Source organism: Chelonia mydas, chromosome 15, assembly GCF_015237465.2.
Source record: "Chelonia mydas isolate rCheMyd1 chromosome 15, rCheMyd1.pri.v2, whole genome shotgun sequence".
Taxonomy (NCBI): domain Eukaryota; kingdom Metazoa; phylum Chordata; order Testudines; family Cheloniidae; genus Chelonia; species Chelonia mydas.
This window is the reverse complement of record NC_057856.1, coordinates 5,694,811-5,816,843: the sequence shown is the minus strand read 5'-3', so window position 1 is coordinate 5,816,843 and position 122,033 is coordinate 5,694,811. Positions and strand designations below refer to the sequence as shown.

The following is a 122,033-nucleotide window of genomic DNA, read 5'->3' as shown; positions in this document are numbered from 1 at the left end:
TTGGAAACATTATGGAGAAACTAAAGACTGAGTCTTAGCAAGACGGTCTCTTCAATGAACTTTATCACACTGCCAAATCTAATACAAGATAATCTTATTCCATTTCATAGAGCTGCAATGAACTATCTACCCTGGATATTATTATGGGTTGAGTTAAACTTTGCTGTAATGGGTTGGATTAAAACTTCATTGAAACTGCTGAGTATAAACGTGCCCTTCATTTAAAATAGCTATAGAGACAGTTAATGAGCCCACCTAAAACAAGGCATAATGGAGTCTGCCTAGAAACTAACCCCATAAGGATGGAGGGTCCCAGTGGATATTGTTTGACCAGGGGAGTGTGTGTGTGTGTATAGACAACCTGAAGTGCAATGAGAAACTGAGAGCACCCACGGAGAGACACACAGGGACAGCCAGGCGCAGAAGCTGAGAAAGAAAGCCAAATAGCAGCCTGGAAGCCTGGGAAAAGCCTCCAGACTAGTTCTGGGATGGGGGTACTAGCTGAAAGAAGCTTATACCTGGGAGCAAGAATAGCCACTCAGGTCAAAAGTGGTAGCAGTACCATATTAAGAGACTGCATCATTTTCCCAAACTCCAAGATTAAGAGAGTACTGCTCATGAGACTCACCCAGGTATAGTTCAAATTTAACACATTTTGTGCAGTGAGTTATTTGCCCGAACATTGTCTTGGCTGTTGAATAACTGAGCAGAAATGTTACCACTGCCCACCTGTGGAAGGACACATGAGGCAGTCTGCATGTTATGGATACCCCATTGAAGTGGTTTGAGCAATTTCATTGAAAAATTCTTTACAAACTGTGGATTCAAACACATAAGAGCTTCCCCAAAATATCCCAGAATAATTAAAAGATAGAGTCTTTTCATCATTCTTGAAAAAAGCCTCCAAAGAACTGGAAAAGTTGCCAAAAATCCTAATGGCCCTGATCAACTGTGTCTTGAGCTCCAGGTGAAACTCTTGCAACTCTATTTCTGTCTTGTGAAGTCTCTCTGCTTCCTCGCCAAACTGCAGAGAATTTATCTGTGGGCAGTTGTCTATCCATGGACAACGTGCTTTAACAGCATAAAGTGAACATAGAAAAGATTAAACAAGATGCTGATCGTGGACCTAGATGATTAACGAATTGAATATCATGTCCCATATTGCCAGTACTACACGCCTGGGAAGGCTGAACTCGACCTACAAAAATGAGCAGTGAGTCATCAGAAATTTGTCAGATAATGAGTTCATGCTTTGATTCACAAAGCTGAGCCTCTGAGCTGAACACCATCTGAACCTGCATCTGAGTCCTCCCTCACAAGAACATAAGAACAGCCATACTGGGTCAGACCAAAGGTCCATCTAGCCCAGTATCCTGTCTTCTGACAGTGGCCAATGCCAGGTGCTCCAGAGGGAATGAACAGAACAGGTAATCATCAAGTGATCCGTCCCCTATCACCCATTCCCAGCTTCTGGCAACAGAGGCTAGGGAAAGCATCCCTGCCCTTCCTGGCTAATAGCCATTGATGGACCTATCCTCCATGAACTTATCTAGTTCTTTTTTGAACCCTGTTATAGTCTTGGCCTTCACAACATCCTCGGGCAAAGAGTTCAACAATGATTTCTGACTTTAATCCAGACAATGACTCCATGGGAGGGTACAAGAACGCATGGCCAGGATAAAATTCATTTTAGTTCTGATTCAGGAGCTGGGTTTTGAGGTCTGGACATGGGAGATCCTTGTGTTTGGGCCACTGCTACGAGTGGAAGAGTTATGAAAAGGCCTATTTGATTTAATGATGGGTAAGTCAGCTCCCCACCCACCTCAAAATAAGGAATGTGGCATACTGCCATCTTGAGGATGCTGCATGTCTCTAACAGAGAGTGCAGAGGTGGGAGGAAATACGCTAGAGCAACACGAAGTTACACAAGGCCTTATTCTTAGTTGTCCCAGCCCTGTGCATGAGGAGGGACAAAGGAGGTGGGGGTGGTGTTAGTGAGTTCAACTTTATGTTCCCTGTTTTCGTGGGCTGTGTGGGTGTCTGCCCAGCCCCCACTGTAAGTTAGAGCAACCTCAGGGATTTCTCCAACTTACATTCTTCTTTCCATAGTCCTGTGGTCCATGAGAAGTAGAGAATAGCCACTGGCCATACCCCGTATATCCCCAGCTCACCCCCGCTATGCCAGGGGCTGGGACCGGGAGGACTGTTGAGCTCTATCCCGGCTCAGCACTACTGGAGAAATTCTCAGGGGGTTGTTTACACCCATTTTAAGGCCTCTTTACAGTTCCAGAGTGGCAGAAAAGGGCTGCAGTGTAACTGGGAATCAGGCTCAGAGAGTGTAGGGTTTCTCTATGTCTTGTTTCATTCGTTATGCTGTGGATGTAACAGTTAAATGCAAACATTTCCCTGAAACCTGAGACTCCCTGTTTCTTTGAGAATACAACAGTAAGCACAGTGGGCCCAACTCTCTATTGGTGTAAATTGGCAGAGCTCCATTGGCTTACCAATCCTGCCCACCCCCAGAAGAGCAGAGCCTCCAGTGCCTCGGTCCCTTTGCACTTCTGCTCCTTTGCCAGGTACAAAACTCGCTCCTGCAGGTCTCGGAGGTAAATCCAACCAGCAGTGAAGCTGGAGTCGGGGAACCACTGCTGATTTTCACTCGAGGACAAGGAGTCCATTCACCGCTGCCTCACAGGCAGGGTTGTGTGTGAGGCTCTGTTGCCTCTGTGTCCTGTGCAGAATATTTGCACTCTGGAGAGCGAGAGGTCCAGGCGTGAGCAGCAGCTCAAGCCGATCATGTGGCTCCTAATGAAATCCAGACGCTAGGGGAGTGATGACATAGTGCTGTGATTTGCACTTCCATGCAGACTAAACAAGCAAAGGAGCTTTATATGTTGTGCTGTAGCCAGGAGAGCACAGACGCAAATATAAATCAGGAGTGGGGACACAGACAGTCATTCTCTGCCTCCGTGTGTGTCTTTTGCAGCAGCCCAGGTTGGAGTATGAGAGGCAAATGCAGATCAGTGCAAATATTAGGCAAAATATCTTTTCTACACTATATTCTACAGGACTGCAAAGAATCCTGCCTCTGGTATCTGTTTACGTATCCTGATTTGTATTAATCTATTCACTATAAATGTTGGCAGAACAGTGTATGCAAACAACTTTCAGTCCACGAGATGTTTTACTTTGAATGGTCCATTACAGGTGAGGTGTGAATTGTCATCTAAGCCACATGATATTGTTTCCTTCTCCTTATTGGATGATTAGAACTTTTAAAACAGAAGAAAAACGAATAGTGACTTCTGCATTGTCTGTATGGAACGTGCCAATGCCCAAAGCCTTTGTGATTTCTGACCATTTTCGTGAATTAAATGGTGTTGTCTGAATACTTGTGAACAATAGAAAAGGTGACTTCATGAACATCAGCCCCTGGCTCCGGCATCTTCATGTGAAGACTGCTGCTCAAAGCATTGCATTGTCATGTGATTACTGAGAACCACCTGCGTGCCGTGTCTCTGTTCCACAAATGCTTCATCAGTTCATCAAACAAAAGACTCTTACTTCATTTCCTGAGAAACAACTTGTGTTTTTTATGTATTAATTGATTTATTATTTTGAACACCAATCCCAGATTCTAAATACTTTACAAAGCTTAACCCCTACGCCGTTAATAGTCATAAAATATACCAATTAACAAATAAATGAAACAAAAAAGACAAATGAGCTGCCCATATATAAACCCTAGAAACTGCAGTCCTGGTCATCCATAATTACTTAGCAACATATTATCCTCTAAGTCTCAAACCTCCCCCTCTCCAAAGCCTCAGAACAAAGGTGGGCTTTGCAATGTACCTGGAAAGTTAAAAAGTCTGGGCTCTGTCAGACTGAGGAAGGAGCATGTTCCAGATCAAGGGCGCTTTTCAGAGAATGCCCTGCCAGCAGCCTCCATCCATGCCAGCTGAGGGGGTTCCAGCTCAAGCATCTGTGCTGATTGCATCTGGGGTTGAACAGCTCCAGAGAGAGCCAGGTCTCTCAGGTAATCAGCAGGGACCCTAAAAATGCAGAAAAGTACGGAATTTGCATTTTTACAGAGAATCTTCAGTGTTTACGCCAGCTCTGAAGGCAGAGCGGAGAGCCGTGGCTGCTGGCTGGGTGCCCAGCTCTGAAAGCAGCTCCACCTCCAGCAGCAGCACAGAAGTAAGGGTGGCATGGTATGGTATTGCCACCCTTACTTCTCCACTGCTGTTAGTGGCGGTGCTGCCTTCAGAGCTGGGCTGGGTGCTCTCCAGCCGCCCAGCTCTGGAAGGCTAGGCAAACTAAAGTTCAGCGTTTCATTTTAATTGCAGAAAAATGTGGATTTTTATGTTTTTTACTTAGAGAATTTTGGGCTTTTTTATCACAGAAAACTAGGATCCCTGGTAATCAGGGCCAAACCACTTAGGACTTTATAGCTTAAAACCAACTCTGTAAATCCCACGCTGAAGGCACTAGGCAGCCAGTTCAGATTCTGGAGCACAGGGTAATGTGCTGTCTGCATGGATCACAGCTGCGTAATGGGGTAGCCACCTTCTGCACTTAACTTTGGCTTCTGGGTGGTTTCATGGTGTTTGCGTTGAAGGAGTCTAATCATAGGATGACAAAGGCCTGGGTAATTGTAATTGTAGAGATGCCTGTACATCTGAAAGAAGATGAGCTACCCTTCTCACAAGGCAGAAAGGAGACAAGGCATTCCAAGCATTGCAGTTGTCTGTGCTCAGCTATAAGCAGCCCTTGGGTCTAACATGAGCCACAGGATGTGAGCCAATGGAGCAAAAGGTGGATGCACTTCATCAGTGGGTGGCTGCTATAACCCTTACCAAATCTCCAGGTAGTGCCTCATCCTACTAACATCTTGTCTCAACTGGACTAAGCCTCAGCCAGCAAGTTTGCACCCCCACCCTCACCTTCCAATCTCACACAGACAGGGGCTCAGTGATACTCAAGGCCCCTGCACTCCACAGCAAGGTGGCAGGTTCTCCTGGTATTTGCAGCTCCTTTGTGCAGCAGACTGGAAATTCTGTGGCAGCTTCAAGTGAACTAAACAACAGAGTTTTTGTTGAATTAACTATGAAAAGGAATCAAACAATCAGCACAGTGTAGGAGGCAGTTTGTAATTGGAGGGAAAACACATTAGCTGGATGTTTCTGCTAAGAAACTCAGAAGTGAAATAGTTAATGTTGACGCATAGAACCAGATCTTCTGCTGTGCCCAGCTTCCATTGTGTGCAGCCGTGTGTGTGTGTGTGTGTGTGTTGGGGGAGACACTGTCAGGGAGCCAATTACATCTCCCTGATTCCATGTTCCGAGCATGAATTAGAACAGCCTTGGGGTTGCTCTAACTTGTTCCCTCTGCCTATGGAGAATGAGGGAGATCTCTGCATTATTGTTATGAATATCATAGGCACCTCAGTTTACCTATTTGATATTATCTCCCCCCCCCCCCCACTCCTGATGAGACGTAAAGTACCGTAAGGGAACAATGGGGAATCTTTTAACTGGGAAATGCCCGTCTGGCTGGCTGGCTGGCTGGAGCCAGGCTACCAAGGTGTATTCTTCTCAGACCCAAGTATAGGATTAGGGGGAATACTAAACCATTAAAGGATCCCAGGCTTTGAGAAGACGCGCGCATGTGTGTGTGAGTGGGCGGGGTGTGAATGGGCAGCAGCTGCAGGTGAGTTTCTAACAGAGCGACACTGGCAGGACGTGGCAGGGGCTGCATCTCTTGTTCAGGCCAGGAAAAGGGGCTGTCTGGGCTGAGTGGAACTTAGCTAAAACTTGCAAGGAAAGAATATGAGGGTGCTGCTTTTGTGTCACTTTTGAGGATGCTGGTCACAGGCATAGGTGCTGTAACTAGGGATGCTGGGGGTGTGGCAGCACCCCCGGCTTGAAGTGGTTTCCATTATATACAGAGTTTACAGTTTGATTAAAGAATGCAGAACCAGACATACAGTAAGACAGGTGCCTTCCAGAGACTCCCTTTGTAACCTAATCAAGCGTACTTTCTTCACCTATTTCCTTACCTGTAAAACAGGGCTAGTAATACTGACATGCATGAGGCTAAACAAATTAGTGCTTGTAAAAATGCATCACACTCTTGTGTGATACTTGGCTCAGTATGTCAATGACTAAATGAAAATTCACCAGTAGCTCTTGTATTGAAACCATTTATAGAAAGTGAAGTGGGTAATCGGTGTTAGTTTGACTCATAACATTTTTGTGCGGAGATATTTAAAAACACAAGCACCAGTGGCAAAGCCTGTTGAAAAAATTATTTATTATTGGTTTTATCATTCGTTTAGGCTAAAATATGACAGGAGGATGAACTCTGGAGACTCTGATGAGGTCACAAGTTGCTATGGTGATGAAATTAGGAAGGAATAACTGTAAACCATCTTAGACCGGGCGCTTTGGGTGACTGGTTGATGGAGCCCACACCGCTTTTGAACACAGCAATGGAGGAAACACTTTATTTGAAGGCCCAACCTCAAATCAATGGCTTGATGGAAGCCAAGAGCCCCCTTTAGGATTTCAGGAGATTGCTTGTGGACTTTGGGGGCCACTGGCGTGCCCCAAGGCAACAGCCAGAGCCTCCATACCTCTCAGAGAAAAGCGGCAGGGGCAGGGAGCGGGGGCATTCACTATTTGCTGTCCTCAGGCTGCCAGTGACTCTTCTTTAGGTGGCCTTCTACCACCATGAATGGCCAAGTGTCTCTCTGATATCGCGGCCTGTTGAATTGCTCCTGGCATCATGCTCCTGTCTTAGTGCTGTCCTGCCCTGCCTGAGCTGCACAAAAGGGCAGGGCATGGCCACTAACAACCCCAAATGAGTCTTCAAAAATCAAACGTGTATCCTCTCATCATTACAGAACAGCTGTCTAACATGTGCGTGCACTGTCTCCTCCCCCGCATCATATTATCATGGACGAGGCAATCCAGGTTGCAATTCATTGAGTTTGATAGTTGCAAGTGGAGAGGGGAGGGAGCTACTTTTCAGCTGGGTCAGATTCCATATCCAAAGTATTTTTCTGACACCTTTTGTGTTGGTCTAAATCTTGTAGGTAAAAAATCTGTATGTTTTAAATCCTGTTGTTTGATTTTTACCTAGTGTTTATGGGGTCACCAGGCTGTTGGCAATCTGCCCTGAGGTGCTCAATAGTATGCTAGTAACTTTGATACTGCCATTTCCCCTTCCTGAATGGGTCACATGAGAGTTTTCTTATTTACTTATGGGGAGGTATTGTCTCAAACAAATGTAATAATTCTTGTTTGAATTTCCTCTAGAGTTCTTTTTGATAGGACCTGAAAAAGAAAATGACTTTTTGGCAACCCATTCATTTTTACCACTGCTACACAGCCAAGCCAAGCCAAACGTCTTTTTTCGCAGTCCGATAACTCCTTTTTCACTTTTAAATAACAGGATGAACATTAATTTCATAGCGCCAACTGAGGTTAGGAGAAATATTGACCTCTAAGGACACACAGACTCAAATGTGTTTTGAAGCTGTTTGATCATAGATTCCTCCAGCCCTATATTTAATGTTATATTTAATGTAATTCATTTCATAGCCTGGCATATCATTGAATTCATTAACTTCTTTCCGAATGTAAATCATTGTACTGGATTGGTAGCTGCCAGCATCATATCTGCATACAGCACAATGTTGTGTTCTGTTTTATTAACTGTAACTTCTGCTGTGCTGTTACACTGATATATATTTTTTGTGCCAGCTGCCCTTGTCTGGTTCCTCCTTGTAACTGAAATTCTTTGGAGTGTGCCCCTTTAAATTTGTATTCCAGCAGTGGAAGAGTCATATAGCCATTGTCATATTCCGTTCAAAACCCATCTCTGACAGCGGTGTTTTTAGGAAAGGCCAGTCTGCTTTAGGAAAGGCTTTCTCGCTGTCTAAGGACAGCAGTAGACCTCTTTTATTCTGCATATTATGACTTATTCCTATGATTTGTCTAATGTTATTAGTCTGTTGTCTATTACATATGTGCTGCCTCTTATGTATATAATCAATTTGCATTAGCTGAGGAAGGACAGCTTCTAGTCTTCTGTCAGCAGTCTTTGAAAATAATTTCATGTCTACATTAAGACATGAGATTGGACTGTACAAGTCACATAGTAGCTTGTCCTTTTGTGGCTTTGGTATTGCTACTCACTCCATCTCTTTAATTGATTGGGGAATTGCCTCACTCTCTAACAAAATCATTAAATAAAGTGGCTAGTTTGTTTGCAGGAATATCCAATGTCGTCTTATAAAACTCTCTTGGGATCCCATCTGATCCTGAGGATTTTCCTGTTGGCATTGATTCAATCACTTCCAGAACCTTCTCTTCTTCTACTGGTCTATCAGCTGGTCCTGAGTTAACTTTGGTATGTTGGCCTGATTAGTGTATTCCATACTTTTCTCCATAGGCTCTTTATAGATGGAGGCGTAAAGATTTGTGTAAAACCTGCTGCTTTCTTCAACAATCTCCTTGGTTTTACATTTTACTTTTTGTGTGTGTATTTTTAAAGTCCATATTTGACTCTTTTCCTTCTCTTTTCTTTATCTATTAGCCTTATTTCCCTTTCATAATACTTCTATTTCACCTAAAGACCTTTTCAGGTTTCTCTATAAGTATGGCATGTACTGGTCCTCGGTGGAAGGAGAGGGATTTAAATGCACTTCCCATTCTTTTATGTAAAGTTTTCAGTATTTTTCAGTCTCCTTAAAACGTTAATTTTGATTTTTCTGCTCCCCTTCCGCGCCCCTCCTCCGGATGCTAGACTAATCAATTACTTACACATGACTGCTTATATGCATCCCAGTCAATGTTTTTTAAATGTTTGACCTTTATCATTAGTAGCTAATGATCAAGGCATGATCTATATACTTAAGAAAAACCCAAACTTGACAGAACTTCTTGTAACATATGTCATTACAAGACTGTTCTAAAATCTTGAGCTCACTTATTCTTAAATTTCCTACCATAAGTGACCCTTCTGCAAAGACGGTTACAAATATTCTGTTATTAATAGATCTAAAATCAAGCTGCCTGCACTGGAAGAGAGCTGGGTCCCCTGCTAAATTATTATTCACTTTGTTTATTAAAGCCTAGGAGCCACAACATTAAAATAATGATAACTTTATACCCATCAAGTATGCTGTAACTATATGAAGTGTCTGGGTGTGATACAGACTAACTTCCATTTAATTATATTCCTTTGTTGTTATAACCCTACCAAAATAGGGGATCTCTCAGCATCATTCACCACCTTTCTCCTTTTCATGCTTTTCGACGCTGTCTCCACTGGGGGCTACTCATATCTACAGTATTGCCAATCTCAAATGGTCAAAAATCGTGAGTCAGGCTCACCAAAAATCATGAGATTGGCTTAAAAATCACAAGATTTAAAACAATTACATTGTGGGGAAAGAACATTTTGTGGCTGGTCTTTGAACCTTTAGGGCAGTGTATCTCAAACCACCCAAAAGGGGTCGCAAGCCTATTGTAGGGGAGTTGTAGTATTGCCACCCTTATGTCTGTGCTGCCTTCAGAGCTGGGGGGCTGGAGAGCGGTAGCTGCTGGCCAGTCGCCCAGTTCTGAAGGCAGCGCTGCCGTCAGCAGCAGCGTAAAACTAAGGGTTGTATGGAGGGGTCATTACACCCTGAAATATTTTCAAAGGGGGTCCCAGCAAAAAAAAGTTTTAGAACCTCTGCTTTAGGGGTTGTGTTTTCCAACTTGTCTCTGCAACCACGAGTGCTGGCTGGTCAGTTTTGTTTGTAGTGGAAGCTGGGGTTTTACAAGCAGAGGACTCCACTCCAAGAGCAGGGCTTTAAGAGAAACACCAAGTATCCCGATCAAATTGCATGAGTGGCAATACTGTAATGTGGCAGGGAGAAAGTGGCGGTGGGGAAACAGAAAACCCAAGAGGAGGCAACGGAGCCTGATGGGAAGGAAAACCCCAAACCAGAGGGGGCAGATGTAGAGACCCCTAGATAATAGAGCCTAACTCAGGTGAAAGGGGAGGAAAAGAGAGTCAGCCAAGTATTGAGGGGGAGCAGATAATCATTAAGGAAGCAGGGACAGTGGAGAAAGCCACCCCAGGCTCCTTCGGAGCAGTCGAGGGACCCATGGAGGTGCCTCACCCCACTGCAGTCCCAAGGAGAAGCAGCGCAGGCTCTCTTTGGAGAATCACAAGAATCCCAGGTCTGGAGCAATCAGGGAGGTGAGTGGAGGGTCCTCGATCCACTGCCTGATACAAAGGGAGAGGATAGGGAGAGCGACCCCCCATGGTGTGATGATTTATGGGCCAAACCAGAGCTGTGGCGGCAGCCTATCGTATCCCATGAGAGTTCTGTGGGTGGGAAATGAGTGGCCAACTTAGCTGATCACCCTAGGGCTGGAGCGAGACCGCCCCCCACAGGGTGGCACATCTGGTAAGCGAGGGAGAGTATCAGGTGAGGGGGAGGTGTGTGACAGAGCGTTGGGCAGCAGTCGCTGAGCCAGCACACAGATCGGACCCCACAGCACACCCCACAATGGGAACTGCGCCCCATTGATGGCTTGGCATTGGCTGAAGAGAGGTAAAGGGGTAATTAACTCATTAGCCCAGAGGGTACCAAAGGCGCAAGAAAGACGTGAAAGAGGGGAACAGCCACAGCCAGGCGCTCTCTCCCTCACCTTGTCTCTGGCACTCCGTGGCACTGGAGCTATAATGCTGCATAGGCTGTATGGTGGCAGGAAAGAACGCTGTAAATAAACCGCACAGGGTGTCTCCGAGCCGCTTGTGGGCGAGAACGTAGGCAGGAGCAAGCCCGCCGTGCCCCAGTGCCCTAACAACCACTGTGCTATTTCGGTGGCGCGCTTGCGCTTTCTGGGGCTGGGTTTTGTCTGCTACGGGACAGGCTGACCTGGCTTTGGCACAGAGAAGGATTGAAGCTGAGCATCCTCAGCAGAGATTGTTGCTTCCCTCCAGCCTACCAGGTGCCTAAGGGTATGTCTACACTGCAGTTAGACACCCGCAGCTGATCTGTGCCAGCTGACTCAGTCTCAATGGACTTGGGCTACAGGGTCATTTAACTGCGGTGTAGCCCCCTGGGACCTCCCAGGATCCTGGGCTCCAGCCCAAGCCCAGACATCTATGCTGCAATTCAACAGCCCTGCGAGCCCGAGTCAGCTGGCATGGTCCAGCCCCGGGTTTCTAACTGCAGTGTAGACACACCCTAAATATCTCTGTGGATCTGGACCCAAGCCTCTGCCCCTCTCCTTTCCATTTCCTACAGGCTAGTTCAAGTGGCTCCCTGCTCAGGTTGCCTGCTTCTGTGAATCCCTCTCTTGGGCACCTCACTCGCCCCCTACAATGCCTAGGTGCCTTAACTTGGTGTTGTGCAGGGTGCCTAGGAACTGGGCTTTGCAATGTCGCTGTCCTCTTTGTGGAGCAAGCTGTAAGGGTGGGATGTTTCAAGGTATTTAGGCTCCTAAAGCTGTTGCTAGGCAGTGAGACGGCCAGCAGTGCCTAGCATAACGCCTGTTGAAATCAATGTGAATTAGGCACTTAGGCACTTCTGCAAATCCCATTAGGTGTTCAAAAGCATCCTCAGGCACTTTATACCTTTACCAATCTGGTCCTTAGGTCCTGTGGGCCTTCTGGCTATCCTCACTGTCCTCCGGTGCCAGGGGTGAATTAAACCAGTTTGAAAGGGGCCTGCCGAGGGAGCCAGCCTAGGAGTCTCTTGAAGATTGAGAGCACAGTTTGTGTCCACTGCTTCCCCAGTTATCCGAGGGTCTTGGGGGCTAGTTCAAGCTCTGCTGCCTTGGTGAGATTCTGAAGGGCCCACAGAAGCTAATGTAAGCCCACCAACCTAGCCCAGCTCACACCTTTGTGGCTCATCTGCTTTCCTTCACTGCTGCTCTTACAGACGGGCTACAGCCTTCCCATCGCATCTCAGGAGGGCTTCACAGAGTTGCTAACTCTTGCAATGTTGTGATTCTGGCCCCTGCTGCAGGAGCTCTCGTGAAAAGCTCCTACCATCAATAATATGGGGGAAACACAGCATGAGTGAATGCCTGGTTGCCTAGGGGCAGATGTGGTGAGATACAAGTCAGGAGAACATGAGTGCTAGCCCTAGTTCTTCCATGGCCAGCTGATAATATATCTGCTCTGCTTCTTATTAACCAAGGCCTCATACTGCTGTCTGAGGGGAGATAACGATAGCTCATCTGTTTTTCCAGCTAAGAAAACAAGCACTTGCCCAATGTCACTAATGGCAGCGATGAAAATGGAACACAAGCCTCTAATATAACAGACGCACATCTCATCTACTTTGCCACACTGCCTTTCAGAAGGAATGTGCCAAATTATGTGCTTGTGCAACTCATGCTACCAGTGTGGCTGTGTCGCCCTCTAGTGGCTATACTTCATATAGAGGTTTCTGACTTTGCAACTCTGTCCACGCTAACGGCTGGTTCTTCTTCAAGTAGTGTCACTATGGGTGCTCCACTTCAGGTGTGCCTGTGCCTCTCGAGCCCTTGATTGGTGCTAGCTAGCAGTGCCTGTCTGGCTCACGTAGGTGCCCTATGGTTCCTCACGGCAGATACGGAGGCTATTATAGGGGTGCGCAGGCAAAATGCCCTCAGTTCCTTTACTCCCACCTCACCTAGACAACCCTAGCATGTCCATCTAGACTGCTCAGCCATCTGGTTTTTCTTGCAGTTAGACAGTTTATAGTTGTAAGCTAGTGTTCAGTACAGTTGGTTTTCAGGTGAGAGGATAGTTTTATGATTTTACATCCAGAGGTCCAGGATTCCATCCCCGTGGGGGCCCCAAAGAGGGGCTTTGTCAGACATGGCTATACTGTCTGTAACCACCAGAGAGATTTGGGCACCTACCTGCTTAGCTCATTTGAAAATTCTGGCTTGCATGAATTTTTCGGGTCCCGCTCATAACTTTGGAAGCTTTAGGCTGGCAATACAGGGCCAGCTCCATTTCCCTTTTATTTGCTTCCTCTTTTCAATATGGTGCTTGTTTTGTATATAAAGGACTTGGGCTGAGTGGGCAGAGAAGTAGCTTCGGGTTCAATCCAACCAGCTCAGAGGCCCTGAGGCTGAGGTGACCGAGGAAATGAATGATAATGCTAATAGCTTATGATACCATTTCTATAGCTGTGCCTTGCTGAAAAGCAGCCACCTCAGGGGTAGGAGAGGGCAGCCATTTAATACAGAGTGCCCTGCACAGGGGTGCCAGGCGGGGACTTGGTTTGTGTCATTGAGATGTTGGGATTTTAAGGTCTCTTCTGAAGGTGTGTGCCTCCTCCCTGTAATCTGCAAGGAACTCCATGTCCCCTCCAGAGGGAAGAGGGCTGGGTCCCAGGATAGGGTGCTCACACCCTAAACATTAAAATAAAACAAAAGGAGCCCGGTGGGAGCCTTAATGCAGCCAGGCAGCAGGCAGTGATCGGCAGAGGGCATGGGAGGAGAGAGCACCAAGGGTAGAGAAGAAATACACTTTTATTAGGAAAGCTTTCTGCAGATGTGCCAAATTCTGTAGTACCAATCACGCCACACAACTCCAGTGGATTGGACCCCCTTAACCGGGACAGCCTTTCTGAATGGCGTCCAGGTGTCAGGCCATAAATAGTACTTTCTTCACAGCCACCACCAGCAGCAACATCCTCAGACACCGGAGGGGGCATCAGTCGAAACCAGCTCGACCCCACACTGACCAAAGCAGCGTGCCTGCAGAGGAAGGTGACGCCCGGGGGAGTTTACATCTTCAGAAGATAAAAAGCTAAATGGCAAGGAAGAAACACAAACTAAACCCAAGACAGTGAGCACCGCTGGTCCCAGTGCTCCACTGCTCTGGATCACACAGGCTCCACAGATGACTCCTCTCTGCCACAGCCACCTTGAGGATGGACGACACAGGGGCCCTTGGCCTTAGGCACATGGCTAGCAACAAGGGAAGACTGGCCCAGGCCTTGTCTACCCTTCTAATACATGGAGCAAGAGCCTTGGCCTCTGGCTGCTATTCGCCAATGTGAATGCGACAGACCGGACTAGGATACAGGAAGCAAGCTAATCCGTTACTGCAGAATACAACACGGGGATTTCTAGTAAACAAGCACTGCTTATGCAACCAATAATACTGATACAAAAGGACAAGGGCCCTTCTCAGAGTCTCATGCAGCCCCCCCGAACTCAGGGCAGGCCAATGCAACCCTGCCAACCCTTCCACATCAGAGGAGCTCCAAGCAGTCCTTCTCCCTGCAAAAGAAACATGGGATGCCAGCTGCTCCAGCCCCCATGAGGATAAGATACACAGCAAAGGGCACAGCGCAGCTTGGAGGAGGGCGTCTGTGATGGGCAAAGAGTCCGAGGCCCCAGTGCAGGACAGAGATGGCTCGGAGGCTTCTCCAGAGCTCACTTCCCAGTTCAGACCTCCATTTCCACTGACCCTTCCTGCAGACTTGCTGAGAACACAGAGGCTTCCTCTGCCCGCCAACACTTGTCTGGTGCAGTACCAGGCCAGCACCTGGGGCCCACGGGTCTCCTCTACTGCACTGTCTGAGGGGGCATTATGGCTGCTTTGGGCTGCTCCAAGGTGGCTTCTCTGCTCTTCTTCCTAGGGGGCTTTTTAATGGGTGTTTTTTTGCTGGTCTGGTCACCCAGGGATGCGTGCTCCTGGCTGCTGCTGCTGGAATTTTGCTTCTCTGCCCTTTTGGCCTCATTGACCATGGTCTCCGACACGGGGCTGATCAGTTTCTGCAGGTTGGGGGAGGTTGGCAGCACAGGCTTGCTGGATTTCTGGCTGCTGCTGGTGGCCACAGAGCGCTTGGCTTTCTGCGGAGGGGTGGGCTTCTCCCTCTGGGGCTGCAAAGGGCTCACCCCATTTTGCCGGGTGCTGCCATCGCCCTTGTTGAGGCTTTGAGTCTTTTCCTTCAGCTGAGCAGCCAGTAAAGTGGCTGCCTCTGAAGACAAATGGGGGTGGACGGCCTCAGAGCGTGGCTTGCTGTGACTGGGGCTCCGGGGGACTTCCTTGCCTTCTCCTCCTTTCCTGTCTGGGTGGTAGTTTCCCATTTTTTTCAGAGCATTTTGGACTGCCCCATTGATGTTCTCCATCTGCTCCGAACTGGCCTTGGTCTTCTGCTTGGGCTTGGATGGTGACTGGGGCTCCCCAGAGAAGGAGGCTTTGCCCTCTGGGAAGCTAAGCTCTTTCAGATGTTTCTGCGCCTTCTCTTTGCTCCTCGTGCTGCCCTTATCGTCAGCTTTCCCATGGAGGCCAGCCGAGGTCTCACTCGGGCTTCTCTTTCTCTTGGCCTGAGTGTGCTCGGAGCAATCAGGCTGCATGGCCGCTCTCTCGGGGGACCTGCTGGGAGCGGGTAGCGAGTTGGACTGGTTGGAGTTGTACTTCCCATGAATCCAGGACACTTTAGGCTTTGTGGAGGGATCAGGGGGAGGGGGCTTGGTTCTCTCCGGGGAGGGGGATTTACCATTCACTCCAGGGCTTTTGGTGTCCATTGTATTTTCATCTTCGTCCTTGGACTGCTTGGAGAGGCGGGCGATTTTGGCATAGAGGGCTCCGCTTGTGGAGCCGGAGCCACAGGACGACCTTTCGCTGTCAGAGGATTTGAGCAGGGGAGTTTCGCTGCTGTCTGTTTGGAAGGCCTTGACGGAGCCCGTCTCTTTCAAGAAGGTGTACTCTCCAGCCTCCTCCGCGCTGATTGGGGGTGCCAGCTTCTCCACCAGGCTGCAGGCAGGGCCTCTCTCTTTGCTTTCACCCACACCCTCTGCAAAAGAGAAAGCATAGATACATTACACTGTGCCATGGTGCACAGGAGACAGGATGGGACATGAGGGCCCCACAGCAAAGGGACGGGAGAAAAGGATTGGGACACAAGCTATAATTGGGCAATGCTTTATACTACCCCCATGGGCCTTCTGTCCCTGCTATTCACTGCCCTGTGGATCTTTACCCCTTCCTATAGTCCTGTTATATACCCACACACATCCATTGTCCCATAGGCCTTAAACCCACCCCCTCACATGGGCCTGCAATACCATCCCCACCAGACACCCCCTCAGAGCAGAGCAGCCTCGTTTGTATGTTGGGGTTGGCTCTCTTGAAGGGGTTGGTCAGACAGCCTAGGGAAATGGAGCAGCCAGAACACAGCTCAAAACCCCTCAGTACAATAACAAGGCCACATGCTGGAGGCTGACAACCTACAACTAGGGTCCAAGGAAATCATGTTTCTGGGACAAGAGCCTGCTGAGAAATGGATTGCCACGAGGTGAAGTGCTTGGCCCTCCTAAAGGTTGGTGCGGCATCCAGGAGTCCTGGGCCCAGTGTCCCAGAATGAGGATCTGTAGGAACAGTGTCCATTCTGAGCAGAGACATTTGTTCTCTTGGTTGCTAAAATAACCATGGCTTTTATTTTAGAGTTGCTTTGGCGTTGTCGGGGTGTTGGTTTGGTTGCTTTATTTCTGAAGGAGAAAGAATCATCCCATTGGCTTGGGAGAACCACACAAAGTATTGCACGCACTTTGGACAGCTTCACGAGCAGAGGAACCTGCAGGATGAGCCTTGGCAGCGTGCCTCTGAGACGTCAACGAGACGGAGGAGGAAAGACTGCAACTGGGGGCAGGCGGGGCAGCATCTCTGCTGAGCTCCCATCTGTTGGGCAGGGCTGTCTTTCGACGGATGGGTGGGCTGGTGCCAATCCCAGTGTGCACTGACAGACATTCTGTATCACTCCCCCCTTGTGAAGGCATGTAACCCCCCTGCATCACAGGGGCTGTCGTGGCAGGGGAACAACCCAGAGCTGGAGAGCCCAGACTGATTAGCAGTGGCAGTGGGGATCATCCTATCCAGCAGCACCATCAGGCTCCTGGCTCTGCCCACCCTGCCCAATGTCCACTCACCCTCATGGGGTACACAGTACACTGGTCCCTCATCGGTGGTGTCAAAGGAGGAGAAGGAGCCCCGGGAGGACCAGGAGGGAGATGGTTGCTCCACTACAGACGGTGGCTCAATGAAACTGCAGTTCATGGTGTTCTCCAGGTCATGGTGAGCCACTGCAACGGGAGAGAGTGGAGAGTTTAGAGCAGCACTCTCACATCACCTCCCATGTGTACTCCAATCTTCCTTGTACAACCTTGGCGGGGAAAGAGACTCCCACTTCCGGACAGCCAGTTCAATTTCCAGAGAGTGCCCATCCAGAGCCATCCTAGCACTTCCAATAGGGGCTACATACCAGGAAATTGGTTGAAATAATAATTAATAATAAAATAGTAAAACATCTCGATGATCTGAACTAACCAGGATGGTTTCTAAAATGGAAACTCATACCTCCCCAATCTATTACAATGTTTTGAATGTGTCTAAAATAGCTGGTAAAGGGAGAACTGCTGACATAATTATTGGGGCTTTCAAAAAGCCTTTGACAAAGTCTCTCATGTGAAAGTTTTAAGGCAACTAAGTTGTCATGAGTTGCAAGGTGAAATATCGTCATGGATCAGAAACTAGTCTAAAGACAGAGAGCAAAGAGTAGGAATAAACCATCAGTTTTCAACCTAAGTGGTTTAGCGCAGGTGTGGCAAGGCTCCATACTAGGCCCTGTGTTATTTAATAGTTTTATTAATAGTCTGGGAATGGGGAGGGGAAAAAGGGTGACGGCAAAATTTGCGGATTAAACACTATTTATGTTAGTCATGAGAGAACAATTGTGGATATTAATGATGTTAATAAATTTATATATTGAATGCTCGCTGCATTATATATAGTGAAGCCCTGTATATTATGCTATTAAAATGCATACCCTTTCCCCACGCTTGGAATAGTGAGGGAAGAACAAGCTGCCATTTGACACAGGGAAATGAAACTGCTGTAACTATCTGCAGAATGTACTTTTGGTACTGAGCTACACTGGACACCACTGGGTTGGAGCCAGACACAGGCCCGGTGTTAATGATTTTCTGGAGTATGGACAATGGCTAGAGCTGATCAAAAAGAAGAGAAATAATTATGTGAAAATTTTCAAAATGTTGAAGTTGTTTCCTTTTTACATAATTCAAACCAGAACAATATTTTATTCATTTGAATATTTTTACCAAATATGTATTGAAATGCAAGGTAATATACATCCAGAGAAATAATTCAGACCACTCATACACCTCACTGGGTCCTTGATTCACAGATTCCAAGGCCAGAAGGGACAATTATGGTCATCTAATCTGACCTACTGTATGATCCAGGCCAGAGAACTTCCCCAAAGTAATTCCTAGAGCAAATCATTTAGAAAAGCATCCAATCTTGATTTAAAAATTGACCATGATGGAGAATCCACCACAGCCTTGGTAAATTGTTCCAATGGTTAACTGCTCTCACAGTTAAAAATTTACACCTTATTTTCAGTCTGAATTTGTTCAGTTTCACCTTCCAGTAACTGGATAATGTTAGACCTTTCTCAGCTAGACTGAAGAGCCCATTATTAAATATTTGTTCTCCATGGAGGTACTTATAGATTATGATCAAGTCGGCCCTTAACCTTCTCTTCATTAAGCAAAACAGATTGAGCTCTTTGAGGCTATCGTTATACGACGTGGTTTCTAATCCTTTAATCATTCTCATGGCTCTTCTCTGAACCCTCTCCAATTTATCAACCTCCTTCTTTAATTGTGGGCACCAAAACTGGACACACCATCGCCAAATAAAGAAGACCTGGGCATTGTTGTGGAGATCTCTGCTCCACTTGCCAGAGCAACCAAGAAAACAAACCAAATGCATAAGGACTGGCACGGAGGATAAAACTGAAGATCTCGGCATGCCAGTATAGGTATTCAATGGTACGCTCTCCTGTGGAATGCTGTGCTCCACTCCAGACAACACAGCTCTAAAAGGCTATTGTAGCAATAGAGGAGCTTCAGAGACAAGAATGATTAGAGGCCTGGAAAAAAATCCGGATAAGGAAAGATTAAAATGATGGGGATTGTTTGAAAGAAGACAAAGAAGATGAGATATGATAAAAGTAACCTAGCCCTAACTGATGGGATCAGGAGGAACTCTCCCTGGGGACAGTGTACCCGTAATTGCCAATTGCAGGGGTTCTTGCCTCTTCCTCTGAAGCAGCTGAACAGTGCGTGAGAGCAAGGCTCACACCTCCTCTCTGAAGAGAGAATGGCTGTAGAAAGCAGCTCACCAGGGTGCAACGTGCGAGTAGCTGGCTCGTTGATTGAAAGTGCACGGCAGAGAGACACTGGGCCCTGCCTTGGGAGTGAGCCGGCGGGCTATGCAGTGCCAGCTCCAGAACAGGAGGTTCCTGTGCAGAACAAACCCCCAGGGAACAGCGTTTCCTGTAGTTGTTTGGCTCACACATCTGGCTCTGAGTGACTTTCAGATAAATCATAGGCTGACAGTGGCTGGGAGAAAGCTGGCCACTTCCTATGGGCTCCTTCCACGCTGCTGGAGATTCACTCACTAAACACAGACTGAATTCCTGCTTAGAGTACAGCAGCACTGTGGCTTCCCCACTCGCCTGAGGCAAGGGGCCAGCTGTGATATATGGTTTTTCCTGCCATAGTTCCCAGGAGGTGCTAGAGGTTTCACCTGAAGATCATCCATGTGGCAAACACAGGGGGACAATACCGCCCGGCAAAGCTTCCAGATTCAGCCTGAAATGGCAGGGTATTCCCTGCCACATACTCAGCCAGAGCGCTTTGCACCGTCAGCTCTCAAATGCTAAAGGATCAGCCTGGGTAAGTACATGAATGGGAAGAGCTAGGTCTTGGGGATAGGTAGGGGGTGCCCTTGCCTAAATATGGGACCAGTGCCAGGCTAAGGAGTGCTAAGGTGCTCTCTTTAAAGATCCCACGGCACTTTGGGCAGATTTCAGAACTCCTGGTCCCATTAAAGCATTGGCAAAACTCCCACTGACTTTGATGGGGCTAAGCTTTCACCCTGGCCTCCCTTTTTGTACTCTCAGTTTTTGGGCATAAAAATTGCAGGCATAAGTTTGCAAAATATAGAGAATGAATGGCTGTGACCCCATTCAGACTCCAGTAAGAGCCAGGGTGCTATGCCCAGCGTCCTGGCCAAGTTCCTACTCAGGCAATTCCACCCGGCCTCTGTAAATTTCCCCTGTAGTAGCAACTGGGCTGTGGTATTCACCTTCATTTCCTCTCCCAGATGGCTGTGTAGTGTAACATAGCTGCCGAGTCCCGCTCCTGAGGTGGCTGCATTTTAGTGGCAAGTGACGTGATCGCTATATATTTCTTACTTTACAGTCCTCACGTGGACGTGGGAGGGGATGTTGTGAGACTGAATGAATGTTTACAGAGCACTTTAAGATCTTCAGGTGGGACGTGCCAGAGGAGTAAGGACACAAAGCGGAGTTTGGCACATTTACGCATGACAAGGAAGGCACCAGGGTTGAGTCTGGAGGTGGGAGGGCAGTACAGGCCCAGGGAGAGGACATCAGTGTGTACAGAGAGGTGTGTTCAGGGGGGAGGAAAGTGCATTGGATGTTGAATACTTCCTGTATTTTAATGCCAAGTATTGCTGCTGATTTCCTAGGCAGGGTAGGTTTTCTGGGGCACAGGCAGGGCAGTGAGAGGAAAGGTGTGCTGGTATTTCCCTTGCTGCTCATGGAGTCATAGGTGTTCGGGCCAGGAGGGGCCATCCCAACTGAACTCTGACATTGCCTGTGAGGAGGCTGCACAGAGGCCAGGCCAGCCCAGCATCAGGACTGGAAGCGAAGGCAAAGGCAGATCCTTGCCCCAGCTGCTCTTTTGATGCGTGGTCCAACGTGGCGCTGACTTGAGCTTCCTTGCTCTTGCACGCAGGAGACTCCCTTTGAGCAGAGGGCAGCCCAGCGTCTGCCCACTCTTCACATTCCTCGCTGCACACGGAAAAGCCAGCAGTAGTGTGGCCCTGCCCCCCGGGGAATGAAGATGTATCTGTGGCAAAGTCCCAGAGAGCCCCATTGGCTCGGCCTAGCAGACTGCATGGCTGCGGGATGACTCCAGGATGCGAAACAACTTTCCCAGTGGCTGGGTGAGCAGAGACTTGCTCACAACTGAAACATCCTCAAAGCTGAAGGATGCTGTCCATGCAGAAGCCAGTCTCCTCCAAGCAGGGCCGCCTCCAGCTTTTTTGCTGCCCCAAGCGGTGAAGGAAAAAAAACCCAAAACCAAAACCAAGCCTGGCTGAGCTGCTGCCAAAGTGCCGCCGAAGAGGAAGAGACTGCAGGGCCCGCCACCAAAGACCCAGACATGCCGCCCCGATGACGGATGGAGTGCCGCCCCTTTCTATGGCCCGTCCCAGGCACCTGCTTCCTTCGCTGGTGCCTGGAGCCGGCCCTGCCTCCAAGCAGAGCCAGGCCCACAGAGGGGAAGGCTGGGATGGACTCCAGAGGGCTAGTGTTGAGCAATAGCTGGCCCGCAGAGCTGAGTATTCTTAGCTCCCAGCTGTTTTCAGATCATTCCTTTCCCCCTGCTCAGTCCCAGGAAGTGACAGAATGAAATTCTCCCTTCATTGTTGTTTAAAAGTCCAGAGATTTCAAACAGGGAAATGAAGCCCAGCCGGTGAGAGGGAGCATTTGTGAGCAGCTGCCGGGGACAGAGGAGCACCAAACCAAGCCAGGCCCTAACTAGCCCGAGGCATGATGCCTATTTTTGAAATAAACACGTGCTGAGTAGTGTGTCTTGGGGCTGGTGCTATTTGATTATGTAACAAAAGACCCCACCACAGAGCAGATACGCACGGAGGCCCCAGAAACCTTTCTTCTGGCAGCAGCTGCTGGCAGCATGGTCTAGACTGAACTAGGTGAGTTTTCTCAAATCAGCAGTTCCGAGGTTTCTGAGACAGTCCCTGGTGGTACTTATCTTGAAAGGGCAGCACAGGGGGGAAAGGCCGCTGTGGTTCCCAAGGGTCAGGATCTTATGCAGCTGGGCTCACGGCCTGAACATTTTGCATGCTCCTCCAGAGATTCCAACAGTGAAGAGGTGGGATTTGAACTTACGCTCTCCAGCTCAGGCCACCTTTCGCTAAGCCAAAGGTGTTCAGATGGGGCGCGCTCACTGCTTGGTTCAGCTACACTGTGGTACCCTGTCGAGCTGTGAGAAGCCATTTTATACCACAAACCGTGGCTGAGATGAGGAGTTGCAGCTGGGGTTCCCTCGACATTGGAGCTACAGGCCCCTGTGCAGGGGCTGTGAAGCTTTAGGTGAGGCTCCTGTGCTCTGAGGACCTGTGGCTACTTTTGTGGAGCAGCTGCGGCACTTGGCATTCTCCGGGAGTTAAAGAGGGTAGAGACTAACCTGCCAGACTCCCCACCACACTGTCTCACCTTCCCCTGGACCTCAGACATTCCTCCTATTGCCATATCTCTTCACCACAGGGGATGAAACGGGCATCCTTGTCCCCCTTACATGCCTCCCCCCCAAAACCCTCCTACATTCGCCATATCAGAACCCTAGGAAGTCACATAAACAAACACTTTGTGCAGCCAGGATGAAGGTTCAGTAAGCGCAACATACAAGTGAAACCTGTAGAAGCAAGGTAACAGTAAGCTGTGGGACAGACCCTAATGGCCTCATGGTACATTTCCACCAGCAGCGACACACCACCTCTTCCCACAGAACTTCACCAGCTAAGGAAACCCGCTACACACCACACATGAGTCCCCTCCACAGCATGGCATGATTCTTAGTGATGACATCACGCTCCCCCCACAAACATGGAGCCCACTGGAACCTGGACTCTGCACATCTCGCAGCACTATTTGCTGAGGTTGTAGTTAGGGTTGTGTATTATTGAGGAGACCCCAGGATTGAACACAACCACGTAACACATTTTTATACATCACTCTCTCTTTGTCTACACTAAGTGCTGAGTGGTGTTTAGAAGCACATTAGCACATGTCTTGCTAGACAAACCCAGGCTAGAGAAACCCAAAGTGCATTTCACTTTGTAAACGGTTCTGCTCCGTCTCTCACTTTCTAGTTTCTGTTCAACGTTTTCTGGAGCAAATACTTACCCTTTCTGACCAGCAACTGGCCATCACTGTGCCTTGCTTATCTTAAAATATTTGGAGTTTTTATTTTCCTGGGTTTATAAGGCTTGTTTTGAGGATTATCGCAATATCCCTGCAATGTATATTACCCTGTCTCACTGACATGGGCTCTCAGCCTTAACTCCTCTTAACGGATTTTTTTTTCTGGGAAGTTCCTTGGGTTGTTTTATTGTAAAATTTCATCCGTGAAACAAGAAACTCCCAGAGACTGTCCCTAGGGTTTATTTTTAATGATGTGATTATCTGAAATGTCAACCTCAGGTCGTATTTATTGTAACTTCCAGGGCCAGACTCACTAGTGCGCTCTGGCTGCTCACCCCACTCTGGAGCAGCATGAGGCAGCCATAGCATAAGACCATGTCAGTGGGTGCACACAGTGATGAGCTGCCAAAAATCTTAACAACCGGTTCCCTCCTCACCCCACGAGGGGGTCGTTGCCTGTCCCCGCCCCCCGGGACTCCTGCCCCATCCAACCCCCCGCATTCCTTCATGCCCCCCCCGGACCCCTGCCCCATCCACCCCCCTCCCCTGTCCCCTGACTGTCCCCAGAACCAGACAGGAGGGTCTCGTGGGCCACCGTAGTGGGTGCCCACCCCACCCCTAAGAGCCAGAGGGACCTGCTGGGGGGCGAGGTGGGGAGTCCTGGCGGTGCTTACCTGGGGCAGCTCCCAGGAAGCATCCGGCAGGTCCCTCTGGCTCCTAGGGGCGGGGGAGCATAGCTATGGGGGGAGCGGCCGCTCCCCCTACTGATCACATCAAAAGTGGCACCTTAGGCACCGACTCCCTGGGTGCTCCGGGGCTGGAGCACCCGCGGGGAAAATCTGGTGGGTGCAGAGCGGCCACCGGCAGCTCCGCGCCCCGCGCCCGGCCCCAGCTCACCTCCCCTCTGCCTCTGCCTTGCCCCTGAACGCGCTGCCCCGTTCTGCTTCTCCGCCCCCCCGGTTTCCCGCGAATCAGCTGTTCGCACGGGAAGCCGGGGAGGGCTGAGAAGCAGACAGCGGCTTCGCGCTCAGGTCCAGGGAGGTGGAGGTGAGCTGGGGCGGGGAGCGGTTCCCCTGCGCGCCCCCTCCTGTCCCCCTGGGTTACCTGCTGCGGTGTGGGGAATACCCTCCTCGCGCCCCCCCGCCTCAGCTCATCTCCGCCTCCCTGGGCCTGAGCGCAAAGCCACCGCCTGCTTCTCAGCCCGCCCCGGCTTCCCGCATGAACAGCTGATTCACAGGAAGCTGGGGGGGGGCAGAGAAGCAGAGCAGGGCGGCGCGTTCAGGGGAGGAGGTGGAGTGGAGGTGAGCTGGGGCCGGGGGCGGGGCGGGGAGCTGCCGCTGCACCCACCAAATTTTCCCCGTGGGTTCTCCAGCCCCGGAACACCCATGGAGTCAGCGCCTAAGGCGCCACTTTTGGCTGGTTGTTAAATTTAGAAACCCTCGCGGAACAACCGGTTCTAAAAGGGCTTCTAAATTTAACAACTGGCTCCAGCTCACTACTGGGTGCACACTGCTTTGTATCACCGAAAGCAATAAAGAGCAACTGCAGTGTATGCCCCAGTTCCCTCTCCCTCCTGTACATTCCCCTGCACACACCCTAAACTCCTCCTCCTTCCTGTACCCCTGCACATATCTCAGACCCTCCTCCCTTCTGTAACCCGTGCATTCCCCTAGACACACACACAGACCCTGTAGAGAGCAGGGGACTTGCATGGAACATTTAAAGATCAATGGGAAGGAAATTGCTTCTTACATGTCCTCCTCAGCTCTGTAAGACAGGAGCCCTAATCCTCAGGACCTACAGAGATTTGCAGGACTGAGACTCCCTTTTTGCAGACAGGAGATCTGCAGCACAAGGACTGCATGCCACAAGGGACTGTGCCGGGCCAGCAGACCCACAGGCATTGCCTACCTTTGGACCTCCATGGGCCGCTGAGTTCCTAGGGCTGCAGGAGAAGGGCTTCTTTTCAGCAGGACTGACGACCATTTAAAAAAAAAAACAAAACCCTGAGGAAATTCTCACACAACAACTTGGCTGTGGTTGCTGGCACAGAGCAGTAGGGTGAGCACGTTACCTTCCAAGAACAGGAAAAACACACAAATACTAGAAACCCAAGCAAGGCGGGGTTATGACTGCACTTGTAGCACAAGTCACCAGACAATCCCCCTGGGGCCGAGGGCAGAGTTAGGCTGGGTGCCTCACATTCAGATGTGCACCTGTCACTGCATTTCCTGGGGTTTGAATAGTATTTGTAAAAAGAAAAGGAGTACTTGTGGCACCTTAGAGACTAACCAATTTATTTGAGCATAAGCTTTCGTGAGCTACAGCATCCGATGAAGTGAGCTGTAGCTCACGAAAGCTTATGCTCAAATAAATTGGTTAGTCTCTAAGGTGCCACAAGTACTCCTTTTCTTTTTGCGAATACAGACTAACATGGCTGTTACTCTGAATAGTGTTTGTGTTTGTTTTAATTCTAAGGCCCCTGCAAGGTCCTGTGCGCTCCCAGCACTGACCTGCACCTGAAATGGGAACTCCATGTAAACTGATGCATTCACATAGGACCTTCAAATTACCCTGGACAAGACTCTAGAGAAGGCCAGTAGGGACCCTTCTGGCCTGAGTTTAGGAATTCTTTTCCATCTCTAATTTCTATACAGAACACAAAGAGTTCTTTGCTAAATAACACCTATTCAGAGCCCCAGCAGGCAGACTGGATGGTCTTGCATAGCTTTTTCATCTGTGATCCTGCACTGAAGTGGTAATGTCTGTCACGGAGTGTCATAGGAACACAGGCCCTGCCAGCTCAGGTCACAGCAAGGTTCCACCTCGCCCAGTGTCCTATCTTCTAACGTGGCCACACCCAGCTGTCCAGAGGAAGGGGTAAGAACCCTCTACCAACAATTCTGGAATAGCATGTGCAGAGGGGAAATGCCCTATCAGAGGTTGGCAGCTCATGGCCTGAAGCAGGAGGGTTTAGGTTTTAGCCTATCCTCTGGAAACACCCAAAAGGGAGGGCAGATACAATGTTGGGGAGAGCAGATGAGGGGCTTATTTTAGCATACGAAGATAAGCATGGCCCTACTGGGTCAGACCAATGGTCCACAGAACCCAGTATCCCATCTTCTAACAGTGGCCAGTGCCAGACACTTTGGAGGAATGACCAGAACAGGGCATTTATCGAGTGAGGACCCAGCTTCTGGCAATCAGAGGTTTAGGGACACCCAGAGCATGGGGTTGCCTCCCTGACCATCTTGGTTAATGGACCTATTCTCCATGAACCTATCTAATTTTTTTTAACGCTAGTTATACTTTTGGCTTTCACAACATCCCTTTACAAGAAGTTCCACAGGTTGACTGTGTGTTCTGTGAAGAAGTACTTCCCCATGTTTGTTTTAAACCAGCTGCCTATTAATGTCATTGGGTGACCCCTGGTTCTTGTGTTATGTGAAGGGTAACTAAGTGTTCTTCCTTATTCCCTTTCTCCACACCAGTCATGGTTTTAAGGCCTCTACCATATCCCCCCCAGTCGTCTCTTTTCTAAGCTGACCAGTCCCAGTCTTTTTAATCTCTCCTCAGATGGAAGCTGTTCCAGCCCCCTCATCATTTGTGTTTACCTTCTCTGTACTTTTCCGATTCTAATATGTCTTTTTTGAGATGGGGTGACCAGAACTGCACACAGTATTCAAGATGTGGGCGTATCATGGATTTATATAGTGGCATTATGATATCTTCTGTCTTATTATCACTCCCTTTCCTAATGGCTCCTAACATTCTGTTAGCTTTTTTCATTATTGCTGCACATTGAGTGGATGTTTTCCGAGAACTACCCACAGTGACTCCAAAATCTCTTTCTTGAGTGGTAATAGCTAATTTAGACCCCATCACTTTGTATGTATAGTTGTGTATAAGTTCCTGCGAGTATTTGCATTTATCGACACTGAATTTCATCTGCCATTTTTTTGCCCAGTCACCCAATTTTGTGAGATCCCTTTGTAACTCTTTATAATCTGCTTTGTATTTAATTATCTTGAGTAATTTTGCATCATCTGCAAACTTTGTCCCTTTTCCAGATCATTTACAAATATGTTGAACAGCATTGGTCCCAGTATAGCTCCTTGAGGGATCCCTCTATTTTCCTCTCTCCTCTGTGAAAACTGACTGTTTATTCCTATCCTTTTTCCCCTATTGCTTATACACGGATCTATGAGAGAGCCTTACCTCTTATCCCATGACAGCTAACTTTGCTTAAGAGCCTTTGGTGAAGGACCTTGTCAAAGGCTTTCAGAAAGTCTAAGTACACTGGATTGCTGTTGTCTACATGTTTGTTGACATCCTCAAAGAATTCTAATAGATTGGTGAGGCATGATTTCCTGTACAAAAGCTGTGCTGACTCTTCCCCAACATATTGTGTTCATCTATGTGTCTGATAATTCTGTTCTTTACTATAGTTTCAGGCAATTTGTCTGGTACTTTAGTTAGTACTCATTGGCTTGTGTCATAAATATAAAGGGAAGGGTAACCACCTTTCTGCATACAGTGTTATAAAATCCCTTCTGGCCAGAGGCAACATCCTGTTACCTGTAAAGGGTTAAGAAGCTCAGCTAACCTGGCTGGCACCTGACCCAAAGGACCAATAAGGGGACAAGATACTTTCAAATCCTGGGGGCGGGGGAAGGCTTTTGTTTGTGCTCTTTGTTTACGTGGTTGTTCTCTCTTGGGACTGAGAGAGGCCAGAGAGAAATCCATCTTCTCCAACCCATCCTAATCCAAGTCTCCAATATTGCAACCAGTATAGGTAAGCCAGGCAAGGCGGATTAGTTTATCTTTTGTTTTATGTGAATTTTCCCTGTGTTAAGAGGGAGGTTTATTCCTTTTTTCTGTAACTTTAAGGTTTTGCTCAGAGGGGGATCCTCTGTGTTTTGAATCTGAATACCCTGTAAAGTATTTTCCATCCTGATTTTACAGAGATGATTTTTACCCCCCCTTTTTTTTTTTAATATCCTTCTTTTAAGAACCGGACTGATTTTTCCATTGTTCCAAGATCCAGGGGTTTGGGTCTTCGGTGATTTTGTAACCAATTGGTTAGGATGCTATTCTCAAGCCTCCCCAGGAAAGGGGGTGTGTGGGGCTTGGGGGAATATTCTGGGGGGAAGACATCTCCAAGTGGTCTCTTTCCCTGTTCTTTGTTTAAAACGCTTGGTGGTGGCAGCATACTGTTCAAGGTCAAGGCAAAGTTTTTAACCTAAGCTGGTAAGAATAAGCTTAGGGGGTCTTTCATGCGGGTCCCCGCATCTGTACCCTAGAGTTCAGAGTGGGGAAGGAACCCTTACAGCTTGTAATTGCTAGGATCACTTCTGAAGCCTATTTTAAAAATTGGTATTACATTAACTATCCTCCAGTCATCTGGTACACAGGCTGATTTAAGTGATAGGTTACATGCCACAGTTAGTGGTTCTGCAATTTCATATTTTAGTTTCTTTAGAATTCTTGAGTGAATACCACCTGGTCCTGGTGACTTATTACTGTTTAATTTATCAATTTGTTCCAAAACCTCCTCTAATGACACCTCAATCTAGGACAGTTCCTCAGACTGATCATCTAAAGGAGTGGCTCAGGTGTTGGAATCTCCCTCACCTCTTCTGCAGTGAGGGTGGATGCAAAGAATTCATTTAGCTTCTCCACAATGGCCTTGTCTTCAGTGCCCCATTAGCACCTCAATCATCCGGTGGCCCCATTGGTTGCTTGGCAAACCTCCTGCTTCTGATGCTGTTAGTTTTTGTGTCTTTTGCTAGGTGCTCTTCACATTCTTTTTTGGCCTGTCTAATTATACATTTACACTTTACTTGCCAGAGTTTATGCTCCTTTCTATTTTCCTCAGTGGGATTTGACTTCCAATTTTTAAGATGTCTTTTTGTCTCTAACTGCCTATTTTACTCTGTTTAGCCATGGTGGCATTTTTTTGGTCCTCTTACTGTTTTTTTTTTTTTTATTTGGGGTATATATTTAGTTTGAGCCTCTACTGTGGTATTTTTAAAAAGTTTCCGTGCAACTTGCAGGCATTTCACTCGCGTGACTGTTCCTTTTAATTTCTGTTTAACTAGCCTCCTCATTTTGGTGTAGTTCCCCTTTTTGAAGTTCAGTCCTACTCTCATGGGTTTATTTGGTATTTCCCCCCCGCACAAGGATGTTAAATGTAATTACATTATGGTTGCTATTACTGAGTGGTTCAGATATATTCACCTCTTGGACCAGATCCTGTGTTTCATTTAGGACTAAATCAAGAGTTGCCTCTCCCCTTGTGGGTTCCAGAACTAGCTGCTTCAATAAACAGTCATGACTGGTGTCTAGAAATTTTATCTGTGCATCTTGTCCTGAGGTGACATGTACCCAGTCAATAAGGGGATAGTTGAAATCCCCAATTATTACTGGGTTTTCTGGTTTTGTAGCCTCTCTAATGTCCCTGGGCATTTCACAATCACCATCACCATCCTGGTCAGGTGGTCAGTAGTATATTCCTACTGCTATACTTTTATTATTCAAGCATGGAATTTCTGTCCACAGCAATTCTATGGTACTGTTTGATTCATTTAAGATTTTTACTATATTTGACTCTGTGCTTTCTTTCACATACAGTGCCACTCACCCATCAGCATAACCTACTCTGTCATTCCTTTATATTTTGTACCCTGGTATTACCATGTCTCATTGATTATAACTGTTCCACCAAGTTTCTGTGATGCCTATTATATCAATATCCTCATTTAATACCAGGCACTCAAGTTCACCCGTCTTAGTATTTAGACTTCTTGCATTTGCATACAAGCACTTACAAAATTGGTCAATATTTAGTTGTTTGCCTTCTTGTGATATAATTCAATGGGACTCTTTTTTGTTTGACTTGTCTCTCTTCAGTTCCTACCAGTACTTTATCAACTTCCATCCTCTCCTCCTTACTAGGATATAGAGAATCTGTTAATAGATCCTCCCCTAAGGGATGTCTCTCTCTGAACAGTGTGCTCCTTCACACTCTCGGCTTTCACCCAGCCCTTAGTTTAAAACCTCTATGACCTTTTTAATTTGACATGCCAGCAATCTGATTCCACTTGGTTTCAGAGGGGCCCATCCTCCTTTCCCCAAAGGTCCCCAGTTCCTAACGCCCTCCTCCCTACACCATCATCTCATCCACGCATTGAGACCCTGCAGTTCTGCCAGACTAACTTGCCCTGCACATGGAACCAAAAGAATTTCAGAGAATGCTACCATGGGGGTCCTGGACTTTAATCTCTTACCTAGCAATCTACATTTGTCCTCCAGGACCTCTCTCCTACCTTTCCTTATGTCATTGGTACCTATATGTACAACGACCATCGGCTCCTCCCCAGTACCTCACATATGTCTGTCTAGATGTCTTGAGAGATCTTCAACCTTCGCACCCGGTAGGCAATTCAGCAGGCGGTTCTCCTGGTCATCACAATCCCATCTATCTATATTTCTAATGATCAAATCCCCCATCACTATTACCTGTCTCTTCCTAATAATTGGGGTCTCCCCCCAGAGAGGTAGTCTCAGTGCAGAGGATACCATGACATCATCTGGAAGGAGGATCCCAACTATTCTCTTTCCCTGAGACTTCCATCCGGCTCTGCAGCAAAGAGGCTGTCAGACTTGGGGTGCTGTGTCCTGGAAAGTCTCCTCTATGTACCTCTCTGCCTCCCTTAGCATCTCCAGTTTAGTCACTCTGGTCTCCAGAGCCCGTACTGTGTCTCTGAGGGCTAGGTGCTGCTTACACTGAACACACACCTATACCACCGGCCCACAAGGCAGGCAATCCTACATGCTGCATTCAGTGCAATAACCTGCATAGCCCCCACTCTGCTGCTGGACTTCTGTCTGCATTCTCTTTACTCCTGCAGGGTTTTTGGTTGTTTGTTTGTTAGTTCTCTGTGTGTGTTTCTTTGGAGGGCCGGGGCTATTGGCCTAAGTTTAGAGAATGTTTGTTAGGCAAATCTGGCTCCTATGTTCCCTCTCTAAACACCCTTGCAAAACTCCACTGTTTGCTGCTCCTATTTGCTAGGTCCTCTGCTCGCTTAGGAGCTGGCTTTTTAAATCCTTGTTCTCCCTCAATGAGCCCCACCCCTTTGTCGGGATTTTAAAGGGGATCAAAGGAAGCAGGCTAGAGCCTGGTCAGGAAGCTCTCGGCCGAGCCTAGCAGGGCACTAGGCTCAGCACACAGCCCCCCAGACAGACCACACTATAAACCTCAATCAAGCAGGCCCGTGGCAAGCAAACGCGCAGACAACAAACTTACTCCAAGGGTCCCGTCGTCTTGCCTCCTTCACTTGGAGAACTAACTCAGAAACCTCCTGTTCGCTGCTCCTGTTCACTAGCTCCTGCCCTACTAGAATCACTATATTTTCTCTGGCTGGGCCCTGTGGACTCATTCACTCCCATGCAGAGTAGATGTAAAATGCTACTGCACCACAATGGGAGTGCCTTGCACTCCTGTGCATAGGCGCAAATGGCTACAGACAGCTCGGATCGGACCCTCGGCCTTTCCCTGACTGACACAGGCTCTGCCCTTCTCCGCGCATGTGGATGAAGAACAGCACCAAGCTGGATCTGGCAAGAGGCACAACTGGATCCTGCAGGCCCACGAAATGGCATTGCTTGGGCTGTGTTCAAAATTCCAGTGGGGTTCGGGAGCCAGGGCTGGTTTAGCGCCCAGCCTCTCCTGGAGCTCCCAAGCCTCAGACTAAATTTGTGCTTCTGCCCAGTTCCTCGAGGGGCTGAAGCCAGATTCCCAAATGGGAGGGCGGGTTTGCCCGTCCTCCCGACAGGCTGCACTTCTACTCCTGGCACTTCCCCTTCATCCTGCTGAGGAGCTGTGGGGGGGATCGGCCTCCAGCCCACTCCGAAGCCAGGATAAGAAGAAGACCACATGGCAAGGTCTGCGAGCCAAGGCAAACAGAGCAGCCTGTGACCAAAGCATTTCATTCCAATGAACTAACAGCCCCCTGGCAACACAAACAATCTCTGCGGCTGCCTGCCTTCCCCTCGCCTTAGCGGGAGGGCGTGTGAGAGAGCCGATCATGGCTCGTTGGCCTTTTGCTCTGCAGGCCCTGAGGAGCCAGCCATACTCTAGGGCACAGGAAGCTTCCTGTAACAGTGCATTGCAGCTCAGATAATTAAAGACCACTAGCCTCTGAGGTCCATCCAAAGAGATAGTGGGGACTCTGCCCTTGACAGGTCGGGAGGAGCCGTTCTAGTCAGCCTGGGGCAATACCTGCAGAATAGGCGAGTGACGCTCAGCCATAAGAAGCAGCCTTTCATACAGCCAGGGCCCAAGGGGAGTTCTCCCTCTGTCTCCCTGTTTACACAAACATCTGATTTGCAGCCTGATCCAGGAAGGGCACACAGCTCCATTCATCCTTCCCCAGCGGAGCCGCCTCTCTTCCAGAAAGGCCTGCTCCACTCGCTCCCATAAACACAGCATTTGTTATCGTTTTAGGGGTAACGGTCCTGCTTTGGTTCCCTTGGGTCCCAGCCACAGCCCCAGAGCTCGAGCTACACCGCGAGAACACAGCATCTCAGGGGAACAGCAATCGGCACAGCCGCCCGCATTGGAGGGGAGCAGCGAGGTTCACATGCTGCCGGCTCTTATTAAGAGCTGGCACCTGAGTGCCCTGGGCTTTGGGGGAACTGAGGATGGGATGGGAATGGGACGGCTCAGCTCTTCTGCAGTGCGGGGCCAGGGGAGGAAGTTATATCCCAACCACAGCACATGGGCAATCACTCAGTTATTACAAACCAACCCAAATGCATTGCAGGTAAGACTGCCATGGCATCACCTCCCAGCCAGCCTATCCCCGCTGCACTCTAGCTCCTTTGTACAGCAGGGGGATGACAAGAAATATGCCCCTTTAAAGGAGGTTCCAGGGTGGAACAGGGATACAAGAAACAGTGCAAAGGTCCAGAATGGCGTTCCCACCACAGGGATGTGTGCGAACAGCCGTTTGTTGCGCCCAGATGCTATCCTAGCAGCCAAGCTGCAGGCAGCTCCGTGGGACACTTAGTGCAAATTATTCAGTGAGCTCTTTGGCAGACTTCCAAATAATTTGCATGTGACCATACACTTCCAGACAGTGACAGGGACATGGCCTTGAGTTGCACAGATTGTGGCAGCTGTGGTTGGAGCAGGTGAGTGGGTTCTGGAGAGGATCGCAGGGGGATAGATGGGTTGGTGCTGGGGCCTCTGGGAGAGGCTGAGGTAGGTGAGTTCATGGGTTTGCAGGTGGGGGAATCTGGGAGGTATCTGGTGGGCAGTTGGGTGGGTGCTGGGGTTCCTGCAATGTGTGATGGCAGTTCCTGGGGGCACTGGAGTAACTGGAGGTTCTGGGTGCTTTTAGCAATGCTACCAGCTATCACAATTTTATTGCAAATCTCTTAATAGTCGGCGTTTTTCTAAAAGCCCTAGCTCCTGGAGTCAGGTGATTACAGGAGAATCTCACCTTGCATTAACAAAGATTAATGCCACATGTTCTCCTCAGCCATGGCAGCTTTCACATTACACCTTGCTACTGGAACATGGGTACAAGGAGCAGTGCAAAGCTCACTGAATAATTTGCACTAAGTGTCACATGAAGCTGCCCAAAACTTGGCAGCTAGGATAGTGTCTGGGCACATACACTTAGCATCGCTCATTATACGCATGTTCCATCAGCAAGGTGTAATGTGAAAGCTGTCAGGGCTGTGGAGAAAAACGTGACCCTTCAAGGCTCAAACACCAGAAGGCAAATAAACATTTATTTTAAAAAATCCTGTAGTTTTTAAGTCCATCTCATGATTCTTGCACACTGGATGATGGGTGTGCAGATACTGCCATCTCTCCTGCTCCAGATTTTGGTTGGGTAAGCCCTGCATGGACACCCAGAGCAGAGCTGCTTCCACCCCCACCCTCTGTGTGGCTGAGCGGGATCTTCATCTTTAACATGAACAAGGTGTTTCTCTAACAGCCCAGTCTGTATTTGGAGAATTTGACTTCTAAACAAGACCTCACTATTGTCAAAGAACAGCACATTCCAATGTACAATTTGCACTTCTTTGCGTCTCCCACCACATCACACATGACACACAATGGAAACAGCAGGAGATTCATAAATGAACCACCACACTGTGGCAGCAGGAAGGTTTTAACCTACCAGCACAAACATGAGCCAGGACAGAGAACAGCTAAGGCATCAGCAAGCAACCTCCAAGAAGAAACTAAAGACTTGTTGAAAACTCCCCACATTGCTATACACAGCCCTGCAACCAAATGCAAAGCTCACTGCGCCACATGGCCCTGCAATCCCACTGCTCACTGCTACACTCGACCCTGCAATCCCACTGCTACACTCGACCCTGCAATCCCTGCAAAAACTCACTGTTCTAAACGGTCCTGCAACCCTACTGCAATATTCACTGCTCTACACAGCCCTGCAACCCCATTGCAAAACTCACTGCTCTCATGGCTACACACAGCCCTGCAATCCCACTCCTCACAGCCCTGTACAAACAGCTCTCCAGCCCCACTGCAAAATTCACTGCTCTCATTGCTACACATAGCCCTGCACTCTTTTCTACAGACTGAAACAGAGGTGCAGGGATTTTGCACGGAGTACAGAAGGGGAATACTCTGAAACACACACAACCATACACAGCACAACACAACCATACAACATCGCACATGCATACCTTACATCCAGCACCACATACAACCCAATCAGTTTATCCATTGCAACACAACAAACACACATTACACCTCCTTCAACATATACATACCATGCATTCAGACATCACAACAGCAACTACAGCATAATCTAGGTTTAGAAGGGCACACATTCCACATTTGGGCTCTATGGCAGTTGGCATCAGGGGGTCAATAGGTCCTTGCAGCAGGACAGTGAAGTTTCCTGTGCAGCACAGGGTGGGTGTACGATGAGCAGCAGGCAATAGAGTTGAGATGGATACTTGGTTGTTGATTGCCGAGGGCCCCTTGGCTGTTGATTTTCTTGTTGCTAGCCTTGTGGGATAGTGTGTTGTCTAGGTTAGAGCCTTCTGCTCCTTCCACAGCTGGGTTAGGGGCTGGAAAATACACACCAATGCAGTTAATGAGCCCTACCACCTTACCGACAACTTTAGGCAGTTTCTGGCGATGCAGGGGAATTCGGGGGAGTTTCATGCTAATTCGACTGAACCGGCCACACAAGCGCCCTGGCGATTTCTTGCTTGCTGCTGGGTCCTGGTTCGCACTGCAAGAAAATACCGTGCATCAGTCAGAGAGCTGGCAGAGCATAAGTGGGTGCCGCTGCGCCAGGCCTGCAGGGCTACGTACAGGGAGCACAACAGATACATGCTGGGGCCACGTTACAAGCGCGTCGCTGGAGACGTTTTAGACGGGCCAAGCCTGGGCATAGAGCGAATGCTGGGAGCCCCAAAGCTAACTGCATGGTGAAGGTGGGTTAATGTGTCCAGAGAAGACCCTAGGTCTCCAGAGAGCTGAGCAGAATGGGAACATGGGCACAGCACCACCTCAGCCTGGTGCAGGGTCCCCAGGGGGAGCAGTCTGCCAGCAAGGTGCCAGACTAGGCATGGGCTTACGATCTTGGCCATGAGCAGCCTGGGGCTGGACAGTGAGTCACGTGTGTCGGCATCTGTGCTTGCCGCAGCTCAGCCCTGCCCTTGGGGCAGTAAATCTATTCCCGAGTGCGATTCTGACCTGCCGGGTACCTGAGGCTCAGTAATTTACTGGCCTCTACAAAGCTTGTTAATGGTGCTGGCACCTGTATCCTCAGAGACCAGCCTGCTGGGGGTTATAGGAAATCTCTTCCCACTTGTTTCTCCCTGCCACCACGTCCCCTTTCATTATCCACCGTTCCTGACCTCACAGGAGGCCTCCAGCCTCTATGCTACAATCCAGGCTGGGCTCACAAATCCCATTCAAAGGGACAATGGCAGGTAATTGACTTTCTTATTACTGCACTGACTCTGCCTCAGCTGCATCATCCGGAGAGCTGCTTCTCGAAAGCACCCCTGTATTCACACCCTACACATTATTGTAATAATCTTTGTACAAAATATGTCTTGTGAAGTATCATTTAAAAACCAATGACCCACTGATCGTCAATATTGTTGTGTAATGTGTGTACAAAATACATATTAAGCACTATAAACATAAACTGAAATTATAACTATAATGCCTTTATCAGACAAGTCTGGGGTGGGGGTAAGCCAGTTTCTCAAAGATGAAGGACAAGTTGACATCTCTAGCTAGGTGTCATCAAAGTTGACTGGCAATCACCTGTTAAGTGGCCATTCTTTGGCAACGAATCAGGGCAAGAACAGATCCATCAGCATTTTAGCAAACAACATGGAACCTCTTTCACCACTAGACTCCATGTCTCTGTCCTCACAACTGGAATGAACATTATCTAGGAGTAACCCTCAGGAAAATCCATTTCAAGGGGTGACTGGACTATAAAAGTGAGGAGCAAAACACCACATGTTCTCTCTCTCTTTCACCTAAGAAGACAAAGGAAATAGCCTTTTGACTTTGGGAAGAGATCCCGACCGGAGAACACAGCTGGTGCAAGGCATAAGCAAATGAAGCAATTGCTAGGGCCCCAAGCAGCTCAAGGCCCCCCACCCCCACCCCATTTGCTTTTTGTTTATTAATTATTATTAGGGGGAATATTCCTGCTTAGGGGCCCCAGTGGGCTAGCACCACCTATGCCTGAGAATTTAGCTAGCCATGTTGCTGGGACCCTGGGTAAGGATTTTATCTTGAACCAAATCTAGCTTGTTAAGTTTAAGCTACTAGGAAGCATTTTATCTTTATTTCTCTTGTAACCATTTCTGACTTTTTATACCTTATACCTGTACCCACTTAAAACCAACTTGTTTTATTTTTAATGGAAATAATCCAGTGTTGTGTTTAAACTGAACTGTTTTGTCACTCCTGTTAGAGTAGCAAGCCATTGAATCTTGACCCCTTACAAGGGCAACAGACCTTTAATATCTGAACTGTCCAGGAAAGGGTTGGACAATGCAGAGCACATGTTTTGGAGAAAATTCAGGATTTGGAGTGTGTTGGGGTCACCCTGCTAGTAGTAACTGAGGCTGGTGGAAGTCATTGTGACTGGAGTGTGGCTGACAGGCTGCTGGGGCCAGATTTGTTGGCCCAGGGCTCCAGCTATGCTCAGACATTCAGGGTGTGACCTGAATGTTGTTAGGCTGTTTGTGAGCTGCAAAGCATTGTGAGGCACCCAAAGTTGCAGGGCAGGTGGTGACACAGCCCCTTACTGGTCTGGATTGCACCCCATAATGAGACACTTGGCCAGGCCATGGCTCATGCTATGAGCTCCCAGGGGGAAAAGACTATATTTGTTTTACTTGTGTGTACAGAGTCCATCCCCAAGGGGCCCCAGTCCCTTCTAGGCACTATAGCAGTAATAAATCACCATCATCCTACAGTCTGATTTTGTGTAGAAAACCCTTTTATCCTCTATGTCACAGTTCTGGGGTTAGCTGCACTCTGCCCCCGTCTATGGTCTACTCATGGGCCCCACTTTACATCTCAGGCCTCCACCTGTCATCTCTCTATGGGTAAGGACCTTCACATTGGGGTTTTAAGCTGCAGTCCCCATGCAATTCATAGTGACTATCCAAGCAGGTGTCCTCTCCCTGGGACTATAACAGGGTTACCAATGAGCAACCAGCTTTCACAGAGCACAGCACTTTTATTTAGGAGAAAACCATTGCAGAGGATCCCCATCATAGCACAATACACAGTCTACATGAATGCCAGCTTCCCAAGTGTCACCAGTCTTCCACATGGAGACCCTGGCAGGTTCCAGGCCTTTCAACCCTTCCACCAGGGTTGCAATCTCCTGTCAATTTGAGGAACCAAATGAGGGCCTGTTCTTTGTCTGCTGGATCTGATCCAGTCTACGCAATTCCCCCAGGGGCTGGGGTGGGACTTCTCTGGAGTTGTTCACCTGTCCGGGCATTTGCACTAATAACCCCTCCCCACACTGATTTTAGTTCCTCCATGAAGCTCTGTAACCTGTCCCCATGGAGGTAGAATACAATTCCTAGTTCCCAAAGACACAGAGAACTCTTAGAGATATACATGTTTATGAATAAGCCTGGTGCACATCTCAATATACCAGTCCATGCTTCCAAGATCTCAGATCTGTCACACTAATAAAAATGTTATAAAATATGGATTTTAGGGGGGAACGGTATTCTGGGCAGGTGGGTGGGCAGGCAAGGGTTTCCCTAAAGCAGCGGTTGGCAACCTATGGCACGCGTGCCAAAGACGGCACGTGAGCCGATTTTTAATGGCATGCTGCAGCCTGCCGGGTCCCAGCCGCTGGCCCCACTCAGCCCACTGGTGAACCCAGGCCGGGACCCCGGCAGGCAGCAGCGTGCCATGAAAAATCCTGCCCGCCCCGGCCCGCTCTTCTCCTCGCCCCCAGGGCAGGGTGAAGAAGCTTGGTCCTGCCGGCTGCTGCTGCAGGGCAGGCAAGCTCCCCCTGCCTCTTCGTGTGCTGGGTTCCTGCCCCTCCTCCTCTCCCTCCCTGCCGCTATCAGCTGATGGCCCTTGCGAGGGAGCGGGAGAAGGGAGGGAGGGGGAGAAGCGGAGCCACAGCACGCTTGCTGCTCTGGGGAGGAGGCGGAGAAGAGGTGGGGATGGGGTCTTGGGGAAGGGGGGGTGGAATCAGGGCATATCCCCCCCAGCCCCCTGCCGTGAGCCGCTCAGGGCAGGGGGCTGGGAGCACCCCCATGACCCCAGCCCACACCCCCAGCCCTCTGCCCTGACCCCTGCACCCCCCCCACACTCCCAGCCCTCTGCCCTGACCCCTGCACCCCCCCACACCCACCCAGCCCTGACTCCAGCACCCCCCCACACATACCCAGCCCCCCACACCCCATGCCCTGACTCCTGCACCCTCCTCACGTGCCCCCAGCCCTCTGTCCTGACCCCCTGCACCCCCCACACACCCTCCCAGCCCTCTGCCCTGACCCCTGCACTCCCCTCACACCCTCCCAGCCCTCTGCCCTGACCCCTGCACCCCCACACACACACTCCCTGCCCTCTGCCCTGACCCCTGCACCCCCCTCACACCCTCCCAGCCCTGACTCCAGCACCCCCCACACATACCCAGCCCCCCCCACACCCTGACTCCTGCCCCTCCTCACATGCCCCCAGCCCTCTGCCCTGACTCCTATACCCCCCACACATACCCAGCCCCCCCACACCCCATACCCTGACTCTTGCACCCCCCACATTCCCACCCCCACCCTGAGCACCAAATGGGAGCTCCTGCACCCCCCACACATTCCCACCTGCACCCCTTGCACCAAATGGGAGCTGCCCAGGTAAGCACTCCACACCCAAACCTCCTGCCCCAACCCTGATCCCCCTCCCTCATTCTAGCTCCTGGCCAGACCCTGCACCCCAAGCCCCCAGCCTGTTCCTTCACCCCCAGCCCTGTGCTCAGTGCACTCCCACCCTCAGCTCAGTGCAGAGAGAGAGGAAGAGAATGGGCTAGAACCAGGGAGAAGGTAGGTGCCCACTCTATGTGGGCAGGGCCGGGATCCCAGACCGGCAGCGGGCTGAGCGGGGCTGGCATCTGGGACCCTGGCTGGCAGGAGCCGGCGGATGGAACTCCAGACTGGCAGCAGGCTGAGCCGCTCAGCCCGCTGCCGGTCTGGGGTCCCGGCCGCTGGCCCCGCTCAGCCTGCTGCCGGCCTAGGTGAACGGAACCCCAGGTTTGGCAGAAGGCTGAGCGGGCCGGCGACGTAAGATCAGCATTTTAATTTAATTTTAAATGACACTTCTTAAACATTTTGAAAACCTTGTTTACTTTACAAACGACAATAGTTTAGTTATATAATATGTAAGCAGTGTCAGGATGAGCTCCATCCTGACATCTGGTGGTGAGGTGTGGCAAGTTGTGGAAAAGAACTTCAGGGGCCGATCTCCTTTGCATAGGCACACCCACCCCGCCTAGAATGAGGCCATAGCTGCCCAAATGGTCACTTTGGCTGCTGTGGGATCCCCAGTGTCTCTGTTATTGGGGCAGGAAGAATAAATTGTTATTACCCTGATTATGGGAACTGTGCTTGGAACTGTACTTGGCCTTTTGTTATGCTGGAGGGACTCACCATCAACTAAGTGGCACTCGCTAGGCAAGGGTCATGGGTTCCAAAACTGTGTGAATTGAGAGAGGCTGGGGACAAGTATTAATACTTGGTGGTATGGGCCCCTTAGTGAGGGCCTTACATGCTAATTGCACTTCCTCTTCTCTCCACTGTGGAATATCAGAGCTAATTTTGATTTCATTAGAAGTCTAGTTACAGGCTGCTGAGCTCACTTTGGGCTAACAGTGCACCAGCGCTGAGGCTCCCCTACTACAAGCTGAATTCACCTAAGAGCTGAAATCACTGAGTGTTGTGTTAGGTAGTCGGGGAGCCTGAAGATATATTGTGGAGCAGTTTGCGGGATGGCTGGAGTGCCTTGTGGACAGGCTGGTGGAGCAGTTCGTAGGACGGCGGGAGCTGCTGGTGGGACGTGGATAAGTTCATGGGACGGCGGGAGCTGCTGGTGGGCCGCGGAGCTGAGCGAAGGAGTTTGTGCGGCGGCTGGCGGAGCGGAACGGAGCGAAGGCCTATGGAGCTGTGGGGCGGTCAGCTTCAGATCATGTAAGGTGCCTCTTAACCCCATCCCATCTCCACCCAGGTTGGGAGGTAAAGCTCCGCAGATAAACTTTGTCCCTGATCAGGGCAGCCCCAGAGTTCGAGAGACTTTTGGGTCATTGGAGTTTTGGGACTTTGGGTGATTTGGGGTTGCTGGACTCAAGAACCAAAGGGAAAGGGGCATGCCCCAATTTGCTTGGGGTGGGGTTTTTTTTGCTCATGGGTTGTGTTATGAATCCTGTTGGTGGTGTTTCCCCAACATAATGCCACATTGGTTCTCTCTGTTATTAAAAGGCTTTTTGCTACACTCAGACTATGTGCTTGCGAGAGGGGAAGTATTGCCTCTTGGAGGCACCCAGCGGGGGTGGTATATATTTGTCCCAGGTCACTGGGTGGGGGCTCAAGCCGGTTTGCATTGTGTTATTGGAATGAATCCCCTAGATATTGAACCCTTGTTGCTGCCAACTCTGACGGGCAGAAGGGTTACAAATATATAGACTTATAGAGAGAGACCTTCTAAGAAACGTTAAACTGTATTATTGGCACGTGAAACCTTAAATTAAAGTGAATAAATGAAGACTCAGCACACCACTTCTGAAAGGTTGCCGACCCCTGCCCTAAAGAGTTTGCAATCCAAACACAACAATATGGGACTACTGCAGGAGACCCACAAAGTGAAGCCAGCCAGTCTAGTTTTGGTGTCCAAGCTGAGTGAACAGCAAATCTAACAAATACAACAGTAAAAACACTGCAGATAATGAACTTGCTTCCAAACTGAGGGAAGAGGCAGTGTTGCAAACTCACAGTTTTACCATGAATCTTGTGTCCGATGCTGTATGATTGAAGATGACCATGTAAATCATTGTTGCTATCCCTGTTGTACAATTGCACTAAATTATGATACAAGTATATCATGTAAGGTGTCAATGGAAAAGTTACACTCTGTCAAGTATGATTATCCTGGTTAAATCCATGTATCATATCTATATCTGAAGTTATGAGTATTGGCTATGTATTTGTATCTCAAATGTGTTTACTTTTGGGGTGACACCCACAAGGTAATTTACATCCAGTCTCGCCAGCCCTTTGTGACTGGACTATTTAAGCTCGATGGGCCATTAAGAAGAATCAACTCTCTGATGAACTGGGTTTTAGCCCACAAAAGCTTATGCCCAAATAAATTTGTTAGTCTCTGAGGTTCCAAAAGGACTCCTCGTTGTTTTTGCTGATACAGACTAACACGGCTACCAGTCTGAAACCTGTCAACTCTCTAGATAGCTCTTCCTGAGAATGCCTCCGACAGACAAGAGCCAATGGTCACTCCTGTGATTCAGCAAAACATGTAAGGGGTGGGATGTGGACATGTGACCTCGGACTCCATCTTTGTCAGTAACTTTCCCTATGCAGGGGCTGTGGGCTTTGTTTGGGACAGTAAATTTCCATGAACATAGTAGAGGATATAAAAGACATCCGAGACATCTCCATTTTGCCTCATTCCTGCTCCAATTCTCTGGATTGTGGATTTATAACTAAATAGAGTATTTTGACTATGGACTGAGGCCCTTCCAATCTTTCTGAAGTCACCAGAGAGACTTTTGCAATAGCTTGCGTGTTTATCTTCAATTTCTTTTGTAACCAATTCTGACGTTTATGGTTTTATTATTTATAATCCATCTTTCTCCAGTTAATAAACTTGTTTCAGTGCTTTATCTAAACCAGTAAAGTTTAGATAAAGCACTTGCTGAAGTGTCTGTGGAATCTCTACTCAGGTTAACAAAGGCTGGGCATAATAAAAGCCATGCTGACGCTTCCTGTACATAGCATAATTCTGTTCTTTACTGTAGTTTCAATCAATTTGCCTGGTACTGAAGTTAGGTTTACTGGCCTGTAACTGCCAGGATTGTCTCTGGAGCCTTTTTTAAAAACTGGTGTTACATTAGCTATCCTCCAGTCATCTGGTACAGAAGCTGATTTAAGCAATAGCGTACATACCACAGTTGTTAGTTCTGCAATTTCATATCTGAGTTCCTTCAGAATTCCTGGGTGAATACTATCTGGTCCTGGTGACTTATTCATTTATTGATTTGTTCCAAAACCTCCTCCATTGACCCCTCAATCTGGGACAGTTCCTCAGATTTGCCACCTAAAAAGAATGGCTCAGGTGTGAAAAATTTCCCACACCATGTGTTATGGGGAGGTCAGACTAGGTGATCACAACGGTCCCTCTGACTCTAATTTATGAATCAGTGCCGGGCAGGGCCGGCATGATGTTCAAAGCACGTTAGGAACCATAAGGTACCTGGAAATTCCAGGAGAACAGCTTGCTGCAGCCATCAGCATCACTGACCACAAGTGTTCAAAAATCATGAGTCAGGCCCTCCAAATAATGAGATTTTTAAAAATAATAAACGTGACTCTGTTTCTTTGCTTCTGGTTTCTGAGTCTTAGGAATCATGTTTTCAAGCTTACTGTGATGCTGGCGGAGCAGGTGCTAGCTCACACCAAGGCCCCTAGGCCTCAATTGAACAATGACAAATACACACCTGGAACCACTCAGGCTCACCTGTGTATTAGAGTTATACACATGTGCTTGGTGTTTAGGCTTTATGTGTATTAATCTCACTTACAACATCTATAGCCTTTGTTATAACATGACATTACATGTTCGCATTGTCATCCTCTGTAATTGTGTAAGTCATCAAACAGGAAAGAAGCATTAATCAATGTACAATGCTGGTTTCCTACACAAGGTGTTAGGTCCTGCCCACCAAGAAGGCCCAGAAACCAAATGAGCCATTGTGAAACATCAAAGAACAAAGACTTTGTTAACTGCATTCCTCCTCTCCATTACCCATGAAGAGGAAACGAGAGCATGAACTCGCCCCATCAGCTTCAGCTCTGGGGGGTTGGGGGGGAAAAATCCCTGACAAGAAGAAACTGTCTCTATGACTTTGGGAGGACAAGATTTCTAAGCATAAGCAAGGGATTCCCAGCTGCTTAGTCTGGGTTAGCCCTAAAAGACATATAAAGCTTGCATATTACAGCAGCTCCTATCAACTTTTGGAAGCTAAGACTGTAACTCACCTGTGGGTGTGGGTGTATGCTTATCTGCTTTAACCTTGCAAATGACTCATTTCTATTTCTCAGCTGATAAATCTTTAGATAATTTATTATAGGATTGGCTACAATCGTTGTCTTTTGGTGTGAGATCTAAAGTGCAATTGACCTGGGGTAATCGACCAGTCCTTTGGGACTGGGAGTAACCATCAATCTCAGCCTGGATCAGTCCACACAAGAGATCCACTTCCTGGACACTACGGTGCTAATAAGTGATGGTCACATAAACACCACCCTATACTGGAAACCTACTGACAGCTATACTTACCTACATGCCTCCAGCTTTCATCCAGACCACACCACACAATCCATTGTCTACAGCCAAGCTCTATGATACAACCGCATTTGCTCCAACCCCCAGAGACAAACACCTACAAGATCTTTATCAAGCATTCTTACAACTACAATACCCACCTGCTGAAGTGAAGAAACAGATTGACACAGCCAGAAGAGTATCCAGAAGTTACCTACTACAGGACAGGCCCAACAAAGAAAATAACAGAACACCACTAGCCGTCACCTTCAGCTCCCAACTAAAACCTCTCCACTACATCATCAAGGTTCTACAACCTATCCTGAAGGATGACCCATCACTCTCACAGATCTTGGGAGACAGGCCAGTCCTTGCTTACAGACAGCCCCCCAGCCTGAAGCAAATACTCACCAGCAGCCATACACCACACAACAAAAACACTAACCCAGGAACCTATCCTTGCAACAAAGCCCCTTGCCAACTGTGTCCACATATCTATTCAGGGGACACCATCATAGGGCCTAATCACATCAGCAACACTATCAGAGGCTCGTTCACCTGCGCATCTACCAATGTGATATATGCCATCATGTGCCAGCAATGCCCCTCTGCCATGTACATTGGCCAAACTGGACAGTCTCTACATAAAAGAATAAATGGACACAAATCAGACGTCAAGAATTATAACATTCAAAAACCAGTCGGAGAACACTTCAATCTCTTTGGTCACTCGATTACAGTCCTAAAAGTGGCAATTCTTCAACAAAAAAACTAAAAACAGACTCCAGCGAGAGACTGCTGAATTGGAATTAATTGGCAAACTGGATACAATTAACTTAGGCTTGAATAAAGACTGGGAGTGGATGTGTCATTACACAAAGTAAAACTATTTCCCCTTGTTTATTTCCCCTCCTACTGTTCTTGTAAAGTGCTGGAAATGGCCCACCTTGATTATCACTACAAAAGGTTCCCCCCCTCTCCTCCCGCTCTCCTGCTGGTAATAGCTCACCTTTCCTGATCACTGTTGTTACAGTCTATATGGTAACACCCATTGTTTCATGTTCTCTGTGTATATAAAATCTCCCCACTATATTTTCCACTGTATGCATCCGATGAAGTGAGCTGTAGCTCACGAAAGCTTATACTCTAATAAATTTGTTAGTCTCTAAGGTGCCACAAGTACTCCTTTTCTTTTTACGGATACAGACTAACACGGCTGCTACTCTGAAACCTGAATATGGTTGTGATTTTTGGTATAAGGGACCAGCTATCACAAAGGCAAGCTTACCTGGGTAGCCAGATCAGAGTACCCAATGGGACTGTCTGTGACTCCATGTTAAGGCTGTTATAATGCTCGAGTTCACAGTTCATATTAGGTTGGTGAAATCTAAGTACAGAACTCACAGCCAATTTGGGGTCTGTGCCCTGCTTCTTAACAGGTTGGTACTCACTCCCCAGCCACTCCAGAAAGCTTGACACTTACCTCTGCAACCATGAGGGCTGTTATGTTCTATATAGGTTTTGTACCATGTCCATCACCATAGCATCTGAGCATCTTCCAGTAATACATTAAGCAACGTAACTAATAGATCTGTTCCATGTTGTTTGTTTTCTCATCCTCTCCACAGAGGGAGAAGCAGTTCCAGTGAAGTGTCTTGCTTTGGTAGGTTGTCTCCTTTTATTAATTGTTATTATTATAAGTATACTGTTGCTCTGTGTAGATGCTAAAGAAGGCAAAGCCAAAGAAATGCACTTTGCACATGGAGCAGAAAGTGGTGAGGTTTGTGATGGTCCTGAGTGTAATGGGTGAGTTCCCCCTGGCCGTGTGCATGTGCTCTCTCTCTGTCTGTGGTGGGTCTTCGGTGACTCAGCCGGAGGTAAAAGCAAACCAACAAGTCCAACAGGGGCCTCTCTCAAGCTGTCCCTCTGGAGGCAATGTCTTCGCCCTCTCAGGCCTTTCTGGCTGCAGCTCTCCAACTGGGCCACTACAGTTCAGTTCCCCTTCTGGGGTATCTCAACATCCAGACCACTTTCCCAGTGGCTGGGGGATGGGGGGGGAAGGACCTGAGCCCACACTCTGCTCTGGGACCCAGCCCAGGGACCCTATAGATAGCAGCCATTCGCCATGTCCCTTTAAATAAACTACATTGCTGCTACAATTCCCTGGGCCACTTGCCCATTGCTCTAGCATATTTCTTCACCCTTACCTGAGGGCCTCCGTGAAGGCCGTGCATAGGAGCTCGTGGCTACAGTCCTCCGGTCTCTTACTTGAGGTCCAGCAAACCCTTCATGGCCTTACCTGAGGGCCTTGTCCTGGTGGAGTCCCAGCAGCCAGCCCGGAGCTCTTTCCCTCATTCCCCTCAGCCTCTGCCAGCACTGCTATGTCCAAGGTCCTGTAGCTCTCTCAGCCAGCTGGGCACACCCTCCACTCTCCTCCAGGTCTAGAAAGGTACTGAACTCACTCTTGCCTTGCAGCTCTTCTTATACTAGCATGCTGGGTCCTGACTGGCTGCTTCCCACACAGCCACTCTAGGAAGCTTGGATGACCTCTCTACTGCCCTTTCCTGGGGCAAGATGTGGCAGGGCCACAAGGCCTCCAGCCAGGGGCCTCAGGGCCTAATCCATCCCATCACACTCAGGGAGTTCATTCCAGAGTCTTGACTTGACCCCAGAGAAGGTCCTGGCCCCCACACAGACAAGCTTTACTCATATTGTTGAGAGTATATCAGAGGAGTAGAGCTGTCGACCATGGTCTTTGTCCCAGAGCTTTACATGATCTTTTAGAAACCCTGGTCCCTTTGAAAATAAGGACTGGGATCCTGAACTTGATCTGAAATTCTCTGGGGAGCCAGTGTAGGAAGGCAATGACAGGTTTGATGTGCTCCCAGAAGCCTGTGGTGCTGAGGAGTGCAGTGTCCTGAACTACCTGGAGTTTCTCAAGTGCTGAAGGCTTCATGCCCTGGTATAGCCCGTTGCTGTAGTCCAGCCAAGAGGCGACGAAGACATGAATAACTGAGGCCAGGTCTTCGTCCTCCAGAATGGGATGGAGTTTTGTAGCCAAGTGGAGATGATAGAAAGCTTTACTTGTGGGTGCAGCTATGTGAGAGCTCAGCATCAGAGAGTATGGACTGAATTGACCAATTGTGGCTGTGTATCTTCAAATAACAGAGACTACACTGTAGCTGCAAGCTCTTCAAAATGCTTCCCTCCGCCCACCAGCATCACCTCTGTCTCATTCAGATTCACCTTCAACCTGCTGTTCTTCTTCCAAAAGGGGATCTCAGCCAAGCATTGGGCCATCTTGGTGATAGTGGTGTAGTTGTGTGTGGCGAAGGAGAGGTAGAGCTGTCTGTCATCTGCATGTTGCTGGCCCTTGAGTCCATGTTGTCTGACCAGTTTCACCTAGCGGTTGCATGCTGATGTTGAAAAGGAACAGAATGAGAATTGATCCTTGTGGGACTTCATAAGTGATGGGTCCAGCAGTAGAGGTGCAGTTTCCCATCACTACTCATTGGGTGCATCTCCCCAGGAAGACCTCAAACCAGAGGGCTAGAAACATATATTTTTAAAATGGAAGCTAAGATTCCCACTTATTCACAGCACTCTAAGAGCTGAGGCATTAGCTGTTGTGGACCCTGGCATAGGAGTGCTATTGAGCGCTCGGCCTAGTGGTCACTGGCCTATGCCAGTGGCCATTTTGGAACTCATGGGGGTTTCCCCTGATGTCAGGGCCCCATTCAAGATGTTCAATGGCCTCCGATAGAAGGGTTTCTTCATCCCATCAGACAACCCCTGATCCAGACTCTGGTACCGAGGCCAGTGCTGAGCTTCAAGATCCAGATCTGTGGGACCCTGTTGGTGCAGAAGGGGAGGAGGAGCGGAGCCCTCTGCCAGTGCAGGCCTTCTCCTCCTCAGATGACACTGTGTCAGGGGCAGGCATGTCATCTCCTCAAGACGACCACAAGGCCCGCTGGGAGCTGCTGAAGAGTGTGGCCTCCAACTCAGGCTTACAGGCGGAGGTAGTGAAGGACTCCTCCCATAGCCTAGTTGGCATCGTGACTGCAGCGGCCCTATGAAAAGTAGTCCTACCTCTCACTGATGCCATTATGGACCCAGTGAAAGCCCTCTGGCAAACCCCTGACTTCCATACTCCCATCTCAAAAAGGGCCAAGAAGAAGTACTTTGTGCCTGCCCAAGGTTATGAGTTCCTATACATTCTCCCCCCTTGGGTGTCTGGTGGTGTCCGTGGCCAATAAAAGGGAGAGGCAGGGCCTGCAAGGGGTGACTCCTAAAGCAAAAGAGTCCAAGAAACTGGACCTTTTCAGTAGAGAAGTTTACTCTACCATGGGACTGCTGCTGGGCAGATACGACTTCAATATGTGGGACTTCAGTATGAAGTTCAAAGACTTGCTTTCCCAAGAGACAAGGCAGGACTTCTCCTCACTGGTGGAGGAGGGGAAGTCAATAGCTAGGGCTCCTTGCAAGCTGCCCTGGATGCAGCAGATTCAGCAGCCAGGTCCATGGCCTCTGCGATGGCCGTGCATAGGAGCTCACGGCTACAGTCCTCCGGTCTCCCACTTGAGGTCCAGCAAACCCTTCAGGACCTCCCCTTCAAAGGGGTTTTGCTCTTGGAGCACACGAATGTGAAGCTCCATGGGCTGAAGGACTCCAGAGTGACCCTCAAGTCCCTGGGATTGTATACCCCAATGACTTTGAGGAAGTACTACAGGCCTCAGGAGCCCACCTGTTTCTCCACCCCACTGTCCCGTCACAACCTGCAAAGGAAAGGGAGCAGGGGTTTTAGACACCGACAACCACCCGTCTACCTCAGCGGCAACATCTGTCCCGCCCAGACATCCAGGGGGCTCTGAGCAGACCTTTTGATGGGACGCTCGTGGACATTATACCAATTCCTGTGTTGCCGGATCCTGTTTCCCCTTTATTTTTGGGCCACCTGTCCCACTTCATCATGGTGTGGTCCCATATCACCACAGACCACTAGATGCTGAGCACAGTGGAAGCGGGTTATACACTCCAATTTATTTTTACCCACCCCCACCTCTCACAAGCAACTTCTAGTCCAGGAGGTGCAAGCTCTCCTCTGGGTGGGAAGCCGTGGAAGAGGTTCTACAGGATTTAATAGGGGAGGGGTTTTATTCCTGCTATTTCCTAATTCCAAAAGCCAAGGGTAGTCTCAGACTTATTCTAGACCTGCGCCTGCTCAACGGCTACCTCAAGAAACTGAATTTCCGTGTGCTCTCCCTGGCTTCCATTATCCCTTCCCTGGATCCTGGGGACTGGTACCCCACCCTCAATATAAGAGACACCTACTTTCACATTCGATATTCCAAGGCCCCATAAGGTTCTTCAGGTTCATTGTGAACCCAGTGCATTACTAATTCACGGTACTCCTGTTCAGTCTGTTGGGGCCCCCTGGGGGTTCACAAACTGCATGATGTAGTGATGGCCTTCCTGAGAAGATGGAGGGTGCAAGTCTACCCGTATCTGGATGACTGGCTAGTCAAAGACAAGTCCAGGGCTCAAGTAGAAACCAGCATCCATCTCATTCAGTTGACTTTCCAGGCCCTGGGCCTGTTAATACGTGCACAGAAGTCTATTCTCACTCTAGTGCAGAGGATAGAGATTATCAGTGCAGTGCTTGACTCCACCCAGGCCAGAGCCTTCCTCCCAGGAGGCTGGCTTCAGATGATGACGTCACTGAAAGTACACCTCAAGGACCACCCCATTACAACAGCCTGCTTTTGTCTGAGACTTTTGGGTCAGGGCGGGGCTCGCTCTTCCCACTATGTCAGGAAGCAATTATCTTTTGGGAGTTCTGCTTAGCCCACTCAATCCACCTTGAGGCTTCTCATGTTCCAGGAGCACAAAATGAGCTGGCAGATTGCCTCAGCAGGTCTTTCAAGCGGTCCCTTCACCCGGAAATCATGAGGGATTTTTTCTAGAAGTGGGGGGCTCCCCGGATAGACCTGTTCGCAACCAGACACAACAGAAAGTGTCACCACTGCGTGGCCACAGCCCAGGTTCGCTCACTGATGCCTTCTTGCTCCTATGGACAGTGCACCTGCTCTATGCTCTCCCCCCATCCCGCTCATGCACAAGGTTCTACTGAAAATCAAGCAGGATCAGGCGAGGGTCATTCTCATAGCACCAGCTTGGCCCTATCAGCACTGGCTTGCCACACTGCTAGGCCTTTCCATAGTGACTGATTTTGCTACCTCTATTTTAAGACCTGATCTTCCAGGACCACAGCCGACTGCTCCATCCAAATCTCGGCACCCTCCACCTGATGGCCTGGGAGTTCCATGGCTAAATAATGCAGAGCTGGCCTGCTTGGAGCAGGTTCGCCAAGTCTTCTTAGGTAGCAGGAATCCCTCTACCAGGGCTACATACTTCTCCAAATAAAATGGGCTTCCCAGTGCAGAGTCTCACCCATGCAGTCATCTCTGCAGGGCGTTCTTGAGTATTTGTTACCCCTGAAACAGCAGGGTTTAGTGATTTCATCAATTAAGGTCGACCCTGCAGCGATTTCAGCATTCCATCCCCCGGTGGATAATCGGTCCGTTTTTTCACATGAGATGCCCATCCGCTTCCTCAAGGGCCTAGAAAGACTATACCCCCAAATACGAGAACCTGTCCCTCCATGGTCTTATCAAAATGTATGGGTCCCACATTTGAGCTGCTGGCAATGTGCCCATTGTCATACCTTTCATGGAAGGTGGCCTTCTTGGTGGCCATTACTTCGGCCAGAAGGGGTCTCGGAGATCCACGCCCTCATGTTGGAACCCCCATGCACGGTCTTCTTTAAGGGTAAGGTACAGCTGCATCCTCACCCTGCCTTCCTTCCAAAGGTGTTTTCTCCATTTCATAGTAATCAGGCAATCTTCCTGCCAGTTTTCTACCCAAAGCCACACACGAATAGGAAGGAGCAACATCTTCACATTCTGGATATTAGATGTGCCCCAGTGTTCTACATAGAGAGGACCAAGCTGTTCCGTAGATCCACCCAACTCTTTGTAATGGTAGCTGACAGGATGAAAGGCCTTCCCGTCTCTGCTGAGACAATTTCATCTTGGATCTCATTGTGCATTCACACATGTTACGAGCTGGTGGATGGATGCCACCAGCTATCCTGACTGCCCACTCCACAAGGGCACAAGCATCAGCAGCAGCATTCCTGACGCAGGCCCCTATCCAGGACATTTGCAGAACCGCAATTTGGTCATTGGTTCATAAGTTTTCTATTCATTACGCCATTACTCAACAAGCTAGGGATGATGCCAGCTTCAGTCAAGCTGTTTTACAGTCAGCATGTCCATGAACTTTGATCCCACCTCCTATGCTACTGTTTGGGAGTCACCTACCATGGAATGGACATGTGCAATCACTCGAAGAAGAAAAAATAGTTACTAACCTTTCCGTGACTGTTGTTCTTCAAGATCTGTTGCACACGTCTGTTCCACGACCCAATCTCCTACCCCTCTTTTGGAGTTGGCCGGAAAGAAGGAACTAAGTGGGTGTGGGGTCGGTTGGGCCCTTTATACTGGGGCTATAAGTGCGCAGCCCCAGAAAGCGCCAGAGCTGACCCAATGGGTACCACTGAGGGAAAAATTTCTGACGGCTGTGCTCAAGGCATGCACAGACCTACAGTGGAATGTGCAACACACCTTGAAGAACAACAGTTATGGGAAGGTTAGTAGTTGTTTTTTCTGCCTGATGCAGCTTGTTGTGTGGCTCCCGCAACTGGGTTTAAGCAAAACAGGCCTTGACTAGTGTTCGCTAGCATGGCTATAGGTAGTACAATTAGTTCTGCGTTTGTACTGCACCTAGCACAGTGGAGCCCTGCTCCATGGCTGGGACTTCCAGGTGCTAAGGGAGTATAAAGAAATAACCATAATAATGCTGTGATGTGAATAGGCTGAAGAGTCAAGGAGACACCTAGAAAGGGAAGCACAGAAGACAGGCTGTGTGCTCACTAGAGTTCCCTCTAGCCCTCCCACAGTTGATTGCCTTGTGATATGTTGTCATGCTACCATGCTGTCACTAGAGGGTGCTAAACAGTGACACTCCATATTCATCTAGGACAGAGGTCCCCAGTCTGTGGAGCGCGCCCCTCTTGGGGGCAAGGAGGAATGTTTGGGGGGGGGGGTGTGGTTGGGGCCTGGGCCAGCTCCCACAGAGGGCGGGGAGAGAGCGCCACTCAGCTCCGCTCCTGGCCCCGTCCTGGCCCTGGTCCCGGGGATTGGCTGCTGGCGCTGCACCCCGGCTGCCGACCCCACACTCGAGGATCTGCTCATGGCTGCCAGCCCCACGCTGGGGCTCTGCTCTTGGCCCTGTGCCTAGGGCTCTGCTCTTGGCTGCATCTGCCGGCCCTGTGCCTGGGGCCCTGGCTACCAGCCTCAGCTGCTCCCGCCCCCAGGCTGGGCCCCCTTACTCCTGACTGAGTCCCCCGCTCCTGGCTGGCAGGGCAGTGGGAGGTGGACAGAGGTAAGGAGGGGCACAAATTAAAAAGTTTGGGGACTACTGATCTAGGATTTTGCACAGAACATGGGGCAAACCTGCCAAAGTTTAGAATTAGCCACAACCTGAACTGGCCCCACTCACTGTGAAGAGATTCTGCCATTCCACTGCTGCTAGCAGGGGTGCTGCCATTCCCTCCTCGAGCTCTGCACTGGGGAAACAGCAGGCAATGCTTTCCAGAGCTAACCCCATCCTGCAATGTGCCAGCACAGCCACAAAGAGCCAGAGAGCCCAACAAACTATGGACGAAGGAAACTATTTTGAGACTTTTCCCAAGAAATACTTCTGACAATGAGTCTGTGTTTGTGAAGTGGCTTCTTTTATCTGCACAATAATTAGATGCAGACCACACGTTCTCCAAACCAGATGTACGGTTTTGGAATTTAATTGGCACTACTGCCAAATGGAGGCTTCCTGCAGCAGTCGACAGTATGAGATGCAGCCACACTGCAGGGAGATTTTTTCCACAGCTATTTCAGTTGGAAAGGAGCTGCTAGTTCCCTCTTTGCTCCCTCACAGCAGCAGGATAGACCCTATGGCTGGCCTAGTTGCTTTTATTGATCTGTGCATTAAAGTTAAAAACCACCTAACCCAAATGCTACCAAGAAAGGTAGATGATACTCTGAGCCATGCCAATTTTGATGGCCCTGACCAGCCAATCTCACGTGCCCACACTGCAGCCCAAACCCATGCAGGTTGATATGGCCCAGACCCACCTCTCCAAAGGGGAGTAGGCTCAATGCCGGACAGAAGACCTCTGTCTGTTTGTTGGACAACCTGAGCATTTTGCTTCATCCTGTCCATGTAAGGCCTGACCCACACCTCAATCAGGAAATGCCCCAGCTCCGAAAGAGGGATCTAAGCTGGGCCAGTTTTCCTCCCCTCATTTGGCCATGCAGAGCCCACACCTGTCCACCAGGGCTTTTGCAGTGTCCAACCAGCAGCCAACACCCCTCCAGCTTCCACTTTGACTATGGCACCCTGCCATGCTGGCCAGTCAAGAAGCACTAGTCAATTCTGGAGCCTCTACTGTGTGGACTATCGAGCCTTGAATAAGGTAACCATCTGGAATCGATACCCTTTTACTGCTCTTGAGACACTTCGCTCTGCTAAGATCTTTACCAAGCTGGACCTCTATGGAGCTTATAACCTTGTCTGTATTCAGGAATAGGATGAGTGGAAGACTGCCTTCCATGCCCAGTACTCACATTTTGAGTACTTGGTAATGCCCTTTGGATTGTGCATTGCCCCAGTGATGTTCCAACATTTAATCAAAGATATTTTTAGAGACATGTTGGACCAGATCATTGTGATCTACCTTGATGATATCTTCTCTGAGACCCAGGTCCTTCGTGACCAATATGTGACCTGGGTCTTGGAAGGGCTCCACCAGAACCACCTTTATGCTTAACTAGAGAAGTTTGAATTTGACAAGAGCACAATCAAGTTCTTAGGGTACACCATTTTCCCCAAAGGGCTGACTATAGATTCATGTAAGGTATCTGCCATCTCCAAGTGGGCAGCTCCGAGGGAAGTGCAACGGGTAAAACGGTTCCTCAGTTTTGCCAGCATTTTATTAAGGGTTTTCCCACCTGGTAGCCCCTATGAGGGTGCTCTTCCAGAAGGGAGAATGATTTGTCTGGTCTCCTGAGGCTCAATTCACCTTTGACCAACTAAAGAGAGCTTTTACCATGGCTCCCATCTTTGTCCATACAGATCCCACCCAGCCATTTACTCTGGAGGCCAATACATCAAATTTCACCATTGGAGCAGTACTGTAGCAACAAATGAGTCACATAATCAGCTCCACCCACATGCCTTTTATTCACAAAAGTTAACCCTGGCAGAAAGGAACTACAACATTTGGGATAAGAAACTACTGGTGATCAAGGCAACCGTTGAAGAGTGGCGCCACCTCCTGGAAGGAGCCTGGTTCAGGTCCCTACTGACCACAAGCACTTGGAATATTTCTGTATGTCTCAAAATGTAAATCAGCGTCAGATCTGTTGGTCACTATTTTTTGCCCAATTTGAGTTTGTCATGACTTACTGCCCAGGTGCTAGAAATGGAAAGGTGGATGCCTTGTCCCTCAAAGATGATTATATCAGATCTCACACAGAACCTCTTCTGAGTCCTTAAACCAACACATTTTGTCAATGGAACAGTGGAGAGAGCCTAATGTCCATCATTTGGTCCCGGCTGCCTCATGACCCATTTGCTACCCAGATCGACCAGGCTTTGGACAATGCAAATACTCAGCCCGGCTCAGATTTCCTCTACCATGGGGAACACATTTATGTCCCTGATGCTCTACATTGACGCAAAGTCCAGAAATTCTGCCACAATGCACCTCTCAATGGTCACTTTTGCCAAACTAAAACGTGGAGCTTAGTTTTATGGACCTTCTGGTGGCTGGGTAAGCACTTTGTCAAGAAATACATTAGCTTTTGTGACCTTTGCTCCTGAATCAGAAACACACATGTGAAGCCACTCAGCCTTCTCCAGCCACTGCCCAACCTGTCCTAGCCCTGGTCCACCGTGTCTCTGGACTTCACTATGGATCTGCCTCGTTCTCAGTAGTGCACAGTGGATGATCAAGATGGCACTTTTTGTTCCTTCCTGCACAGTACCAACCACCTCAGAGACAGTCCACCTCTTCTAGAACATGTCTTCTGGCTCCATGGACTTCCAACTGCCATTGTGTCAGATCAAGGCGATTTATTGCGCACTTCTGGCATGAGTTTTTTAGGCTCCTAAGCACAGCACTTCTTATCTCATCAGCATACCATCCACACACTATGGACAGACAGAATGGGTAAATCAGATCCCGGAGCAGTACCTCCCAGTTTTGGCATTTGTCCCATAGGTGCCCCCTGAAAAGCTCAATTCCGGGGCCCCTACTTGGGAGTGGGAGGAAGATGGGGGTAGTGGTGGAGCTGGGAGAGGCCTGGGGAAGCAGGGAGTGACTCCCCCTAGAGCCCATCCTTTCCCTGTGCCTCCAGCTGGGGTCTCCAATGTCCAGGCAGCTCTGCTACTCAGCTTTGACTCCACCTCTGAGTCCACCTCAACCTCCCAGCCCCTGCACTCCCCTGCCCAGTTCTGGACTGCAAGTTTCCTGCACTGACCCACCTCTGAGCATCCCCCACTCCTTCCCGAGTCCAGCACTGGCACCTGCTGGCTCAGAGAATGCCCTGCAGGGGAGGGAAAGGGGCCATCTGGCAGGGGAGCATAGGTACCATAGCCACCAGCAAAGGCCTTTTGTTTGGCCCACCAGGAATCAGCTGTTCCTTCCTGTTCCCATTGGGGGCTCCACTGTAAAGGTGGCCCTGCTATCTGGCTCCAGCTGGCCCTGGGCTCCTCTTAGCTCTGGCCCTTGTGCTCCCTGGCTGCCAGGCAGTCCCTTTCCCTCACCCAGTGGGGAGATTGGGTGGAGCACGCAGAGACGGGTCAGCATGGGAACTGCTGCAGCTGGGATTGAGAAGGGGAGTGCAGGTGCTGGAGCCACCAGGAGTGGAGCTAGAGCCAGGTAGCAGGGCTGTCCTTCAATCAGAGCCCCCATTGGGGATCAGGACGGAGCAGCTGTCAAGCAGGCCAATGGAAGGTCCTCATGGACTGGACCGTGCTTTCAGAGGGCTCTCCAGCTGCTTTGGGGCCTTCTGCGATTGCCTAGGTTGCAGGTGCCTAACGCTGCTTCGAGTACCGCTGTTGCTTCCTAAATTGTCAACAGGGTGATTGGGTCTCCCTGCTGCCTTTTGTAGAATTTGCCTATAACAAGCTGGGGCATACCTCTACCCAACACAGACTGTTCTACACCAACTTTGGCTTCCACCCATATTTCCACCCAGCGTTACCCATAGTTTCCTTGGTTCCTGCAGTGGCAGATCTAGTCACTCATCAGGAGGAGCTCAGGGAGCAGCTGGAAGCTGCCAGAGACCTACAAGTGCTATGCCAGTCAGGGCCACCAGGGACAGGGTCTGGCTGTCAGCCAGAATCCTCAGGTTAACATGACTGTTAGCCAAGTTAGACTGTCAATGCATAGGTCCATTCAAGATCTTGGAGAAAATCAACCCAGTGACATTCAAACTGCAAATACTGGAGTCAATGAAAACCCACCCAGTATTCCACCTCTCCTTCCTAAAACCTTATGTACAAAACCCATTTCCTGATTGGTCCACATGCCACTGCCACCCATAACAGTATCAGGACAAAAGGAACACCTAGTCCAACAGATTCTGGACTCCCAGAGAGGGCAGGGTAAGCTTCATTACTTAGTGGATTGGGAATGCAATGGTCCTGATGATGGGAGCTAGCAGAGAATATCCACAGACCAGATCTACTGTGGGACCTCCGCTGAGTTCATCCAGAGAAGCCTGGGCAGAGGGCCCTTGGAAGGACTCCTTGAGAGGAGGATACCATCAGGAGTGAGATTCTTTAGCTGAGCCTGAGGACTAGCCAGCTGGGCTGTGGTAGGACAGTATGATTGACCAGCCTGCTTGATTGGCAGGAGGGAACCAGTAGGCCTGCTTCTGAACTCAGCAGCAGCAGGTTGCTGACTGGTCATCAATTAACCCTGCAGCTGCGATTGCTCCTGTGCCTGCCTTGTTCCTAGCCTTGCTCCAGCCTTATTCTTGTCCTGCTCCACTCTGTTCCAGCCCTGCTTCCTCCTGGCTCCAGCTCTGACCCCAGCTTGACTCTGGTTTCTGACTCCAGCTCTGACCCTTGACTCTGGTTCCTGGCTCTGAACTCCTGCTGCAACCACCAGGCATGATTCCTGCTCTAGCCATTAGGCATGACTGCCCATGCCCTGTCATCACATATAGGCCATTGCAGTCTCTCGCTACAAGTGGGCCAGTCCTCTACTGAGCTACCCAACGTGTCCATTTCCCCCGAACAGCCAGACATTTTGACCCTCTTCGAATTTTTCTCTCAGTGAGCTGTTTGGTCCCAGTCCCAGTGGCGTCTGTTTCCTTTTCACTTTCACGCAGCCTTGCAGTCACTGTCTGGGCACAGCGGCCGGCAGGTGTGATTCTCGGCTTGGGGAGAAAAGAACAGTTTGGCAGTAGACGCATGAGCAGCGCTGGGGCTAGGTGCCCAAGGCTGAGCCCATCTGCCCACGTGGGTGGTATTGGGGCAGCTATCAAGTCAGGAGGCCAGTACTTAGTCGGGAAGCCCTGGGGAAGCTGAGGGTGTAATGGGACCGGTTACTCCACAGGTCGTACACTTTTCTCCACATCAGCGTCACTCTGCTGCTATGCCGGCTGGGGAGGTTCAGACCTGATCCCTTGTGGGCATCAAGGATTTCATGGCCCTTGTAACAGCACAAGTTTGACCCTGGTGTCTTGTCCGAATTCTATGGCGGTAACTATGTTCTTCCAATCTACATTTCCCTGAGCTTCCGCTTGGCAGTGCTTTCCCTGACTCTCAGGGCCTCTTTGCAGTACATTGTTAGATGGACTTTCTGCCCAGAGGTGGCTGCACCCCCCTGTCACCCTGCACTGGAGGACAGCTGCACTGGCAGATGGCAAAGCCCTGGGGGTTGGGCCCAAGCCAGGGGATTGAAGGCTGCTAAGAGTGGCCATTACTAAAAACCTGTTTGCAATTACCGAGAGTTTTCAGAAATCTTCACCTTTTTGGTTGAAATTTCCAGGCTCAGTCTGTGTCTGAGGTCGAAAATGTTTGGAAAGTGTCTGCAAAAGTAGTTCAGTCATTGCAGACAATGAGGGAAAATGCACTCCCCTGCTGTGAAACATTTTACATTGATTTTAACCAGCATTACTGTAGAAATGGGGGGAGTGCACCAAGTGGGGGCCCTGGCTGAGCAGCAGAGGGGAGGAGAGAGGTAGGGGGGGCGAGAGACCCATCTGAGCAGAATGGAATGAGGAGCAGGGGTGAGGGGCTAGGGTCCTGGCTGAGCAAAAGTGCTCCCATTCAAGTTGGATTTTTGTTATGGATTCACAGATTCCAAGGCCAGAAGTGCCCATCCTGATCTAGTCTGACCTCCTGGGTTTACAGGGCAGAGAACCCACCCAGGGATTCCTGCGTCTAGTCCAATAACCTCTAGTTAAGCCAGAGCAGATCTTTAGAAAGAGACCCCCAGTCCTGACTGAAGGGCTCCCAGTTATAGGCAATCCCCCATGTCCTTGGATAAATTGTTCCAATGGCTACTTCCCCTCACTGTTAAAAATCGGTGCCGTGTTTCTATTCTGAATTTGCCTAGCATTAGCTCCCAGCCGTCGGAGCCCATTCTGCCTTGTCCACCAGATTAATGAGCTCCTATGCCAGCTCTCTTCTCCCTGTGTGAATGGGCCGCTTGACTGATCTCCCAGCATTTGGCAATCACGCAGCACAGTTCCCATCATGGAGATTTCTCATTGATAGGGTTCTGTGCCCTCTACAGGTGGCTGCTTTGTGGGAGATCTAGGGCAAGGGCACACTCACCTCCTTGGTTCCTTGGATGATGGGCAAGGCGCCATTTCCAAACATGTCGGGAAACACCTTGGTCTGGTTAATGCTGCATTTTCCTCTTCCTGCCCCCAAATGCCCCCTTGGCCTAGGGGCATGAGCCAGAGGCTGAGAGCACTTGTAGAGGGAGGATCTCAAAGCACTTTACAACCACTATTGCATGGTGCCGTATCATGTCCCTGCAGGGACTTCCCCCCAGTCTGCTGAGACACAGAGCAGCGATGAGACCGGTAGCATAGACCAGGGTAAACAGTTTATCCACTTCTCTTTCTTGGAAAGTGGAGTTTAGTTTAGGTTCATTTACTCACTTTTTTTTTTTTTACCACTACAACACTGGATGAGACCCGTCTAAGGTCACAGAGTAAGTGCTGAGCTCAGGCTTCGCCCCCACAACCCCTGCTCCCCAGTGCTGCGCTTTGACCACAAGACCATCCATCTCTGAACATGCACTTTAACAGTCAGACACATGCTGTTTCTCCCATGTTTCTGCCTGTCTGGTGTACACTGAGCAGCACACGCCCAGGGTGGGTGCTACATGTGCATCCAGAGTGGCAGTAAGAATTGCTCGATGATCTACTGTGTAAATAAAATGAGAGACTGAGCTAAGAGCTGTGACTAGAGACTGAAGGGTAACACAGGCTCACGGGGCTCTGGTTGCAGCCCGACCTCTGGCAGAGCCTGACCTGAGTGTTGAACCCACCAACCTCAGCGGCTGGAATATCCATTGAGCTCCTGCAGGCATAAGGGGGTCAGGCTTCCCCTTGGGGTCAGGGGCAAGAGGCTGATTGGCAGTACAGAGTGCATGGCTGGGCCTATGCTGGAAAGGACTATGAGCCCTCCAGGGGATGGTGGGAGGAGCAGAGGCTGAGGTCATGTGCACACAGCATTGCTACGGCCATGCTGAGTGCAGCGTTTTCCCCTGGAGATTCCAGGTGCCAGGGCAGTAGAGCAGGGGGCTCAGGACCTGCCCCCCACTCAGGGGCACAGGTACCTCAGTACCACAGTGAGGACATGGTGGCTGGGCAGGCTCCCAGACCGCACTCCAGCAGGACTGGCTCTTTGCCACTTTTCCTTTTCAGGCAGCAAGATAAATGCTGACCCTGCAGGGAGGTGACGTTCAGGGTGGGGATTTAAACTTGCCTGTCAGAGCCTGGCACTGTGGGGCCCAGGCCTGCTGCACAAGGAGAGGGATCGGGGTGTTTGCTAATGGGGCCATGAGTACAGCTGGCCCAGCAGCTGCTCCCCAGGGACACAGAGGCAACAAGGGCTGAGGCAGGACCAAATAACCTTAGACCATCCCTGACGGGTGTTTGTCCAACCTGGTCTTAAAATCCTCCAATGACGGGATTCCACACCCTCCCTTGGGAACCTGCTCCAGAGCTGAACTATCCCTTTAGTTAGACAAGATTTCCTAATATCGAACCTAAATCTCCCTCACTGCAGATGAAGCCCATTACTTCTTGTCCTGCCATCAGGGGACAGACAACAATCAATCATCATCCTCTTTATAGCAGCCCTTAACACGTTTGAAGACTGTTGTCAGCCTCCCCACATCAGTCTTCTTAGATTCATAGATATTAAGGTCAGAAGGGACCATTATGATCATCTAGTCTGACCTCCTGCACAATGCAGGCCACAGAATCTCACCCACCCACTCCTGCGATAAACCTCTCACCTATGTCTTAGCTATTGAAGTCCTCAAATCGTGGTTTAAAGACTTCAAGGTGCAGAGAATCCTCCAGCAAGTGACCCGTGCCCCATGCTACAGAGGAAGGTGAAAAACCCCAGGGCCTCTTCCAATCTGCCCTGGAGGAAAATTCCTTCCCAACCCCAAATATGGCGATCAGCTGAACCCTGAGCATATGGGCAAGATTCAACAGCCAGATACCCAGGAAAGAATTCTCTGTAGTAACTCAGATCCCACCCCATCTAACATCCCATCACAGGCCATTGGGCCTATTTACCATGAATATTCAAAGATCAATTAATTGCCAAAATCATATTATCCCATCATACCATCTCCTCCATAAACTTATCGAGTTTAATCTTAAAGCCAGATAGATCTTTTGCCCCCACTGCTTCCCTTGGAAGGCTATTCCAAAACTTCACTCCCCTGATGGTTAGAAACCTTCGTCTAATTTCAAGTCTAAACTTCCCAATGACCAATTTATATTCATTTGTTCTTGTGTCCACATTGGTACTGAGCTTAAATAATTCCTCTCCATCTCCGGTATTTATCCCTCTGATATATTTATAGAGAGCAATCATATCTCCCCTCAACCTTCTTTTGGTTAGGCTAAACAAGCCAAGCTCCTTGAGTCTCCTTTCATAAGACAGGTTTTCCATTCCTTGGATCATCCTAGTAGCCCATCTCTGTACCAGTTCCAGTTTGAATTCATCCTTCCTAAACATGGGAGACCAGAACTGCACCCCGTATTCCAGGTGAGGTCTCACCAGTGCCTTGTATAACAGTACTAAAACCTCCTTATGTCTACTGGAAATACCTCGCCTAATGCATCCCAAGACCGCATTAGTTTTTTTCACGGCGATATCACATTGGCAGCTCATAGTCATCCTGTGATCAACCAATACTCCAAGGTCCTTCTCCTCCTCCTTCTTTCACTACTAAACATGCCCCATTTTTTAACCTTTCCACCTGCGTCAGGTTTTGTAAACATTTGAACGTTTTTGTCACTCTCCTCTGGAATCTCTCCAGTTAGGCCACCTCTTTCCTGACCGAGCCAGCCCTAAAAGCAGAGGATAGCCACACCTGGATGAGTGGCGGGCGGGGGGACTAGCTGGCCGGGTGCGATCCTGTCTAAGATCCTTGGTATGTACTCAGGACAGCTTGCCCCTCCCGTTGCTAGCTCTGCCACGGCTACTCTGCGGGGAATGGCACCTCCAGCTCCAGAGTAGACATACCTTAAGCCATCCCCGAAGCTGGCTGCTGCTCAGTTTGTAAGGAGTGCATGATCTTTGCCAGTCTGAGCTGGAGGGTGCTGGGAGAGGGCAGGGGTTGGGGAGAGGAAATTCTAGGCTCTCTCTCCTGGGGGGAGATTATTCTAGGATAGCCTCCTGGGAGCAGGGGGGGAGATTCTAGGATAGTGTCTCCCAGGGGAGGGAGTTCTCAGGCTATGGATGGTTTCCAAAACTTGAAGGAAATTTTAAATTTTTCCCCCAAAATTTTTCCATCCAAAACCTGAAAAATGCCATGGCAGATTCCATCTGAAAAGAACATGTTGCTCCCTTGGATAGGTTCAGTGGCTGTTTTCCCCCACCCCCAGTGGCGGGCCCCCGCAGCGTGTCCCATGGAACCACATGGGACCAGACCCTCCCCCAGCAATCAGAGCTGGGGGACCTGGTGGGATGGTCAGTGCCTAAGGCCAGCGGCAAGGAGCCCGGCAGCTCCGGCATGGACGGCAGCAGCTCCAGGGAGGCCGTGCACTGGGCTCTCACTGGTGAGGCAAAGGCACAGACACTTACCCCTGAGCTTCCTCCTTCTTGCGACAGACACAGCAGCAGCAGAGCAGCGAGAGGAGCAGGATGAGCAGCAAAGCCAGCAGGGCCCCTGCTGCAATCACCCCCATCCGCTGATTGGCCTCTGAAAAGACACCCAAGGCACTCCATTAACACACTGCCCTGGGGACGGGTGGAGAGCCAGTCGCCCATCCCAGGCCTGTCCCAGATCCTACGGGCTGGCTAGTTGGAGTGGGGAAAGAGGGAGGGAAGGCACCTCCCGTTTCTACCGCTCCCCACCAAACGCCTCAACACAGGCGGCTCAGACGCGCTCACTGAGTCCAATCACCTGTGTCCCCACCTAGCAGAGTCCTGAGCTCTCTGCCTGGCCATGTCAGGTTGCTGTTTAGATCATTGGGGCAGGGAGTGTGTCAGTCCCATGTGTCTCGATGAGGCTGAGCATCTCGGTGCTCAGTGAAGAGACCATGATAAAATCTCTCCCCAAATCTCCCCTTTGGGGGTGACAGTTCCTGAGCTGCCCCTCTGCCCCACGGTAGGCCCCGGGGCTGCCCCTCTGCCCCACGGTGAGCCCTGGGGCTGGTGTCACTGGCGGAGCAGAGTCAGCATCAATAGCATCTGAGAGATGATAGGTAGGTGGGGACGGCCATGAAGGGCCCTGAAAGTGAAGCCCAGCAGCTGGTGTTTGATACAGTGGAACCAACGGAGGGATGCAAAAAGAGGAGTGACATGGCCAAAGCAATGAACCAGCATCAGTTTGACTGGATGCGAGTGGGGCAAATTGGCAAAAACGCACAATTAATAAATTTTAAACCCAAGGGCACCATTGTGATCATCTAGTCTGACCTCTGCTATAACACAGGCCAGAGAATTTCTGCACCCAGAGATCTGCCAGAGCAGATCTCTTAGAAAGAGGCACCCAATCTTGATTTTGACTGGGATTTTCAAAGGATCCTCAGAAAGTTAGATGCCCAATACCCATTGTAATTCAGGCCTTTATGTCCCTTTGAGAATCTCAGTGTTAAAGATTCCAAGTGACAGAGAACCCATCGCACCCCTAGGTGAGTTGTTCAGTGGTTAATTATCCTCATTGTTAAAAATGTGTCCCTTATTTCTAGTCTGAAATTCTCTAGCTGCAGCTCCCACCAATTAGATCTTGTTCTTCCTTTGTCACACAGATTGCTCATAGATTCCAAGGCCAGAAGGATCCCTTACAATCATCTCATCTGATCTCCTGTATCACACAGGCCAGAGACCTGCCCCACAATAATTCGTAGAACAGAGCTTTTAGAAAAAACATCCAATCTTGATTGAAAAATGGTCAACGATGGAGAATCCACCACGACCCTTGGTAAATGGTTCCAGCGGTTAATGACTCTCACTGTTAATAATGAACAACCTATTTCCAGTCTGAATTTGTCTAGCTTCAACTTCCAGCCACTGGATCGTGTTAGGCCTTTCTCTGCTAGACTGAAGAGCCCATTATTAAGTATTTGTTCCCCATGTAGATAACTACAGACTGTGATCAAATCACCCCTGAGCTTTCTCTTTGTTAAGCTAAATAGATAAACTCAAGTTGATCAAAAAGTTCAATCACTTTAAGACGGGTTTTCTAATCCTTTAATCATTCTCGGGCCTCTTCTCAGAATCCTCTCCAATTATCAACAGCCTGTTTGGATTGTGGGAACCCAACCTGGCCGTGCTATTCCAGCAGGGGTCCCACCAGTACCAAACCAAGAGGTAAAATAACTTCTCTACTCCTAATGGAGACCCCCCTGCTTATACATCCTAGGATCGCGTTAGCTCTTTTGACCACAGCGTCCATTGGGAGCTCATGTTCAGCTGATTAACCACCCAATCCATCCCCCAAATGTTTTTCAGAGTAACTGCTTCCCAGGCTAGAATCCCTCATCCTGTATGTGTGGCCTATGTTCTTAGTTCCTACATGTATACATTTACATTTATCCATATTAAAATGCATATTGTTTGCTTGCACCCAGTTTACCAATTGATCCACAGTGCTCTGAATCAGTGACCTATCCTTTTTGTTATTTACCTCTCCCCCAGTTTGTATCATCTGCAAACTTTATCCAAGAGGATTTTAAGTTTTCTTCCAGAGCACTGATAAAGATGCTAAATAGCTTAGGGGCAAGAACTGATCCTTGTGGCACTCCACTGGAAACTCATCCATTCAATGACAATTCCCCATTTGCAGTAACATTTTGAGACCTACCAGGTAGCCAGTTTTTAATCCATTTAATGTGTGCCATATTAATTTTATATCGCTCTAGTTTTTTAATTAAAATGTCATGTAGCACCGAGTCAAACACCTTACAGAAGCCTAAATATATTACGTCAACGCTATTTCAACCAAAGCTGTAATCTCATCCAAAGAAAATCTCAAGTTAGCTTGTGGCACGACCAGCTTGTGGGTGGTCTGAGCTAGCGGAAGCCACACGAATCAGGGCCAGGCTAAGTGTACACCAGGAGATCGGAGTCCAAGACAGGCCAGAGGGTAGACAGAGAATCAGGTGTCATGAGACAGGCAGGGTCAAGTTACCAAGAGACCAGAGTCAGGAAGTAGGAGCAGGTAGCTCGGGGTGTGGGGGCATCCTAAATAGGAGAAACCTCATTGTACAAACAACTTCCTGTTCCTCTGCTTGATTTAAATAGAGCAGGGGACTAATTGAGACTGCAGGAGTTCCACCAATCAGATCCCAGAACTGGAGTTCTCCATCAGTCTGGGCTTGTAGTTCTGGGGTCATTAAGGGGACACAAAGTGACAGATCAGAACTTATTGGCTCTTAAGAGCCCAGTGTACCAGTGTTCAAGACCCACGGTCCCTGACAGCATCTATTTTCCATAAACCCATGCTGATTGGCATTAATTACATTACTCCCCTTTAGTTACTAATCGAGTTCTGTGGCAGCTGCTCCATTATCTTGCCCAGGATTGATGTCAGGCTGACAAGCCTATAATTATATGGGTCATTTACCTTTTTTGAAATTAGCACACCATTCACTTTCTTCCAGTCTTCTGAAACATCTCCACTATTTCAAGACTTTTGAAAATCAACATTAATGGTACAGCACACTCCTCAGCCAGCTCTTATAAAACTCTGGGATGAAAGTTCTCTGGAGCTGCGGATTTAGAGCCATCTACTATCAGAAATCTTTTCCCCCTGTGGGCACTTGTAGACTGTGATAAGTCACCTCTTAACCTGCTCTTTATTAATGTATATACAGTGATCTCCTTGCATCTCTCACTATAAGGCAGGTTTTCCAGATCTTGAATCATTCTTGTGGCTCATCTCTGAATCCTCTGCATTTTTTCAACATATTTTTGAATTCTGACACCAGAACTGGATGTGGATGTTCAGTCATGGTCTCATCTAAACTATATGTCACCTCCCTGCTCCTACCCAGTCTTCCCTGAGAGTTCATAGGGCTGCCCCTAAGATTTGGGGGTTGTCAGCAGAAGGACAATAGTCAACATGTGGTTTTGAATGATATTGTGCAGACAAGGTTAAAGGGAGAAGGGGAGGCGACAACAAAGAGCTCTGGGGGACCCTCTGTAAAAGAAGAGGATCAGATAAGAAGAAGATCCTCCATCTGAAACATTGACAGAGTGATGAGAAAGGGAGGAGGGGACCTGGGAGAGGAAAGAGGCTCAGAACCCGAAGTGCGCACCATTCCAAGAAGAACAGCAGGGTTGAAGGCATGGAAGGTGGCTGGCAGGTTGAGGGGGATGGAGCACTGGCTCTGGGCTTGGCCATGGAGAGGACATTCTGGTGAGAGCTGTTTCAGTGGTGTACAGAGGGAGGATGCTGGATTGGAAAGGGTCTAAGATGGCATTGGAGGAGAGGAACTCCAATCAGCAGTTGCAGACGGCAGGTCCAATGAGCTTTGAGATGAAAGGGAGAAAGGAGACAGGGTGGCATTGGAAAGAAAGCATCTGGCACATTTCATGGGTCCCACAGGAAGATGAATAATTTTAAACCATCTGTGTAACCAGAGATGCAGGAATGAGCAGTGCTCCCACGGTGCAATGAGGCTGGCGTTGCTGTCTGTACTGTACGGACTGGAATTTCCTGGCCCTGCAGGATTTCAGCTGGAGCGATCCATGCATTTCACTTCCTAACACCACAGAATACTCTCCTATCTAGTGGCTGCTACCGGGCTTGGCTGTGATGTGGTGGGCCTGATTCCTGGGGAAGGCCTCACCTCACTTTGTGTGGACCCTGCTGGGGAGGAAGGATGATGAAGGTGGAGCCAGCCAGGAGCCAGTTCCACTGCTGGCTCCCAAGGGGCCTTTCCAGCTGCAGGGAAGAGTGGGAGAGCAGCAATTCTCCAGTCATGGCCCTTACATTGGGGCTGGGGCTATGCAGAAAGAGAGGAATCTCCCAGCAACTGGTGCAGGGGAGGCAGAATGTATCTCAACCCCTCCAGCCAGCAGATCCCTGACACTCTGTGCGTAATGGTGCACTGTTCCTGCTCCAGCACTTCTCTCTGTCGGTGTTCAGAGTGGGTTCTGATCCTGCTCAACCCATGGCCATCTTGATCTCTTGTCTCGGGTTCCCCAGTGTTGCTTGCAAGGCAGCTCAGCCAGGCTTCTTGGTCACTACCCTTTGGAGCATGGCATCTCTCATCATTCTCTGGGGGTCCCTGTGCCTGAGCAAAAGTGAGATCTGGAGCCTTCTGGCCGAGCAGGGCTCAGTCCAACTGTGGCTTCTTTCAGGCTCCAAAGGGACTCCCACATGGGGCTTGAGGGAGACAGAAAAGCAGATCAGAGCAGGGAGCTAGAGCCAAACGGCCCAGGTGACCAAAATGAGGATTCTCCAGCTTCCCCTCCCTGTGCAAGGAACCGCTCTGTGCAAATTCCAGATGGGATGGTCTGTGCCAACCACTGGACTGAACGGAGTCCCCGGCGGGAGACAGCAAATAGAGCTGCTATCTCCATGGTGCGGGAGAGGGGTATATGAATTGCCAGGCTGAGCTCATGCACTTGGTTTTCACTTCTGGTCACCCCTTCACTAGACAATTAAGTAGGGTTTAAAGCTGATTTGTAACAGGCAGGTCAGGTGACACAATTCTGCCAGCCAGCCAGACACAGACATGGCGCGGTCAGCATCATGCCCACTAGTTGTGGATCAAAGCAGGGCTCACCGCATTGGGTCCACACCTGCACTGACCACTCAGCAGCATGTCCTACAGCTCCGCTGTTAAACACGTGTCAGTAAAACACAACTTCCTTGCCTCGCGAGGACGAACCCCCATAGGTCTGAGTTCATGCTACAATACCACCAAAGTCTGGCATGACTGGTCCTTTCAACCACAGCAGAGCTAGGGCTAGGACTGAGAGGTATTGAAGAGTTGTGTGTGTGGGAGGGAACAGAACTGGCCTAGCAGGAGGGCTGTAGGTCGGGATTGAGGGACATCAGCAGAGCTCTGTGCATGTCTGATAGTGCACCCAGGATCAGAACAACAGAGCGCTGTGGCTTGAGATCTCTGGACAATGGTGGAACAATTGGGGAGAAGTTGCTGCAAAGCCAGGCTTAATCCATACTGTTCATACACAATGCAATTAGACTGTTCCTCACATGAAAACATCCTATTGCTATGGTCACTGCATGCACCCCAGCAGCCTGGGCTGATAACAACATCTTCACTGCTGCTGGTCCTAACAGAGTAGGACCATCAGTGGGAAAGCAAGTCTAACACACTAAATGCATTCAAGAATTTACCCTGCTCCCTTGTCCGCCTGATTGCAGATCCTGGATCAGGCTCAACAGCAGCCTCTCTGGCTCGACCAGAGCTGCAGCACCCATGCACCAGCTTGTCCTGGTTTCCTCCCCACACGGGGACGGTGGGGCAGCTTTGCAGACAATAAATCACGTGGTGGAAGGGTGCCCAACCTGACATCTGGAGAGCAGCCTACAACGTCTAGCCTCCCTTGACACAGTGGCCATCCTCTGGTTATAGAGCCTGGACGATGAGCCCTGACGTCTGCACAGGAGAGAGACTGAAGGCCCCGTACAGGAAGTGTGCCAGAGGTCAGGCTGTGGCTCTAAGATGCACATGCAGTGCTCATCTGGTGCTGGGAGAACCTACCTGATCCAAGCCAACCAGTGCAGGGGGAGGGGGCACTCTCCTGGACAGCAGGTGTAGGAAGAGTTGGAGAGCATCTCAATTATGTGTGGGGCAAGTGGGCCTGGCTCCTCTTAGCAACAGGATTGGGTGCAGTGGGTAAGGGGAGCCGGAGTGCCTGGGGAGAGAAGCCCAGGACAGCTGAAAAGCCCCACCCCCACAGCTCCTATTTTCTAGATAATATAGCAGAAAGGGGCCCTGCCCCTCCCCATCCGACTCCACACCCAGACACAACTGCTGCACTCACCCATGTGGCAGGCTCCAGTCAGGGGGTCACATGTGTCATCATGGCAGCTGCAGGACTTCGCGCAATTGACTCCGTACTGACCAGCTGGGCATGTCAGGTTACAGCTGGAGAGGAGAGAGAGAGTCCCACATCAGCGGTTCTGAGCCCCCCACTGGGCTCCCCACAGCCCTCTCTGTGGATTCAGACCCCAGGGCCCCTGGAGCTGCAACACCTGCCCTGGATCTCCGACTGGGGGTGGAGCTGTGCTGGGAGGAAACTGTCACATTCTGGTGGCTCAAGCGACAAGAGACATGTCCCAGGAGCCCCAGCCATTCCCCCACTCCCCATTCCAGGCTTGAGCTGCGGGCTGGAAGGGACAGAGGGAGGAGCTGTATGGTCACCACCGGCCAGACACACAAGCATCTGCCAGCAGCCTGGGGCAGGGGAGCAGAGGGCCACAGCCATGGAGGTTACAGATGGGAAAGCCCTGGTAACTTCTGTGGCACCCACCCTGGGGGCCAGTGAAGGAATGGCCCAGGGTAAATGAGGAATGGGGATACAGGCCTGGACTGAGATCCCAGCTCCTAACACAATCGCCGGCATGGGCCAAGCCCATAGTCCACAACCCAACAGGCCTTAACATCTGGCATTTATCTGCCAGAAGCTGTGCCGTGGCCCCACACTTCCTACAGCAGTCCATGATGCCATCAGCACCCAGAGCACCCAAGGCTCCCTGTGCTGTCCCCGGGGCCAGGACACCATCTGCCATGGGAAGGAGCAGACAGGAGCTGGGGCATTGGCAGGTAGATTCCATTGCCACTCCAGCCTGCAGCAACCATGTGCCTCCCTCTAGCGGGAGATGATGGGGCTCTCCTGGGCTAGGGCTCTCGTAGACCAGTCGCTGGTGCTGGAAGGGCAGAGTGGGCAATGAGCCAGAAATAAGAGAAAAAGCATCACTCTGCAGGGCTTGGGGCTGCATGGTCCCTCAGGGTGTTTCCCAATGCTTGGTCCTGCCTGTTCGCACTGGGATGCCATCACGTCCCGCAGGAGGCCAGGTTATGATGACCGGGGATCCTAGTTTTCCGTGATAAAAAAACCAAAATTCTCAGATAAAAAAATATAAAAATCTGTTTTTCCATGATGAAAATGAAATGCTGAACATTAGCTTTCCTAGCCACAATATATACAGTATCAGCTGAACACAATGTTTTATTGATATAGTTACAATTTTTAAGCAAGTTCGAAGCCTACCAGTGCCACCAATCATTATAATAAAATAAAATTAATAGAATTGCAATTTGTATTTCTTCCGGATTCCAAATACTTCTACGTCTGTATTCTATGTTTTCAGAAATTTGTTTTAAATGCACAAAAAATAAAGTGAAAATTGCTTTTATATTAACATAACTCACTTTCTGAGTTAGTCCTGGAGGATGAAGTGAAATTTGAGATGCATTAAAACACGAACCCCCTATATGCCATTGAGTAACCTCTATACGCCGGAAACAGTTTATTGGAGTCTGTTTAGCGATGTAAATTTAACGGGCATTCAAAAATCAAACACAAGAGGGGGAGGTTGCGCACATTGAATAAGTGACACTGGTACTTTCATTAAAATTTGGTTAATAGTTTATATATGTATTTATTTTTTCACAAAAGGTAGAAACTAAAGGTTCTCTGTAAAAATGCAAATTCTGCGGCAAACAGATTTCTAGGATCCCTGCTGATGACACAAAGTGTGCTCTGGGATTTGGCCTAAACTTTCCCTTTCTCACTCTCCTCTCTTACTATTATCCTCTCAGAGCACCCTGTATGCCCCCACTGTGCCCTCAACTATGGTACCTGCTGAGTGGTATCCTGCCCCTGTAGGAGCTCGCTGTTTAATCTCCCCTCACAAATCACCAGCTTTCTGGTTCTTCCTTGCTTTCTTCTGAGCTTCCTCCAGCCTTCAGGATTGTTCGGGTAACCAAGTGCCAGAGTCTCACACAGCCAACCCCCACCACACTGTGCAGCCCCAAATCACACGAGCCCTGTCTGCAACTCCCTGCTTGCTGCTCTCTGCTCCCACCCATGTGTTTCATGGGAGATTGCTCACATTTCTCCAGAAATGATCCCACTTTGTTATTCCTCTCCATTCTCGATGGCCCCACTGGGCTCCTCATCTCTCCTCACTGGGGTCTGAATAGCTCCCAGTTTATTCATCCCCTGCAAATGCATGAATGTGCTGGTTACTGCCACTGCTGATCATGACCGAATGTACTGAGAGAATGGAGCTCACGCAGATCCCTGCCTCACTCTACGTGTCACCAGCCCCGCAGCAGGGGGTATCACAGCAGGGTGGGCTGCACAGCTGAGCGATGTGCAGCTGAGGTAGGAGACCAGTGGGTGTGGAGAAGGGGTACAGGGGACTAGGGCCAAGGGGGGGGCACAGGGGGCTGGGGTGAGGGGGACGCAGGAAGGTATGTGCAGGGGGCTGTGGAGAGGGGTGCAGCTGGTGCATGGGGGACAGACTCTAGGTGGGGGGCTGGGTGCATGGGGGGCAGTCTCTGGGTGGGGGGCTGGCTGCCAGAGAGGGCAGTCCTGGGGTGGAGGCATTCTGCCCGGGACAAGGCACCCTGTCTCTGCAGGGCAGACATATGAGCCAGTCCAGTGTTGAGGGTTCCTGGATGCTGGGGGGATAGTCCCTGCGGGGTTGGGTGAAGAGGGGCATTGCCTGACTGGAGGGGCAGTCTAGGGAGGGGCTGGGGGGCAGTCCCCAGCTGGGCTCCCAGGCTCCACAGCTGCGCCTTCCAGACGCTCAGCCCAGCTGCGCTGGAGACATTTGCCAGTGTTGAAACAAAAGGTACCAGGTCAGTCTGGATCGTAGTGCTGTCGTGGAACACACACAAACCATGATTTTTTTGGTAGATATACAGGTAGCATATATGTTGTGTGGATGTGGCCCACATAACACACAGAGACCTGCATATGCAGCCCACAATGGTCAATAGGTTGAGAACCACTGTTTCAGAGGAAGGAAATAGAAGACAACAAACCCAGAATACACTGCGGGGGCAGAATCCCTTCCTGGACCCTGCTGGTTGCTGGCTGAAACCCTGAAGCATGAGCTTTAGGAACATAATAAGGCATGTACTGGAAGCGAGCCCCAGGGCTGATGAGCCGTGCCCCCCACCATCACAAGCAACCCCATGATACAATCCCACTCATAAATTTGTCCAGCTCTCGCTTAAATCAAATAAGATGTTTGCCCCACAACTTCTATTGGAGGCTGTTCCAGATCCTCACCTCTCTGATGGTGAGAAACCTTCTTCTAATTTCCAGCTTGAATTTGTCCCTGGCTGGTTTATCGCCGTTTGTTCTTGTGCCAACACTGTCCTTAACTTCAATAGCTCTTCTCTCCTCCTGGTGTTTATCCTCCTGACGTATTTACAGGGAGCAGTCAGGTCCCTTCTCAGCCTTCATTTTGCTAGGCTAAATAAAAACAAAGCTCTTCCAGTCTCCTCTCGTAACCCAGGCCCTCCACTCCCTTCATTATCCTAGTAGCTCTTCTCTGCACCTGTTCCAGTTTGGATTCATCGTTCTTGAACACAGGTGACCAGAGATGTAAAGAGTATTTCAGGTGAGGTCTTACCAGTGCTTTGTACAATGGTATTAATACTTCCCTATCTCTGCTGGAAATGCCTCGCCTGATTCTTCATTGTGAATGTTCAGTTTCTGTATGTCCAAGTTCCTGGAGTGCTCACTAAAGCTCTGGGGGTATTCAGGGAGCTGGGGCCACAACATGTGGGCTGGACCTAGGGCTCCTTGGCTGATAAAATCTGGTGGGGAGACCCAGTGTTGGCTTTATCATCTGTTGAGATGGCCAATGCCTCCCCTTAGTTCTGTCTCCAGCCATACAATTAAACATATAAGGAATCCCATTGAAGTCAATGGGACAAGTCAACCCATTCTCAGCATACTTCTGCCTTTGTACTTGGTTTGGTGATTGCTCAATTGGGGCCACAGTGAGGCCAAAGTGCCAGCTCCAATTAGCCATTCTGCTAACGGGATCCCATCCCCAACTACTACACACTCTTGAATTACTTGTGAGGAAGATCATAGATCATAAAATCATAGTGACCACGAGAGGTCATCTTGTCCAGTCCCCTGCACTCATGGCAGGACTAAGTATTATCTAGACCATCCCTGACAGGTGTTTGTCTAACCTGCTCTTAAAAATGTCCAGTGATGGAGATTCCACAACCTCCCTAGGCAATTTATTCCAGTGCTTAACCACCCTGACAGTTAGGAAATTTTTCCTAATGTCCAACCTAAACCTCCCTTGCTGCAGTTTAAGCCCATTGCTTCTTAGAATCATAGAATATCAGGGTTGGCAGGGACCTCAGGAGGTGTCACAATGCCTGAATTCAGTCCCTAGGCTCCTATACAATGAATGGTGAGAAGTAGGCACCTCAGACTGTGAAGTCACAAAAGCCAGCAGGCGAGGCAGAGAGCCGCCTAAACTAGTCAATGGGCGGGGTGCGTGCTAAGCAAAGCACCAGCTATGACGACCATCCTGTTAACAACATGAGAGTTGGTGACGCTGCCAGAGCCTTGTAGGGAAGCGCATTGGGCTCAGTCAGACGTGCTCCTCCTGGTGTAGTCACATTGTGGGGGCCCCATTTCCCTAGTGTACTCAGACAGGTGCAGGCTGCTCAGGGAGGCAGGTGATTGCTCAGTTGGGGCCACCGTGAGGCCAAAGTGCCAGCTCCAATTAGCCATTCTGCTAACGGGATCCCATCCCCAACTACTACACACTCTTGAATTACTTGTGAGGAAGATCATAGATCATAAAATCATAGTGACCACCATAAAATCAACCGCCCCCTCACAGAGACTGGCGCCTAAGTATGAGCTGCCATGAGGTGACTCCCACGATAGCAATCACAGCCTGGCCCCCTCTCCAGGCGCCAAAGGCGTTTCTGGGGAGAACGAGTTACTTCACATGGAGGGGCCAGAGGAGGAGTGGTGCCCAGTGGTTACAGAGGTTACCTGGGACTCCCCCCTCTCTCTGAGGGGAGAAAGGTCTCTCACCTCTAGCCAGCGGGCCATGGGATAGGCTGATGTGGGCCTGCCCCCATCTTGCCTGTTGAAACTGTTTCACTCTATACTTAAACATTCACCGGAGCAGAGAGCAAATGACTCTGTAGCCTGTTGGTTATGGCACCGTGTGGGAGTTGGGAGACCCCGGGTCTAGTCCCCCTGCTCCAAGGACTCTTTAATTATTTATACACAGTGGAACTGTTTCAACAGGCGAGGCTGAGGGACCCCTGCAGTAACCTTGGTGTCACCCTTTACCTAAGTTTCTGCTTTTCAGTTCCAGGGGGATCGTGATGGTGGAACAGTCTCCAGCTGTTCTTCGGCTCACTTCCCTTCTTGTAATTACTGGTATTTCTTTAATGTTACTGTCAGAAGTAAATACAGGTTTACTCCTCACTGACATCACCGGGTGCCCTACAGAGAAATTCCCACATGCTGTTCGGGAAAGTTACCACAAAGTTTTCTATCCTGAGCAAAGTGAAGCCAAGTCCCTTTCTGAAGTTAATCTGTTAATCTGAAGTTAATCGGGGCAATGAGTAACTTCTGACCAAAGTTATATTTAACCCATCTGCAGGGGTTTAAACTGCTGACAAAGCCTTCTGGATGGGATGGCTCTTATGGAGTCAGGGTGTTCGTTCAGCTACCAGAGTCCTCCATGTGACACAAGCGCACAGAACATCAGCTCGGCATAACTGGAAACACAGGTCTAAGATGCTTTTATAATTAGAAGGGCCTACACTCCAGGGGTAATGTCAAAGAAAACCCAGCCCATGAGGGTCAGATCCCGGGTGAGTCTGCACAGCGGCAAGAAAACTAGCTCTTCCCTCATAAACAGAGCATATGTTGGTGTAGAAGGGTCAGCAGCACGGAACTCCGCCTGACACACGATACCACCCTGCTTTGCAGCCATCAGCATAGTGAAAGGTGAAAAAGGACCCGCCGTCTCTGTGCACAAGAGGTGAAGGGGAAAATCTGGCTAAGCTGCTTTTACCCCATCACATGAAAGTGAGTGTAGCCTGGACCTGTACAGCTAGGAGAGACTTTTGTTCCTTGTGGCTTTATGACACAGACCGAGTCTCTGCAGCGTGTGTACACAAACCCCCTGGCTTGTGAACTCTGTGTCCCATGCCCCCCTGAGCAGCCTGCACCTGTCTGAGTACACTAGGGAAATGGGGCCCCCACAATGTGACTACACCAGGAGGAGCACGTCTGACTGAGCCCAATGCGCTTCCCTACAAGGCTCTGGCAGCGTCACCAACTCTCATGTTGTTAACAGGATGGTCGTCATAGCTGGTGCTTTGCTTAAAGCCCCAGCTTCTGGAGTCAGGTGATTATGGGAAACTCTCAGTTTCCACTTACAGAAAGCACACTTCTAGTATTTGGGGGTCAGGAAGAAAGCTAGGAAATGTGAATCCTCCAGGCTTAAGACCAGAAGACAATAAACAAACCAAAACCATGTTTTAAAATCATCTGATTTTTAAGCCAATCTCATGATTTTGGGGCCTGGACCCTAGGGATGGGTGACACTGCAGGGGGCATTGGCACAAAAACACCACTGCTTTCCCCTTTCCTTCCACTGAAAAAAGAAGCAGCAGCAAAAGGCCGGACAGCACCGCTGAGTCAGCAAACATCTGGCACCCCGCAAAGCCCTCCCTGCCAGGAGCCATGCGTCAGACACGTGACTCTGGCCTTGACCTTCCGCAGCCAGGGTTGGAACCACATGGTGCAGTTTGTAAAAGGGATGCTCCAGCGCCCCCTGCTGGACTCAGTCGGCCAATCACAGAGCTGTTTTCCAGCTCCCTAAGGAAGCCATCAAAGCCCTTCTTGGAAGCGTAAGCACAGCTCTCTCCCACTGCTAGCACAGTTTCCACAGGACACAAGGGAATGCAGGCCCCAGCAGGACATCTGGGAAGCCATGAGCGTCTTAGCCCCAGCCCCAAGACCGGACCACACATCTCAGACGTCAAGAGAATCAGAATTGCGAAGCTGCAGCATAGGTGTGCGTGCATGTGCACCCACTGATCTGTGCCAGGCCTTCAGCAACTTCCCACCAGCCCCATCCCCTACTTGAGGAGGAGACAATGGCCCACAAACCTCCACTGGGGTTGGAGGCAGTTCATCAGCTTTTGCCCCTGATTTCTGGCAGCTGCCGTGATGATAAGGAGAGATTGTTTCTATCCTGGCTGCTATTTCTCAGTTTAGTAGTAAATCTCCCAATCTGACTGATAAGACCCTTGGAGGGAGACACATACACAAACAACTCTGTTTAATAAAGGCCAACAAGAGGCACTTAGCATTGGGGACCTGGCTGTCCAGAGTTAATCACAGCTGTGTGGTTTTGAGGAAGCAAAGCACAGTGGTGAAGCAGACTGTGATTAGTCAGACAGCAAATTTCCCTCAAATTACCAGTTCCATCAATCACTGAAGGGGATTCTGGAAAATGAAGAGTTGAAACAAACAAGTGATTTCACTACAGGTGCTGCTGGAGATGCAGTGAGCTCAGTAAGCAAGACAAATGGTCACAACACTCATCTTACACATGAGAATGATCATTTGCTGTGAAAAACAAAATCTCTAGGAAAAGCGTGAAATTCTAACCTTGCCCCAGTTTTTTGCTTACCGGGCAGACAGCAGCCTGAGCGATAGAGTTGCACTCCACAACAGAACTCACTCGAGGGGGTGAACACAAGACACGCAAGTCATTCATGCAGCTAGATTGAATGGAAAGCACTTCCTGGGCCAGTTTTAGCAGGGAAGGAGAGAACCTTTTCAGGACTCTTTTGGTTTCTCAGTTTGTTTCTTCCTTCTGCCCCCTTTTCCAGTGGGAAAATGGAAAAAAGGCAGGCAAAGAAAAGGAAAAGCGGAGGGGGAAAAAGGGAGAGACAGTATGTGCACAATGATGGCATGGGGTTGGAGGGTAAACAAAATAAATATTTCAAAACTGGAAATTTCAGATTACTTTTTTGAGTATCAAATTTCAAATAAGTAAAAACAAACCCACCCCTTTAAAAAAAATTGAAAAAAAAATTACCTCCAAATTTTTGAATTTTAGGTTCCACCCGGGTTGGACTTGCTCCAATCTAAAGCAAAGTCAGCACTGGCTCTGCTGGCATAGATTCCAAGGCGCCCATTGTGGTCATCTAGTCTGACCTCCTGTATAATACAGGCCAGAGAATGTCCCCACAATAAGGCCTAGAGCAAGGGTGACCAGATGCCCTGATGTCCTGACAGGTCTGACATTTGGGGCTTTTTCCTATTACCCTCTACCCCATCCCAATTTTTCACACTTGCTATCTGGTCAGCCTCCTTAGAGCAGATCTTTTAGAAAAACATCCAGCCTTGATTTAAAAATCGTCAGTAATGGAGACTCTACCACGACCTTGGTAAATTGTTCCAATGGGTTAAAATATATGCCTTGTTTCCAGTCTGAATTTGTCTAGCTTCAGTTTCCAGCCACTGGATTGTGTTAGACCTTTAGCTGCTGGATTGAAGAGCCCATTAGTAAATATTTGTTCCCCATGCAGTTAATTATAGACTGTGGTCAAGTCACCCCTTAACCTTCTCTTTGTTAAGCTAAATAGATTGAGCTCCTTGAGTCTATCACTATAAGGCAGGTTTTCTAATTGTTTAATCATTCCCCAGACCAAAAAGGGGAAGAGCATCTTCACACACAGACTTGCCAACCTACTGAGGTGTGTTGTAAATTACTTTCAAAGGGGGCAGGTGACAAAAGAGAGAGCTAAATGTTCGGGCAGCGGGGAGGGGACATGGAAAATTACAAGAGGCTCACAGGAACATCAAGAGGAGAATCAGTGGGGGAAACTTCTCAACATCGTATATTTCTGCTATACAAAAATGCAAGTAGTATGGGGGAAAACAGGAAGAACTAGACGTATAGGTACATAAGCTAATTATGACATAACTGGTGTCACAAAGACGTGGTAGGATAAATCTCATAATTAGGATATGGGTATGGAGGGGTATAACTTCTTCAAGAAGGATAGGCAAGGAAAAAGGGGGGTAGTACTGCATTATATGTCAAGAATATATACATGTGTTCTGAGGTCCAGAAGGAGGTGGGAGGAAGACCAGTTGAAAGTATCTGGGTAAAGATAAAAGCGGGGAAAAACTGGGGTGATGTCATGGGAAGGGTCTGCTCTAGACCCCCAAATCTGGAAGAGGAGGTGGATGAGGCATTTCTAGAACAAATAACAATATCCAAACCACAAGAACCTGGTAGTAATGGTGAACTTTAACTACCCAGACATCCATTGGAAAAGTAACAGGGCAAAACACAACATTTCCAGTAAGTGCTTGGAATGCATTGGGGACAATTTTTTGTCTCAGAAAGTGGAGGATGTAATGAGGGGGACAGCCATTTTACACTTGATTCTGACCAACAGAGAGGAATTGGTTGCAAACATGAAGGTGATTCTAAGGAAAGGAAGGAGTGAGAGCAGCAGAATAAGAACAACGGACTTCAAAAAAGCCAATTAACAAACTCAGAGAACTGGTAGGTAAGGTCCAATAGGAAGAGAATCTATGGGATAAAGAAGTTCGGGAGAGCTGGCAGTTTCTCAAGGAGACAATACTAAAGGCAGAACTGCAAACTATCCCAATACAAAGGAAGGATAGGAAGAATAGTAAGAGGTCAATATGGCTTCATCAGGAGCTCTTTAATAACCTGAAAATCTAAAAGGAATCCTAGAAAAACTGGAACCATGGATGAATTGCAAAGGAGGAAAAGAACAGCACAAGTATGCAGGGACAAAATCAGAAAGACAAAGACACAAAATGAGCTACACCTGCAAAGGACATAAAAAGTAAGAAGAAGGGGTTCTTTCACAGAATCATAGAATATCAGGGTTGGAAGGGACCTCAGGAGGTCATCTAGTCTAACCCCCTGCTCAAAGCAAGACCAATCCCCAACTAAATCATCCCAGCCAGGGCTTTGGCAAGCCTGATCTTAAAAACCTCTAAGGAAGGAGATTCCACCACCACCATAGGTAACCCATTCCAGTGCTTCACCACCCTCCTGGTGAAAAATTTTTTCCTAATATCCAACCTAAACCTCCCCCACTGCAACTTGAGACCATTACTCCTTGTTCTGTCATCTGCTACCACTCAGAACAGTCTAGAACCATCCTCTTTGGAACCCCCTTTCGGGTAGTTGAAAGCAGTTATCAAATCCCCCCTCATTCTTCTCTTCCGCAAACTAAAGAATCCCACTTCCCTCAGCCTGTCCTCCTAAGTCATGTGTTCCAGTCCCCTAATCATTTTTGTTGCCCTCCGCTGGACTTTTTCCAATTTTTTCAAATCCTTCTTGTAGTGTGGGGCCCAAAACTGGACACAGTACTCCAGATGAGGCCTCAGCAATGTCAAATAGAGGGGAACGATCACGTCCCTTGATCTGCTGGCAATGTCCCTACTTATACATCCCAAAATGCCATTGGCCTTCTTGGCAACAAGGGCACACTGTTGACTCATATCCAGCTTCTCGTCCACTGTAACCCCTAGGTCCTTTTCTGGAGAACTGCTGCAGAGCCATTCGGTCCCTAGTCTGTAGCGGTGCATGGGATTCTTCTGTCCTAAGTGCAGGACTCTGCACTTGTCCTTGTTGAACCTCATCAGATTTCTTTAGGCCCAATCCTCTCATTTGTCTAGGGCCCTCTGTATCCTATCCCTACCCTCCAGTGTATCTACCTCTCCTCCCAGTTTAGTGTCATCTGCAGACTTCTGAGGGTGCAATCCACGCTATCCTCCAGATCATTAATGAAGATATTGAACAAAACCGGCCCCAAGACCAACCCTTGGGGCACTCCACTTGATACTGGCTGCCAACTAGACATGGATCACTACCCGTTGAGCCCGACAATCTAGCCAGCTTTCTATCCACCTTATAGTCCATTCATCCAGCCCATACTTCTTTAACTTGCTGACAAGAATACTGTGGGAGACCGTGTCAAAAGCTTTGCTAAAGTCAAGGAATAACACGTCCACCGCTTTCCCCTCATCCACAGAGCCAGTCTATCTCATCATAGAAGGCAATTAGATTAGTCAGGCATGACTTGACCTTGGTGAATCCATGCTGACTGTTTCTGATCTCTTTCCTCTAATCTAAGTGCTTCAGAATTGATTCCTTGAGGACCTGCTCCATGATTTTTCCAGGGACTGAGGTGAGGCTGACTGGCCTGTAGTTCCCAGGATCCTCCTCCTTCCTTTTTTTAAAGATGGGCATTACATTAGCCTTTTTCCAGTCGTCCGGGACCTCCCCCGATCACCATGATTTTTCAAAGATAATGGCCAATGGCTCTGCAATCACATCCGCCAACTCCTTTAGCACTCTCGGATGCAGCGCATCCGGCCCCATGGACTTGTGCTCGTCTAACTTTTCTAAATAGTCCCAAACCACTTCTTTCTCCACAGAGAGCTGGTCACCTCCTCCCCATGCTGTGCTGCCCAGTGCAGTAGTCTGGGAGCTGACCTTGTTCATGAAGACAGAAGCAAAGAAAGCATTGAGTACATTAGCTTTTTCCACATCCTCTGTCACTAGGTTGCCTCCCTCATTCAGTAAGAGGCCCACACTTTCCTTGACTTTCTTCTTGTTGCTAACATACCTGAAGAAACCCTTCTTGTTACTCTTAACATCTCTTGCTAGCTGCAACTCCAAGTGTGATTTGGCCTTCTTGATTTCACTCCTGCATGCCCGAGCAATATTTTTATACTCTTCCCTGGTCATTTGTCCAATCTCCCACTTCTTGTAAGCTTCTTTTTTGTGTTTAAGATCCGCAAGGATTTCACTGTTAAGCCAAGCTGGTCGCCTGCCATATTTACTATTCTTTCTACACATCGGGATGGTTTGTCCCTGTAACCTCAATAAGGATTCTTTAAAATACAGCCAGCTCTCAAGGACTCCTTTCTCCCTTTAAATAGATTAGGAGCAGGAGAAAGACAAAGGGAAAGTGTAGGTCCTCTACTTAGCAGGGAAGGCGAGCTAATAACTAATGACATGAAGACAGCTGTGTTTAATGCCTATTTTGCTTCAGTCTTCACTAAAAAGGTTAAAGGTCAACATACACCGCACATAATTAATATTAACAACAAGGGGGAAGGAACACAAGCTGAAATAGGGAAAGAACAGGTTAGAGAATATTTAGATAAGTTAGATGTATTCAAGTTGGCGGGGCCTGATGAAATTCAGGAACTAGCTGATGCAATGTTGGAACTGTTAGCAACCATCTTCAAGAACTCATGGAGGATGGGTGAGGTCCCAGAGGACTGGAGAAAGGCAAACATAGTCCCTATCTTTAAAAAAGGGAACAAAGAGAACTCAGGGAATTATGGACCAGCCAACTTTACTTTCATACCTGGAAAGATACTGGGAAAATTATAAAACAATCAATTTGTAAAAAAACTAAAGGATAATAGGCTTATAAGGAATAGCCCGCATGGATTTGTCAAAAACAAATCATGTCAAACCTCAGGACCAGCAGCAGCAGTTTGGGTATGTGGGAGTGGGCTCAGGGCTGGGGCAAAGGGTTGAGGTGTGTGGCGGTGCTTACTGCGGGGGCGGGGGGGCTCCCCGGCTCCCACTGGAGTGTTCCTGCAGCTCCTAGGTGGAGCAGCCAGGGGGGCTCCACGCGCTGCCTGTACCCGCAGGCATTGCCCCTGCAGCTCCCATTGGCTGCGGTTCCCATGTGCTGCCTGCCCCTCCCACCCCCAGCACCAGCAGGGGTACCGGGCCACAAGCCACCGCCTGACCCCTCTCCCAGCACCAGCAAGGGTCCCGGGCTACATTCCACAGCACCTGCAGCACCCCCGGCCCATCGCCCCAGAGCACCCACAGTGCCCCAGCCCAAGTTTTAATTAGGGGTATATAATAAAAGTCATGAACAAGTCACGGGCTGTGAACTGTTGTTTACTCCCCATGACCTGTCCATGACTTTTACTAAAAATACCTGAGACTAAAATGTAGCCTTAACCATGATCCCCAAATCTTTCAGAGTCACTGTTTCCAGGGATAGAGTCCCCCATCCTGTAAGTAACGGCTCTGAAGACTGTTATCGGGTCTATCCTCAGTCTTCTTTTCTCCAGACTAAACATGCCTAGTTGTTGTAACCTTTCCTCATAGGTCAGGTTTTCTAAATCTTTTATCCTATATTTTTTGTTCCTAGATATATATATTTATATTTAGTTGTACTAAAATGTGTATTGTTTGCTTGTGCCCACTTTACCAAGTGATCCCAATTATCACTGACCAGTCCTCTTCCATATTTACTACTCACCTAATATTTGTGTCATTTGCATAACAACTAAACCCTTCTTCCCATCAGAACGAGGAATATGGCGGCTTTTCTCCCACCCTGTTATGCACAATACATACTCCTCCCTCCAAACACTATTTGCTCTCATACAGGAAGAGGGAACGCTCTTAGGGTTCAAGATAAGCCTCTCCAAGACAGAGATCTTACCAATTAATTGAAAGAGAGACCTGAATTTCCAGCTAATCTTCAGGCTTGGATGAAACCTACCCTAGGATCCTTGGCTAGAACACTTACTGCCGACAGTTAAAACATGCAGAGAATCACAATTAGCAAATATTGGTGACCATGAATTGTTCCCAAGGCTGTTATATCCACCATAAGGGCTGATAATGGAAATATAACAAAGGGGAGGAGAGAATGCTCAGGTTCAATCATCCTGAGCTGGAACCACTCCGTGCACTGAAAAAACAACCAACACTCTCCAAAAGCAGATTGTGGAAGTTCACACCTGCTTCTACAATCACCGTCAGCCTCCCGGCTGCTTAACTGGACAAGAAAATTTTCCAGTGACTCTTGGTTGAACTCTCAGGAAGAGCATGTCTCTATATTATCAGCCAGTTACCACCAGAAGGACTTTGAGCAAAACCACAGTGGACATTTTCCACAACAAAGGGCTCTACAGAGAGGCTTCCCTAAGCAATTCAAGGTGCTTTGGGTGGGACCTGGCAGATACATGACACCACTGTCATTGTGTCAGCGGAAATTTGGCTTGATCTAATTACACACACGGATTCTGGGCTTTTTGTGTTTTCCTCACAGCATGGCAGGTTTTTCGTGTTGAACGAGGTGTGCCTGTTTATGTTTGAGGGATGAACGTGCATGTGACATGAATAACACAGGATGTGTTTTCTGTTCCATTTCAAATACCTTCTGAGAGTTCTGCTTGTTTATTTCCTTTGTCGCTGACTTTCTCAGTGGGTTTGTGTTGTTGGTTTTGTCTTTGGCTGGTTTTTGATTGGTGAAAATCACAAAAAGCCCCACCTTTCCTGGACTGGGTGGAACAAAAGTGGCACTGGTGTACTCCAGGCCTTTTCCGAGTCATCCATTTACAAGCAAATATTCCAAGGTGTACAAAAGGTGATAATGAATGCGCAACAATACTGAGTTGTCTCTGGAATGGTGGCAGGTGACAGGGGTTTGGAAAGTAAGATATTGCTTTACTTGCAATTACTCTCTTGTATTAAGAATTGTATTCAGTTAGTCCCTCTATTTTGGGATCATAGAATCATAGAATATCATGTAGCAGTTGGACAAAGCTTCCCCCTTTCAAAATCCTTGCTCCCGCTCCAGCAGGGCCACTTCATAGAATCATAGAATATCAGGGTTGGAAGGGACCTCAGGAGGTCATCTAGTCCAACCCCCTGCTCAAAGCAGGACCGATCCCCAACTAAATCATCCCAGCCAGGGCTTTGTCAAGCCTGACCTTAAAAACTTCTAGGGAAGGAGATTCCACCACCTCCCTCAGTAACGCATTCCAGTGTTTCACCACCCTCCTAGTGAAAAAGTTTTTTCTAATATCCAACCTAAACCTCCCCCACTGCAACTTGAGACCACTACTCCTTGTTCTGTCATCAGCTACCACTGAGAACAGTCTAGATCCATCCTCTTTGGAACCCCCTTTCAGGTAGTTGAAAGCAGCTATCAAATCCCCCCTCATTCTTCTCTTCCGCAGACTAAACAATCCCAGTTCCCTCAGCCTCTCCTCATAAGTCATGTGTTCCAGTCCCCTAATCATCTTTGTTGCCCTCCGCTGGACTCTTTCCAATTTATCCACATCCTTCTTGTAGTGTGGGGCCCAAAACTGGACACAGTACTCCAGATGAGGCCTCAGCAATGTCAAATAGAGGGGAACGATCACGTCCCTCGATCTGCTGGCAATGCCCCACGTATACATCCCAAAATGCCATTGGCCTTCTTGGCAACAAGGGCACACTGTTGACTCATATCCAGCTTCTCGTCCGCTGTAACCCCTAGGTCCTTTTCTGCAGAACTGCTGCCGAGCCATTCGGTCCCTAGTCTATAGCGGTGCATGGGATTCTTCCGTCCTACGTGCTGGACTCTGCACTTGTCCTTGTTGAACCTCATCAGATTTCTTTTGGCCCAATCCTCTCATTTGTCTAGGGCCCTCTGTATCCTATCCCTACCCTCCAGCGTATCTACCTCTCCTCCCAGTTTAGTGTCATCTGCAAACTTCTGAGGGTGCAATCCACACCATCCTCCAGATCATTTATGAAGATATTGAACAAAACCGGCCCGAGGACCGACCCTTGGGGCACTCCACTGGATACCGGCTGCCAACTAGACATGGAGCCATTGATCACTACCCATTGAGCCCGACAATCTAGCCAATTTTCTATCCACCTTATAGTCCATTCATCCAGCCCATACTTCTTTAACTTGCTGGCAAGAATACTGTGGGAGACCATGCCAAAAGCTTTGCTAAAGTCAAGGATCTCACAGTGAAAACCAGCGTAACAACAAAAAGAAAATATCACATAAAATCCAGGTATATTCTACAGCAAATTCTGCTTGAGTATCTAGATGAACACCGGGCAGCCTGGAAAGGGTGGTTTGTGAAAATGGAAAAGTATAGTGCTCTGTCTGCAACTGAAAATAGGAAACAGGCCCAGGATAATTCATTGATGGGGTTCAAGCAGATGGAAGCCAGGAATGAAGAAATAAGAATAACTTTACACTGATACACTGCGGGTTCATTTGTTCTGACACATGCAAAGCCCCCCTCACCTGCCACCCCAGCTAGTACAAAACGAACAGTAATCAATTAAAAAGAAAAGGAGTACTTGTGGCACCTTAGAGACTAACCAATTTATTTGAGCATGAGCTTTCGTGAGCTACAGCTCACTTCATCGGATGCATACTGTAGCTCACGAAAGCTCATGCTCAAATAAATTGGTTAGTCTCTAAGGTGCCACAAGTACTCTTTTTCTTTTTGCGAATACAGACTAACACGGCTGCTACTCTGAAACCAGTAATCAATTAGCTCCCCCTGGAGGGAGTTGTGCTTCCAATCAAAAGGCACCCTCCTCCACACACAGTGTATTCTGCAGGCTTCAAAGGGAGTATTTAGGGGACACCGTCAAGGCTTAATTTGTGCCAGGGCTTGCTAAGGCTGAGCCCCGGCACCGCTGGACTTGGCAGTTCATAGACCCGGCACCTCTGGGTTTGCCACGTCAGTTACGAAAGTAAATGGCTTGAGCCCTGGCACCTCTTTCATTACAAATTAAGCACCGGTCACTGTCATACTCCTCTGGGCTCTTCCCCACAGCCTCCTCTCCTGGGGATGTCAGAGACAGCCCCACCCATGTGCCCAAATCCATGTGTGTTTATCCAGACAGGTCTGCAGTGGCCGGAGCAGCCCACACACCCAGCACACCAGCCGCACAGAGTGCAAGACGCAAGAGTCACTTACTAGGTGCCGTGAGAGCCTGCCCGGCAGAGGCATCTGCCCGTCTCAAAGTGGCACTCCCCGTTGAAGCAGTCACTGCACACAAAGGCACAATTCTCGCCATATGTCCCGTTGCGACACTTGGTTTCACACCTAGGAAAGGGCCAAGAGGAGCAGGTTACAGGGTGGGCACCAGAGGAGACAATGCCCTGGGAACTGGCATAGCCACGCTGGCAGGGTCAGGCAGCCTGGTGCAGCTGCTGGACTCTCCAGACAAATGCATTTGAGTGCTGCAAAGCCACTGCCCTTGCGTGGTCCCTCCCTGTCCCCAATACAGAAGGACTGGGTTTAGCTGCTGGGAGCTGCCAGGCCATTTTCCACCTCAGCCAATTGACCCTTAGCTCCGTGAAGGGAGTGCTGGGCTCAGTCACGTATTGCTCACAATGTTTGTGAGGTATGTAGGAAGCAAAAGAAAGATTCTGCTGCCTCTCTCAGCACATTGGGCTCTTTCTAGGCCTCCTGGGAAAGCAGCAGCCTACGTCAACCCCAGCTCACAGTGCCGCCCGTGTGAGACCCTAGCTGGGATTCAAACCACAGGGCCACCGCAAATGCTCTGAGAGCTCCAGATCGCGAGTGCAGGTGTCATGATTGCTGGTGGGACCCGTAGGCATTGGGGGAGGCAGCTTTAGCGCTGGCCTGGCACTCTTGCTACTTGATTACGGCCTATCTGGTCGGTGAAGCTGTGATTGCAGCAGAGAGGCACCTCCCGAGACCACACAGCACAGACAGGAGTCGGCAGAGCCTTCGGCACCATCCTGGGACACTCTCCTTCTCTTCACCTCACTAACCATGATCTGCCTGAGATACCTCTCCCCACCATTCCCTGCCCATGCTCTGCTCTGAGACCGGCCCCCAGGGACATCCCCCCAGCCACTGCCCACACTATGCTCTGAGACCAGCACCCCAGGACGTCCCCACCGGCCACTGCCCATGCTCTGCTCTGAGACTGGCTTCTAGCTGGAGCCCAGGCCCAGCCATAAATTCCTCTGGAGAGAACACAGAGCAGGAGCTGCTTGGATGGCACTTTCTGCCTGGATTAGAGGTGGGACAGGATATCCTGCCAACCTGATGAGACAGTGACCCATCTGGTTAGACAACAGCCCAGCAAAACACGGCTTGTCTTCCTGCTAACGCTTCTCCCATTTGCTGGGCTTACAAACCCTCAGTGAATTCCAGAGCCGACAACATGGAGTGGAAAGAAAGGGTCAGTCTGAGCATCCCCAGGGAGCTGGCCGCACGGGCCGCCTGCTCCAGCGGAGCAGCAAGCACTGGGCACATTTCAGTGGTGGTGGGGGGGAGGGAGTGACTTGACAGAGCAGAGGTCCCTGGGGTGAGCAGTGCCCTGGAGTAGCCAGAGCCACCAGGGCTGGGCAGAGCTCACCACAGCCTCTGCAATGCATGGCAAGAGGCCACAGCTCTGTCCTCTGCAGGCAGCTTCTGGGAATGGAGGAGGGGGCTGCCATTCTCTCTCTTGGTCCGTCAGAGGCGCTACGGCTCGGTTTCCTGCAGGCTGGATTAGGCCAGGCCCCAGTGAATGAGGAACACCCGGTGGGCAACAGGTTTGGTTTTTGTGATGTGTTTCCATTGTACTGGGCTCAGATGCTGCATCCTGTACCGTGTGCTCCCACAGCGCGAGATGCTTCTCCCTTGGGTGCTGCATCCCACCAGCTCACACCCGGGAGCAGGGTGCAGGCTGGTGAGGTTGGTGGCTTTCAGGGACTGGGGGAAGCATTTTGCACTTCCTGACCTTAGAGGAAGCAGACTGGGGCCAGAATGCTCTGACTGGCCAGGACAATGTCAGTCTGTGACTGGCCAGAGCTTCCAGCAGGGTGGCTCCGTGGCAAGACTGGGGCATGTTGACTGAGCGCTATGCAAAGCGCCAGCATGTTTGATGCCCCAGAAGGAGGGGAGTGCCAATCCCAGAAGAAGGCTTTAAATGGTGTTCAGAGGAAGGGAGCATTGTCTAGTGGGCAAAGGATAGGAGTCAGGGGACCATGGGTCTAATGCAGGTAGTGCCACAAATGTCCTGCATAGCCTTAGTTGCTTTGGCCAATGGAAAAGCACAGGAGCTTGCAGCCTGGTTCCTCACAAAGCAGCCTCCCAGCCTCCACTCACCTGTCTCCAATCCAGCCGGGATTGCAGTGCGAGCACTTGCCATTGATGTGGTTGCAGGTGTGGCCATCTTTGCACAGGGGGCAGATTTTCTCGCAGCCGTCTCCGTAGAAGCCGGACAAGCAGGCCTGATCACACTTGGTGCCATTCCAGCCAGCTTCACATGCCAGGCAGCGGCCGTCCGCGATGGTGCAGGGCTGCAGCCCTTTGCACTGCCCACACCTACAGATGCCAACAGGGAGCACAACCCAGAACGTGAGCAATCATTTGAATACCCCCACGCTCACCCCTCCCTCCCGCCCCATCATGGGCAGGACTCGGCTGTTGGACCAAGCAGTGACTGCACAAGACAGATGAAACAGGGACTGTCTTCAACTTGCAAGAACACCAGGCGGGCAGGGCCCAGTGCAGCATGGGGTCCTGAACCTGCCCAAGGCCCTGCACACTTACCGCCTCCTGCAGCCTTGTCCGTAGAAGCCCGCTGGGCAGGGCTCCCGGCAGTACTTGCCCCGATATCCCGGCTCACAGGTGCAGGTACCATCCACCTGGTTACATTTCCCCTTGTAGCACTGACAGTAGCGGTCGCAGCGCGGGCCAAACATTCGCTCCCGGCACTGGCAGCGCCCAGTGAACTGCTCGCATGGCGAGTTGTTGCAGACGCACTGGTTGTTGCAGCCCCGGCCCCACCAGCCGGGCTGGCAGATGCATGTCCCCGTCTGCTGGTCGCACTGGGAGTTGAGACTGCAGTAACACGAGCTGGAGCACTGCGGACCCCACCAGTTGGGCTCACAGGTGCACTTGCCCGTCTTCTGGTCACATTTGCCATGCTTGCAGAGACAGGCGTTCTCACACTTGGGCCCCCAGCGATTGGGGTTGCATGTGCAGTGGCCCGTGACATCCTCACACTGGCCATTGGGGTGGCAGCTGCACATTTCCTTGCAGTCTGGACCCCAGAACTGGCGGGGACATTCTGCAAAACAAGCAACACACCAGCACTTACTAAGCAGCCACCAAGTCCCTTGGTCGGTCACCAGGCCCCTCCTACCATCATCCTGTCAGCTTACGTTCCAGCTGCAGCTCCTTAGAGGACTGCAGCTCCAAACCCAAGTTTAAAGGAGCCCTGCCCAGCACACTCATCTGCTGACTGTGGGTCTGTATAGCCCCGGGTCTGCGCCAAGAGCAGCGCAGGGCACTTGCACGCAGTCAGCAACAGCAGCCAAGCATCATTCACAGGCACGTTTCCCCAGCACATCTCACACAGGCTCTGTGTCTGCACACTGCTCTGCCCCGGCAGGTGAAGCGACCCAGCAGGTCCCGCAGGAGTCTATAGCACCCACTGGCAGTGCTGCCGCTCCTGCTGCCACCGAACATGCGATTCCGAGATGAGGGGGCCAGGGAGACAAGAACGCAGTAGCCGTGCCAGCATCTCTAGCTGTCTCCATTTGGAAACAATGTCAGCTTCTAACCTAAGAGAAAGCCAAGCAATTTTCAGCAGAACCCCCTAAAAGCACCCTGTAACACACAGGCCTGGGCAGGTCCCAGGGAAAGGGGCTGGGAGCCAGCCCTGATGCAGCTTCCAGAGGCAACAATTGCAAGAGCCGTCTGGCTGAGCTCAGGACAGGCCTCTCACTCCCCTCTTCTCCTGGCTTTCCCACTGCAAAGTGTCTCTTCTCCTTGGTAGAAGTTTGTTACTATTTAGGTGAACGTGTTTGTTCTGTTGCATGACTTCATCCTGCACATGTAGCTTCATAACAAACAGGTTTCAGAGTAACAGCCGTGTTAGTCTGTATTCGTAAAAAGAAAAGGAGTACTTGTGGCACCTTAGAGACTAACCAGTTTATTTGAGCATGAGCTTTCGTGAGCTACAGCTCACTTCATGCATCCGATGAAGTGAGCTGTAGCTCACGAAAGCTCATGCTCAAATAAACTGGTTAGTCTCTAAGGTGCCACAAGTACTCCTTTTCTTCATAACAAAAGCAATCTCTGGTCAATCAATCAAACACACCTTTCCCTATACTGACACAGAGTCTGATCCCCAGCTGCCCATGGGTGAGGAGGCCTCCTGCCTAGACAAGGAGGCAGCAGAATCTGGGCAGGCTCAGGGAGAGAGATCTGGTGCGTTCACCATTCCTTAGCTACAGGAGCCGGCCAGTGCTTAATTTGTAATGAAAGAGGTGCCGAGACTCAAGTAATTTTTTTACTTTCATAACTGATATGGCGAGCCCGGAGGTGCCGAGGCTCTGAACTGCCAAGCCCTGGCACAGATTAAGCACTGGGGCCATCACCAGGAACGAGTCAGCATAGGCTGGTTATGAGACACGTGGACTTTTCCACTGGTTCAGGGTTCTGATTCACTCACAACTTCTCCTCTCCCCCAGGAAGCAATAAATGAACCCTTCAGTGACTGGCCCCTCTAGGCTCTTTATAAATGCCGGGCTCTGGGACCCCTCCACCTTGCGAGGTTCCAGCCCAAGCCTGAATGTCTACACAGCAATATTACAGCCCCACAGCCTGACCCCCGCAAGCCCACGTCAACTGACCCGGGCCAGCCGCAGATGTTTAATTGCTGTACCCTTAATGGGAGCAGACTTTAGCCCATGCAATCCAAACACAGTTAACAATGCTACTGATGATGCGTAAGCCAGAACAGACTCCAGCTGCCTCTTCTCTGGCCTGGCCTGGGCTGGCTCCACAGGGATAACCGGAGTAAGGAGGAATCAAAGCCTATTTAAGTTAGTGGCATGAACAGACTGACTGCTAATCCAGCAGAAGCTGATCTGTGGAGGAAGACGGGACCATTAGTCAGCGTCACTTTCCTGGCCACACGAAACGAACAAAAATGTTTCGACCCCAACCATTTCCCTAGAAGTGCCGGGCATCTCACTGCAGGGCGTGAGGCTTTGCACTTTGCTAAGCCCTGGCAGCAGGTAAATGAAACGAGGACCCCAAGAGGCTGTGGGGGGCCAAGAGGGTCAGCTAATGCCTCCCTCTTGTGCTCTATCTGGGGTACGGACAAGGAAAGAGAGAAGCTTGTCGTTATTCAGCAGCCAGCAGAACGTCTAGGTTTGCTTTCCCAGAAATCCCCCTTGTGGCTTGAAATTTTCCATTCCTGGTGCCAGCCTGAAGGAGATGGGGGGCAGGGAATTTGGGGGAAAGCCTGCATCACTTCGGCCTGCGAGGAATACTTTGCTGCTGCTCTGTCGTTCACTTACAGAGCGCTCTCAGTTTCAAAGAGAGTTTGGGTGATTTGCATTCTGTACTCAGTGCTTCGCTGCCACGAAGCTAGGGCGACTAGAGGAGGTTAGCCTGCTGTGCGAAGTGTCAAACAGATTGGTTTGGGAAAAATACAGTTCTGAAGATTTGCAAAACACTCTGGTGAGCCTGCACCTTGGGAAGTGCCCCAGGGGTCGGTCCTGGGGCCAGTTTTGTTCAATATCTTCATAAATGATCTGGAGGATGGTGTGGATTGCACCCTCAGCAAGTTTGCAGATGACACTAAACTGGGAGGAGTGGTAGATACGCTGGAGGGTAGGGATAGGATACAGAGGGACCTAGACAAATTGGAGGATTGGGCCAAAGGAAATCTGATGAGGTTGAACAAGGACAAGTGCAGAGTCCTGCACTTAGGACAGAAGAATCCCATGCACCGCTACAGACTAGGGACCGAAAGGCTCGGCAGCAGTTCTGCAAAAAAGGACCTAGGGGTTACAGTGGACGAGAAGTTGGATATGAGTCAACAGTGTGCCCTTGTTGCCAAGAAGGCCAATGGCATTTTGGGATGTATACATAGGGGCATTGCCAGCAGATCGAGGGACGTGATCGTTCCCCTCTATTCGACATTGATGAGGCCTCATCTGGAGTACTGTGTCCAGTTTTGGGCCCCACACTACAAGAAGGATGTGGAAAAATTGGAAAAAGTCCAGTGGAGGGCAACAAAAATTATTAGGGGACTGGAACACATGACTTAGGAGGACAGGCTGAGGGAACTGGGGATGTTTAGTCTTCAGAAGAGAAGAATGCGGGGGGATTTGATAGCTGCTTTCAATTACCTGAAAGGGGGTTCCAAAGAGGATGGATCTAGACTGTTCTCAGTGGTAGCAAATGGCAGAACAAGGAGTAATGGTCTCAAGTTGCAGTGGGGGAGATTTAGGTTGGATATTAGGAAAAACTTTTTCACTATGAGGGTGGTGAAACACTGGAATGCGTTACCTAGGGAGGTGGTGGAACCTCCTTCCCTAGAAGTTTTTAAGGTCAGGCTTGACAAAGCCCTGGCTGGGATGATTTAGTTGGGGATCGGTCCTGCTTTGAGCAGGGGGTTGGACTATATGACCTCCTGAGGTCCCTTCCAACACCTGATATTCTATGAAGTGGCCCTGCTGGAGCGGGAACAAGGATTTTGAAAGGGGGAAGCTTTGTCCAACTGCTACATCTAGCCCTGCCACCCCTTTCACCCACAACTCCTGGAATGAGTTTGTAGGGGTGATCACTCCTGGGCACTCAGACCCAGAACTTGCCCTGTCTGACTCCCTGGAGGCTCCAGCCTCGTGTTTGTAACTTGGTGAAGCATGTATAAGTAAGCTGCTGGAGCAGCGTGCTGTCACCCATTCACCAGTATGGCCCTTGTAGGATCCAGTGTGGGCTCCCAGAGTGCACAGAGGCTGCCCTGCTCCATGCTTCTCTTTAGAAGATGCAATCCAGCTAGAAAATGTCAGTTTCCAGCCAAGGAGCAAACAGAACAATTTGCAGCCTGTAATGCCCAAGCCTGGGCAAGTCCCAAGCAAAGGGGTCAGCAGGCATCTATCCCAAGTGCAATTTCTAAACGAAAGAGCACAACATGCAAAAGGGTCAATATCACCTCAAACACTCAGAGGGCGTGTGCAGGGGGGTGAGTTAACCCTGCACTCCCTGTCTGCTTTTATCACCAATACTGCCAGAGCACAGCTTTTGCACTCACTGACTTTACTGCTTATGCACTAACCCAAGCTAGGCGGGGCTGTGTCACTCCGCTATGGGATGGTGCCAGGACAGAGGTCAGAGCTGCTGATGCCCAGCTCCAACAGACGCCCGATACTCACTGGTGTCACAGTTGGCCCCGAAGTATCCATGGCGGCAGCGGCACTCACTGGGTCTCACACACACCTCGTTCTCCTTGCAGGTGAAATTCCCCTCGCACACGGCTGCCAAGAAAAAGGGAGAGACATACAGTGACAGGGCAGGGAAAGGCAAAGCCAGGGGTGAGCACTCCCTGCTAGAGAAGGGAAGGGAGGAAGTTCTCCAGCAGTCTGGGAGAGTAGGCACTAGGCAGCACCACCACTCTCCTCCCCAGCAACCCTTGGGAAACCAGTGGCACCAGTGCATGTCCCCGGGTGGAGGTGGGATCCTGGATGGAGCCAGGAGGCAGCGGCAGAAGAGCAACTGGTGCCTCGGTGCTCCGCGAACACCTGATAAGGTGCTTTGGGTGGAAGATCAAGGGATCTTGATGTGGGATCTTGGGTGGGAGAAGGCAAGAGTCCAGTCTGGTGCGGTCAGGGTGACCAGATGTCCCAATTTTATAGGAACAGTCCCGATATTTGGGGCTTTTTCTTATATAGGCATCTATGACCCACCCACCCCATCCCGATTGTTCACACTTGCTATCTGGTCACCCTCGGTGCAGTGCTGGTCTAAGAGAAGGGGGCTGCTTCCCCTTAGCCTCTTCTTGCCCTGAAGTTGGGCAACGGCAGTCTCACAGGACTCTGGGTGCCACACTAAACCCCACAGCAAGGGTTTGGCTGGCAAAAGCGGGTGCCATGACACTCTGGGATCTGGCAGGAGCTCTGCCTGGGGAGTGGAGAGGGAGATGCCTCGCTGACAGGGAGGCCCTGCACTGGCTCTGGGCGAGTGACAGGCCAAGGGTGCTGCAAGAGGGGAAGGACGGAAGTCTCCTGCAAAACCCTGGATAGAACATGGCAGCTAGGGTCAATCCTGTTACAAACCTAAATGAACACAGTAGTCAAAAGCAGCATCAGCCGGCCATTTTCAGAGGATGAGGGGATGCCAGTCTCCAGGCCTTGGGAGTGCCAGGCAGCCTCTGGCTGACACAGCTAAGGCAGCGCCTGCCAGCATGGAGCCAGATGACTCGGCCAGGCCCCCCTGGGAGCATCACAGGGCGAGGAGGAAAAGGGTGCCTGCCTCCTCTGTCACAGGCTCTGACCTCCAGGAGGCATCACATCTCATGGAGCTTCCATCGCCCCGGCCACAGCACACCACATGGATTCGGCTGGGGCCTGGCACAGGGGGCAGGGCATGGGTCAGACACCTCTCCTCAGCCACTTGGGTCCAGCAAAGCCAGCAAGGTTCAGCGAAAGGCTCTCCATATCCTCTGCTGGAGACAGCTCCCTGCCTGAGCTGGCTCTGACCCTTCTGCTCTAGGGGAAGCTCCTCCTCTGTCCTTGCAGCCAGCAGCAGCGTGTTGGCTGCCCCACTACAAGGAGGCAGTGGCACTGCCCAGGGCTACCTGAGGCTGGGGAGAGCTCCGGCTGGGGGCAGCACAGGTATCCTGCCCAGTGCTCGATGCTGTTCCTGGCTCCTGTTCTCCCAAGGTGGCATGGCTGGAGCCTCGCCTGCCCCCACCAGCATCCCTGCAGTGTTCCACCCATGGGGTGGAACCTCAGTGATGCGGGAGCAGCTGACCCGCACTCACAGAAAGGGCCAGCATGACTCCATGGTGCTCTCTAGTCCAGGTGTGCCTTCGCGAGGCACCTCCGTCCTCCCTTCCGCATGGATCCGTGCGGTGGTCACCTCCAGGCTGCATTACTGCTGCAAGCTGTGCACTGAGCTGGGCGTGGATGAAATGCAAGAGCTGCAGCCTGAACACAGGGTAGCAGCCCCTCAATGGGCCAGGCTGCTGGGCCCGTGAGCACATCTCCCTTGTACTCAGTTCCTTCCACTGGTTCCCAGTCCACAGCCTCGGTCCTGATCTGTAAAGCCAGCAAAAGGCCAGATTCCAGCTACCTCAGCGACCGCATCTGCACCCATGATCAACATCTGTGCACATCGCAGCTCACAAGCCCCAGCCGAAGCCCACAAGAGCTGTAGGTAAAGTGCTGTCAGTCACCAGAAGAGCCTCCTCACCCAGGGAAGGGAGAAGAGCAGGGGTCTCCATACAGTCCATCTTACCTGGGAAGCTCCCAGATGCTATGGTGATGGATGCTGAAAGCCCTCAAAGAGACAACTAGATTAGACAAACCAGACTGAGGGAGGCTTGGAGTCTAGTGGTGAGAAGAGGCCTGGGGCTGAGGAAACCTGGATTGCCTTCCTGATTGACCCCGACTGCTGTGAGACCTTGAGAGAGGCTTCCAGATGGAGATGCTAAGAGGTTAATTTACCCCCCACCTCATGATGCATTTTGAGAGTGTCAGATAAAAGGAACTAAACACATGCAAAGTATCATAATTAGTGTTAAATGCAAACCTTGAGGTATTGGTTTGTTATATTGTTACCTTCGTATATGCAGGAGATGCAAAGGGGCTCACTTAATTTTCCTGCGGGAACCATAACCTCTGAATTCCCTGGACTTATGTGATACATGCTCAGACTGAATGTTGCATTCGAGCGAGGCCGTGCACAGAACACACATAGGCAGGAAGCCTTTCCTCCAGCACGAACACGCAGCCGCTGAGCAGCGCAGAGCAATACCACACAACAGGAAGTCAGGGATACTGGGGCCAGCTGGAACTGCGGGAAGTTTTACAGGAATCCAAAAATAGCCTCCCGAAGTTTCACAGCTGCGCTCTGGGAATCCAGGGTCCAAGAATGCTCAGTCCCAACACACTCACTCTTGCAGAACTGAACTCAACAAAGCCCTCTAGAGACAGAGGCACTGAAAGCTGAGCTTCAGCCCCCAGGGGAACTTTGAACCACTGACAATAACCGATTGATTGTAACAGTACCTTCAGATGACCCTACCCTGGAGCAGCCCCGGCCAGAGCTCTCCTTGCAGAAATGAAGAGCACGCTGTGGAATACGCACTATTATCCTGCCATATCTAGGACGTGCCTTAAGTTACGACCTTCCCTTCCACTGGGGACTTCAGTGAGTGTCCACAACAGAGCCCCAAATCCCCATCACTTGCTTCTTCCACTCACTGCAGACACGCTCAGGCCGAACGTCTGGCACTGGAGCTGTAGCAACGTTCACTGAAGCTCTTCATGTTCCATACATGCGGCCTCCCTTTTCTTTCCAGCCCCCGTCTCCGTACCCCCTCCTTCACTTCTCTTTCTCTTCCCTCCCTCAGAGATGAGGCCTCTGGTAGTTACATCATCTCTTCACGGGGGCTGGGCAGTACACTCTGAAACCCATCAATCTACTCCCATGACTATCCAAACACAGGCCAATACAGAGTCGTGGGAGGCGTCTGAGGGGCAGAAATGGCTGCCCCCAAAGTACCCCTCAACCCCAGCATAGAGAGTAAGTGACCAACCCAGAAGCTGAGTTTCATTCTCCAGCCAAGGCCCAAATGAGGAACCTAGTGTGTGACAAGGACCCAAAACGAGAAGACTGCAAAATGATTCATGCAGGACAAACTGCGTGGGCTTCTTCCCCTGAGTGTACATGGCTCTCTTTGCTCAGCTTCACAAGGCTTTATGGTGGATGTAAACGGCTGTCAGCAGTAACAGCGAGGAGACCCGAAATCTGGGTGGAAGGGCAGGGACTAATGCTCGGGACCCCCTCTCGCAGGGGAAGCCAGACACTGCTTGTGGAACTGACGTCTGCACTTTGCTGTCTCCTGGAGGCAGCTGGCACCGTGCTGGGAAGGGACGTGACTAACTTTCTGAGGGGAGCCCAGCTCCAGTCCACCGGCTGCAATGCCACTTTACCAAGTGAACAGAAGTTTGGGGATATGCCCACTGTTCTGCAGACATCCACTGTTTCGCTGCTGGTCCCTGCCTCGCCCCCAGGGCCAGCTTTGACCAAGGAAGGAAAGGCAGGACCCTCCCAAAGGAACCCCCTGGTCACAGAGCTCTGAGCAAGGCAGGCTCTGGGGGAGCCGAACTCAGATACAAGGGGGCTGGGAAAGCCCTTCAGGGACGGGAGGAGAGGTGGCTCTGAGGAAGGAGGAAAAAGCAGTGTCTAACGAAAGGATGCTGGTGCTTACCTATCAAACACTCGTCTCCTTGTTGCCTCCATCCTGGGCAGCACAGAGACCCAGAGAAGCTGCACAAAGGAAAACACAAAGGTCCGGTTACAATTCTCACGTACCTCGGTCCCTCTGCCAAAGGCTTCCCCTTCCTCTGGAGAGAGCTCGCTCTCCTGCGTGTTGGGCCACAGCTCTGAGAGAGCCACCCCACCCCAAGGACTTGAAGTGAGTCAGGAAGACCCAGGGCTCCACTTTAAAACCCAGCGGGCAGGCCTGTTTGAGAGGAAGGCAAATATCTGCAGCCAGTGACTGCAAGTCCTGGCTGACACCGGGGCTGGGGCACTCACTCGTGGGCTGCTCCGCTCCCCCCACCCTTTGGAGAATACTTTGGGGCAATTCTCCTTTTCCTCAAGGGCTGTCCAGTGCAGGGTGCTGACAGCTACAATGCAAACCAAACAAAAGAATGCAGCTGCAGGAAGTCTCAGACCCTGAGTCAACTGACGCGGGCTCACCTTATGGGGCTAAAAAGAGCAGTGTGGACACATTCCCGCTTGAGCTAGGGCCCAGGCTCTGAGACCCTCCCCAGATTTCAGACCCCAGGCTCCAGACGCCAGGCTCCAGCCCAAGCGGGAATGGCCACACTGCTAATTTTAGCCCCACAGCACAAGCCCCGTGAGCCGTGTCATAGAACCCTAGAGTTAGAAGGGACCGCAAGAGTCATCTAGTCTAACCTCCTGCCAAGATGCAGGATTTGTTGGGTCTAAACCATCTAAGACAGATGGCTACCCAGCCTCCTTTTAAAACCTCCAGGAAAGGAGCTTCCACACCCTCCCTCGCATCATTTGACCTGGGCTCTGCGACTTGTTCCACAGAGTTTTTCTTTGCAGTGTAGATGTATCGTACGCGGGTTGTCGGAGAATAAGCAAGGGATGATGCTTTCAATATGCTACCACCACTCACACCCATATCTCGGTCTCATCTGCCCCAGCTGGTGCAGCGGAACTAACCATCATGTGTCGGCATAAGATAGGGGCCTGCTGGTGTGTGAGCTTGCAAATGGCCAATCCAGACAAGCCTGAAGTGATGCTAGGTTGGGGGAAGAAGCGGGAAGAGCTGGAGAGGATACCAGCAACAGAGGGTCCACATTCTTCACAGGAAATCTTTGTCATCCACATTTCCGATTTGAAAATGGAGTTACAACGACGGTTTCATTTCTTCAAAAATCTCCATTTTGAAAAATATTCAATGGAAACTTCGGAAGAAATGCCACCTGATGCCTCGCCCAATGAAATGGGGGGTGCTTTTCCATTTTTCTGCATGGCCTGTTTTGATTGTTTAGAAAGCATGTGACTGAGTTAGCCAAAAACATCTCGTTTTCAGCATCCCCCCTTTTGAAAATGAAATACAATTTTTCTATAAAAAATTGCAAAAAAATTAAAAATTGGAGCTTTGTGGAACACATGGAGCCAAAATGTCTTCACCTGGCCCAGATCCATACAATCCTTCTATTTCTTGACCAGCTCCAGTCAGCCAAACATCCCTCCCTGCTGTCTGTCATACAGGTCTGAAGCTAGAGCCATGGTAGAGACCAGCTGCAGTGGAGAGAGCACTCTGGCTATGTCTACACTACAACAACACACTTGCAGCTGGCTCATGCCAGCTGACATGTGCTCACAGGCCTTGGGCTGTGGAGCTATACATTTGCAGCATAGAGGTCGGGGCTCGGGCTGGAGCCCAGGCTCTGAGACCCTCCCCACCTTGCAGAGTCTCAGAGTCTGGGATCCAGCCTGAGCCCAAATGTGTTCACTGCAACTTGATAGCCCCACAGGCCGAGCTCTGCAAGCCCAAGTCAGCTGACCAGCGCCAGCCGTGGGTGTTTTACTGCAATGTAGACATACCCTCTGAGTCCATACATAGTGAGAGGGATCAGTCATTTTCTGTTAGACCATGCGACAGTGACCCAGGCCTTCGTTACCAAGATGAGACTGGACTAAACTCATCTCCTGCTGTGGCCCAAACGTCACTTGCAGCTTCCACTTGTTGTTACAGAAACTGCCCCGGGAGCATTGACCTCTCACTGCTTCTAGCCTCTGTACAAGTCTTCAAGGGCACGTGGGAGCTCCAAGCAGCTGCAAGGGAGCAGCCTCCCTAACCAAACTTGGCATCTAGAAGCTGAACAAACCAGGCCATTTCAAAGCAGCCCAGCTGCTCTTTTAAGCACTAGACTGGAGTAGCCGGAGCTTCCCCTTCTGAGACACACAGGGCAGTTACTCATCTGTTGCTCTCTCAGGCAAAGTTCTGTTCTGCAGACCATGTCCGAGACCTCTCCTTTGACACACATTTGGCTGCCTTGTCACAGCTCTCATATACTGTGCGTGTGTATGAAAGTGACACAGTTGGAAATCATCAATGACGGAGAATCCACCACGACCCTTGGTGAATTTTTCCAGTGGTTAATTACTCTCACTGTTAAAAATGTACACTTTCTTTCCAGTCTGAATTTGTTTAGCTTTAGCTTCCTAATATTGGCTCGTGTTATACCTTGCTCTGCTAGGTTGAAGAACCCATTATTAAATATTTGTTCCCCATATAGGTACTTATAGACAGTGATCAAGCCACCCCTTAACCTTCTCTTTGTTAGACTAAACAGATTGAGTTCCTTGAGTCTGTCACTATAAGGCAGGTTTTCTAATCCTTTACTCATTCTCGTGACTCTTCTCTAAACCCTCTCCAATTTTTCAACCTCCTTCTTGAACTGTGGACACCAGAACTGAACACAGTATTCCAGCAGTGGTTGCATCAGTGCCAAATACAGTGGCAAAATAACCTCTCCACTCATACTGGAGATTTCCTTGTTTACGCATCCCAGTATTACATTAGCCTGTTTGGTCACAGCGTCACACTGGGAGCTCATGATCAGCTGATTATCTGCCATGAGCCCCAAATCTTTTTCAGAGTCACTGCTTCCCAGGATAAAGTCCCCCAACCTGTAAGTACAGCCTATGTTCTTAGTTCCTAGATGTATACAGTTACATGTAGGCATATTAAAATGCATATTGTTTGCTTACACCTAGCTGACCAAGTGACCCAGACTGCTCTGTATCAGTGACCTGTCCTCTTCATTTTTTACCCCAATTTTTGTGTCATTTGCAAACTTCATCAGTAATTATGTTGTCTACTTCTAGGTCATTAATAAAAATGTTAAATAGCGTAGGGCCAAGAATCGATTGCTGCGGGACCGCACTAGAAACATACCCATCTGATGACAATTCCCCATTTACAATTACATTTTGAGACCTGTCAATTAGCCTGAGTTTAATCAATTTAATGTGTGCTATGCTTATTTTATATCTTTCTAGTTTTTTTAATCAAAATGTCATGTGGTACCAAGTCAAATGTCTTACAGAAGTCTAAGTACCTTAAGTCTACACGATTACCTTTATCAACCAACTTGTAATCTCATTAAAAAGAGATACCAAGACAGTGTGACAAGATATATTTTCTATAAAGCCATGTTGATTGGCATTAATTATATTACCCTCCTTGAAATCTTTAATTGAGTCCTGCAACACTCCCTCCATTATCTTATCATGGGATCAACATCAGACCAACAGGCCTATAATACTTGGGTCATCCTGTGACCTTTTTAAACAATGGCACAACTGAGCTTTCTTCCAGTCTTCTGAAACTTCCCTGGTGCTTCCAGACTTAGTGAAAATCAAAATTAATGGTTGAGCGAGCTCCTCAGCCAGCTGTTTTAAAACTCTTGGATGCAAGTTAACTGGACCTACTGATCTGAAAAGTTTAATTTTAGTTGTTCATAGAATATCAGGGTTGGAAGGGACCTCAGGAGGTCATCCCCATACTCCTGAGACATTTGTGGACCAGAAAGAGTGTTACCATATGGTAGGATTACATCATCTGTGTTTTCCCCAAATACAGAACGGAAATATTTAATGGACACTTCTGCCTTTTCTGCTTTTTATTGATGATTCTGCCATTTCCATCTAGTAATGGACCAATACCATTTTCAGGATTCTTTTTGTTCCTAATATACTTTAAAAATTCCTTCTTATCATCCTTAACTCTGTTGGCCATAATTTCTCTGTGTGTCCCTTTGCCTCCGTTATCAATTTTTTACAATTCCTAGCTTCTGATCTATATTCATTACTCTCAGCTTTTCCATTCTTCCATTTGTTTACACACACACACACACACACACACCTGCCTTGACTCCCCCTCCTAACCAGGCCATTTTTAACCAATATGGCCTTCTTCCTCAATTGTGGCTCTTGGGCATCTAATCAAGTGATCGTAAACAATTCCCAAATATCATTCACGTTTTTCTGATTAAATTCTTCCTCCCTGATGATCTGGCTTATAATTGTTTTCAGCTTTGTGAAATAGGCCTTTTTAAAGCATACATCATTGATCTGGACTTTATTCTGTTTGCACATTAAAAATGTGCTGAAGTCATTATCACTTCTATCTAAGCTGCCGTTAGTTTTTAGTTCTGTGATCAATTCCTCTTTATCCGTCAAGACAAGGTCTAATATAGAGTTCCCCCATGTTGGATGCAACACTTTTTTCATGCACAGCTGCATACAGGGGAGGGGAAGGTCAGACCTTAAGTGTCCGAGAGAAGCCCCCAAATACAGAACAGAAATATATTGCTGTGATGATTTAAAGCCAACTGGGAAGTGTCTGTCTCCCCTCTTCCCCTTTGCCCTAGTTTGGAGGTGGGAAGAAGCACAGTCTCTAGTGGCACCAGGAGCCTCTCTAGAGCGGGTCTGAAATTTTTTCTCAAAGGAAATACTTATTAAATGCATTTTTTTCTAAATTCTCCATGAATCATTTTTCATTTTTTCAACAGAAAATATTTTCAGTTTCCAAACCCCCAAAATTTTACCAAAAACTGAACATTTTTATCAAAATGAACAAACAAAAAACTGTTTTCATTTTTTTTCAGTTAAAAATATTTTGAGAGGAAAATGTCAAGTCAGTTCTAAGTCTGTCTCTTTCAAATGCAGCAACTAAACCACAGGACCCCCCCCAGCACACCAGCGCACGGCCTGGAATGAGCTCCAGCAAACACTGAATCCCTCATGGCCAGCAGAGGAAGTTCTGCAGCTCACAGCAAAACATCAGGACCTGGACAGCTTGTTTTCATGCAGCTCAAAGACCCCTTCTGGGCTAGATCTCTAGCAGTTTACACCTCATACAAGGCAAAGGCAGTGAAGAATAAACCAACTCCAGACTAGCATCAGTTCTTTATAGCTCATCATTAACGTTGCATGGACTTTACTTATTGGATTCGACTCCTTGGTGCCAGCATCTCCACAGTAGCAGCAGGAATCTGATGTGACCTGTGCCAGCTTCACTCCTGCTCCAATTGTCAAAGCACCATGTGCAGCAGAATTCGAGGCACATATTCAAGCCTCCATTGCTGTTGGAGGAGTTAATTGTGGGATAGGCAGGACAGTGGCAGAGGTAGACACACAGGAACACATTGCCAGACTGGATCAGACGGTGTCCCGTCTAGCCCAGTGGCCTGTCTCTGACAGACACCAGTACCAGCTGCTTTAGAGGAAAGGGCAGTAAACCCCTAGTGAGCAATACTGGCCATAGGGGAACTCAGTGGATGTTTGCACTACCAATATTAATGTTAATCTGCTTTTGATTCCTGCTCAGCTCTTGGCCTTAGCAACATCTTGTGGTGGTGAGTTCCAATGGTCAATAATGCTCGGTGTAAGAGAGTATTTCCTTGTCAGTGTTAAATTTGTTGCCTTTCAATTTCATTGGACATCCCTTTGTCTGGATTTACTATCTCAAGGTCTTTCATTATTTCATATACCCCTAATATGTGCCCTCTTATTCATCTCCTCTCTAACTAAGCAGTCACAATCATTTATGTCACTCCCGTAGGGTTCTACCACCCATCACTGTAGAATCTAAAAATGAACAGCAATAGTGAAGAATTGAATGGACTTCATGGAGTTTCTGGCTCTTCTTCCTTTTCAGGATCAAACTGTCTCTGCTTGCAGCAGGGTAGTTGCTTTTCACTCACCTTTCATACAGAAGTCTCTCCCAGCCTCTGATCATATTTATCATCCATTTCTGGACACATTCTGCATCGGTGTAGCGCTTCTATTATAGTCTAGCCCTAAGGCACCTCTCTCCCCCCATTCATTGTATAGGAGCTCAGGCTTTGTGAATCGTAGTGTGTTCCTGTGATTTTCTAGGTTCCTAAAAGTTAGGCACTGTGATGCTGCACCTCAGTACCTGGGTCACTCAAGGCCCTAAGTAAGTACATCATTTTTGCAAATCTATTACCCTAATAGATTAGTGAGGCAGGATTTTCCTTTGCAGAAACTGTTCAGATTAATCCTTGTCATAGCATGGTCATGCAGATGTTTTATAATTCTACTTTTAGTTATCATTTCAGCCCGTTTTCCTGGTCTTCAAGAGAGGCTAACTGGTGTGGACCAATTTGACCCTCCACTTCTATGGGGGAGCAGATGTAGCCATATCCAGGAGGTTACTCCTTCAGTGAGGGGAATGCAGGGCTCCCATGGAAGTGTGTGCAGAAGAGAAGGTGAAAAGTTTTCTATAATTTGGATTGCCAAACCAGGCTGGATCGAAATGACAGGATCCCCATCATGACCCCAGGCAGGCGCTGATCCAGTCTGAGAAGAGGATTATCCTGATAGTCAGACTATCTCCTCATTATGCCCCCTTCTATTTGGAAAACAATACCCCCTGGATGATGTTGAACTTGCTGCATGCAGTCACTCCAGCTGTCTCCCCCCCATGGAGGATTTGAGGTTTGGGATTAATTTCCACTACCCTCCGGCTCCCAATTATTAGTTGCATTTCCCCAAAATTAATCTTGTTTTGTTATAATGAAAATTGGACTCTAATGCTAGTAGAAAACTAGAGCTAGTTCCTACCACAGTAGAATCACCCACTTCAAAGACAATGCTCCAGAAAACCCCAGTTATGGGAGAAGTTCTAACCCTAAGGAGTAGATGAAGGAACATTTTACATTTATGTCATGCCTGCTACCTCAAAAGGTTTCATTAACTTAAAGCAATATACAAACTATATAATTTATCCAGGGATCGCTCACCCACCCCGACACGCAGCCACCTCTGTGGCGGAAACGTGGCCTTGCACATAGTGCACTGCAACGCCACACAAGAGAGGAGTCAGGGAATTCAGAAGGCTGTGGAAGACTCTAGTTAAAACTGCAGAAGGAATTTAGGGATGCAGAATGGGATTACTCCAGTCCAGGTAGAATTCGGATAGGCCAGGTTTAATATCCCGACTCTGAGGAAAAAAGGCACAGGGGGTTTACAAACAACATTATTTTCCTTTTCAGAAAAAGAAAACAACAAGGCATCATAGGATCCAAGATATCAATAAGCAACTTACGGACATATGGAAGGAGCACTTGGTTAACAGAGCGTACACTCACGCAGCCACTGCCTTGATACAGCCGATAAAGATGCTATGGCACTCTAATGAGCAGAAGTGGACAGGACCTCTGCTAAACACCAAAGAGTAACAAGTGAAGGGAATATAGAGGCCTAGGGCAGGTCTACACTACAGGCCTATGTTAGGGAATGTCCATACTACCGTCCTTCTGTCGGTGGTGCACGTCCTCACCAGGAGCACTTCCACCAACTGAAGAGGGGCAGTAGGGGTTGCGGGGGGGGGCTGAGACCCAGGGCTCTCAGCTCCGTGCTGTTCCCCACCGGGAGCCCAGCTGCCCTTCTGGGCTCTTGGCTTCTCGCCTCCCAGCCAGGAGCGCAGGGTGGGGGGTACCTGGGCTTCTTGGCTCCCTGAACAGGGAGCCTTTGGGTAGCAGCCAGCATGGAGCTGAAAGACAGCCAACAGCCCATGTAAGGAATGCAGTGCCAACATGGACACTGCGTGGCCCTAACTAGACCAACATAAGCACTATGCCTCTGGCGGAGGTGGAATTATGATGTCAGTGTCGTAGGTCACTGACATCAGCGGGTCAAGGCTGTAGTGTGCACACTGACACAATTTGGTCGACATGAGGCAGCTTATGTCGACCTAACTGTGTAGTGTAGAGCAGGCCTGTGCACTGTACAGGATGACAGCATGGCATCTCCTGACCAGGTGAGACCCGGTTTTATCATGCCATGTGCATAGCCTCGGAGTCACAAAGTTAAAGGCCAGAAGGGCCCACCACATCTTCCAGTCTGACCTCCTGGATAGCAGGGGTCACCAGCCCCACCCAGCACCCGCAAACTAACCTAACAACTGAAATGAGACCAAAGTATCACAGTCCACAGGAGAGCAGACTGGTATGTGCCACAGGCAGAGAATGGGGGGACTGAGGTGCACCAGTGCTGAGATCCCTACAATGGCAGGGAAATGATTGAGAGAATCTTGGCAAGTGGCACTCCCCCACCCAACCCCCAAGGTCACTGCCAATCAGACCTGGGGGAAAATTCCTGCCTGGCCCCACAGACGGTGATCACTTAGACCCTGAGCAAGAACCAGCCAGCCAAACACCTGAGAGAGAATGCTCAGTACCACCTCAGAGCCCCGGCCCTTCCCATCCTATGTCCCTTCTCCAGCCACGGCCATTCCTGACGCTTCAGAGGAAAAAGATTTTAAAAAACCCACAGAATACATGGGGAGGGGGACAGAATCCCTTCCTGACCTCTGCTGGTCGCTGGCTGAAACCTTGAAGCATGAGCTTTAGGAACATAAGACATATACTGGAAGTGAGCCCCAGGGCTGCTGAGCCACCCCCCGACCATAAGCAACCTCGTTTTTTCTTCCTCAAGTGCTTGCTCATGTCCATTCCACATTAGGTGACTCCCAGGAAGTGTCATAGGAGCTGGGATCGGAGTTCATGGACATGCTGATTGCAACATGGCTCGACCAAACTCGGTGTCATCTCTAGCTTGCTGGGTGATGGCGTAGTGGGAAGAAAACATGTACCAATGACTAAGTCACCCCTCTGCAGATGTCCTGGATCAGGATCTGGACCAGGAACACTGCTGAGGAAGCTTGCATTCTCATAGGCTGGGCCGTCAGTATAGTCAGTGGAGGAACACACGCCTGCTTGTAGCATGTGCGGATGCACGATGTGATACAGGATGAATCCTCTTGAGCTGAAATAGGCTTCTCATCCTGTCCGCTTCCACCACAAAGAGCTGCGTGGATCTATAGAACAGTCTTGTCCTCTCAATATAGAAAGCCAGGACGCATCTAACATCTGGTGTGTGGAGACATTGCTTCTCCCTGCTCATGTGCGGTTTTGGGAAGAAAACCAGCAGGAAAATAGTCTGATTATTGTGAAACTGCAAAACCACCTTGGGAGGAACATGGGGTGAGGGCAGAGCTGTACCTTGCTCTTAAAGAAGACCGTGTACAGGGGTTCTGATGTAAGGGCCTAGATCTCTGAGACCCGCCTGGCCAAAGTGACAGCCACTAGAAAGGACATCTTCCAAGAAAGGTAAAACAAGGGGCATGTTGCCAGTGGCTCAAAGAGGGCCCTGTGAGTTTTGACAAGACCAGGTTTAGGTCCCATGGGGGACTGGGCTCCCAAATCCGAGGGTATAGTCTTTCTAGGCCCTTGATAAAACGAACAGACATCTAATGCAAAAAAAACGATCAGCCATCCACCATGGTGCATGGCCAGGTGTATTTTAACTGAAGACATTGCCAGCCCTTGCTATTTCAGATGTAGCAAATACTCAAGAATGGTCTGCAGTGACAGCCGGGCAGGTGAGAGACCTTGCTGGGAAGACCAAATGGAAAAACTCTTCTGCTTGGACAGGTATTTAGCTCTGGTAAAGGGGTTCCTGCTAGGTAGCAGCACCTGGTGGACTTGCTCGAAACAGGCCAGATTCTCAGGATTTAATCCTGGAGCTTCCAACCTGTCAGGTAGAGGGTGGTGGCGTATTTGACTATGGTCCTGTGAGATCAGGTCCAGGAGGAGAGAGAGCGGCATCGGAGTCGCTAGTGAAAGACCTAGCGGGGTAGCGAACCAGTGCTGGTGCGGCCAGGTTGGGGCTATGAGAATGACCTGCGCTCTGTCCCGCTTGATCTTCAGCGGGACCTGGCGCATAAGAGGAATGGGAGGGAAAGCGTAGAACAGGTGCCGTGTCCAAAGGACCAGGAAAATGTTTGACAGTGAGCCTGGGCTGTGGCCTCGCAGGAGCAAAATTAGTAACGTTTCCTGTTCTGTTTGGTCACAAACAAGTCTACGTGGGGAGTTCCCAATCACTGGAAAACAACCTTTACTACATTGGGGTGGAGGGACCACTCGTGGTGACTGGAGAAAGACCTGCTGAGGTGATCTGCCAGCTCGTTCGGTGCTCCCGGAAGCTGAAAAGGTGGATAAAGTGCTTTATGCAAAAGTGCTTTATGAGGTGGATCAAGTGCTTTATGCAAAACCTCCACAAGTGGATAGCGTCCTGACACAGGAAGAGCAAGCCCCTCCTTGCCTGTTGAGGTAGAACATGGCTGCTGTGTCGTCCGTGAGCACTAGCACGTTCTTGTTCACAATGTGGGGTAAGAACACCTGACAGGCCCTAGGTGAGTCCCCCATCCTAGTTCTGACACATCCGAGACTATGGATGATGAGGGCTGGGGCCGGGAGAAGGGGATGCCTGAGAGGACTGACAGAGGGTCCCTCCACCAGTTGAGGTAGGCAAGGACTGGGGCAGGTGCTGTGAGCACCGAGTCCAGGTGGTGGCGGCTTGGCGAGTACACTGAGGCCAGGCAAACTTGAAGGGGTCTGAGGCGTACTGCACTACGTATGTGCCCGCGGCCATGTGACCTAACAATTTGAGGCAAAAACGGGCCATCGTGACCGGGTGGGCCTTGACCTGCGCTGTCGATGATGCCATTGTCTGGAAGCGGGCTTCTGGGAAGAAGACCCTGGCCTGGGAGTAATCGAACACTGCTCCAATAAACTCTATCCTCTGCACATGGGCCAGGGCAGAGTTCTGTTTGTTTATAAGCAGGCCCAGTGCTCAAAAGGTTGGCTATATGAGGTGGATATTAGCCTCCACCTGGGCCTCAGACCGGCCTTTGACCAGCCAGTCATCGAGGTCTGGGTAGACTTGGACCCCTCATCTTCTCAGGAAGGCCGCCACTACCTCCATGCATTTCGCAAAAACCTGTAGGGCTGCCGACAGGCCAAACGGGAGAACCGCAAATTGGTAGCGAGTCTGGTCTACAGCAAACCTGAGAACACTTCTGCGGCCTTGGAAAAGTGAGATGTGGAAATAAGAGTCTCTCTAATTGAGGGCAGCATAGCAGTCCCCTGGATGCAGGGAGGGAAAGATGGAGGCCAGGGAGACCATGTGGAACTTCAGCTTTTTGAGGTATCTGTTGAGGTATCGCAGGTCTACAATAGGTCAGAGAGCACCCTTGGAATTAGGAAATAGCAGTAGTAAAACCCCTTCTCTCAAGTCCTGAGGAACCTTCTCCATGGCTCCCCCTCAGAGGAGGGCTGGCACCTCCTGGACTAGCAGTTGCTCATGAGACGAGTCCCTGAAGAGGGACAGGGAGAGAGGATGGAGGGGAGGAGTGGAAATATACTGGACTGTATAACCCCTTTCCACAGTGCTCAGCACCCATGGTCTGTAGTGATATGACACTGTGATGAGCTGAAGTGGGAAAGGCAGTCCGAAAACAACAAGGAGACAGGATCCAGTGACACAGCAACTGGCATAATACCCTTGGGTGTCCCATCAAAAGTTCTGCTTAACTGCCCCCCAGTATCTGGGCGGGCTGGGTAGTGATGCTGAGGCAGACGGGGGCAGTTGCCTGGGGGGTGGTAGAGCCAAGAAACGGGTGGAGTGCTGGGGCCTGAAGTGCTTCCTCAAAGCTCCAGGGCGTAGAGACCCAGGGACTTGAGGCTGGCTCTGGAGTCCTTTGGGCCATGGAGCTTTGCATACGTTTGCTCTGAGAAGAGCAAAGCACCTTCAAACAGAAGATCATGAAGGGACGGCTGGACCTCCGTCAGCAAGCCAGAGCACTGAAGCCAAGAGCACCTGCGCGTGGCCACTGCAGAGACCCTGGGTCTGGCCGCCGAGTCTGTTGCATCCAGCATGGCTTGCAAGGAAGCCCTGACTACAGACTTCCCCTGCTCCACCAGAGTGGAGAACTCCTGCCTGGACTTTTGGGGAAGCAAGTCCTTGAATTTTGACAAAGTCCCAGACCATGAAATCGTACCTCCCTGGCAATGCCAACTGGTTGGTAAAGCCCGTGTAGAATAAACCTTTCTTCCAAAGAGGCCTAGTTTCTTTGAGTCTTTTGCCTTAGGGGGTTGCTCCTTGCAGCCCTGGTCTGGAGAGGAATACAAGTACTCATACCCCTGGGCGGGAACAAAGTACTTCTTTTTGGCCCTCTTTGAAGTGGGAAGCAAGGAGGATGGGGTTTGCCACAGGGCTTTAACTGGTCCCAAGCTGGCCTCATTGAGAGGTAGAATCACCTTAGACGGGGCCTCCGCAGTCAATATCTCGACCAAGCTGTGGGAGGACGCTTTGACTACCTCCACTTCCAGCCCGAGGTTTGAGGCCATGGGGCACTTTCGCCCTTCTACCCACCAGCACCGCCAGTGACAGCTCTTGTACTGCTGGCAACAATGGTACCAAAAGCGCCAGCAAGTCTCTGGCTGCACTAAATGCCTCCAGGGAGCACAGTACTACAATTACACTGGTGCTGCACTGTCCCTCCGGTGCTGATGATGGGGACCGGACTCAACGGAGCCTACATACAGGATGGAATCAATGGTGCTGCCTGTGGAGCAGGTCGGAAGAGTGGCCAATTTAGGTCACACTCCCCTGCACTCCCCGTGTTTGGCCTTCCTTAGAGTCGGGGAATGCCATCTCTTGGCCAGCTGCTTCTTCTCAGCACCAGCGATGGGGAACAGTGCTGAGAGTCTCTCACAGCGGGAAGAGCACTCCACACTGCCACCGAGGGACTCGGTGCTGAGTCTGACCGGCCTCGGCTCCGAAGAGGGTCGGAGCACCACCTCCATCAGCAGGAACTTCAACCTGGCCTCCGGGCCCTTCTTTATACACAGCGTGAACGGACAGCAGATCTGACAGTGATCCCTGATATGGGTCTCACCCAAGCACTTTAACTGGAGAGTGGGTCACCCACAGGCATGGCCTTGACACAGAAGGCTCAGGGCTTGAAGCCCAAAGACCAAGGCATGCCCCAGTACTGGGAACAGATGAAACTCCGCTAACACAGCAAGAAGCACCAACTAACTATGTATAACCAACTAACAATAGTCCATGTAAGAAATAAAGAACTGGGCTAGAATGAAAACAGAGAGAATAGAGTAAAACAAAGACCACTCAGTACAGCCAAAACAAGAACAGTTCCAGTGACTGTCACGGGCGGTAAGAAGGAACTGAGAGGATGTGGAGTCAGCCAGACCCCTTATACCGGCGCATGAGCGCGCAGCACCAGAGGGCGCTAGAGCCAACCTGCCGGGTATCACTCAGGGAAAAATTTCCAGTGACTGTGCTTGCAGTGCACACACCTAATGTGGAATGGAACACAGATGACCAGAAGTGTACACAGTGCTCCAGGTGAGGTCTTACCAGCTCCCCGTACAATGGCATTAATACTTCAATATCTCTGCTTGAAATGCCTTGCCTGATGCAACCTAGGACCGCATTTGCTTTTTTTCACAGCTGCATCACATTGGTAGCTCAGAGTCATCCTGTGATCGACTCACACACCCAGGTCTCTCTCCTCCTCTGTCACTTCCAAATGATGAGCCCCCAGCTGGTACCAGAAATTCATATTAGACTCTAAGCGGTTGGCCTTGCACTTTGTACTATTGAATTTCATTCCATTTCTGTCACTCCAGTCTTCAAGATCATCCAGATGTTCCTGTATAACGTGCCCATCCTCCTCTGTATTGACGATGCTGAACTTTGTGTCATTAGCAAATTTCATTGTCACACTCCTACTTTTTGTACCAATATCATTACTAACAACATTGAATAAGATGGGTACCCAGACCAGTCCTGGAGGAACTCCACTAGTAACCACCACAGTGCATGGGGTGGGAACCTCCCATGATATGTATGCCTCCTTCACTGGGTTTTCTAAGTGCCACTGACATCAGGATGAGTAGATTTTAAAAGTGTACAAATCAGGTCCCTCTCAGGTAGACTAGGTGGGGGGACAGCAGCCTAGAGGGGGATGGCTGGGGGTGGGGACAAGGCACTGGAACTGGGTATGCAGGGCAGGGGGTTAGTGGGCGATCGGGGCAGAACATGGGGGAGGGGTTTTAGAAGGTTGAATAGAATGACTATTTACTAGCTGTCCCTTTCCCAGGGTGCCGCCCCCACACTCCCACCCAACCTGCCTACTGTATTTATTGTTTCTATTAGGTAGCTCCTAGAAACTCCAGCTGAGATTGTGGCCCCCTGCACCAGGCACTTCACAGACTCTGCAATAAACAGGTCTTGCCCAGAAGAGCTTCCAGTGGTTATCCGCACTGTAAAGACCAGGAAATGAGACATCTACCCATCCATCTTCCCTCCTGCCTCCACTGCCCACCAAGAGGCAGAACCAGAATAAGGCACTAAGGAGGGGAAGGGTCAAGTTCAAGGCATAGTTGACTTCGATGGTGAGGGCACCAGGTGAGATGTGGCCTCTCTACAGGGAGTGGGGAGGTGCCAGGCAGGGCTCCCTCAGGTCTGGCCTGCCCCGGAGCAGGGATTTTGTTTCCACTTCTCAAGCACTGGTTCTTTGTAACAATATGGCTATTGCTGCACCTGGAACCAGGCTCCAGGCAAGTCCCTCCCTTTGAGTGCCTCTGAAAAACAAAAGGGGGGGGGTCGTCCAGCCTGGCCGTGGTCTCTCTGCTGGCTCTTGTTGCATTTTTGGAATGAAGGTGGCTGAAGGGAGGTTGGGGGGATGGAGGGGATACTCAGTAGGTTTTTCAGAAAATTGGAGGGTTTCCCCCCTAAATAGCAAATGTGATACTTTCTATTCCCCCTGCAACAAGAAGGCCAACTCCTAAGTGAGCACATGGCTAGGATTCTGACGCCTGTTCTGGTTCATAAACTGTCTCACTCGAAAATGCGGCCTGTAATTTGAGGAGAGGGCACTGGAGCTGGGAAGTTTTGCTCAATGAGCCCATTATCCAAGCCCCTTGAGAGCCCATGAAAGGTGTGTGTTGTTCCTGTCATAGCTTGTGGACTCATTTGACCTCACAAGCCACGATACAAAAGGTGAATATATGCTCTGTCCTGAGGTAGCAGCCCACCCCCAGCATGGGCCAGGGGCTAGAAAAGAAAGGGGCTCTTCCCTCCCGCAAAGAGCAGGTCTCGGCTCCTGCCCCACAAACCAACCTGCTGCTTGAAAGTCTGGTTTGTTGGCAGTTCTTCTGACCCCCTTCCCTCCTCCCACTCCAGCCGCGTGCTGAAAATGAGACCTTGCTTCAAATCCAGTGCTGTGGAGCAGTTGGGCTTGTGAAAACAATCTGCAGCGTCAGGGATACAATCAAATGGGAGGAAGTGGTGGCCTCTAAGCAGCTGTTTGGAGAGCGAGGCAGGGACTCTAGCAACTCCCTGGACTTCCTGGGCCTTGCTAGAGGAGTCAGACGCTCTGGTGAGGCAGCTGAAGGGGAACCAGCGCCAGCCCCCTGCTTGCCAGTCCCCGTGGGCTCCAGCGCAGCTCATCTAGTGACTAGGAGAGTCAGGACATTTGGAGCCAACATTAACATCTCCTTGATTCTATACCGCTCCAGCCCACGGGCGAGCTAACTCCCAACGCCCCCCATCCAGCCCCTGCCCAAGAGTGGGCCAGTGACCCCAGAGAGGAGACTGTCTCCTCCACGCCAGGAGTCACCAATCACCATGTACACGCACGGTAAACAGGGGCAGGGCAGGATGGGCTCCTCACCAGCTCTGGTGACCCCTTTTTTTTTTTTTTTTTTTTTTTTTTTTTAAATTTTACACACGCACAATTGCTCTCCTTCCCACAGACAGCCTGCTGGGTCACATGGGCCCCAGCTCATCCTGCTACACCCCAGCCCCTGACTAGCCCCCCACCCGAGCACAGTGGTGTCAGACCCCACCGCCCCGCAGTACCACACAAAAGGGACTTTGTCTTGCAAAAAAAAAAAAGACTAGACGCTTCCATGGGGGGGGGGGGGTTGCAGAAATTCCACAGAATTGGAAAGTCCTCTTGTCTAGGAGGGTTTGTTTGCAAGAGTTTAAATCTAAAGCAGATGGAGCCTCCTTTCCACTGGGTTTTAGGTTACACTTGGGCTGCGTGTTTTCCCTCGGAACCTCGAGGCAGGGGGGACACCTGCTGTACGGGATCTCCCCAGAAATGCCAGCCCTGGGGCCGGCCCTGCGCTCCAGGGGCTGGGGCGAGCGGCCCACGGGTGCTGGTGGGGTTCGGGCTTGGCAGGGGGAAGAGGGAGCTGCAGCATCCCGAGAGCAGTAGACCACGACGGGGTTAATTCTCCAGAAAGCGGCGCTCGCTGGAAGGAGGGAGGGGAAGCCAAAGGCATGCGGAGCTCTGAGCTGGCACTCCAGACAGGGATGCCGAGAAACGTGCGACTAAAGTTACAGGCTCGGCCAGCCCGATCGTGGCAGTGGGGCCGATTCAGGTGACACCCCCCGGTCCCCCGACCCAAGGGGTTCCGGGGGCAGCTGTGCACAGATGTAGGAGTGCACAGACCCTGCCCTACCAGGTGCCCGCGGGTCGGAACCATGCCGGCCGGCCGGGGGCCGTTAGCTAGAACTGCCCCGTCTCCGTATCCACAGGCGGGACCCCAGCCACCCAAAACTTCCTTCGGAGGGGCCACTGATCCCCAGCGGCCAATGCCCCCAGCCAGAACGGGCACTCCAGCAGCTTTTGCCGCTTCGCCCAGCATTGGGGACCGCCTCCAGCAGCCCAAATCCGGGGGGCTAGGGCAGGGCCAGCGGGACCCTCGCCTCCCAGCAGCCCCTCTCGGGGGCGGGGGGGATCGCAGGGCCAGCGGGACCCTCGCCCCCAGCAGCCCCTCTCGGGGGCGGGGGGGATCGCAGGGCCAGCGGGACCCTCGCCCCCAGCAGCCCCTCTCGGGGGCGGGGGGGATCGCAGGGCCAGCGGGACCCTCGCCCCCAGCAGCCCCTCTCGGGGGCGGGGGGGATCGCAGGGCCAGCGGGACTCTCGCCCCCAGCAGCCCCTCTCGGGGGCGGGGGGGATCGCAGGGCCAGCGGGACCCTCGCCCCCAGCAGCCCCTCTCGGGGGCGGGGGGGATCGCAGGGCCAGCGGGACCCTCGCCCCCAGCAGCCCCTCTCAGGGGCGGGGGGATCGCAGGGCCAGCGGGACCCTCGCCCCCAGCAGCCCCTCTCAGGGGCGGGGGGATCGCAGGGCCAGCGGGACCCTCGCCCCCAGCAGCCCCTCTCGGGGGCGGGGGGGATCGCAGGGCCAGCGGGACCCTCGCCCCCAGCAGCCCCTCTCAGGGGCGGGGGGATCGCAGGGCCAGCGGGACCCTCGCCCCCAGCAGCCCCTCTCAGGGGCGGGGGGATCGCAGAGCCCCTCTCCAGCGGGAGGAGGCAGGCAGAGGCAGCTCTCTCCCGGGGCAGCGAGTCCCGGGCGGCGGGTTCCCGCGGCCGGGCAGGGGGCGGTGGGGCCGGGGCCGCGGCCGCTCCTACCCGCTTGCTCCGCACACGTTCCTCCCGCCGGGACGCAGCTCCTGGGCAGCTCCCCAGCTCAGCAGCAGCAGCAGCAGCGCTCCAGCCCGCCCGGGCGGAGGCAGCCCCCGGAGCCCGGCGGCCGGGCCCCCGGGCGCCTCCATCGGCGTCTCCTTTGCTCGGGCGCCGGGCGGCTGCAGCGCGGCGGCTCCTGGGCGGGGCAGCGCGGTCCGCTCTCCGGCCCGAGCGCGGCAGCCCTGGCTCCCCGGCGGCGGCTGCCTGCGGGGTCCCGGCCGGAAGCTGCAGTGCTAGAGCCGAGCTGCCCCGCCGCCGCCTCCTCCGCGCCCCTCTCGGCAGCAGCAGGAGGGCGCCCGGCCAGCCAGGAAATTCCACATTGGTTCCCCTGATCCCGGGCCAGGCTCTGGGGGACGCGGAGCCGCCGCCTCCTGCCCGCCCCGGGGCCTCCCCGCCCCGTGCCCGGCCGGGCTGCAGCTCCTCGCCCCCGCCACGGCCCTGGCCCCTTCCGAGCCCTTCTCCCTCGGGGGCACCGCGGGCGTTGGTTATTGTAGGGTCTCTTGGGAGGAGCGGGGCTGTCCCTGGGGGCCGCGATTCCTAGCTAGCGGGCGAAGGGGGTGCGGAGGGCACGGTCCGACCTCGCTGGTGTGCGGGATTTGCCCGGTGCCTTCCAGAATGACCCGGCCTTTCCCAGCCTCCCCACAGCCCGAGCGAGCCAGGCTGGGGCGAGGCAGGTCGCAGCCCATGTCCGAAGCGTGCTGGGGGGAGAGACAGGGCGGCGGCCGGTCCATTGCTGCGGAGGAGACGGCTCTTGCAGCAGCTGTGAGGGAGAGGAGCGGAGATGGCCTGTCAGGTTAGCTGTAGCCCGTCCTGCAGGGGTGGGAAAGCAAGGGCAGCTGGGACCCGATAGCAAGGGGGAGCCCACGGAGAGGTTCAAGTTCAGAGAGGGCGGAAAAGGCGCTTTGTCTAGGAGATTAGGCTGGAGAACAGACTTGGGGGGTCACTGCCAGCCGCAGATCTGGGGGGGGGGGGGGCAAGACAACATGCAAATGAGCTGTCCACATTAGCTGCATCTTTATGAGAGAGGATGAATCGCAGGAGAGCCAGCCAGCTCTTTCCAGTCATGCCGGCAGACCAAACGTCAAAGCGAAGCTCTACAAACCGGGGCTGTACCCTGGAAAGCAGACTCTGAACATGACAAAGGGCAAACACACTCCTTGGGTGTCTCAGCGGGGAAGCCTCATTCAGTGTTGGGGTCCACACTTCAGAAAAGGATGTTGAAAAATTGGAAAGGGTTCAGAAAACGGCCTCGAGGGCTGGCAAACCTGTCTTCTAGTGAGAGATGAAAGAAGCTCAGGGAAGGGACGGTTCTGATCAAATAGTATGACTTCCTCTAAAACGCAGGCCGTAGAACTTCCTCACAATAATTCCCAGAGCAGAGCTTTTAGAAAAAACAGCCTGTCTTGATTTAAAATAGTCAGCAAGGGAGAATCCACCAAACCTTGATAAATTGTTCCAGTGGTTAATTATTCTCACCTTTAAAAAGGTATGCCTTATAGTTGGGGTTGGTCCTGCTTTGAGCGGGGGGTTGGACTAGGTGACCTCCTGAGGTCCCTTCCAGCCCTGAGATTCTATGATTCAACTTCCCACTTTTGGATCATGTTATAACTATTCCAGCTCCACTGAAGAGCCCACCATGAAATGTTTGTTCCCCAGCTAGGTACTTACAGACTGTGATCCAGTCATCACCTAGGGCTCTCTTTGTTAAGCTAAATAGATGGAGCTGTATGAGCCTTTCACTACAGGTCATGTTTTTTAATAATTTAATCATTCTTGTGGCTCTTCTCTGAATCCCTCCAATGTATTAATATCCTTCTTAAAATGTGGGCACCAGAACTGGGCACAGGATTCCAGCAGTGGTCACACCAGTGCCAAATACAGAGGTAAAGTAACCTCTTTACTCCTGCTGAATCTGCTTAGTTTAGCCAAGGGAAGGTGACTTGGTCACGGTCTATCCATACCTATGTGGGGAATAGATTTCTGAGAGCAGACTAAAAAGAAAAGGAGTACTTGTGGCACCTTAGAGACTAACCAGTTTATTTGAGCATGAGCTTTCGTGAGCTACAGCTCACTTCATCGGATGCATAGCTATTTAATCTACCAGAAAAAGGCACAGTGCGATCCAATGGATGGAAGCTGAAGCTAGAGAAATTCAGATTAGACATAAGGGGCATGTTTTTCAGAGTGAGGGTCATTAACCATTGGTAATCCATAAAGAAGTTGTTCCATTACCTGAACTCTTTAAATCAAGGCTGGAAGTCTTTCTAAAAGATCTGTCATAGCTCTGACAGAGGTTATTGGCTTGATGCAAACATTACTGGGTGAAATTTTCTGGCATGTGCTATACCTAGACAAGTCAGACTGGACAATCAAAATGATTCCTTCTTGCCTTCAGAGCAATGAATTTTGTCTTCCCTGGGGGGGGAAAGGGTAAGTTTTCAAGCACCTGTTCAAATTTTAGGCTTAACAGGGAGGTTCCCTTGACCAGCTAAAGTGCTAACAGTATAGTTTGCCTTGTCTGCATTAGTATTTTAATATGTGTTAGCTAACACATGTTAAAACACACCTTTTTTCCTAGATCTGACATGGCCAACCAGACTTTACTCACTGTGGTGCAGCAGTAGTTTTTCGGGCAAGCAAGGGAGGAAAAAGAACATCCCCCAGTCGCTGCAGTCACAGGCAGAGTAGTCAGTATTCTTAATGACCTTTGGATGCTTCAAAAGAATATTGGGTCATGCTGAGCTTGGTAGTCAGTGGAGACTTGGGTGGAAATGCTGGCTGAACTGAACTCATATTGATGTCAGTGGGGCCAGATTTTACTCCTGATGTTTGTCATCAGGTTAATATAGTATATAGTAGCTAAGTCATTTTCCAAGGTCACTGTAGTTGTATTTGTTGAAATAAATAGGCAGCAAAGCAAAGTTTTACTACAAGCTCCAAATTTGTTATTTAGCTGTGTAGAGCACAAATGGAAGAAACAGGGACCTTCTGTAATGTGGCAGCCCAGACTTCAGAGGAGCAAACTCTGCTGGTGGTGGTGTCACTTGACAACATGGACATTGAAAGCTCTTGGCCAGCATCCCTTCCTATTTGTTTGGCTTTTGCAGAGTTTGTTGAATTCATCACCCTTTGGCTGCCAATCTTGGAAGCATCACTTCACCTTTTCAGTCTGATCATTGGTCGTGGCTGGCAAAAACGTCTGTCTTGGTACTCTGTAGTGCAGTGCTGACACTACCTCATGCAAAGGTGCCTCCAGAATGCCAAGTGAAATGGTAAATTCTATGTTGTAAAACATGAAGGAGAATATTTGCATCTCCTGGAGCGTTTTGACCTTTGGCCTCCTCTGCAGTATCCAAACTATGGGGATAACGGTGGTGGAAAATAGTGCTGGCATGCTGATCAATCCATTGACTCCCAGTGAATGTGTGGGCCTTCAACATGATGTCCCAGACAGATCACATTTTGGCTGAATGTTGTTCTTTTTGCAATTGTACTCCAACAGTTATGAATTGCAGGAGCCTCACTAGATTTACTAATAACTAATTTTAGACACTGACTTGGACATAGACCAAAATTGGGGCCTTACAGAAAATGAGTGCCTGAGCTCCAGGAAAATCATCTGCTCTTTGCACTAGCTCCATCAAAGCCCAAATCCAAAAATACATTGAGATCATCAGTTCTGAAAGTTTGCAGCTCAGGCAGTATCTTCTCTGCTATGTCTCTGCAAGGCACACCATGGCTTTCTATTACCTGGAACAAGTTCTCTCTGAGTATATTGTGGTGCAAGTATCTAAATCAAAATGATTATGCATTCCTTTCCCTCCCACTGTCTTTTGTTTCATCTGCAGTCACACTCAGAAACTTTGAATTGTTGATTTGTTTCATATGGGTATCTGTTATTTCTTGACTAATGTACTCAATTGGCTGATTTTAACTCAGGAAGATATTAAAGAGCAACTACTAAAGTTAGACACTCTTTAATCAGCAGGTCCAAATAACTTGCATCTAAGAGTTTTAAAAGAGCTGGCTGAGGTGTTCACTGGACTGTTAATGTTGATTTTCAATAACTCCTGGAGCACTGGGAAGTTCCAGAAGACTGGAAGAAAACTAACATTGTGCCAATATTTAAAAAGTGTAAATGGGTTGACCTGGGTAACTCTAGGCCTGTCAGCCTGATATCTATCCTAGGCAAAATAATGGAGCAAATGATAAATTTGGTTGATAAAAGTAATAATGTTTATATAATATACTTAGATTTCTGTAAGGCATTTGACTAGGTACTGCACAACATTTTGATTAAAAAACTAAAGTAACACAAAAATAACATGGCACACATGGATTAAAAACTAATGGACAGGTCTCAGGTTGTAATTGTAAATGGAGAATCATTGTCAAGAGGGTGTACTTCTAGTGGGGTCCTGCAGGGTTCAGTTCTTGGCCCTACACTCCTTAACATTTTTATCAATGAACTGGAAGAAAACAAAATCATAATTGATAATGTTTGCAGATGACAGAACAAAGAATGTAGGCCATACTTACTGAATGGGGGACTCTATCTTGGGATGCAGTGAGTTTGAAAAGACTTGAGGGTTACAGTGGATAATTAACTGAACATGAGCTAATGTGATCCTTGGTTGTATAAATGGGAATTTCAAGTAGGAGCAGAGAGGTTATTTTACCTCTGTATTTGACACTGGTGTGACAGCTGCTGGAAAACTGTGTCCAGTTCTGGTGCCAACAATTGAAGATGGAGGTTGCTATTTTGAAGAGGGTTCAGAGAAGAGCCATGAGAAGGATGAAAGGGTTAGAAAACCTGCCATCTAGTGACAGACTCCAGGGGCGCAATCTATTGAGCTTAACAAAGAGAGGGCTCAGGGGTGCCTTGGGCACACACCTACATGGTGCTTTAGTCCGGGGTTCTCAACCTTTTTCTTTCTGACCCGCCCCTGACATGCTATAAAAATTCCACGGCCCCCTGGGCTCAGGGCCCCAGGCTTCAGCCCCATGTGGTGGTGCTTCAGGTTTCTGCCCTGGGCATAGACACTGAAAAAAATTAGCCAGTTCTTAGCACCCACTGGCAGCCAGCTCCATACTTCCCCCCAGCACCTCTTGCCTGCAGGTGACCCTGCCAATCAACTCTTCCCCCTCCTTCCCAGCACCTCCCACCTGCCGCAATCACCTGTTTCATGGCATGCAGGAGGCATTGGGAGAGAGGGGGAGGAGCAAGGACAGGGCGTGGTCGGGGGGGTGCAGAAAGAGGCAGGGAAGAGGTTGGGAAGGGGTGGGGTGGAGGCTTGGGGAAAGGGGGGAGTGGGGGTGGGGCAGGGGCAAAGGAGGCGTTGAGCACCCCCTGTGTAGAGATAAGTCGGTGCCTATGGTTCTGGGCCCCAGCGAGTCTAACGCTGGCTTTGTTTGGCAGACCCCCTGAAACCTGCTCGCGGCTGCCCTGGACCCCTGGTTGAGAACCACTGCTTTAGTCCATATCAGAGGGGTGTACATTTTAATTTGCACTAGTGTGTTGCACACTTACTGGCCTGTACAAACACTGCTGGTGTGCACGAAAAGTTCCCCAGTGCAGATTAATGTAGGATTGTCTGAAATGGGACTACATTGATGTGAGTATGGAAATTTTAGTGCATGTTTAGGCCACACAGATTTACATTTACAACCTTCGGGTGTGGACTAAAACACCGTGTTGACAAACCATTGGTTACACTCTATAAGTGCCTCTATAGGGAACAAATATTTGATAATGGGCTCTTCAATCAGACAAAGGTAGAACAAGATCCAATGGCTGGAAGTTGAAGGTAGACAAATTCAGGTTGAAAATATGGCACACATTTTTAACAGTGAGGGTGATTAACCATTGGAACAATTTACCAAGGGTTGTGGTGGATGACTGGCCATTTTAAAATCCAGATTGGATGTTTTTCTAATAGATACATTGTAGTTCAAGGAGGAGTTATTTCTGGGTGGTTCTCTGGCCTGTGTTATGCAGGAGGTCAGACTAGATGATCACAATGGTCCCTTCTGGCCTTTAAATCTTTGAATAGATTTGTTTATGTGCTGTTCATCTTTGGGACCATGATTCCCCAAGCCCTTATTGCCAATTTCAACAAACGCCCTGACAAACCTCAGACAGGATTCTATCATTCTGAGCAGAATCACTCTCTAAGACGTGACTGTCATCTGTGACCACTGAACAAGGCACCACAGCATTCAAGAGAAATGATACCCAGATTGGATCAGACCCAACTTCCATCTAGCCCAGTCTCCTGTCCAGCACCATCTGCTTCAGAGGAAGGTGCAAGACCCTGCAGTTATGGACTAACCTGTCTACAGGGAAAGTTTCTCCCTAACTCCCGTCGGTGAGAAGTGGTTTCCTGCCCTGAAGCTTGATGGCATCTATCCCTTCCCAAACTCTTATTTATAAAAGATGTTTATCAGTAGCAATGCTCAATACTTTTTTGAATCCTGCTGAACTTTTGCACTCAGTGATATCTTGTGGCAATGAGTTCCAGAGGCTAATTGTGCACTGCACAAAACAGGGCCATTTTAAATGTGCTGACTTTCAATTTAATTTAGTGCCCCCTTGTTCTTAGGAAGATGGCAGGGTGAATAGAAACACCCAATCTCTGTACCAGTCACAAACCCGCTGCTGCTTAATGCTGATGGCTCTATTAGCTTCAACACATTTGCAGAGATTTCCCCCTTCATTTTTGTACCTTGTATCACAGCAGGCATTAAGGTGTCCAGACAGAGCTCTCAGGGTCAGTGCTATCCCTAAGCGGAAGTCAGTGCTGTGTTTGCTTCATTCCGGGCCTGTGCTACATCCCAAATGCTCCAGGATTTTACATGAGCAATACATTGTGGATAAGTAAATTTAGGCCTGATTGTGCCACTCTGCTGGCCAATTCTTGTTGCTTCCTGACTGTCCAACCTTGTCTGTATTCCAAAGCTAGATTTTTGAAAGCGGTTTAGTTTTGTAGCTACTTTTATAACATCCATGTTGCGTCCTCCCTGAAGATCATGAAATCCCTTCTTATTCCCTGGTCCTTTGGGGGCTGAAATGCAGGAGTCACCAGGGGGTGCTGTTACACATAATGTTATGCATTTTTTCCCCCCAGAGTGTGAGTGCTGGTCAGGTGTTGAAGAAATGCT

The 122,033-nt window shown here is 49.9% G+C and overlaps 1 protein-coding gene across 2 annotated transcripts; it reads right to left on the bottom strand.

Annotated features, from left to right (window-relative positions):
- Positions 1-13,520: 13,520 nt before the first annotated feature.
- Positions 13,521-115,539, bottom strand: SCARF2 (scavenger receptor class F member 2). 2 transcript variants are annotated; one of them, XM_037878876.2, is made up of 11 exons: positions 114,819-115,539; positions 97,156-97,214; positions 93,095-93,196; positions 88,470-88,989; positions 88,023-88,241; positions 85,872-86,000; positions 69,060-69,163; positions 62,676-62,793; positions 35,249-35,370; positions 16,950-17,102; positions 13,521-15,817 (listed from the first exon to the last, which is right to left on the bottom strand). In XM_037878876.2, the coding sequence occupies exons 1-11, from the start codon at positions 114,959-114,961 to the stop codon at positions 14,583-14,585; spliced, it is 2,904 nt and encodes a 967-aa protein (XP_037734804.1). In that variant the 5' UTR covers positions 114,962-115,539; the 3' UTR covers positions 13,521-14,582. The 2 variants fall into 2 exon arrangements, with proteins under 2 accessions (XP_037734804.1, XP_037734805.1); XM_037878877.2 differs by lacking the exon at positions 16,950-17,102.
- Between the last annotated feature and the right edge of the window lie 6,494 nt (positions 115,540-122,033).

Bases quoted from the DNA above. Each gene is read 5' to 3' on its own strand.
- SCARF2 (XM_037878876.2), bottom strand. From the start codon at position 114,961: ATGGAGGCGCCCGGGGGCCCGGCCGCCGGGCTCCGGGGGCTGCCTCCG. The intron at 88,990-93,094 runs GTGAGTATCGGG...CTTGTTTTGCAG, and splicing joins CGGGGCCAACTGTGACACCA to AATGTCCCCGCCAGTTCTGG. The intron at 86,001-88,022 runs GTGAGTGGAGGC...GCCCTTTCCTAG, and splicing joins CCCGGCTGGATTGGAGACAG to GTGTGAAACCAAGTGTCGCA.